At 37.1% G+C, this 144,179-nt stretch overlaps 5 protein-coding genes, 2 non-coding genes and 2 pseudogenes across 9 annotated transcripts in view; 3 read left to right on the top strand and 6 right to left on the bottom strand.

Moving 5' to 3' along the window:
- Nucleotides 1-26,212: 26,212 nt before the first annotated feature.
- On the bottom strand, nt 26,213-26,312 carry LOC119986343 (annotated as a pseudogene).
- Nucleotides 26,313-36,720: 10,408 nt separating this feature from the next.
- Nucleotides 36,721-40,182, bottom strand: LOC119985766 (trifunctional UDP-glucose 4,6-dehydratase/UDP-4-keto-6-deoxy-D-glucose 3,5-epimerase/UDP-4-keto-L-rhamnose-reductase RHM1-like). Of its 2 annotated transcripts, none has more exons than XM_038830144.1 (3): nt 40,016-40,182; nt 37,656-39,237; nt 36,721-37,562 (listed from the first exon to the last, which is right to left on the bottom strand). In XM_038830144.1, exons 2-3 carry the CDS (start codon nt 39,219-39,221, stop codon nt 37,119-37,121), a joined length of 2,010 nt encoding a protein of 669 aa, XP_038686072.1. In that variant the 5' UTR covers nt 39,222-39,237; nt 40,016-40,182; the 3' UTR covers nt 36,721-37,118. The 2 variants fall into 2 exon arrangements, with proteins under 2 accessions (XP_038686072.1, XP_038686073.1); XM_038830145.1 differs by lacking the exon at nt 40,016-40,182 and adding an exon at nt 39,949-39,954.
- Nucleotides 40,183-66,913: 26,731 nt separating this feature from the next.
- Nucleotides 66,914-67,535, top strand: LOC119985080. The gene has a single exon (XM_038829251.1). The coding sequence runs from the start codon at nt 66,952-66,954 to the stop codon at nt 67,501-67,503; it is 552 nt and encodes a 183-aa protein (XP_038685179.1). The 5' UTR covers nt 66,914-66,951; the 3' UTR covers nt 67,504-67,535.
- A 7,085-nt stretch (nt 67,536-74,620) lies between these two features.
- Nucleotides 74,621-74,727, bottom strand: LOC119986337. The gene has a single exon (XR_005465234.1). It is a non-coding gene; the product is annotated as a small nucleolar RNA R71 (small nucleolar RNA).
- A 9,381-nt stretch (nt 74,728-84,108) lies between these two features.
- Nucleotides 84,109-84,789, bottom strand: LOC119985503. Its single transcript, XM_038829794.1, has 2 exons — nt 84,485-84,789; nt 84,109-84,421 (listed from the first exon to the last, which is right to left on the bottom strand). Exons 1-2 carry the CDS (start codon nt 84,787-84,789, stop codon nt 84,109-84,111), a joined length of 618 nt encoding a protein of 205 aa, XP_038685722.1.
- A 4,719-nt stretch (nt 84,790-89,508) lies between these two features.
- Nucleotides 89,509-92,159, bottom strand: LOC119985869 (annotated as a pseudogene).
- A 24,744-nt stretch (nt 92,160-116,903) lies between these two features.
- Nucleotides 116,904-117,780, bottom strand: LOC119985505. Its single transcript, XM_038829795.1, has 3 exons — nt 117,455-117,780; nt 117,292-117,374; nt 116,904-117,172 (listed from the first exon to the last, which is right to left on the bottom strand). Exons 1-3 carry the CDS (start codon nt 117,778-117,780, stop codon nt 116,904-116,906), a joined length of 678 nt encoding a protein of 225 aa, XP_038685723.1.
- A 13,767-nt stretch (nt 117,781-131,547) lies between these two features.
- On the top strand, nt 131,548-131,652 carry LOC119986362. The gene has a single exon (XR_005465250.1). It is a non-coding gene; the product is annotated as a small nucleolar RNA R71 (small nucleolar RNA).
- Nucleotides 131,653-141,521: 9,869 nt separating this feature from the next.
- Nucleotides 141,522-144,179, top strand: part of LOC119985848 (DEAD-box ATP-dependent RNA helicase 7-like) — a 6,167-nt gene continuing 3,509 nt past the window's right edge. The window contains exons 1-5 of one of the 2 annotated variants that reach the window (XM_038830286.1): nt 141,522-142,135; nt 142,762-142,896; nt 143,016-143,156; nt 143,266-143,377; nt 144,169-144,179. The exon at nt 144,169-144,179 is cut by the window's right edge and continues 60 nt beyond it. In XM_038830286.1, coding sequence (XP_038686214.1) covers nt 141,632-142,135; nt 142,762-142,896; nt 143,016-143,156; nt 143,266-143,377; nt 144,169-144,179 — 903 coding nt within the window. In that variant the 5' untranslated portion in view covers nt 141,522-141,631. The remainder of the gene's footprint in view (nt 142,136-142,761; nt 142,897-143,015; nt 143,157-143,265; nt 143,378-144,168) is intronic. The other variant, XM_038830285.1, reaches the window with a different exon arrangement.

The following is a 144,179-nucleotide window of genomic DNA, read 5'->3' on the forward strand; positions in this document are numbered from 1 at the left end:
CATGGTGTTGGACCAAGCTACTGCATTAGCTACAACTGCACGTCATGAGGGTAAGGCCATATCAACCAATTATTTTGTTTTGAATAAAGCATGGATAATTGACTCTGGGGCTACGGCCCATATGACTTATGATTCCAAACTCCTTACAACTTCACATATATCCTCACAAAGTGACGTGACTACTATAGATGGTAGTATTGTTCCCATAATTGGGGAAGGTACTGTCCATTTAACAATACATTCATCTAGATATTGTACTTGTCGTTCCATCTCTTGATTATAATCTCCTTTCTATTGCTGAAATAACTGCTACTTTACAATGTATTGTTATTTTTGGGCCTAACTCATTGTTTTTAAGGATATCCAGACCTGGAGAACGATTGGTTATGGAACTAGGCACGGGAAGCTATATTACCTGGACCTTACATCGGAAAGCACTGGTCACTTGACTCGAGCCCTTATGATGGGTGGTTCTAAGCAAAATTCTAAAAATATTTCTGATATTTTGTTATGGCATCGTCGCTTAGGACATGCTTTGTTTGGTTATTTGCGGAGATTATTTCCTAAATTGTTCTCAAAAGTTGATGTTTCTTCTTTTAAGTGTGAGGTTTGTGAATTGGCACATAGCCATCGAGTTCCATTTTCTCCTTGTCAGAATAAAAGCTCAGTTCCATTTATGATGATTCACTCTGATGTTTGGGGCCCGTCCAAAATTCCTACTTTAAATGGAGCTCGTTGGTTTGTCACTTTTATTGATGACTGTACACGCATGACATGGGTTATTCTTATCAAAAATAGAAGTGATGTGTGTTCTATGTTCCAGAAATTTCATAAAATGGTTACTATTCAGTATGGTGGTACCATTAAAGTCCTTCGAAGTGATAATGGTCAAAAATATGTGAATTTCGCGTTGACATCTTTTTTGGATACTCATGGTATTATCCATCAAACAACCTACCCTAATACTCCACAGCAAAACGGAATTGCCGAGTAGAAAAATCGCCACCTTTTAAATGTTGTCCGAGCTTCTCTGCTAGAAGCACATACCCCTGTCTCATACTGGGGTGAAGCTCTCTACCTACTTGATTAACCGAGTACCTTCCCGTATCCTAAATTTACAAACACCTCACCATACCTTAACTACCTTGACTGTTGCTCCTACTGCATCCAATCTCCCTCCTCATGTGTTTGGTTGTGTGGCTTATGTGCATTTACATAAGCATCAATGTGATAAACTTGAACCCCAGGCGTTACAATGTATATTTGTTGGGTATGGTATTCATCAAAAAGGGTACCACTGCTATCACTCACCTACAAAGAAAAATCTTTGTTACTATGGATGTCAAATTTCATGAAATGGCTACGTACTATGATAAGCCTGAATTTCAAAGGGAGAGATGTGCTGAAAGTGTCGAAATTCAGTCCTTACATTACAGTGTCATACCAACTGGTGGTAGTGAAAAGTTGGCAGTTGGTGGTGGTGAAAAAGTGAGTTGTGGTGGTGAAAAGGTGGCAACTGGTGGTGGTGAAAAGGTGGCTGAATCTACTATAGATGAGCCAACCCGGTGTGGTGAAAAGGTGGTCGAACAACATGCAGTAGATGAGCAGCCCGCTTCTCCTCCCACAGCTGAGCATATTGTCATAACTAATCAGCCAATGACTGAGCAAGTGGTGGAAGAGCAGGTAACAACCATGGATAAGGCGACTGAGTATGTAGTGGATGGAAAAAATAAGACAGGTATTGATATGGTTTCTGCTCCAAGCTTGATGCCACATAACCAATCTTCTCCAGCTCTGGAAGTTCGTCCACTCTCACGTCTCCCACCACGAGTAAACCGAGGTATTCCAAAACTTGTCTATGAACTTGATCCTAAATCTACTGTAAGATATCATTTGAGCAATTATGTGTCTACGAACCGATTGTCGGAATCAAAAAAGTCATTCATTTGTCAGTTATCCCATGTATCGATTCCTAACAGTATGCAGGAAGCTATGGCCGATCCCAAATTGCGAGCAACAATAGATGAAGAGTTGAGCTCATTAAAAAAGAATGCTACATGGAGAATAGTTGACTTGCCACCTGGAAAGAAGCCGGTGGGATGTAGATGGGTTTTTACTATAAAGTATCTGGCGGATGGATCAATTGATCGATACAAGGAACGACTAGTAGCGAAAGGATATACACAAAAATATGGCATTGATTATTCAGACACTTTCACGCCAGTAGCAAAGATCAATACTATTCGAGTACTATTATCCCTGGCAGCAAACTTCGATTGGCCTATGCATCAATTTGATGTAAAGAACGCATTTTTACATGGAGAGCTACAAGAAGAAGTTTATATGGACCTTCCACCAGAATATAGTCTACTTGGCATGCATAAGAAGAAGGTATGCAGATTGCAGAAATCACTCTATGGGCTCAAACAATCACCCAGAGCATGGTTTGGCAGACTGACTCAAGCAATGCGACGTTTTGGCTACAAACAAAGCAATGCATATCATACTTTGTTTATTAAGAAGAAATAAGGTAAAATAACAGTTCTTATCGTGTATGTTGATGATATGATAGTGACAGGAAACAATGAAAGGGAACGGGTAGCACTTCAGCAATATTTGTCTAAAGAGTTTGAGATGAAGAATCTCGGTTCCATAAAATATTTTTTGGGGATTGAGGTATCCAAGAATAATTTTGGGATCTTCCTATGCCAAAGAAAATATATCCTTGATTTATTGAAAGAAATAGGGATGACTGCTTGTCCACCAATTGATACACCATTAGAGGAGGGACTAAAACTTGGGATGAGTTCAAACCAAATACCTGTGGATAAAAGGAGGTATCAACGGTTAGTAGGCCGGTTAATGTATTTGGCACATACACGACCTGACTTGGCACACGCGCTTGGAGTGGTGAGTCAATTTATGCACAATCCTAGAAAACAACACATGAACGCGGTCATGAGAATACTAAGGTATTTAAAAGGGAGTCTTAGAAAAGGTATTTTGTTCACAGAAAATAACCATCTCAATGTCGACGCATATACCGATGTTGACTGGGCAGGGTCAATAGATGATAGAAGATCCACGTCTGGTTATTTTACATTTGTTGGCGGCAACCTAGTCACATGGAGGAGCAAGAAGCAACACGTAGTTGCTCGGTCTAGTGCTGAGGCAAAATACCGTGGAATGGCACTAGACATTTGCGAACTATTATGGATTCAGTATTTGTTACAAGACTTGGGTTATAGTAATGGTAAGCCAATGCATTTGTTTTGTGACAATCAAGCTACTCAGGATATTGCACATAATCCAGTCCAACACTATAGAACAAAACATGTAGAAGTTGATCAATTCTTCATCAAGGAGAAGATCGAGAGTGAAGTCATAAAGGTGCAGCATATTCGAACAGAAAATCAGGTAGCAGACATTCTAACGAAGGCTGTGAATAGGCGTGTCTTTCATCGATTCTTGTCCAAGTTGGGTATGTATGACATCCATGCACCAACTTGAGGGGGAGTGTTGACTTTGTATATAATCAGCTCCTTAATGATAGGAATATCTGAATTATAGGCAGTGCATAATCTTGTAATTAAGTCTCCCTAACGTTAGGTAGTGATTGATGATTCTCCATGTAATTAGGGATTGTATATGGTGTATTTAAAGGAGATCTTGAGACCGTGTCATAGTGAGAAAATATCAATAATATTCGATCCATCTTTCTCCCAAATCTGTGCGCTTTCTTTCAACTATTTTAAATCAACAAAATAACCAAAGATTTGACACAATTTCAATGGAATAAAATATTAAAATCAATGGAATAACTAATCCATTGTTTTAAATCAACGGAATAACCATGTGCCTGAAACAATTTCAATGGAATGACATATGAAGATCAATGTAAAAACTAATCAAGTAGCTTGACAAAATTTCAATGGAATGAAATATTAAGATCAATAAGGCGAGCTTGCTTTCTTATTCCCGTATCGAGCAGTTTATGAATGTCTCCATGGTCGACTTGATTTTACCAAAGATGATGAGAATTAAACTCTGACCACGGGAAAGCCTCTTCTTTCTGGAACACGTGCATTGTTTGAATGACAAAAAGGAGAGGCTTTTTTTGAGAATAAGTGTATGACTAGCAACTAAAAATTACTTCACTTGAACTATCTCGTTACTACCTATCTAAGACTTAAGAAAAACCTGCTATTCAAGCAAAAGGGATAGGCTATTAGTTGTAACTAACCCAACTAATGAGGAGTAGATTTTTTCCAGCTTTAAAGAGGAATATATTTTCTTAAGTTGGTCATATTGACGTGGTCAAATATTGACCAAGTCAATCAACGGGGCCTAACCAATCCCATGGCCCATGTGTGTATTTGGCCCAACCAAACCTATGTTCATGTAAGGTTTTCCCACCAACAACTTGAGTATCATTGGGCCCAAGTTCATAAACTCACTCTTGAGTTTATAATTCATTTAATGTGGAATTGTGTACACACCACCAACTTACACCATATCATGTGGACACTTTTGGGATCAATTTCCCATTCACTCGATATTGGTTTTTGTAATGCAAATGTACATACTTGACCTTGGGCCTGTCCCAATGGACGCGTCGATCTCACATTTAATTGTGCCCAAGGGAGGCACATTACTAAACCAATATCCAACATCAATCTCTTTGTGTTCTTCACTTGCGTTGGGATATTCAGCAGCAATCCTCCTCCAAATATCCTTAATATTCCCCTTGACAAAGACAAATAAATCGTGCGCATTTTGGTCCTTCAAATTCACCCTGCCAACCTCCCTATCTTGGTCCGTTTGGTTCATCAGATTACTTAACTCCAACTCATTCAATTTTTACTCCACTGTCTTGAGTTTCCTCTCCAATTTCTCCACGCACTCCCTCAAGTACGTCTCTTGATTGAACATCTTCTTTGACTAATCGATCTTTGGGAGGTCGAGGAACCCAACTAGCATTTGTTGCAGGCACGGTGTTGCTTCTTGCTCATCTAGACTATTGATGATGATTGCAATGGTGACATGGCATAAGATGACCAATTCACCAAATTTCTTCGGCAAGCTTGCCCTTTTTTTTAAGGTCACCTTTCTAGCAGCCCTGTTTACTGTCCATGCAAACCTAATTCTTCTTCTTGTCATGGTTGTTGTTTTGTTTTGTTTCATGTGCTTTAAAACATCACGTTATCTTCTAGAAGGAAAAGTTTTTAATCTTATTTGAATAATGGTTATTAGGCATGTAGCTATTTTAGATGGGCCTATATGGTAGTTCATATACGAGCTCAGTTAATGCAACGAGGCCCTCACACACCCAAGGGAAGGTGGGTGCACCACTAATAGAGCACACAGGCCCATATGGAGAGGGGGTAAATCCCCAAGCCCAAACCCAACCCACAAGATTGGACCTAACTATCCACTAAAAAACTGGTTGACTAATGTTAAGTTTGCCCAACTTATAAACTAGACATTGAACCCCTTCACCATGAGGCCAGCACACGCCCAAGGGAAGGTGGGTACACCACTAACAAAACACATATGCCCACATGGAGAGGGGGTAAATCCCCAGGTCCAAGCCCAGCCTATAAGATTGGCTTGGACCTAACTATCCACTAGAAAATCGGTAGACTAATGTTAGGTTCGCCCAACTTATAAACTAGACATTGAACCCCTTCACTTTCGATGTGGGATTCTCGCATCATCAGTGGAAATTGAATTCATAACCTCCAAAAAGAAAAAGTCTCTCCTAACCATTAGGCTAAAAAATAAAAACTACTTTAATTTAGTTTAAACCACAAAATTCAATGAGATTAATAAAATACAAAAGTTTGCAAAATTTCATGAAATATTTTTCGTAATATTTTTCAACAGTATTAACCTGCCTTGAAATGCCTCTATAGAATGCTTATATGTTGCATTATTTTCTGAATCTGATCAAGAGATGGAGTTCTTCAACAATCATATAATGGCAACGAACTAAATTTTGATAGATAGAGCGACATGTTTTTATACTAAAATATGGAATTAATGAAACAAATACTTTTCAGCTAAATCAAAATAAATCATTTCTCTTTTGTCTTTGAAATTAGAACTGCATTTTATTGAATAAACAACATGGAGGTTTCATTTGCACATTTTGGCTTTGATCACCTCATCTGGGCTCTTCATTAACTGATTTGAACCCATTCTTGGAGAATAAATTATGAACCTTGTTATAGGTATCATGAAACAGAAACTTCCCTAAACCAACAAGGGTAGGCATAACAACAACCAAAATCAATAAATTTGTGTTAATTGTATTGTTTGTCCAATCCTTGTGGTTCGACCTTGTACTTGCATGACCTATTCTGCTACGGACTTGTGCGATTGAGCGTAATTTAATTTGGGATTTTTATTTACTTATTTAAGTGATCAAAAATTGCTATCAGGCTTTAAAAAGTAGCCTAAAGGACTTTTAAGCCCATTTGATGAATTGACCCACTTTAGATAATTTATCTATTTGATCAGAATTTAAGATTGACTAGGTTGACCAGTTTGACTAGCAGGTTTGACCAAATAAATAAATGGGTCTACAACACTTTTTGCCAGTATAGACCAAACAAACAATTAAAATTATTGGAAAATTATTTTGGGTAGTCTAATAATTTATTTTAGACGATTTAATAACCCGCTATAGCCGATATATTTTTAAGAGATCGAGGAGATGCAGTAGACGTGATAGACATATACATTTGTTGCACTATTATCGAGGTAGGGGTTTTGATCATTTGTCTTCCAGTACCCGACCTTTCATTTTATTATAAATTCTGGGATATTACTCCCCTCGTTATCTGCTTGCTCATTGAATTGCTTAATGTCAATTACATTGAGAATTATTCGCATTTTGTTACCTCCGACTATTTCATCTAGAGCTTTATTGTCGTGTTGTGAGTTTGGCTCTATTATGGCAGTAGGGGTTCTTTATTTATTAGCCTATAGTGTGGGTTCTTTTTTAGATATTATGTGTTATATTCTTTGCGCGTTAAATACTCGCTACGTTGGATTGAAACTTGATTTCTATTCATTGAATCGCCCTATACATGCATCATGAAATATGGTTGATTGTGTGTTTGGATGAACCGAATTGTGACTAGGAGTTGTATTGTGGGTGTGATAGCTTTGATGCCGTTGGTTGGTTTTCTGTGATGATTGTACTCGCAACACACCATAAAGAGGTGTGATAGCTGTGACACTGTTTGAGATTTATCCTTATCAGTTACCCATTTGATTGTTCGGGGTATTTGATAATTGTTTGGGATTTATCTATTAGATTGAGTATATTGGAATGATTTGATGAGGCATATTGAGATATATTCAAGTTAATGGAGTCTTATGATAATAGATTGATTTTGAGACTCCTTGTGTAAATAGACTAACTATTTATTAGAAAATATGACTAAAAATATTATTATTGTTATATTGGCAGTTAGAGAAACATCTCCATTAAGTGACAGGTTTGGGGAGTTGGCATGCTTTGTGGGTTAGTGGTCTCTACAGGTTAGTGCTTTATTCTAGATTATTGTTAGCATAGAGTTGTATTTCTATGTTCATGTAATCATGTTGCTTTGTTGAAATATGATGTAAATAAGGTTTTATGTTAACATATTTATCTGATACCCACTTGATGGTATAGGGTATTTGAGCTCCACGACCTCCGATAAGTAATCCGAACTACTGTTTGCTACCTTGATAGTTATGGATGATTTTGAGCGTCATGACGTCCAATGAGGAATTTGGATTGTTGTGTGCTGCCGATTGGTTGTGGATGTTTCGTGGTAAGGCTCACAGGTTGGATGTCTAGTTTGCATATGTATGTTGCCATGCTTATATATATGCATATTGGATGGTGATTGTGGCATGATTAATCTTCATATTGTCTCTGTCATTCTTTGCATCATTTAGAGTTGATTGTTATATTTGTAGACTAATTCTACTTTTTTTCATATTGTTGTGACTTGCTCTCTCTCAATATCCGCCTCATGAATATTCGGGTCTTTATCGGGGTATTATACCCCTACTGGCTATTTAGCTCAATATCTATTTTTTTCTTCCCTTTAAGGTGAGTATGCATATGGCGACCAACTTCTCGAGGCGTGAGCGGTTTTCCCATGAATACAGCTGTGGTTTATGGATAGCATAGAGTTTCATTATTAAAGACTTCCGCATGTTTTATTCGTAAAGACACATTAAATTATTTCTTAAATGTTTTTTTGAAGAGTTAGATTTTACTTTGGATTCAATAAATGAATTATGGAGATTTTTTTTACAAAGAAATATGCATTATTGGGATATTTTGGTAATTTCGTAGACCCCCTCCATGACGAGTCATGAAAAAGTTTAGGGAGATTTCACTATTTTTAGAACAGTTAAAATAGTGAAATTTCACTCTTTTTTAATTTAGAGGAATTGTTAGTGACAAAAAAAACATTGCAAAGTGAAATTTTGCTTGGTAATCGAGACTGGTCGCGATCATGCTATTTTGGCCAAATTTCACTGTTCAAGCCTTCATATTAGTGTTTTATTGTTTATGGACATTTTCCTAATTTTTGTATCGTATTTTTTGTTCCAAAAAATATCGACAGTGGGTCTCATTGGAAAGATGTTTCCTTGCTGATTCTGGATATTTATATTTTTTAAATCTGACATTTTTGAGAGAGAACGTTTTAATGATTGTTTAAAGAAAAAAAGATGATGATGTCAGCATGACATTATAAAAGAAAATAAGCCATGTAATATACAGGTAATAGGGATGGCAACGGATCACGTATGATTCCAATTAAGAAATATCAAAACCATATCCATTTAATTTATCTTATACGAAAATCGTTTTGAAATTATGTAAGAAATCATTTAAATTTTCAAAATCGAAATTATTTACTATTGGGTACCCAGTTACCATTTAACTTTTAATATTTTAATATTTTGTATTATTTAATTTGATGTATCGTGTTATAATTTAGTATTATAGTAGTGTACTTTCATATAATATGATTTATAACATTATTACCATAATTCCCTTCTTTTTTATAATATGTTAGTAGAATATATTCTACTACTTGTGTAATTAAATTTATTATTAATTTAATTACATACTCTTTAAATCTATGACTCTATCAAGTATTCATACTATATACCAACGAGAGGTGATTTGGTTAGCAATCGGCTGGGTTAGGTATATATGTGCTCAAAGTTCGATTCCAATGTGAAGCATATTTATCAGCGATATTTCAAAAAAAAAAGTATTCATGCCATATGGTATTTATAATGGGGTTAATACAACGATTGACCACCGAAATATGACAAGTGTTCCAATTTGGTCATTGATTGTCAAATTGTTCTAAATTAGTGACCGACACTTCAATTTGTGTCAATTAAGTCACCCGGGCATAATTGGACAATTTTGATCAGTCAACCTACTGAGGTGACAGGTTGACTATTAAAATAATTTGATCCTATGTGTCAAATTTTGCTTATGTGTCAAAAAAGTTAAATCCCATTACAGCAATCACAACAATTAAAACAACAAAATCAATTGATTCCATTAATTAAACAATCTAACACACAAAATCCGTAGTAAAATTCAAATCAAATCAACGTCAATCCCCATTGGTTACAATTGAGAAATACCCGAAAAACCTTTTAAAAATCTATGTTGCAGTTGCTGGTTCGCGATAAGGTGTCCGGACAGCTTCGGAAGGTGTCTGGACACTTGGGCTTTATCAAGTCTTCGTTATAGGCTATGTCTCATTTTTCAAAAGAAGTGTCCGGACACCTAATGTGGGTATCTGGACAGCAAGTGTCTGGACACCTCACAGCAAAAAATGCCAAAAAAGTGCTCCAACTTGCCCTTAACAAGGTCTGATTCCTATAAAACCAATGGGAAACATTTGTAAGTGTAAAACTAAGCTAAATACAATAAAATATATTAGCTAAGTGCTAGAACATCCTAATTAAAGGACATTGGAACCTCAAAATAGAGGTTCAATCAAGGCTCAAGAAGAGTATGGCGTGTGCCTAGACCGGCCTTTATACGCTCTTTTGCTCGCTATATTTAGGGTCCATTTGAAAACTCGGTAAAGGTTCACCAATTGCTGGTTGGCGTGCACAACTTCACCGCAAAAGCACTTCTGGCATTTGTGTTGAAGTTTTTTAGTGGTTATTTAAATAATCCCTATTTCTTAGGGAATTTGTTTGTTGCTTCATCTGTTCTATGTGAGTATCTCACAAGAAGAGAAAGAGACTAAACAAGAGGAGCAATTTCCCAATGAAAGCTGGCCAAGTTCTTTGACAAATGAACCTGCTCCAACAGAGAATGATCCACAACCAAGCCAAGATGATCAACATCCAAGTAAAAGACCTTTATGGATGAGCAATTATATAAGTGGTATTGAACTTTGTAATTATGATACAATTGCACACTTGGCTTTGCTTGTAGATTATGATGTTGGAAAATAATGATATTAAATATCATTAAGTGTAGTTGAATGAAATATACTTCATTCCAAGACACATTTTCCACTCATGTGTATTTCTCATATACATTGGTGCATAATATGACCAATTCAAAGTTAGTTAAGGTCCTCCCACAAATTTCTTGGTTTGTTTATGGTCAATGATTAGTGGAGATAATTTCACCATGAAAATGGGTCAATAATGAGTCCTAAAAATCAGTCCATATTGCTGATTTTGTGGACCATTTTGTTGAAATGCTCTACTATAAATAGAGAGCTTAGTTGTAGAGTTGAGAGACCACAAAAACTATTATTCTCCTCTTATTCTTTTGTTCACAAATCTGAGAGTACATTCATTTTCTTGGTTCGAAAGTGTTGTGTGGTATTGAAGTGTCACTTACCTACACAAAAAGAGCGTTGTATCTTGGGAGGTGCTTGTCCGGAAGTGTTGACACCAAGTGGCTGGGGCAAATTCACCTTAAGGAGATTCGGTGCACACCGTACCTCGCTCTTCCTTGCTGTTCTCCTATCAATTGTCTTGCCGTTTTGGTTTGGTATTCTTTAATATAAGCAATTGCGTTTATGTTACTGTTTTGTTAATGTATGTTACTGTTTGTGTAACTTGGTCATTGTTTATGCAATTATTATTATATTGACTTATGCATGCTATATATATCCAACATATGATCCAATTAACTTTTGTAGAAGCTGTTAAGGATATAAAATGGCAGAAAGCCATGGACGCTGAATTTGAAGCTATTGTGAAGAATAACACATGGGAACTCACTGATCTTCCAAGAGAGCAGAAGACCGTTGGCGTAAAATGGGTTTATAAGACGAAACTGAACTAAAGGGGAGAAATAGACAAGCACAAAGTAAGGTTAATCGTGAAAGGTTACAAGCAAGAACATGGCATTGATTATCAAGAGGTCTTTGCTCCAGTTGCAAGATGAGATACTATTCATCTGGTGGTCTCATTGGCAGCACAAAATTCATGGTCCATCTTCCAACTTATTTCAAATCAGCCTTCCTCAATGGCAAACTTCTTGAGCAAGTGTACATTGATCAACCTCCTGGTTATGTGATGTGAAAAAATGTGATGAACAAAAGGTTTATAAACTGAAGAAGGCATTATATGGATTGAAACAAACACCTTAGCTTGAGTTTGGTATTGTCGCATAGATGGTTACTTTGTAAAGACAAGCACTTCTGGCTATGTATTTGTGACGAATTCCGGTGCCATATCATGGGTAGCAAAGAAACAACAGGTTGTTACTGAAAAATTCTGTGGTGACTGTATGAATGTTGTGTTTTTCATTGAGTCTCACGTTATAGGTTAAATACAAGTGTGGTGATTGACTGTTTCCTTACATGTAATAACAAAGGTGGAAACAAATCAATCACGGTATAAGAGAAAATAATTACAGAGATATAATAGCTTAATTACATATATTCAGTAAATCATGTGGTGAACTTGGAATGACGAAGAATAAATAGGAAGGCATCACATCTTGAGTTGGTGAAGCCATTGGCAAGGAGAAATGTACGAAGCTCCGTATACCAGGCACGAGGGGCTTGCCGCAAGCCATAAATTGCTTTCTGAATTTTACAGACATAATTAGGATACTGAAGATTAGTGAACCCCTGGGTTGCTGCATGAAAACATTGTCAGTAAGAGTACCCTACAAGAATGCATTGTTAACATCTAATTGTTTCAAAGTCCAACCATGAGACATCGTAATGCTAAGAACAAGGTGAATAGTGGCTGGTTTAACAACCGGACTAAAGGTTTCAGTGAAATCAATGCCCGGTCGTTGATGAAATCCTTTGGCTACTATGCGACCTTGTAGCGATCAATATTGGAACCATCAGGGTTCTTTTTTATTCGATAGACCCACTTACAAGCAAAATATTTTGTGTGGGGGGTAGGAACCAAAGTTCATGTGTTGTTATGAATAAGGGCATGATACTCCTCAGCCATGGCATTACGCCAGTGAGAGGATTTAGATGCTTGGGTGTAGGTGGAAGGTTCATGGTCTAGAAAGGAGGTCAGTGTGTTTGGGAGTTGCGGAAGGTTAGGGAGAAGAGTTTCTTTGGTTTGTGGATGTTGTTTTGAGCACGTGTAACCATGGGTGCGGGAGGAGTAGGTGAGGTAGCAATGGGGGGACATGTGAAGAGTTATTGGAGGGATTGCTTGCATCAGATGAGGTGGAGTTGGTGTTGAGGTGGGATTATGAGAATCCCAGATCAGAAAATGGTGAGTTTGGAGTCTAGTTTATAAGGAAGGATAAACCTCTTATTATCAACATGAGTTTTCAATAGAGAGTTAGACCCAAACTTGTGATGCTAGACTTCGATCCCCATCCCGTGTGACGGGTATTCATCATTGGTGCTTTCATTGAGAGCGCACACACCTGCGTGCAGGCCCGTGGGTTGGCACTATCATAGGCGGGTCTGCCCCAGAGCCCGTTCCTTTGTGGAGTTGGGTTAGCAGACAGTGGGCCGTGTCCATTGTGGACGGGTTGAAAAAGAGAAAAAGATGCCGTTAAAAAAGAGAAAGAAAAAGGCCGTTAAAAGTAATTGGGAAAGCCCTAGATCCACTGGACCTGACAAGGCTATGTGACCCTGGCTCACAAGGCTTGGGGCGGTAAGTGGGCCATATGTCGAAATGGTACAACCAAGGCCATGCACGAGGACGTGCATGCTTCCAAGGGGGGAGGATTGATGAGAATCCCACATCGAAAGATGGTGGGTATGGAGTCTAGCTTATAAGGGAGGACAAACCTCCTATTGTCAACCTGGGTTTTCAATAGAGAGTTAGGCCCAAACTTATGATGCTAGACTTGGGCCCCCATCCTGTGCGACGGGTATTCATCATGGGATTGTGGCTGAACAGGTGTCCGGACAGTTGATGAATTTCTAGCTCCTTTCTTCAGCTCCAAACATCTTCAATTCAACCATTTTAACCCAGTTTCCTGCAAAACCAATGAGAGACAACCATAAGAGTAAAATTAACTAAATTAAACATAAATACACTACTTAAGTGCTAGAACATCCTAATTAAAGGATGTTCGGTCCGTAAAATAGAGGTTCGGTCTAAAATACAGGTCGGTCATTGGTGTCAAAGAGGGATTCACGGATTGAGTGGGAGGTGATTGTGATTCTGAGGGCAGCGTGGGAGCCAAGTTAGTAGTGGAAGTGATGTTGTATGAAGGAGCGAAGATTGAAGGAGACACTAAGAGTGTGTTTGGATTGAGGGATTTGGGGGGAAGGAAGAGAAGGGAGGGGAGGGGAGGGGGAGAGAAGGGAAGGGAGGAGAAGGGGAATTATTTTTCCCTCTCTCATGTTTGGATAAATAAAAAAAAAGAAGGAAAGAAAATTTGTTTAATTTACTAATTCATCTTTATTTTTATGTTAAAATATTATGTACAAGGGTAAAATAGATATTTAACTTACAAATAACTTAATTAGTAATATCTTTCCTCCAAATGACTCCATTTTGGAGAGAAAGAATTTTAACAAAAATTTAATGAAATTTTCCTCCCAAATCCCCTCAAATCCCTCCCCTTAATTTTTAATAAACTATCCAAACAAGAGAATTGAAAGGAAACTCTATTTCTCTTCCTTTCCCTTCCCTCCAAATCCCTCAATCCAAACACACTCTAAAGTGGGAGAGGAATTGGTAGTAGTGCACGGGTTGAGGGTATTACGTTAAGAGTGAAATTGGGTCAAGGTATTTGTGCAATCATGCAAATTAGAGGTGGATGGTTGTTGAAAGGGGAATATATGTTCAACGAACGTGACGTGACAAGAGATGAACATTTGATTGTTATGTGCATCAAAGCAGAGAACGGTATGATGTGGACATTGAACCCCTTATAAAGTAGACATTGAACCCCTTCACTTTCGATATGGGATTCTCGCATCAGCAGTGGAAATTGCATCTGTAACCTCCAAAAAGAAAAACTCTCTCCTAACCATTAGGTTAAAAAATAAAAACTACTTTAATTTAGTTTAAACCTCAAAATTCAATGAGATTAATAAAATACAAAAGTTTGCAAAATTCCATGAAATATTTTTCGTAATATTTTTCAACAGTATTAACCTGCCCTGAAATGCCTCTATAGAATATGCTTGTATGTTGCATTATTTTCTGAATCTGATCAAGAGATGGAGTTCTTCAACAATCATCTAATGGCAATGAACTAGATTTTGATGGATAGAGCGACATGCTTTTATACTAAAATCTGGAATTAACGAAACAAATATTTTTCAACTAAATCAAAATAAATCATTTCTCTTTTGTCTTTGAAATTAGAACTGCATTTTATTGAATAAACAACATGGAGGTTTCATTTGCACATTTTGGCTTTGATCACCTCATCTGGACTCTTCATCAACTGATTTGAACCCATTCTTGGAGAATAAATTCTGAACCTTATTATAGGTATCATGAAACAGGAACTTCCCTAAACCAATAAGGTAGGCATAACAACAACCAAAATCAATAAATTTGTGTTAATTGTATTGTTTGTCCAATCCTTGTGGTTCAACCTTATACTTGCAGGACCTATTCTGCTACGGTCTTGCGCGCTTGCGTGTAATTCAATTTGGCATTTTTATTTACTTATTTAAGTGATCAAAAATTACTATCAGGCTTTAAATAGTAGCCTAAAGGACTTTTAAGCCCATTTGATGCATTGACCCACTTTGGATAATTTTATCTATTTGATTAGAATTTAAGATTGATTAGGTTGACCAGTTTGACTAGTAGGTTTGACCAAATAAATAAATGGGCCTATGACATTGTTGGCCAGTATATACCGAACAAACAATTAAAATTATTAGGAAATTATTTTGGGTAGTCTAATAATTTATTTTAGACGATTTAATAACCCGCTATAGCCGATATATATTTAAGAGATTGAGGAGATGCAATAGACGCGATAGACGTATACATTTGTTGCACTATTATCGAGGTAGGGGTTTTGATCCTTTGTCTTCCAGTACCCAACCTTTCATTTTATTATAAATTCTGGGATATTACTCCCCTCGTTATCTGCTTGCTCATTGAATTGCTTAATGTCAATTACATTGGGAATTATTCGCATTTTGTTGCCTCCGACTATTTCATCTAGAGCTTTGTTGTGGTGTTGTGAGTTTGGCTCTATTATGGCAGTTGGGGTTCTTTATTTATTAGCCTATAGTGTGGGTTCTTTTTTAGATATTATGTGTTATATTCCTTGCTCATTAAATACTCGCTACATTGGATTGTGACTTGATTTCTATTCATTGAATCACCCTATACATGCATCATGAAATATGGTTGATTGTGTGTTTGGATAGACTGAATTGTGACTAGGAGTTGTATTGTGGATGTGATAGCTTTGATGTGGTTGGTTGGTTTTCTACGATGATTGTACTCGTGACACACCATAAATAGGCGTGATCACTGTGATACTGTCTGAGATTTATCCCTTATCTGTTACCCATTTGACTGTTCGGGGTATTTGACAATTGTTTGGGATTTATCTATTATGTTGAGTATATTAGAATGATTTGATGAGGCATATTGAGATATATTCAAGTTAATGGAGTCTTATGATAATAAATTGATTTTGAGACTCCTTGTGCAAATAGACTAACTATTTATTAAAAAATATGATTAAAAATATGATTATTGTTATATTGGCAGTTAGAGAAATATCTCCACTAAGTGATAGGTTTGGGGAGTTGGCATGCTTTGTGGGTTAGTGGTCTCTGCTTTCTTGAACAACTGCTCATTCTATATAAGCCAAGGCCTATTGATTGGCTTGAGTACTCTTGATTCAACAAAAGGAGAAGAACTACTTACAAAGGAGAATTTTTCTTCGGTATAATCATGTCTACAGGTTAGTGCTTTACTCTAGATTATTGTTAACATAGAGTTATATTTCTATGTTCATGTAATCATGTTGCTTTGTCGAAATATGATGTAAATAAGGTCTTATGTTAACATATTTATCTGTTACCGACTTGATGGTACGGGGTATTTGAGCACCACGACCTCTGATGAGTAAATCGGACTACCGTGTGCTATCTTGATAGTTGTGGATGATTTTGAGCGTCATGGAGTCCAATGAGGAATTTGGATTGTTATGTGTTGTCGATTGGTTGTGCATGTTTTGTGGTACTATGCTTACAGGTTGGATGTTTGTTTTGCATATGTATGTTGGCATGCTTATATATATGCATATTGGATGGTGATTGTGGCATGATTAATCTTCATATTGTCTCTATCATTCTTTGCATTATTTAGAGTTGATTGTTGTATCTATAGACTAATTCTACTTTTTTTTATACCGTTGTGACTTGCTCTCTCTCAATATCCGCGTCATGAATATTCGGGTCCTTATCGGGTATTATACCCCTACTGACTATTTAGCTCAAACTCTATTTTTTTTTCTTCCCTTTCGGGTGAGTACACATGAGGAGACCAACTTCCTGAGGTGTGAGCGGTTTTCCCATGAATATTGTTGTGGTTTATGGGTAGCATAGGGTTTCCTAGACCTTATTGTATTAGGTTACCCAATAAATTGAGTAACTGAGGCCCATAGGCACTCGGGCCCACCATAAAGGTGGAATACAACCTAAGGATTAAAAAAACAAGAACAAAGTACTAAAACACAAATACTAAATTGGACATCGCCAGACATTATTGAACGACACCAGATTATACCAGACAATGTCAAACCACTGTCCAACGAACCGACTCTACTAGTCTAAGTCGGGTAATAAAAACTAAACAGAAAAAAAACACAGATTACAACTTGGATCTACAACAGGATCTTGGCAACCCTACAAAAGAGAGAGGTCAAACCCCCTCAGATCTAAAATTCATCACAAAAATTATGAATTAATGTCGTCGAAACACATAAAATGTCAATGATCGAAGATCCGCGATAACTAGAAGAGATTGAAATCCGGAGAAGAGAATCGCTGCAAAATCCTTATTCAAGTCACAAAAACATAACAAAAATAAAACAAATCTAGGTGAAGAAAGGGAATATTTGAGCCATGGGAGGTAAAGAAGAGGAAAGAAGAGAGGGAAGGGGAGAAAAGAGGCAGAGAAGAGGAAAGGGGGAGAAGGAGAGACAGAAGATGGGAAAGAAGGAAGAAGAGATTGAGGCAGGGAGAGAGAGAGAAGGAGAAGGGAAGGAGAAGTGGGAGGGAAAAGGGGGAAGGGAGGGGGCGCCAGAGCGGTGAGAGGAGGAGCCTAGAGGAGGAGCTCTCCCAAACTTTTACAAGATGGTTTTTTTTTCATTATTAAAGACTTCCGCATGTTTTATTCGTAAAGACATATTTAATTATTTCTTAAATGTTTTTTATGAAGAGTTGGATTTTACTTTGGATTCAATAAATGAGTTATGGAGATTTTTTTGCAAAGAAATTTGTATTATTGAGATATTTTGGTAATTTTGCACTCTCCCTCCGAGACGGATCATCACAAAATGTATGCCTCAAACAACGAAATTTGTTTTACAAATTTAGGGAGATTTCACTATTTTCAGAACATTTTAAATAGTGAAATTTCAGTATTTTTTATTTTAGAGGAATTTTCAGTGAAAAAAACCTTGCAAAGTGAAATTTTGCTTGGTCATCAAGACTGGTTGCTATCATGCTATCTTGGACAAATTTCACAGTTCAATCCTTAACATTAGCGTTTTATTATTTATGGACATTTTCCTAATTTTTGACTAGCTTTTTCAGTTTCAGAAAACATCGATAGTGGGTCTCATTGGAAAGATCTTTCCTTGCTGATTCTGGATATATGTGTTTTTTAAATCTGACATATTTTGAGAGATAGAATGTCTTATTGTTTGTTTAAAGAAAAAAAGATGATGATGTCAGTATGAAATTATTAAGGAAAACAAGCTATGTAATATATAAGTAATAGGGATGGCAACGGATCAGGTATGATTTCAATTAAGGAATATCAAAACCATATCCATTTAAGTTATCTTATACCAAAATCGTTTTGAAATTATTTAAAAAATCATATAAATTTTAAAATCGAAATCATTTACCATTGGGTACCCAATTTGACGTGGACGTTGTTGCGAATGAGTTTTTGGATTGTTTGGAGAGTCGAATGGTCAAGAAACGAAGTTCGGTTTAGGGGTTTAACGGTAAATCTAAAAGTGGTCGTAACTTTTGATCCGCTTGGAGTTATGAGACCCATAATATCCTTTTAAGGATTGAATTGAAATTCAGCTAGGGCAGCTTATGTGCAACCTGGTTGAAGAGTCCTAATCAAGGCCGAAAATCGACGTTTACCTTATTTATGGAGGTGTTTTAGTTTCTTTTGGTTTCCCTTATTTATTGCCAAGTATTATTCGGTTTTCTAGACTTATTAGGGTTTCATAGTCATATATATATGTCGTTAGAAGGGTTTTGTTGAGACAGTTATTACTTTGCCTTCAATAAGAATTTTGAGTTTCCTAAACTCTGAGTTTTTTTGACTTCCGTTGCATCAAGTGATATCAGAAGAGGTTTTCCCTAACCTGATGGCACAAGATAACGTTGGTGGTAATGCAAGCGTTGTCGAAGTACAACAATTGCAGACTGAAGTAGTAGCATTGACTGCTTGCTTCGATGAAATTACAGGTTTGTTGCGAGATGCTATGGGAAGACGTGATGAGGGAGTTGCCCGTAATCCACCCTAGAATCATGCAGCAGGTGGTGGTGTCCAAGTTCAGTGACATAGACAATCCAACCGATACCTCAATCGAGACGAGGATTCATCTACGGATGATCATGTAGAGGATTTTGAATTGAGAAATATAGGCGCTGGACAACAACAACAGAACTATGGTGCTCAGTCTGACTTTCGTATGAAGGCTGATATTCCTTATTTTGATGGTTCTGTGAACATCGAAGGGTTCCTCGATTGGTTGGCAGAGGTCGAGAGGTACTTTGATTTTGCATCCGTTCCAAAAGAAAATAAGGTGAAATATGTTGATATTCGGCTAAAGAGAGGGGCTTCAGCTTGGTGGGATAGGTTGTAGGAATCACGACTTCATGAGGGTAAAGATAAGGTCCGAACTTGGACTAGAATGAGGAGGATGCTGAAGGGTAGGTTTTTACCGCCTGATTATGAGCAATATATATTCCATCAATATCAACACTACACACAGAATAGATTATCTATGAATGAATACACAGCGGAGTTTTATAGATTGGCTGAACGGACCAATACAGGGGAATAAGAATCACGGCAGGTGTCAAGGTACTTGTTATTCTGAGAAAAGATTGGTGTGCAGGTTATTCTTCATGTAGGTGATGTGGTCAATTTGGCGTTGAAAGCTGAAGCGATGATACATATAGAGCGCAATGAACGTAGCAGTTTTGCTCGTCGAAATTATGTCGAGCAAAAGAAAACACAGTAAGAGAGAGGTACAATGAGTAATCAAAGTGGGAGTGTAGCTAATAACAGTGGAGGAAGTTCTGGTGATAGTCGATACGAATGGCCTGGTGGAGGTTAAAAGGTAGCTGAAAGTAAAGGGAGTACTAAGCAGATGACGAAGGAGAACCATAAATTCAATAATCCTTATGCCAAACTCGGCCCAATTAAATGCTATAAATACGGTCAACCAGGTCATCAATCGAATGAGTGTAGATCAAAGGCGCTTTATATGGTTGAACACGATGAGGATTATGATGAGCAAGAAGATGAGGATGAAATTCTATGCGGTCCCGATGAAGAAGTACATGATTATGATGATGGTAGGCGGTCATACATGATCCAGAATTGTTGCTATCAGAGAAACAAGATTCCAATTCTCAGCGGCACAAGTTGTTTAGAACAAAGTGCACCATTGGAGGTAAGTGTTTTGATATGGTTATTGATAGTGGTAGCCAAGAAAATATTATTAGTAAGGGCGTGGTACAGAAGTTGAAATTAGGAGTTCAAAAACATCCTGAGCCATATTTTGTACGTTGGATTAAGCCTTTGGAGGAGGTTAGGGTGACAGAACGTTGCCCAGTTTCTTTTTCTATTGGCAAGTATCGGGATGATGTTTATTGTGACATTCTGGAGATGGATGCTTGTCATATAATTTTGGGTAGACCATGGCAGTTTGATGCTAATGCACAGCATGCAGGAAGAGAGAATACTTATCGAGTACAAAAGGATGGAAAGAAGTTTACGTTATTGCCTTTGGGAAATTCGAGCCCCAAAGCTTCTCAAGTGGAGTGGCAAACTTTCCTAACAATCATAGATTCCGAACATGAGCTGACAAGGGACTTTAGGTAGTCCAAACAGATTTTTGTTGTGGTAGTTAAGGGAGAATTTGAAGATCACCCGAATTTTTATTATCTAGTTGAAGTGGGGGCTTTACTTAGTGAATTACGGGAGATAGTTTCAAATGAAATTCCTTCAGGTTTGCCTCCAATGAGAGACATTCAACATCATATTGATCTAGTTCCTGGAGCAAGTTTACCGAATGTTCCTCATTACAGATTGAGTCCTAAGGAGCATGAGATTATTAAGGAGAAGATTCAGGAATTCCTTGATAGAGGACATATTCGGGAGAGCATGAGCCCTTGCTCGGTAGCAGCCTTGCTAGTTCCAAAGAAAAATGGAACTTATCGATTGTGCATTGATAGTAGGCCTATTAACAGAATTACGGTGGGATATAAGTTTCCAATCCCTCGATTGGATGACATGTTGGATCAGTTACATGGAGCTTCCATATTTACGAAGTTTGATTTGACAAGTGGCTACTACTAGATTCGTATCAAACCCGGTGATGAGTGGAAGACAGCTTTCAAGACGAAGGAGGGTTTGTACGAGTGGCTGGTGATTCCTTTTGGGCTTTGCAATGCTCCTAGCACTTTTATGAGGCTAATGAACCAGGTATTAAAACATTTTCTTGGGAAATTTGTTGTTGTCTATTTTGATGATATTCTGGTTTATAATAAATCTATGGATGAGCATCTTGAGCACTTGAGGAAAGTTTTTACTGTTTTGAGGAAAGAAAAACTTTACATTAATTCCAAAAAGTGCATTTATATGGCGAAGAAATTGGTATTTTTGGGGTATGTAGTTAGTGTCGAGGGTATTCATGTGGATATAGAGAAAATTCGGGCTATTAAGGAGTGGCCTATACCGAAGTCGATCCGGGAGGTTCGGAGTTTTCATGGGTTGGCAACCTTTTATAGGTGTTTTATAAGGGATTTTAGTATAATTGCAGCGCCATTGACAGATTGCTTGAAGAGGGGTAGTTTTCAATGGATTGACGAGGCACAACGCAGTTTTGAGCTATTGAAGGAAAAATTGGGTAGTGCTCCTGTTCTGGCGCTTCCAGATTTTGACAAGTTATTTATGGTGGAGTGCGATGCATCATGTGTGGGAATTGGAGCGGTGTTGTCATAGGAAAAGGGGCCTATCACGTTCTTCAGTGAGAAATTCAATGAATCTAGGCTAAAGTGGTCAACATATAACAAGGAATTATATTCTGTGGTGCGTGCTTTAAATTTTTGGGAGCAATATTTGATTGGATAGGAGTTCGTGTTGTATACCGATCATAAGGCATTGAAGTTTTTGAAGAGTCGGAAACAACTCACTGACCAAATACATGCAAGGTGGTCGGCTTATATAGAAAATTTTCCTTATAAGTTGATGCATCAATCCGGTAGTACTAATACTGTGACAAAGGCTCTCAGTAGGCGTGTCTCGTTATTGGTAGCATTACGTACGGAAATTGTTGGATTTGATTGTGTCAAAGAACAATTTTCGAGTGATCCCAATTTTCCTAACATTTGGGGAAAGTACCGGCAACAGCATACGGTTGTAGATTTTTACTTGCATGATGGGTTTCTTATGAAAGGCAATCAGTTATGTATTCCGGTTGGTTCGTTACGAAAGAAAATAATTCGTGATTTGCATGGAGGGAGCTTGGCAGGTCACTTAGGTGTTCATAAGGCATTGGCGGCAGTGCAGGATCATTATTTTTTGCCACGACAGAAACGGGATGTTGAGAAGTTTGTGCGATGGTGTTATGTTTGTCAAACGGCAAAAGGGAAGGTGCAAAATACCGGATTGTACATCCCATTACCAATTCCAGATTCCATATGGGAGGATTTGTCCATGGATTTTATCCTTGGCTTACCACGAACTCAACGTGGTGTTGATTCTATTTTTGTTGTTGTTGACAGGTTTTCCAAGATGGCACACTTTATTCCATGTCGTAAGACGTCCGATGCTTCTCATATCACGAAGTTGTTCTTCAAGGAAGTCGTGCGTTTGCATGGAGTGCCGAAGTCAATTGTTTCCGATAGAGATGTCAAATTTCTGAGTCACTTCTAGTGACATTTGTGGCAACTATATAATTGTCCTTTGAAGAAGAGTACCACGACTCATCCACAGACTAATGGGCAAACAGAAGTAATGAACAGGACATTAGGGGACATTGTGCAGAGTATTTGTGGTTTATGTCCTACGCATTGGGATTTTTCTTTGGCTCAAGCAGAGTTTGCTTACAACAATGCTAAGCATCGAATTACAGGACAATCGCTTTTTTCTATTGTATACAGGAAGGTTCCAAATCATACCCTCGATTTGGTTCATCTTCCTGGCACCAATGCTGTTGCAAAGAAGCCTGCGGAGGACAATATTGATATTATTGCTGAGGTTCATCACAGGCTTACTGAAGGTTGGAAAAAGTACAAATCCCAAGCTGACAAAAGACACAAGTTTTGGTCCTTCAATGTAGGCGACGATGTTATGGTTTTCTTGCGCAAGGAGCGGTTTCCAGCTGGTAAACATGGCAAGCTGCGACAGTTGAAGATCCATCCCTACAAGATTTTGAAGAAGATTGGTGATAATGCTTATGTGGTTGATCTTCCTACAAACATGAATGTCTCTTCCACTTTCAATGTTGCTGACTTATCTCTTTATCATCCGGAGGAGTGATTGGACCTCTATTTTGAGGTTCTAATGTCCTTTAATTAGGATGTTCTAGCACTTAGTTAATGTATTTGATTGCATTTTAGCTTAATTTTACACTTACAAATGTTTCCCCTTGGTTTTGTAGGAATCGGACCTTGTTCGGGCAAGTTGGAGCACTTTTTGGGCACTTTTTGCTGTGAGGTGTCGGGACACTTCCCAAGGTGTCCGGACGCTTTCTTCACAAATTGAGGCAGAGGCTTCAAAGTTGATGGATGTCCGGACACCTACGGCGAATCTGTAATTTTCTGCACCAAAATTTCAAGGGCACTTAGGGTAAATCATGTATGTAACCAATGGGAAACGATTTTATAAGGGTAGTTAGGTATTTTCTATTGTAAAAAGAGAAGAAAACCCTAAAATTGGGTCTTCCTTCACATAATTCATCTCCTCCAACTTCTTGCCTCCATTGTTTTTCTCTCTCTTTCTCTCTCTAGGATTTTACTTAGTTCTTGTGATCTTGTTTGTAAACATTGGTTTTCATCTATAAAATTGATGTTTATTCTCATTATAATGAGTGGCTAAGTTCTCTTTCTAGTTTCTAGTCCCGAACGGTGGGTGCAAGGTTTCGATTACTCAAGGTATGCTCAAAGAATCGTAGCTTCGATTTCTCTCTTTTAATTTCGTGATAGTTGTGTGATTGGATCTATGGGAATGACATATTTGATTGTATTCTTGGATTGTATAGTCTAGGGATTGCATCTAATGTGTTCGATTGAGAATTGTTAAACCCATTGCATGATTTCCTTAATTAATTGAGTTTTTCATTGCATAGCTATTAATTATGTGTATTGATGATGGGGTTTTGGGTTAATTTAGGAATGTGCATGGGAGAGTTATGGTTAATTGATCTTTGAGTGTTAAACTAGGGTGTTAGCCAAGCCGAGCCCCAAGGGGGAACATTAATCCATAATATTAGGTGTTTATCCCTTTGCGTTCATCGTAGATTAAGAGACCCGATGGCCTACATGCATGAATTGAAGTCTTATATCCCAATTCTCTTTGCATATGCATGATTGATAGTATCACACAATGCATTGTGTATGGTTGTGTGTGTTTGCAATGATACCTTGAGTATGAGAACCGAGTAGCCACCGGGACGGACTAGAGACTAGGTTTTTTTAATTAATTGTTTTAAATCCACTTTGTGCTCACTTTGATTACAAAATCGCTTATGCTACCGAGTCATTCGGCCCATTTCTTTTACTTGTTTTTATTTGATATTCATTGTGTTTATTAGTGTTAGCTAGTCATTTGCATATCATTCACTTCAAATTTGCATTGCTTCCTCGTGGATCGATACCGGACTCACCGGTTTATTACTTGACGATACCCTACACTTGGGGTAAGTACACACACACACTTTGGTGTCGGTCAAGTTTTTGGCGCCGTTGCCGGGGAAGCGGATGTCAAAGAAGGAGCTGGGTGGCTTGTAGACGCTAGCTTTATGCTATTAAACACCATCAAATAAGGAAGGAGCACGGTCACGCTTCAAGGGTAACTTCGTTCCTCCCTTTTACTTGCTTTCTAGTGTAGTTGATTTAGTGTAGTTGCTGGAAAGAGAAAAAAAAAAATTTGTGAGGAGAACTTGGCGGATGGGGCTAACTTAGATTCCTGTGGGCGATGGATGCCACCTTGTTTGCTGCTTGGTAGTGATACGTTGTTTGAGAGAGCTTTGCGCATTTTTCTTTCTATCACTACTTGCTACATCTTGGTGTGTTATTGTTCCTACGGTTGATCGTTGTTCTATTCCTATCTTTGCTCTTGTTCTTGGTTGTTCATTAATTGAAAAAAAATATATATATATATAAAAAAAAAATCTTGTGTTGCTTGACGTGGTTGATTGCTACTTTCGTGTGCTACTTGCTATTGTTCCTTGCCATCATGTCTCATCTTAGAGATAGTGTTAGTGGGCATGGGTCTAATAGAGATGGGAGAGGTGGTGACATAAATGCGAGTGATGCAGGGAGTGTACGTGGGGGTGATATCAATCTCGATGTATTGCGTCGTCTTTTGCAACGTGTGAACATTGATGAATTGATGAATCCGGCACAAGGGCAAGATGCCCAAAATGTGCCAAATGCCCAAAATGTGCCAAATGCCCAAAATTTACCAAATGTTCAAGTTGAGCATGCTTTGCAAAATGCACCTCAACCACTTCAACAAGACGACACGGCACAAATCGCCCCACAAAATGTCTACCAACCTCCCAATATGCCTCCCGCATATCATATACCACCCCCATACAATTATGTGCATCCCATGTATTATCCAATGCCACAAGTGCCACAATATGCTCCCTTCGGACAAAATTTACATGCACCTCCTCCTGTGGAGTACATTCATGCCCAAGAGCATCGCACTTTGAGGGAGCTTACGCATCCCGCAAGGCAAACTCAACCTTCTTGCATCATCATGCCACCGAACCAACAAAATGTGAGCCTTAAACCATCCATGTTCCAAATGATTCCCAAATTCCATGGAATGGAATCGGAACGACCCTATTCACATGTGCGTGATTTTGAATCGGTGTGTACTACTTTTGGTGATGTTACATGCACACAAGAAATTTTGAGACTCAAACTTTTTCCATTCTCTTTGAAGGATCATGCAAAACAATGGTTTGAGAACTTGCGCCCCCAATCCATTGCGACTTGGGCGGCAATGCAAGAAGAATTTCTCAACAAATATTTTCCTTCCCACCGTACCATTTCTTATCAAACACAAATCATGAATTTTCATTGCAAAGAACATGAAACCTTCTTCCAAGCTTGGGAGAGGTTTAAAGATTTGTTGTTTATGTGCCCTCACCATGGATTTCAAAAATTTCAAATTGTGAATTTTTTCCACAAATCTTTGACTCCATCTTTGAAGAAATTGGTCTCCACCATGACTCAAGGTGATTTTTTGAATAGGGATGCCAATGAAGCATTCACTTTCTTTGATGGGTTGGCGGAGGAATCTCGATCTTGGGAAGCTCCTCCACTAACCCGACATGATGTTGTGCCAAACTCTAGTGGCAAGTTTGTGTTGAATGAAAATGATGATGTGCATGCTAAACTTGCTTTGTTGTCCAAGAAATTGGAGTCCTTAGAGTCACAAAAGGCCCCTATAAATGCAGTTGGTGTTGATGAACAAGTTGCTTGTACTTTGTGTGAAAGTAGGGATCATAGGACGGATGAGTGTAATGCCTTACCGGCTTGTAAGGAAGTCCTATTTGGGCAAGGTTACAATGGGAACAATTCTCAGAACTTAAGGAAGCCCTACCCTACCAATCACCAAGGCAACAATTCGTACAATGAGAATTACCCTTGGAGGAATCATCCAAACTTTGGGTGGAGGAATGATGGGAATGTTCAATCCCAATCACTCCCCAATCCACCCCAACAACAATTGCCTCCTCCAAGTGTTGCACAACCACCTCCACAACCTTACATTCCACCTCCTAAGAGGTCTCTTGAAGACACTCTTAACATTTTCATGCAAGCTCAAATAGGGGAGAATCAAAAGGCCACCAAATTCCAAGAACAGACCAATAGGGCCATTGAGGATATTAAGAGTCAAATCACTAAGGTCACCCAGACTCTCACCACATATGAGAAGGGTAAATTCCCAGCTCAACCATACCCCAATCCATCCAAACAAGCCAATTTGCTAGAATCTACTAGTGGGGGGGTGAGTGGACATGAACAAGCCCAATCCATCCTCACTTTGAGGAATGGACGCATTGTGGATAGACCCATACCAAATGAGAATGTTGATCAAAGTGATGATGTGCAGAATTTTGGTGATAGAGTGGGGAAAAAGGACAAAGGAAATAGTGGAAAGGAAGAGAGTTTGGAGAAATTTGTGCAGGAAAATGATTCACTAGGTGCAAGTGTTCGGACACCTATTTTGGATTGTCCGGACACTTCATCCAGAAATTCAGAAAAATGTGAGAAAATACCAAGAGGAGAAGAGGAGAGTGAGGGGCAATCACATAGGACAAGGGTAGACACATCTAAGGAAAGAGAGTGTATCCCAAGGCCACCATTTCCTCACCGCTTAGGGAAGAAAACCAATGAGGCTCTACACAAAGAGATGTTTGAACTTTTCAAACAAGTGAAAGTGAACATACCTCTTTTAGATGCCATCAAACAAGTTCCCTCGTACGCAAAGTTCCTCAAGGATTTGTGTACCGTGAAACGCAAATTGAATGTGAAGGAGAAGGCTTTTCTTACGGAGCAAGCAAGCTCCATCTTACAAGCCACCACTCCACCTAAATATAAGGATCCCGGTTGCCCTACCATTCCAATAGTCATAGGGAACCATAGGATTGAACAAGCATTGTTGGATTTAGGTGCTAGTGTTAATCTCCTTCCATACTCGGTCTATCAACAATTGGGGTTAGGTGAGCTTAAGCCTACAAGAATTACCTTGCAACTAGCCGATAGATCCGTCAAGATTCCTAGAGGAATAGTTGAAGATGTGCTAGTTCAAGTGGATGAATTCTATTTCCCGGTTGACTTTGTGGTTTTAGATACTCAACCCCTCCCTAGCTTTAGCAAACCAATCTCAGTCCTTCTAGGTAGACCCTTCCTAGCAACTTCAAATGCTTTGATCAATTGTAGGAATGGTGTCATGGTGCTATCTTTTGGGAATATGACAGCGGAGATGAACATCTTTAATGTGTCTAAGCAAATGGGAGAGTTTGAAGACATTAGGGAAGTAGATTGGATCCATTCATATGTTGAGGAGAACTTAGAGAAAACTCTTGCTAGGGATTCGGTGGAATGTGTGCTAGCTTCGAGTGAAAAAGGTAGTCAATTTTTAGTTGAGGAAGAGGAAATTAATGAGATTTTGGAGTCTTTAGCTATCCATAGCATAGGACGATTCAACCCACCCATTGAGGAATTAGAACCTTCCAAGACTAAGCTTGAATCATCTTTAGAGCAGCCACTAACACCGGAAAGGAAACCCTTACCAAGTGAGCTGAAATATGTGTTTTTGGGAGAAAATGAGTCATACCCTGTTGTGATATCTTCCCTACTTACTTCTTCCCAAGAAGAGAAACTTGTCCAAGTGTTGCAAAGGTATAGAAGGGCAATAGGTTGGACAATTGCTGATTTGAAGGGTATTAGTCCTTTGGTTTGTACTCATAGGATTTACATGGAAGAGGAAGCTAAGCCCATTAGACAAATGCAAAGACGTTTAAATCCGAACATGAAGGAGGTAGTTAGGGGGGAGGTGCTAAAATTGCTTGACGCGGGGATAGTTTATCCCATAGCGGATTCCAAATGGGTATCTCCTACCCAAGTGGTCCCCAAAAAGTCCGGAGTTACGGTAGTTAAGAATGACAAGAACGAATTAGTGCCCACTCGAATTCAAACCGGGTGGCGTATGTGTATTGACTACCGTAGACTCAATATGGTTACTAGAAAGGACCATTTCCCCTTACCCTTCCTTGACCAAGTCCTTGAGAGAGTAGCGGGTCGAGCCTATTATTGCTTCCTTGATGGGTATTCTGGATATAATCAAATAGAGATTGCCTTAGAAGACCAAGACAAGACCACATTCACATGTCCATTCGGAACTTTTGCTTATAGACGCATGCCTTTTGGGTTATGCAATGCTCCGGCTACCTTTCAAAGGTGCATGATGAGTATCTTTAGTGACATGGTTGAGAAGATTGTGGAGGTCTTTATGGACGATTTCTCGGTTTACGGAGATACCTATGACCAATGCCTTGCTAATTTGGCATGTGTGTTAAAAAGATGTGAGGAGAGCCAATTGGTTCTCAATTGGGAAAAGTGTCATTTCATGGTGATGCATGGAATTGTATTGGGACACATTGTGTCATCCAAAGGGATAGAGGTTGACAAGGCAAAAATTGAATTAATTCAAAAGTTACCTCCCCCTACATGTGTTAAAGATGTGAGATCTTTTTTGGGTCATGCGGGTTTCTATAGAAGGTTCATTAATTCTTTTAGTTCCATTGCCAAACCTTTAAGTAACTTGCTTGCTCAAGATGTCTCTTTTGAATGGACACCACAATGTCAACAAGCCTTTGATGATTTGAAAGGTGCCCTAACCACCGCACCCATTATGCAAACTCCCGATTGGAGTATGCCCTTTGAACTCATGTGTGATGCAAGTGATGTGGCGGTTGGGGCGGTCCTAGGACAAAGAAGAGAAAAGAATGCTCATGTTATATACTATGCTAGTAAGACTTTGAATGATGCTCAAGTGAATTATACCACCACCGAAAAGGAATTACTAGCTATAGTCTTTGCTTTGGACAAGTTTAGGTCCTATTTGGTTGGCTCGAAAATCATCATCTTTACCGACCATGCAGCTTTGAAGTATCTACTTTCAAAAGCTGATGCCAAGCCTAGGTTGTTAAGATGGATTCTCTTACTTCAAGAATTTGACCTTGAAATTAAAGATAAGAAAGGAGTGGAGAATGTAGTAGCCGACCATCTCTCTCGACTTCCCGGACAAAATTTGATTTCACATGGCCTACCCATCAATGAGCATTTCCCGGATGAACAACTCCTCCTCACTAATGCCATCTCTTCTAAATTGACTCCATGGTATGCGGACATTGCCAACTTTTTGGTGACCGGAAACATGCCATCTCATTGGAGTACGATTGATAGATCCAAATTTCTTCGCAATGTGTGAAACTTCTTTTGGGATGACCCATATTTGTTCAAGTATTGTTCTGATCAAGTGATTAGGAGGTGCATTCCCGATAATGAATTTGAAAGTGTCATGGCCTTTTGCCATAAATATGCTTGTGGAGGCCATTTTTCCTCCAAAAAGACCGCAGCCAAAATTCTTCAAAGTGGCTTATATTGGCCTTCTTTGCACAAAGATGTCCATGCTTATTGCCTATCTTGTGACAATTGCCAAAGGCTAGGTAATTTAGGAAAACGTGAGATGATGCCCCTCCAACCTATTAACATTTTGGAAATTTTCGATTGTTGGGCCATTGACTTCATGGGACCCTTCCCTAATTCATTTGGTTATTTGTATATCTTGGTTGGTGTGGATTATGTGTCCAAGTGGGTAGAAGCCATCCCTTCTCGAACAAATGATCACCAAGTTGTGATAAAATTTTTAAAAGAAAACATTTTCTCAAGATTTGGGATGCCTCGAGCCATCATAAGTGATGGTGGGTCTCACTTTTGCAATGCCCCGGTTAGAACTTTGATGAAACGATATGGCATTTTGCACAAATTTGACACCCCATATCATCCACAAACAAGTGACCAAGCGGAATTGGCAAATAGGGAGATTAAACGTATTCTTGAAAAAACGGTTGGTCCCAATAGAAAAGATTGGTCTTCAAAATTGATTGATGCTTTGTGGGCTTACCGTACTGCGTATAAGACTGCCCTTGGAATGTCTCCTTATAGACTTGTCTATGGCAAGGCTTGCCACTTGCCGGTGGAATTGGAGCACAAGGCCTATTGGGCCATTCGCACTTTGAATGACTCCACCGATCAAGTTGGGGGGCATCGCAAACTCCAAATCCAAGAGATTGAGGAGTTGAGGAATGATGCTTTTGAAAATGCTAAAATTGCTAAGCTTAAAATGAAAAGATACCATGACAAGCACATTGTGAGGAAAGTTTTTCATGAGGGACAAAAGGTTCTTTTATACAACTCCCGGTTACACTTGTTTCCCAGGAAGTTACGTACCAAATGGACCGGACCTTTTATTATCCGTAAGGTTTCCCCATATGGCAGCATTGACATTGATGATCCTAGGAGTGGAAAAACTTTTAAGGTTAATGGCCAACGTTTGAAACCATACTTAGAAAATTTTAATGAATTGGCCGAAGAATGGGACCTTGTGGATCCCACTCCTTCCTAGTGTGCGTGAAAATAGCTCTCTTTTAAATATGTAGTGTTAGATTATTTTTTTATTCATTCTTGGTGTGTTTTTGTATGTTCACAATGCATTTCACAATTTGTTCTTGCCTTGTTTTCCATTCTTGACATTGGGGACAATGTCTCATTTAAGTTGGGGGGTGAGGGAATTGTGAATCCATTGTGAAACTTGCTTTATTTTGGTGTGCTTTTGTGAATATCATAAATTTGAAAAAAAAAAAAAAAAAAGTCTTGTTGTGTCATGCTTGGATAGTGTGGTTGGTATTAACTTTTTCAGGACATGCTTCGTTTCTCATGATTCCAACCACTTTTGAAGAGTATGGTATGACTTCCTACCCTTTATCTTATTGTGTTGCGCTTTGTTGTTCATACATGCTAGATGGACTTTAGGAGGGGAAGGGTAGAGGCCTTTGGAATTCACTACCAATTTGAATGTTAATTTCTTATTCTTGTTCAAACGTGCAAGTGTAGAGTAGGTTTCTTGATTTCTTTTGTAAAGTTGATACATGCAATTGAGTGGAATAATTGTAATCAATCTTTCTTGGGATGATTGAGACCTAGTTTGATATAAACTTGTGTAGTTAAGCAGACATCTTGGCATTGAAGCATTTGTAGGACTGCGTTTTTGGATCCTTTTGTCTGAAAAATTACCTTTTTACCCTTCTCATTCCTTTGAGCCATTCTTCGTTGATACACATTGGGTTTCGGGTGATGTTTTTCATTGATATTCATTTGACATCTTATGAGCGTGTTCTTCAGTAGCTTTGCATCCATTACATTTGATTACTGAGAAGTGTGATTTTTGTATTTTGCCGCTTGCCTGTGAACTTAGGATTGAATGATTCATTAGGTTGAGAGATTTGAGCCTAGCCTATTCATTTGTGAGTGATTATAAGCCTAAATTTCTTTAAGCCTTTTTAGTTTACTTACAAGCCTTGTGTGAACCACTTCCTTAAATATTTCCCACCTTTGGTTGCAAGGTTGAGTAGGAGCTTGAAAAATAAATCAGTAGTGATATTATCCCTCCTTATTACGAAAAAAATTATGAGGGTTGTTGTAAAAAAAAAAAAAAGAAAAAGAAAAAAAAAAGAAAAAGGTGTATGCAATAAAGTTAATCCTTTGTGTGTAAAGGATGAGAAGTGTTTGAAATTGTGGTACAATGGAAGGGGTGACAAAAATGAGAGTTTAGCTCACATGTTTAAACTTAACCTTGCAACTTGTTACCTAGATCCAAATTCTTCCTACCTTGTCCCATGACCACATTACAACCCATTTAACCTTTTGATGAATTTGATCCAAGGTAAGCAAGTAAGTTGGTGAATGCATTAATTGCTCTTGTAGGTGATTTCTTTCTCAAAACTATGCCCATCCAAATTATCTTTTATAAGCACATACATTTAATTCAATTGTGTAAGTCATTCACTTAGCACAATGCTTTCATGTTTTTGTGTACATTTGGGATTGGGAATTTATGAACACCAAAAGGGTCCATAACAAGGTTTTGCTTGTGTGAATATGTTGAGTTGTCTAGTTTGATTGCACATATATTTTTCATAGTATAAAATGTTCTTGGTCATTTTTAAGGGGATTGAGATTGATTTTCCAAAGATTTTGCATGTTTTTGACCAAGCAGGGGAATTAGGGGATTAACTCTATTTCTTGCACGCGAGAATTTAAGAATCATTATGGTACTTTCAAAGTAATAGTGGATCCCTTGGCAAGTGTTTGTGGGTATCGCTCTGATAAGCCCTCACGAGACTACAACTCGTCCACTAGGGTGACCTAGGGGTTTAAAGGCTTGTTGCATGCGCTAAATGCAACCGTGATGCCTACGTCAGTGAGTTAGAATTTTATTTAGTAGATTTTAGTTTTAGGTAGTGGTTTCATTGCTAGGGACTAGCAACGTCTAAGTTGGGGGGTGTGATTGGACCTCTATTTTGAGGTTCTAATGTCCTTTAATTAGGATGTTCTAGCACTTAGTTAATGTATTTGATTGCATTTTAGCTTAATTTTACACTTACAAATGTTTCCCCTTGGTTTTGTAGGAATCGGACCTTGTTCGGGCAAGTTGGAGCACTTTTTGGGCACTTTTTGCTGTGAGGTGTCGGGACACTTCCCAAGGTGTCCGGACACCTGTCCGGACACCCGTCCGGACGCTTTCTTCACAAATTGAGGCAGAGGCTTCAAAGTTGATGGACGCATGAATTGTCCGGACACCCGTCCGGACACCTACGGCGAATCTGCAATTTTCTGCACCGAAATTTCAAGGGCACTTAGGGTAAATCATGTATGTAACCAATGGGAAACGATTTTATAAGGGTAGTTAGGTATTTTCTATTGTAAAAAGAGAAGAAAACCCTAAAATTGGGTCTTCCTTCACATAATTCATCTCCTCCAACTTCTTGCCTCCATTGTTTTTCTCTCTCTTTCTCTCTCTAGGATTTTACTTAGTTCTTGTGATCTTGTTTGTAAACATTGGTTTTCATCTATAAAATTGATGTTTATTCTCATTATAATGAGTGGCTAAGTTCTCTTTCTAGTTTCTAGTCCCGAACGGTGGGTGCAAGGTTTCGATTACTCAAGGTATGCTCAAAGAATCGTAGCTTCGATTTCTCTCTTTTAATTTCGTGATAGTTGTGTGATTGGATCTATGGGAATGACATATTTGATTGTATTCTTGGATTGTATAGTCTAGGGATTGCATCTAATGTGTTCGATTGAGAATTGTTAAACCCATTGCATGATTTCCTTAATTAATTGAGTTTTTCATTGCATAGCTATTAATTATGTGTATTGATGATGGGGTTTTGGGTTAATTTAGGAATGTGCATGGGAGAGTTATGGTTAATTGATCTTTGAGTGTGAAACTAGGGTGTTAGCCAAGCCGAGCCCCAAGGGGGAACATTAATCCATAATATTAGGTGTTTATCCCTTTACGTTCATCGTAGATTAAGAGACCCGATGGCCTACATGCATGAATTGAAGTCTTATATCCCAATTCTCTTTGCATATGCATGATTGATAGTATCACACAATGCATTGTGTATGGTTGTGTGTGTTTGCAATGATACCTTGAGTATGAGAACCGAGTAGCCACCGGGACGGACTAGAGACTAGGTTTTTTTAATTAATTGTTTTAAATCCACTTTGTGCTCACTTTGATTACAAAATCGCTTATGCTACCGAGTCATTCGGCCCATTTCTTTTACTTGCTTTTATTTGATATTCATTGTGTTTATTAGTGTTAGCTAGTCATTTGCATATCATTCACTTCAAATTTGCATTGCTTCCTCGTGGATCGATACCGGACTCACCGGTTTATTATTTGACGATACCCTACACTTGGGGTAAGTACACACACACATTTTGGTGTCGGTCAAGGAGCCTCTGTATCTGGGTTCTCAAGATCCTTCGGAGTTGGATTCTTCTTAAGCGGAGGGGAATGATGTGGACGTTGTTGTGAATGAGTTTCTGGACTGTTTGGAGCATCGAAAGGTCAAGAAACGAAGTTCGGTTTAGTGGTTTAACGGTAAATCTAAAAGTGATCGTAACTTTTGATCCGCTTGGAGTTATGGGTCCCATAATATCTTTTTAAGAATTGAATTGAAATTCAGCTTGGTCAACTTCGGTGGAACCTAGTTGAAGAGTCCTAATCAAGGATGGAAATCGACGTTTACCTTATTTATGGAGGTGTTTTAGTTTCTTTTGGTTTCCCTTATTTGTTTCCAAGTATTATTCGGTTTTCTAGACTTATTAGGGTTTCTTAGTCATATATATATATGTCATTAGAAGGGTTTTGTTGAGACAGTTATTACTTTGCCTTCAATAAGAATTTTGAGTTTCCTAAACTCTTTGAGTTTTTTTGACTTCCGGTCGCGTCACAGTTACCATTTAACTTTTAATATTTTTTATTATTTAATTTGATTTGTCGCGTTATAATTTAGTATTATAGTAGTGTACTTTTATATAATATGATTTATAACATTATTACTATAATTCCCTTCTTTTTTATAATATGTTAGTAAAATATATTCTACTACTTGTGTAATTAAATTTATTATTAATTTAATTACATACACTTTAAATCTATGACTCTATCAAGTATTCATGCCATATACCAACAAGAGATGGCTCATTTAGTAATCGACTGGGTTAGATATATGTGTGTCTAAGTTTCGATTCAAATGAGAAGCATATTTATCAACAGTATTTCAAAAAAAATGTATTCATGTCATATGGTATTTATAATGGGGTTAATACAACTATTGCCCACCGAAAGATGAAAGTGTTCCAATTTGGTCATTGATTGCCAAATTGTTCAAAACTAGTAACCAACACTTTAATTTGTGTCAATTAAGTCACCTGCGCATAATTGAGCAATTTGGATCAGTCAATCTACTGAGGTGACAGGTTGACTATTAAAATAATTTGATCCTACATGTCAATTTTTGCTTGTGTCAAAAAAGTTAAATCCACTATAGTAATCCAAAAAATTAAAACAACAAAAGCAATTGATTCCATTAATTGCACAATCTAAACACAAAAGCTACAGTAAAATTCAAAACAAATCGAGATAGAGCAGTAGCAGCACCACTGCTATTGCTCATCAAACGAAATGTCAAGCAGCCATCTTGATTATGAACACTATGAGTGGATCGTGTACCAAAGAAGGCTGCAAGAAGAGTATGGCATGTGCCTAGACCGGCTTTATACGTTCTTTTGCTCGCTATATATATGGTCCATTTAGGTTCACCAATCACCGGTTGACATGCACAACTTCACGGCAATAGCACTTGTGGCATTTGTGTTGAAGTTTTTTAGTGGTTATTTCAATAATCCCTATTTAGTAGGGAATTTGTTTGTTGCTTGATCTGTTCTATAGGAGTATCTCACAAGTTAGGAGTTTGTTAGACGTGGTATACTCTTTGTCGTTTTCAATTTATTTGTTTATATATAGGACTCTCGTGCTAACTATCTATAAGAAATTCTCATGAAAATCATATAATTATTGAATTTATCTTCAAGTTTTGACTGTTTGGCGTACTAGTACAACAGATTGATTGACCGAAATGAGAAATTTCTACCCATGTGACCAAATTAGCACAAATTAAAGTGTCGGTAGGAAAATTGGAACAATTTGACATTCAATAGCTAAATTGGAACCCTAGTCATCTTTCAGTGTGCCAATAATTGTATTAACCCATTTATAATGTTATCATGCACAACCACATTGCATACTCAATAAAAAAAGTTCCTATCCATCCTGCTACCATTGACTCCTCATACTAGGAATCCTCTCAGCAAATGGCCAAAGCTATGTTCAGAAAAAAAGTTTATCATGAGACATGAATAGATCTTCCACTACCAAATCAGAGGAGGGAATTAGCAAAGAATTTATGCAATAACACAATTCTTCAACTTTTTGAGCAAAATAATAAATAATAGAACAACAAACATTACCCTAATCAGTTACAGAGAATACACTTCTGCAAGCTTGCAGATAATGAAAATGTAGAAAAGCTTTCAAGAGTCACCTGGCGAAGATGCCACCTAAAATACTTCTTCCATAAAGAACAAGAAAAAACCTAATTAAAGAAGCATAACTAAGGCACTTATCCTCAACAAATTTCTATTCCAATGGTAATACTGTGGAATGAAGCTAACAATGAATCCCAGGTGAGCAATATAGAACTATGCGAGAAGTAACATGCAATCCAAAAGACATTCAACTACATATGCTTACCCTGCTTAGGTCCTTTTATTCGGTTCAAAGACATACTTAATCAGTGATTCCTTGATAGACAGCAACTCAGGGAACTCTGTCTTCAACTTTGTAGCATCCATCTCATTATTGCTTCGAGGGGCAACTATGACTTTGGCTTGCTCCTCCAATGTGAAGTTCGCCCATTTGAAGTTGGAGTCGATGTAACTCTTGTACATCTCCAGAATTTCATTGTGGCTAACAACCCCAGGGTTCGTGAAGTTCCATATACCCTTCAAGTTCCGCTTTGCCATCTCAATAGAAATAGGTAAAAGTTCATCCAAGATGGTCATGCTGTTGGGGATATTGACAACTTTATTGTAACGAGATATCTTGGTGATGAAATTGCGAGGGTTGTTTAAGTCGGATGATATTGGCATTCGGACTCTAAGGGTGCAGACATTATCATATTCTTTCAAGAGCTCTTCAACCTGTTGCATCACAAAAGGACATGTTTTAGAAACAAGAATTCAAGAACTAGATGAAAATTTGACATATAATCTGATGTTCCAAGTAAAATGTACCATGGCTTTGGTTTTGGAATAGAAGGAGCCAGTGAAATTTGGTTTGTCTTCTTCTTTGAACCCAAAGCCCGAACCTTCAGGATGAGCAGCATTGTACTCGAAAATACATCCGGTGGCATAGTTTATCATCAAGAGTCCATGCTCTCTGCAAACATCTGCTAACGTTAATGTTCCAGCAACATTGGTGCGAATAGTTTCTGTCTTATGGGATTCACACCAGTCAACATTGGGTCTCCCAGTCACACCAGCAGCATTGAATATATGGGTGGGCTTAACATTCTGAATATCTGCTATTAGTGATGAGCGATCCTCCAGACGGCCCCTTCCATACTCGTATGGAATACTCTGTTTCTCACATAACTTGCCAAGTAGCCCCCCAATCCAGCCAGTCCTGCCATAGATTAAGAACTTATAGGGTGGTTTTTGAGGAGAGCCACTGCTCCTGGTTACTGGAACCACCATTCTGGACTGGGTAGAATTACTTAATACGTAAGTTGATGATTTGTTTTCTTCAGATCCATCAAAGTGCCTCCCACCAGGCATCATTAACATTCTTGGGTGAGGGAGCAGTGCCCCAGAGACATCACCCCACCAATCAGGATTCTGAGTATACCATTCCATGGTCTTCCTCAACCCCTCTTCCCATGCAGTTCGCTCAGACCAGCCCAAAATCTTTAGCTTCTCATCATCCAGAAAGTACCTCTGATCATTAAAAGGCCTGTTCTCCACGAACTTGATATTTGTCTCTGGATCCATCCCGAAAATTTTGCATATATCTTTGGCCACATCAATTACTCTTCTTTCCCTCTTTGTCCCAATATTGTAAACATGGCCAACCTCTCCCTTGTGAAGTATAACTTCAAAAGCCTCGGCAACATCCTCACAGTACAAATAGCTCCTCACATTGGATCCATCTCCATGAATTGGAAGAACTTTTCCTCTCATTGCCAGTAGGATAAACTTGGGAATCAATTTTTCAGGAAATTGATTGGGCCCATAAACATTGTTTCCACGTGTTGTTATGACAGGTAAACCATATGACCTACCATAAGCCATAACAAGCATTTCAGCTCCAGCTTTGGTTGCAGAGTATGGGTTTGTTGGGAGAAGTTGAGAAGCCTCATGGTTTCCCACAACAGCATCCTCATCTGTTTCCCCATAGACCTCATCTGTACTTACATGGATGAACCTCCTGATCTGGCCAGTGACCTTGCAGGCCTCAAGAAGGACATGGGTCCCGTAGATATTATTCTTGGTAAACTCAAAGCTATTACCAAAGGAGTTGTCAACATGGGTCTGGGCAGCAAAGTGCATTATTGTGTCAATGGACTCTGCGATGAGAAGGTAGTTGACAAGATCAGCACTACCAATATCGCCCTTAACAAACCTGAAGTTGGGGGATAATTTGGAGGGCAGTAGATTTTTCAGATTAGAACAGTAATCAAGCTTATCGAGCACAACAATTTTGTAGTCAGGGTAGTTACGGATGAGCCGATTACAAACATGGGATGCAATAAACCCAGCAGCACCAGTAATGAGGATGTTCTTTGGAGTATAAGTAGCCATTTTGTCCAAGCTATTTCTGCATATCCAAAATTACAGAAAACTAGATTTAAAACCATATCCACAATTACAGGAAACTAGATTTAGAACCACAAGGAAAACAATATATTTTGACAAAAAAACCAATGTAGATCACATTAAAGCAATAAAGTATGGATCACTACGTCAAACAATGTCACAGAACAAAGCAAGCAATAAAATAAGGAAGAGTAAATGTTGATCCTACTTCACACATTACCAAGGTAAATGAATAAATAACTGAAGAAATGAGTGCTACACATCCATTAGTACCAGATCAACTAACCTATAGGTTCATTTGGTTGCAGGGAAACCAAAGGAAGAGTAAATGTTGATCTCCCTTTTCCTCCCCTAATTGGGATCATAAATAGTAACAATCAGTTAAATCTGATACAGAGAGGTGAAGTTTCGATTCTGTATAGAATAATCCTCTTTGATTTCGGACCAAGAAAAAGAAAGCAGAAAACCAGTAATGCCCATATAAACAATCAGATGACAATTGATTTTCCAAATGAGAAATTGAATCCAGTAAGATCTATCATAATATAAAAAAATGAGATCTACAACAAACAGATCCAGCTATAGTACAAGCAACTGATACGCACTGAAATTCAAAATTCAAAATTCAAAAAAAAAGCACATTCATGAACAGATCCACAAAAAATGAGACACAATCACTTCATAAAACAACTTCAATAACGAAATCAACCACAAGTCTGATCCAGAATCAAATGAACATAATCGAGCATAACACAAGCAGCAACAGATTCGTGACTTACAAGCCTGATCCAGAGCAATAACAACCAAAAGATGCTTCAACTGACGATTAAACTTCGAATTCAGTAGTGGGAGAATGAAAGTAGAGAGAGAAAGACAGACAGAGACAGGAAATGGAGAAGAAAGAACAGAGAGAGAATCGAGAGCAAGCGGAGCAAGAAAGGAAGATAGGCGTCTCCAGCTATATATAGATGTGCCTCATCGTGTCCGGGAGACGGTTACGGAGGGCCAGTAAATGATACGAAATGACGGAAAGGCCCTCTGTAGTTTTCAGTAATCTATGGTGTTGCATTATTTGTGCCTTTTGGGTTGGTTAGGATTAGGTTTTATTTTTTATTTTTTATTAATTTTAATTTTGTGATTTACTATTTTGTAGTTGAAATTTTGGACGTCTCTCTTTTTCTTTTGACTTAGTTGACAACTTGCGATCTATTTTTTACATTTTCATTTTTCCAAATTTTAAAGTTAAAATTATTACAAAAGATTAATCACTAGTACAATTACGACAATAACTTTGCACGTAATGATAGATCCGCCAATTAAAGTGTATGTTCGAGTCCCACCCCTTGAATAAAAAAAATTTGAAAGGTCTCTTGATTTATTGTTCAATTAAAATCTAATTATATCTGATTTAATGTATTATATATCATTTAATTTTACACATAAATGCAGATACATATACCTATCATGATATGTACATATCTCATTTAATGAAATTTATATATTTGCTTGCTCTCTTCTGCGCTAGACAAGATATCAACTGCTTATGGCAGTTAGGGATATGAGTTTTGGGTTGTGGGTGGTGTGTGTTCAATGTGTCAACACTTCTTTGTCAATTCAAAGATTCTTGATATGGAATTCTTGCACCAAATATGATATTTTCATCAAACGAGTTGTGTGTAGCCTAAGAACACAAGAGTTGTTGGTTCAAGGTTGCATTTCGAAAAAAGCACATAGAATTTAATTAGTGCCAAGTGGAAAAGAATGAGATAGAAAACTAACACCGAAATAAAAGTATTCACATTGAAATTAAATGAAAAACAACACATTGCTGGAATGTATCAAGAATTTCGTTAATTGATAATACATCCTGGAATGTATTGAGGGTGAGCTTTACAAGTTAAAACAAAACATAGCTGTAGAGACTACAGCCACTGAGGAGATTCTCATCAATGCTCATCCTTTCTTACAAGTACCAGTCATCGCGTTTGGCTCTGAACGTTATGGCTTGACTCATTTTCCTGGTTCTTTTCCTGCGTCTCTTAAACCTTTCTACCCTCTCTATGGTCATAACCTCCCCTTTAGACATACTCACGCTTGGAACACCTATTTCAAGTCTTCTCTAATCCGTCTCTAGCCACTTGAGGATCCTCGCCATGGAGCTCGGCTTGGTCGTCTTTATCAAAAATTTGAGAATTCTTGAAAGAAACTGGGCTTCCATGACTTTATCCTGATCAGTGAGCAAAAAGTCTATGTGGACAAAGCTCTCCTATGTGTCGCTGCTCAATTTTGGGATATGGGTACCAAGTCCTTCCAATTCAAGTTTGGGTTCATGAGCCCAAACCTTCAAGATCGGTCCTTTATCCTTGGAATGCACTTGGATGGTCCAGAAGCTAACAATGCAATTGAGGTTCCGACAAAGGCTTCCTTCACTTATGCTAAGGTTAGGAACACGTCCGACTGGCCCAAAACTTATGCAGAAAATACAAGAACTATTTTTGATGAAGAACATACCCAATTTCTGATCTTTTGACTTAATAAATGTGTGTTCTAGGTAAGCTCTTTAAGGATTACTCAAGACTTTACCCGCCTTGCCTTGTGTTGGACTCATGGCCAAGTGTATTCCTTTGCTCCTATGGTTTTAGCTCTGGTCTACATGGCTATGAAAACTTTTATTCAATTTGGCTTCGAAAGTTGTTCAAGCCCTCTCTAGGTCATGCAACTCTGACAATGGGTGTACTTCATACCATTTCATCCAGAACGCAACAGTAGTGCCTCTAAACTTGACTACTTCGGTCTACAGTACAAAGGAGTAACCCTTCTAGACATGACTTCAAGAAATGATTTTCTTGTATCTATCAGTATTTCACCAGTAGGGACAACTTCTCTTGGTTTCCTTTCGATCATTGTCAAGCTTCTGACTGGCTCAACACATAACCTAGTGAAATTGACTTGGCTAAATATGTCACTAGAGTTCTACTATTATGGATTAATTTTTTATCTTCCAGTAATCTGCCCTATGTGGAGTTATACAATTACAAATGTGGAGTTGAATATTACAATGTTTCTCAACTGGCCTAATAGTTTGGACTTGTCCAAATAGTTCCCCTGTCTTCGTAGGGTATCTGAGAACAAATTCTTTACGGGCAAGATGGTATGGTCAGCTGACTTGCTATACGACATCTATTATGTGTCTGCTTCCATCTTGTCTTCTATAAGAATTTATCCCTTCACTGAATGCCACTAGGCAACTTCTAAATTCACCTTCTGGCGGACAGAATACATCCAATAATAATTTGTTCAGGATTGGGAAGAAGTTTTTGCTGCCATTTCTCCTGACCCTAGAGCGAATGGGTCTAACAACTCTGGTAAGTTCTTGAACCATGCTACTTTCTGTTCATCTGGTATAGACCTTGATTGTTTCTTTTCCTCTGTAGGATCCTCAAATGGCTCCTCCAAGGGAGATGACAGTCAGGATGTTGAGGTTTATTTTGCTATGTCTGCACACACTCCTACTACCATCCAAAATTTTGGGAAGACTACAACCACTAAGTCTTTTACCAAGAGGGTGGGAGTTGGCCATCGTCTAAGATCAGCCAAGAGAGCAATGCCTTCTAGTGGTCCACCCAAGGTGTAACTTACCATATTTCACAGTTTTTTTTATTTTTTTTTTAAAAAATTAATAGTGAAATTTCAGGTACTTAAAATAATATTCACCCATATATGCATTTTATTTTAATTAATTATATAATTTTCAGATCATATATATTGTTGATGTAAATTATTGACAATCGAATTGTTGAGGATGAGTGGGTAAATGTAAGACAAAACAGAGAGATTTTATGTGGTTCGGCTTTGAGCCTAGGTTCACGGTGCAGAATGATATGGTATTTTATTTACCACTTGTGATTACAGAATGAGTAAGAAATCAAAGTCTTCCCTTCTCCGCCCCCTTTCCTTGTCCTAATGAACTCCTTTTATGCTTTTCTTGAGTAGTTACCAGCAGTTGTGGCAGCTGGAGAAGTTCATTGGCAGTTTGGGGGAGTTTACGATAGTTTGCAGTAGTTTCAGCTGTTACCATTTAACGAGGAACTGCCTTATCTTCGGCTTCGTCCCTTAGTTATTGGTTCGGCCTCATTTGTATCGGCTTTGTATTGCCTTTTTAACACCAAGTCCTTTTTGAACTTTATGTTCTGGTCTGATTGTTGTTGGGCTTCGGGGCCCTAGCCTCTATTGGGCTTTTATGTTGTTGGGCTTCGTGGCCCTTTTGTATTTGTATTGGGTTGAATAGGACCCATAATTTGTTGAGGTTGATCTTGACCCCTACACTTTGCCCCCTATTTTTAAGTTTGATTTAAACTTAAAATATTTTGTTTGGGGTTACGTCTTCTTTAGAGCTCTTCGTCTCTTCACCTCTGTTTGCAATTTCGACTGTTGAAGTTTTTCTGCAATTGCAATTTCAGAATAATGAGAGTAATAGTGAAAATATCTCTGTCAAGATAAAACATAAATACTTCATACATGGAAATAAATATGCAATGATATAACTCTTAACGAGGCCAGGTGCGAATAACATCATTTATGATATTCATTACATTCCCAACATGGACTGCAAGGTCTAAAAGGGATTCTTGTAACCGATAAATATTCTGATTTTGAGAATGGTCCCAAGCATTATCACGAACTTTGTTCAATGCATCTCTGGCTACTCGAAGCACATCCGTATAAGATTGGTTTCGCACATATTCGTTTTGGAGATTTCTTTCGGCCTCCTCCAAAAGTCCTTTTAAACCTTCAATGCAGTTTTGAGGGTCTTCCTCATACAATTCTTCAGACACTACAAATATTTCAACGACTGAATCATCTGGTTCGTCATTGTTTCGAGATGTGGAACCTTCTCCTTTGGTCTCTACCCTTTTTTGAAGATGATGGATCTTCGTTTCTTACCCGTTTTGATGGAATGGAACTCTCTTTCTCATCCAACGGTCTTTTCACAGGAGTTGAATCAGAAGAACTCATTTTGATAGGTGTCGAGAGATTTTTGGAAAGAAGAAAGAATGTTCTCTCCTTCCTTCTTGAGGTGTATTTAAGGGTAAAGTAATCACGTTCAAAGAAGTAGTTATTTTCGAAGAACGTGGGGAAGCTAAACGGTTGCGCCGTTTTAAGAGACTGCAGTGTCTCTTCGTATTTTGGAATTTTGAAAATAAATGATTCAAATATCCCTCCTTTTATATCCGTGGTAAATCGTTTCTTTAAGAAAATAAAGTGCAACTTCACGGAAACCTTTCGAAATAAAATTGAAGGAAGATAAATAAACAGGAATTTTAATCTATGGTGTAAAGAACATTATCTATTCCATCTACAACAGATTTAAGCTGTACTGTGATCTCAGTGATTGCTTCATGCAACTTATCTGGATCATGACTACTTGCTTGTCTGCCCATGACATATATCGGATGCCTTGGATGGCATACTTTGAGACCATGAGTTGTCTTCTATAGTCTTGAACTTTATTAGTTGTTTTCTCGAGTCTTCTTTTGGTTTCCATCAAAGCTCCTTTTAGAGATTCTATGGTTTTCTGGTGATCGTCTTCATATACTTCTTCTCTTATAGGAGAGAGGTTGAATTTGGGATCATTTCCATCTTCGTTCTCTTTAGAAGTAGAACCTTCATCAATTCTAGATTTCTTCGTGGGTGGATAGTTGGGAATATCCATCCTTAGAGATTTTTTGTGGAAAATGTTGTTTTCTCTCAATTCCTTCTTTTGCATATTTATATAAGTGGAATATGAAAGAAGTTAGTGGAAGTTGTGATCGGTAGTGGGAAGATGGACAGTTATGGATTCAATCCATGTCTCTTTTCGAGGAGTTGGAATGCCTTTTGGTTTGCTCGAGGGTTAATTTATCAGAATTGATGCTAATTTATTGGAGTTGAATTATTTCAAAATTTTGGGGAGCTTCGTCTTCCTCTAATAGAGCTCTGTCTTCCTCTAATAGATCTCCGTCTTTTAACGACGAAATTTTTGCTTCATCTAAGGGCTTTATCTTTGACAGAATTTGAATATATTTGGAATCTAAAGAGGAGATTCTTGATTTGTCTAGGAGCTTTATCTTTGACAGAGATAAAATAAACATGGAATAGTACTTATAAAAAGTTACTATGAACTACTCAAGCTCTTAAGGATCTTCCTCCATGGCAGCATATTCTGACATATCCCAAAGCTGATAAAGTGAACTTCCTGCCAATTTATAGGCTCTGGTAAGTTCCATTATCCTTCTTTCTGCTTCATGGAGATCTTTATCCAAACGTATCACCAGATCTTACAGATCAGAGACATGTTGGTAAGGATCATACCCGTCGGTGTAGAACTGACCCATAATTTGTTGAGGTTGATCTCAAACTTCAGATGGTCCTTCATCTGACTTGGCTGGTGGTTTGGACATTATTTTCTAATATTCAGGCCTGATAGGAAGCTTGGAGGAACTCATGACTGTGGAAGTTTTTTTTGTGGTAGTGGTATTTCTTTGGTTTTTCTCCAGTATATTTATAGGGAAAAGAGCGCGCAATATTTCCAAAGGAGTTGCAAATGGATCTGCAGGTTCCCCAACCATTGAAGGTTCTAAAACTGCTAAACCCACATTACATGCAATAGTACCTAGAATTACTACTGGAAAAATATATAAAAGATCATTAGGCCATGCGGGTTCTCCGTAATAATTATGACCCATCCCTTTAGCTAATTTAGCTCGTAATACAGGATCATTCAAGTCAGGATTTTTTGTTATTGGGATAGGCGAATTCGTATGAATCCGTCCTCCAAAGGAGCTGGACATGATAATTTTTCATCATCCAGCTCAAGCAAGAATCAAAACATCCAAAAAGATTCATATTCTATATAAAAAAATCTAGATCCTATCCATTATATAAATGATTCTACGTAAGAACTAGATCATGTTTCGATTCTAAGTAGTTTTTATCGAGATGTGATAATGTAGCGCCGCCGTTTTCGCCATTTATCGAGAAGCAACTTTTGATTGAACGACTCTGATTAGTTCGTAGAAGAGCGATTTCCGAGGAGTTTTAACTTTTGAATTTTGAATTTACCATTTAGTCCTTGGGGAGTTTTTTAATGGGTCTACTGTAACTACCCACTATCTTAAAACTTCCAGAACACGATTCGACTTTCGGTACGTTTCTTGACTTCTTCTTTTTCGAGTTTTCAATTATGGCTTGGCTTGGTTCCTCTGAAGAACTTATTGATAGGTTTGAGAGAGAAAATGAAAGGGACGAATCTAATTTTGGTCACTCGATCATTCCGAGTGAAAGTCCAGCTGTCATAGATACTCAAGATGAGTTTCTTGAAGGTGATATACCTGAAAAAGAGCTAGGAGATCAAACCACTAGTTTTAGGGTTTCATCGTATTCTGAATCTGAAGGAGTATTATGCAAAAGGGCGATTAGTCCATCTAAGGTTAGCTTTTTACCAACTACTCGTTCAAAGAGTAAGACTGAAAAGGTTTTTGTGGAAGAGGTTATAGTAGACAAGGATCCTGCTTTTGTATTAACGGAAGAGGATTTAGATAATATTAGAATTGGATTCAAAATCCCACAGGAAATAGATATGCGAATTCCTAGTTCTAGCAAATCAACCTCTTATGAATTTCTAGGGTAGTCAGTGGTATATGCTTTAGCATTGAGGTGTGGATTAAAGTTTCCTTTTGGACCTTTAGTCAAATTTGTATTAAGATTTTTTGGAGTTGTCCCTTGTCAACTTATGCCTAATTCTTGGCAGATTTTGCTATCTTTAGAAGCTTTAAGTGTGAAATTTAATCTTTCTTTTGGCCTTCATGAATTTCTTGCTGCCTATTCTTGGCAAGAAAATAAAAAGGATGTAGGTAGATTCATGTTGTCGAAGAAGGATAAGGAAAATTTGATCGCTGGGACTACTTCTGGTGATCATAACTGGTAAAAGAGGTATTTCTTGGTAAGGAAGGAAACTCTTCTGGGAGATGATGATGTTATCCCTAGTTCTTGGAAAATTCAGGGTATCATCCATTAAATTTTCTTTTATCTTCACCTAATTCTTTTATGAATATTTATCTTTTTATGGCAGGGAAATCTCCAAAGATAACTATCACTAAGGAAGCTCAGAGGAATTGTCAATTATTTTTAAAGACAATTCCTCGTCCTGAAAGAGATTGAAAATTTGTCTCCTCAAAGTATCTTTTTGAAAGTAAGTTGAGAAAATATTTGCGATTTTGATTTTGTTTCTTGTTTCTAACAATTTCTTTTCGATTTCTAAACAGAACCTCATATGGCCCCAAGAACAATTGTTCCTTTGACTCTAAAAGAGATTGCTGAGAAGAAGAAAGTCTAGAAAAGCTCTAAGGAAAAGAGGACGACGAACAGACATGAGTCTAGCTCGAAACTTCACAGTGAATTAGGAACAATTGCTGAAGTTATTGAGATTCCTGAAGTTCCCGAGGACAATATAGACGATGACTCTACACTCGTTAGGAAGAAGAAACCTAGGCTATCGTCTCCTTCTTTGGTAGATGAAAGTACGGGATTGAACAAGGAGGCCGATGACATTATTCAGGTTCTTGATGATGAAGTGATAGAGGAGACCGTGAGGAGAGAAGGAAAAGATCATGTTCATCCAGTTTCACCTCTGAGAGCTCTAATTGAAAAGGAGTTGAGACTATCGGGTGCTGATTTTCCATCTAATCTCCCGGTGAGGAGTTTCGAAATGTCGATCCCTAACATCCCCCTTTATTCAAGGCCTGTGAGTTATTTCCTGATCTGTATAAATTGGCCTATCCCCTTGGTTTTACTCCTCCTAAATTGAACCTTGAGGATGCTTCTCTTTATAGCATTTCTTATGTTTTTCAAGTATTTTCGAAACTCAATTTATTTTATTTCAATGTTAAATTAAAAGTAGCATTCGTCTTCTTCTTTCAGGCTTTGTCAGTTCAACTTTACATTGATAAGGAAATAGAAAAATTAAAGGAGGAGACAAAGAGTCTTCGTCTTTCCAGCGGATTATTACAGGCTGACATTGAAAAAATTTCAAAGGCCGAAGAGCAGGAGAAAAAGTTAAGGATGGAGGCCGAAGCTCAATAGGAGAAAACGAAGAGTGTTGTTGCTGAAGTTTTAAAGAAAGCTGAAGATAAATTTGATGAATTGGATAGAAGGCACATTGCTTTGAAAACTGACTTTACAGATCAAGGTAGACAACTATCCAACATAATGCAGCAACAGAAAGATGCGGAGGAGGAACTTTCAGCTCTCAAGGTCAAATTTCAAGAAAATGAAATGCTATTGAAAGATCTGCAAGAAGTTGATTCTAAGCTGAAAGATTGTGAAATTGAGCTAAGTGCTTCTATTGAGAAAGCAAATCGGCTATCAGATGAGTTGACAGAATCAAAGGAAGATGCTGACTTCTACAAGGGAGAATGTGCTCTTGCTGCTGGAAAGAAAAGAATCAAAGCTTTGGGAGAAGTAATGATGCAATACAAGGCTGGTACTTTAAACGAGGAAGAAGTTGATCGAATGATCAAAGAATATGAATAATTCAAGGTCATCAATGCAACGCAAACTTCTATCTCTGAAGCCGAAGATGATATTTAGGCTTATATTTTTGTTTTCGCTATCTTGTACCTTCCCTTTTAGTCTTAAATACAATCTTAACTCCTTTGCATTTCTTATCAATTGAAGTTCATAGCTTTAACTATATGCTTAGGATTTTAACAGTGATGCAAATAAGAATCTTAGAATAAACAAAGGGTTAAGTATACATGACCTTTTGGGAAATTGGAGGACATCAATCTTCGTCGCTTTGACCTTCGTCCAAACTTTGATATTTTATCCAATATGCTAACAGATCCTGCAATAATCAAGTATAGAACGATGGGGGTGATATAATACGATCTGTCAGGCACTTATATATGCTGAGCATATATATGTATATATTCAGCTCGATTGAGAAAATATATACATTTCAGTCATTCATCATCCAGATCCCTATAAATTTTTTTTTTAAGAAAGATATAACCTGAGATGTTTTGCATTCCAGCTGTTGTTAAGTATCCTCCCTTCTTTGGTTTGCAATCTGTAAGCACCATTACCGATGACATCTATGACTCTGTATGGTCCTTCCCATGTGGCCCCCAATTTTTCAAAATTCAATTGTTGTGTGTTCTGGAAAACTTTGCGTAAAACCCAGTCACCAATGTTGAAAATTCTTGAGTTGACTGTTTTGTTGTAATATTTTGCAATCCGATGCTTGTAGGCTGCTGTTCTAACAGATGAATTGTTTCATCGTTCCTCGAGCATATCTAACTCTTAAGTGAGGATGATGTTATTCGCCTCATCTCGTTGCCATTCGAATCGTGTTGTTGGGATGCCAACTTCAACTGGTAGCATTGCCTTAGTTCCATAAGTTAAAGAAAATGAAGTTTCACCTGTTGAAGTTCTTGCTGTTGTTCGATATGACCACAGAACCCCTGGGAGTTCGTTGACCCAAGCTCCCTTTGCATTTTCTAGTCTCTTCTTCAATGTGTTGACTATCGTCTTGTTAGTAGCTTCTGCTTGGCCATTAGATTGTGGATGTCTTGGCGATGCAAAACAGAGTTTTATTTTCCAGGTATTATAGAAGTCTTGGGGTTTATGACTGATGAATTGAGATCTATTATCGTAAATGATTTCATAAGGAACTCCAAATCTACAAATGATGTTTCTCCAGATGAAACTTTTAACCTCCTTGTCCCAGACCTGTTTATACGCTTCAGCTTCCACCCATTTTGTGAAATAATCTGTTAAGATCATTAAAAAACTCGTTGTCCTGAAGCTGGGGGAAGCTTTCCAACGATATCAATTCCCCATCTCATGAAAGGCCATGCTGATGAAATTGGGACCAGCTCCGTTGGGGGTTGATGTGGGATTTGTGAAAATCTTGGCATTTATCACCTTTAGCCACATATATGGTTGCATCGCCGCAAAACGTAGGCCAATAATAGCCAGTTTGCATGACTTTACTGGCTAAGCTTCGGCCACCTGAATGGTTTCCGCAGACACCTTCATGCAACTCTGCTAGGGCATATTGTGCTTCATCTTGAGATAAACATCGTAGCAAAACCCCTCGATATGATCTTTTGTATAAAATACCATTAAGTATTGTGTAATGAGATGCTTTACGTTGTAGTGCTCTGGTCTCATTCTTATCTTGTGGTAACACATCATCCTGCAAGTATTGTATGAATGATGTTCTCCAATCATCATCATCTTCAGTAATAACGAACGATTGTTCCACCATGGAATGTTTGTTTATTGCTGATGATTCCAAATAAATCAGTGGGATGTTCAGAGTTGTTTGCACTTAGATTGCTGATTCCAAATTTGCCAGTACATATGCTTGTTGGTTCTCTTCTCTAGAGACTTGATTAATCTGGAATTCTTTGAATTCAAGTTGCAACTGTTGTACAAACTCCAGATAATCGTTCATTCTCTCATCTTTTGCTTGATATTCTCCATGCAATTGGTTAACGATCAATTGGGAATCTGAAATCACGTGGACACGTTGAACTTTTAATTCTTTTGCTAGTTTCAGTCCCTCAATCAAAGCTTCATTGTTTGTAGCATGAAATCCTCAATGTACAGCTTGAGGGAATTGATCTACTTGTGGTGAGATTAAGATAATACCTAAGCCGCTTCCCTTTACATTACTCGAACCATCAACAAATAATTGCCAAATAGCCTCATCGTCTTCATTGTTTTGACGCAATTCTTTGTGAGCATTATCCATCATTCTTGGACTCAATTCAGCAATGAAATCTGCTAGAATTTGGGCTTTGATTGCTGTTCGAGGTTGATATACGATATCATGCTCGGTCAATTCAATTGCCCACTTCGTTAATCGTCTGAACAATTCTGGCGTATGGAGTATCGTTTTGATCGGAAAGCTCGTCACCACCGTGATAGGATGACTTTGAAAATAAGGATGAAACTTTCATGCTGTAGTGATGAATGCTAAAACGAGCTTTTCCATTAAAGGATACCTTGTCTCAGCATCTAGCAAACTTCGACTAACATAATATACTGGAAGTTGCCGACTATTTTCTTCTCTTAGGAGTATTGCACTAATTGTAAATTCAGAAACTGCTAGATAAAGATAGATTATCTCACCGGTTTTTGGCTTCGCGAGAATTGGAGGATTAGTTAGATATCCTTTCAATTTCTTTAATGTCGTCTCGCATTCGTCTGTCCATTCGAAGTTAGCTGATTTCTTCAAAGCTATAAATAGATGATGACATCTTTCGAAAGATTTGGAGATGAATCGATTTAGTACTGCAATCTTTCCTATCAGCCGTTGTACATCTCTTATTTTTGTGGGAGAAGGAATATTAAGTATCGCTTGAATTTGATCAGGATTCGCTTCAATACCCCTTTGTGTAACGATGAATCCCAAAAATTTTCCTGCTTTGACTCCGAAAACGCATTTGAGAGGATTTAACTTCATTTGATGAGCATCAAGAATTTCAAATGCTTGTTTGAGGTGTTCAACATGATCTTCGGCCTTCAAAGTCTTTATTAGCATATCATCGATATATACTTCCATTGTTTTTCCAAGCAGACTTGCGAACATGCGATTTACTAGCCGTTGATATGTTGCTCCTACATTCTTCAATCCAAACGGCATCACCTTATAACAATATGTGCCATGTTCGGTTATGAATACAGTTTTCTCTTGATCTTCTGGATGAATCAAGATTTGATTATATCCGGAGAATGCATCCATAAAGCTGAGTAATTCATGCCTTGCTGTTGCATCCACAAGTACATCAATATGAGGAGGTGGAAAAGAATCTTTTGGGCAGGCTTTATTCAGATCAGTGAAATCGATACAGACTCTCCATTTCCCATTTTTCTTTTTTACCACGACCACATTTGCAAGCCAGTCTAGGTATTGGACTTCTCGAACAAATCCAATTTCTAACAGTTTCTAGAATTCATCATTGATGACTTTATTTCTTTTTGGAGTGAACCTTCTTCTTTTTTGTCTCACGGGAATAAAGTTATCATCGACTTGCAATTGATGAGTGATGACTTTCGGATCAATTCCAATCATATCTGCCTCTGTCCAAGCAAAAGTGTGTCTATGATTTTGCAGGAATTGAATTAGATTTTCAAGGAGTTGGCGATCCAGGTTTGGTCCAATCTGAATCTTCTGTTCTGGGTACTCAGGATGAATGATGATTTCTTTATCTCTTTTTTAGCCGGTTCTTCTTGATTGCTCAGAATCGGCCCTTGCTGTAATTGCTATAAAGCTTTGGTTTTTCCTTTCAACGCTTGTTCATAGCAACTCTTTGCCTGACGTTGATCCCCATAAATTTCTTGTATTCCATCTCTTGTTGGGAATCGTATTACTTGATGATAAGTTGATGGCACAGCTCTCATTGCATGAATCCAAGGTCGTCCAAGTATCGCATTATATGGAGATTGATAATCTAATATATTAAATCAAACTTGGGAGATTTATTCCTTTTGCGTATACTTGTAAAGGAATAGTGTCGATGGTGAATTGTTGTTCTCCGCTGAAGCCGATGAGTGGAATATGACCTCTAATTATATCGGCTTCTGAAAGTCCCATTGCTTGAAGTGTGGACATGAATAGTAAATTTGCTGAGCTACCATCATCAATCATGATTCTTTTAACTTCGCAATTGGCAATTTGCAAAGTGATGACCAAAGCATCATCATACAGATTTAGTAATCTCGTCATTTCATCATCTGTGAAACTGATGACTTGCCTCGTGAATTGTACCATCGGCTTGTCATTCCATACCTCAGAATTCTCTGTCTACTTGACATGTTTCTTTGCCGATGAGTGTGTAATTCTGCTAATTTCTGATCCGTCGAATATTACGTTAATCGTCTTTTCTGGGGGAGGTGGTTTCTGTTCTTCTTCTCGTCTTTCAACTTGGGCCAGCGTTGCTTTTCCTCTTTCAGATAGTAAATCTCGAAGATAACCTTTCTTTAACAATTAGGTTACTTCTTTTTTGAGGGTAAAACAGTCATCTGTTGTATGCCCATAATCATTGTGAAATTCACACCATTTGGAAGTATCCCGTTGATCTAGCGGTTTACAAACTTTGTCGGGCCATTGAACAACATCTCCCATTTTCTTCAGTATTGATAAGACTTCATTTGGTGGGATTACCAAATTATATTCAGGAGATCTATTCTTTATCTTGAAGTCAATCGGCTTGATCCACATGATCTTCTGGGTCAGTGGTACCATCATAAGGTTTGATATGTTTTATGATGAACTTCTTTGGAAGCTCTTCCATGGCAATGGCATGAACAAATGGAGATTTGAGGAAAGTGCGATTTTTCTTTATAGGTGGTGGCATGTCGGGTATCCTGAAGAATGTTGACTCCATTTCCTCCAATCTTTTGTCACTGCTTTGCTGCGTCGTAATTTCTAGCAGTGTTGTGGTTATATTTGACCATGCACCAACTGTTGGGATAGCTGAAGATGAAGTTGGTATGGGAAATAACGGTGCCATGGATTGTGCCGTTGGCCTTAGGAAGTGAGTTGACGTTGATGTCAATGATGGTTCTGTCTGATGCACAAATCCTGGCAAAGGGACACTTGCGCTGGGAATTTGCGTTGTTTGTCCATCATTGATTCGAACAGAAGTACTTGGGACAGTACTTGCAGGAATGGTTCTGGTTACGTGAGGACTTGAAGGTTGATTCATAAGATCAAGCAGCTTTTGATTTTCTCTTCGAACAGTCAAGTTTTCTTGCTCCAACTGTTGGACCCTTCTTTCATGTTCGTCGAAGCATTGAATCAAAGCTTTCATCTTCTCGTTCACAACATCATCCCGTGAATCTTCTGAGTTTGCCATTTTGATAATACTTCCCCCCTTCCTGGCGTGCCAAATTGTTGATGTAAATTATCGACAATCGAATTGTTGAGGATGAGTGGGTAAATGTAAGACAAAACAGAGAGATTTTACGTGGTTCGGCTTTGAGCCTAGGTCCACGATGCAGAATGATATGGTATTTTATTTATCACTTGTGATTACAGAATGAGTAAGAAATCAAAGTCTTCCCTTCTCCGCTCCCTTTCCTTGTCCTAATAAACTCCTTTTATGCTTTTCTTGAGCAGTTACCAGCAGTTGTGGTAGTTGGAGAAGTTCATTGGCAGTTTGGGGGAGTTTATGTAGTTTGCAGTAGTTTTGGCTATTACCATTTAACGAGGAACTGCCTTATCTTCGACTTCGTCCATTAGTTATTGATTTGGTCTCATTTGTACCGGCTTTGTATTGCCGTTTTAAGACCAAGCCCTTTTTGGACTGTATGTTCTGATCTGATTGTTGTTAGGTTTCGAGGACCTAGCCTCTGTTGGGCTTTTATGTTATTGGGTTTCGTGGCCCTTTTGTATTTGTATTGGGTTGAACAGGACCCATAATTTGTTGAGGTTGATCTTGACCCCTACATATATAATTCTCACCAACCTTTCGTCCTTAGCTTTCCTTTGATTCAAATCAATGATTAACCCATCGTCCTCTCACTCGTCGCTCATCACCTCAGTCCTCACTTAACATTTAAATAACTTACCATTCATTCATTTATTAATTCCTCCACCACCACATCTCCTACCAAACCCAAATTGAACCACCAAAAAAAAAAACATATATTCAGATATGAAAACATCATATCATATTGTTTCTCGTGGAGTAGCCACAGTCGTAGAACGGGCGTTGGTAAATGTGAGTTAGGTGCACATACCTGGCTGAACTCAGAATTATATTCATTTGAGATATTTTTCTTAGGGATAAACCAAATTTTATTTCCTTAAGGTTACACGCTTTTCTCATTTCTTTGCTTAAAATTTAAAATGTGTCTCAAATGTTCTTAATATTTCAAGAAGTAATCCAATTCTATCTCGACATGCCTTTTTTTTTTCCAACTGTTACTTTAACGAAAAATGCCTACATGACTACCGAATGACATTGTGACTCACACATGGTGAATGACGTGGCATTTCATTAAAAAAAATTATTTGTTTAAAATTATTTGATTTTGCACCTGTAAAATAAAAAATAAAAAATCCACAAAATATCTCAATGTGTTCTTGTTTAACAAGGTTTATTCTATATTTGGGTTCGAATCGCTTATCCTTCGAGAATTGAACTGGTTCAAGAAGATGTGGTGGTGGTGGTGGATCTATGGGTTATAGTTGTGATTGAACTGGTTCAAGAACTTCAACCTGGGAATCTTGAGCACAAATGACATTTTCTTATTTTTCTCTCAGCTTCTTCCATAAATTTCCCCTGCAATTTCTCCTTTGCATCCCTCATAAACTTGAATTTTGGAAGAAGTGAAGATCTCAAACTGTTAAGCTCAGCCTCAGGTATTGATTCAATCTCATAAGCTCTGCTTCCACACTTTCTACCCTAGAAACTTTTACCACCAAGCCCTATCCTAAACCAAGCTCTACGTCTTGTCCATGGTTGTTCCCAACTGGGTCTCCTCCAATTTCCTAATTGTTGTTGTTCTGCAAATAAAATGGTCTCTTGAAGTAGATAGATTGAATGAATTTACTGCTGTAATCATAAGCAAATGAAGATAAATAACAAAAATGGATACGAGTTCTTCATCGAAGCGACACTCCAATGACGTCGCCTTCGATTATGTTAGCTTGTGCCGTCGACCATGTTAGCTCATGGGTTGGAAGATGAATACGTCTGATTTTATCAATTAGGGTTTTTAGGTTAAAATGACTAGGAAATTCTTTTAATTAAAAATCTACATGGATAAGTCAACGTGACACTCTGGTTGGTAAATAAGCAATTTTAACGACCCGTCCCAAAAGGGGTTTGTGGGATTACCAAATTATCCCATAACCCCAAACTTCAGTATCCAAGGCTCATCTCGCTCATTCTGATGGGTGTTGGTCAATGTAGGTGCTGGTAGATGTAGGTACTTGTAGTGACTCATCCTAGAAGGGGTTTGTGGAATTACCAAATTATCACAAACATATAAATTCTATACAAAATCATCCAAAAGCATTTATTGTAATTCAAAATAAATCTCAACATATCCTTAAATACAACAAATAGGATATAGGCATACGAAAGTTTAATGAAACAAACCCTACGCTACCCATGAATTCACAACCGTATCCATAGAGAAATCGCTCACGCCTTGGGATGCTAGCCTCCATCTGTGTACTCACATGAAAGGAAAAAAAAAATAGAGATTGAGCTAAATAACCTAGTAGGGGGTATAATACCCAATAAGGACCCCAATATACATGAGACAGATACTGAGAGAGAGCAAATCACAATGATATTAAAAGAGTAGAACTAATGTACGGATACTATAATCAACTCTAATAATGTAAAGGAATGGCAAATACAATATAAAAATAAATCATACCACAATCATCAACCATATGCATATATATATATATATATATATATAAGCATGCAAATACATATGCGGTGACACATCACAACTCTTTGTGCACAAAGTCATACGAAACCGCCATTGGAGGCTGGGGCACCGAAGTTGTTCATAATCATCAAAGGCAGCACGTGGCAGTTCGAAACCACCATCGGAGGTCGTGGCACTCAAACTCATCAACAACTATCAAAGGCAGCACACGATAGTCTGGAACCACCGTCGAAGACTGTGGCACTCAAATACCTTGTATAATCACGAGGTAGCATAAAGGGGGATATATAATCCCATATAGTGATCACATCTCATGGTGGTGTGTCACGACCATAACCACCGCACAAAACCAGCCAACAAAAACAATGTCATCACAACTACACATATAACTCTCAATCACAAACCAATCCATCCAAACACACAATCAACATTATATCATGATGCATGTATTTCAATAAGTTTCTCATGCACCCGAAACCAATTCTAAAACTAGTTTAAAAAATATTTTATTTTCTAAAGATATAATGCAAAGCTCTACGAAGAGTCTTAATCAAGTCAAAAATTTTTATCCTAATATCCAAACAGTGCATGCCTAACTACATGTTGAAAGAAATATAATCAAGCTCAAAGAACTGCCAATCAATGAATATGCAACAAACAATGATTCAATGAAGTGGGTGTTTAACACACAAGGAAATATATCACAGAAATTTTAGAACACAAAGTATCAGGCACTTGAGATCAATAAAAGCAATACCTCTACATGCCATGAAAGGAATCCAAACCAAAAGCACAAGGAACAAGAATCACACGAGTCAAATAAATCATACGAGTCAAATAAGATATGATAGAATACTAATAATTCCTAATACAGATGACATTAATGAATTTATCAAGCAAGCAAATAATAAGGGAGTAATATCTTAAAATTTATAATAAAATGAAAGGTCGAGTACTGGAAGCCAAAGAATCAGAATCCTTACCTCGATAGCAGTGCAAAAAAGGTTAAGCGTCTATTGTGTCTACTCGATTTCCTAAAAATATACTGGCGTATAGCAGATCAATAAATAGCCTGAATAAATTACTATTATTTATTTGGTGAAACTCCATGATCAAACTTGGTCAAACTTTGTCTTTAAAACAAAAATAAGTTTCGGTAAACAAAATATGTCAAAAGTAAAATTTCTTTAAATGATCAAGCTTTTAAATAACTTCAAACAAAACCAACCATATATTTTGTAACACCCTTGGGCCGAATTGGTTAGAGATCTTTTGCAAAACCCAAGTCCACTAAATGGACACATGTAATATATTTCTGGGAAAATGGGGCCGGTACACTAGATTGTACTTATTTGTAAAACGATGCAACCATAAAACATCCTTTTAAAAAAGTTCAATGGGGATCTGCTTTTACCAAAATAACCTCATATTTCATTTTCCATCCCACGAAACCTCTTCCCTCACACCATGATTTTCTCTCTCCATCACACCGTGATTTTCTCTCTCCACGAACTGCAAAAAACCTACCTACTTTCGTACCTTGAAACCTCCATTTTCAGATATTTTACATCCATAGAGACGCTTCTTTCTCAATCTCGAGTGATACTATACTGATTTTCTAGAAAATGGTAAGCATATTACATCCCCAAAGCTTTTTCCGGTTAATTGATACTTTGGTGATACTATCTGAAATTTGTCCAACGAAGCCTTTGTTCGTTTTCAAATCATGTTTATATGTCTTGATTTTCGAAAATTTCGGTCAATTTCTAGTACATTTGCTAGTTAGGGTTAGTCGAAATCTGTTAGGGCTTTTGGTACAATACTGATACTTTTGTGCATTTAAAGCTTTCATGTGGTTAATTTTCATGTATTTTCCTTCAAAATTTTTGAATTTTGGTTTGAATAATGTTTTTTCTGGTGCAGAAGCTACTTTTTTTTTTGAAATTTTGGTAAACTGATACTATAGTGCAACTTTTGTAATTACAACAAATGATTGCTATAGTGACACTAATTGTGTATTTCATTAAATTGATATCAACAATCAATTTGTGGGAATGTAAGTGGTTCAGGGATTTTTGGTTTGCTTACTAGTGAATTTTAGTGCAGATATGACATTTTTCTTTCATATTTTGTTGAACTGATACAATAGTAATACTTTTAAATAGAAGGTCTAATTTAGTGTTCAATTTATATCTTTTTCTCATAAAATGATGATACAAATGTTGAAATGTAAATTTGATTGCATTACATGTCTTTCTGGTTCAATGGTATCATTTTCGTGGATTTTTTGTGTTGGTGATACTATAGTGATACATAGCTACAACTGTAAATGCGTATTTCATGAAATTGAAATTATTTTGATGCAATTGTCGCCCATTTGCATTACCTTAACCATTTGCATTACATATCTTTCTGGTCAAGTGGTTTAATTTTTGTGGATTTTTGGTCTATCTGATACTATAGTGATACATAACAGTATGATACTATATTTATACTTTTTACCATTTTCGGAAGTCATGTCCTTTCCTGAAAATTTAGTTTTATTAAAGGTTTTTCTGGTTCAGTACTTTAATTTTAGTGGATTGTGGTTTGCTAAATATTGTTTTTTGGTGTAGAAGTGTCTTTTATCTGGGAAATTTGGATAAATGATACTATACAGATACTTTTTTATCAATTTTTCAATAATTTTTTTCGACTCACAGGTATGCTATCTTTGTAAGAAGAATAATCCAGGTATTGAAAACCCAAGTTTTTGATTGATTTCTGGCTTTTTATGGTTGTTTTCTGCGACCAAAGCGCAAAATCTTTGGTTATACGTCTTCGCTTTGTGTTGAGGACTTGAATCGTACCAAGAGAAACCAGATCTTTGCTTCAAAGCCCATCGTCTAGAGTTTCTATGATTGTGACACAGTAAATAAAGAAGAGTACAACCAATATTTAGGAGAGCTACGTTAGCTTGTGCCTTTTCTAGATCTAGGGATTTGATTTGTTATTGAGCGGATGAGTCGAGTAATTGACACTATCTACTTAATTTGATGTTATTTTCATCATCGGCCTGATAAACTTCAGATCCTTGGTTGACATGGGTACATAAGCAACCACGACTGGGCCAAAAATGGAGAGAGGAGCAGCTCGGCCAAAAGCGGAGAGAAGAAGGCAACTACGCAAACCAGAAGAAGAAGAAGAAGAAGGATATTGTAGGTATAAACCAAAAAATGTCTAAAGCCAGATGACCATATTACCCTTAAATTGCACTTTTTTATAATTTTAAAAAGGCTCAGGTTCTTTCTACAAGTAAATTGTCCCAGGTGCTCTTAGTGTCAATTGTCTGTACATTTTTTCCTTTTGGCCTATATTAAACAACATAGATATGAATTTATATGGCTTTAAATGTCTGTTAGTGACGGCCCAGCTGAACATTACTTTAAAAAACTATAACGGACAATTGGCAATAAGAGCACTTTAGACAACTTAATTGTAAAAAGGTCATGGACATTTTTAAAATTGTAAAAAAGTACAATTTAAGGGTAATTTGGTCATCTGACTTAAGATATTTTTTAGTTTATACCTACAATACCCTCCTCCTTCTTCTTCTTCTTCTTCTTCTCCCTCCAACTATCCAACTTCCTCTCTTTCTCTCATTCTTCTCTACTAAAAGTTATCTCCTTCTTTCTCTTCTTCTTCTTCTTCTTCTTCTTCTTCTTCTTCTTCTTCTTATTCTTGATCTGAATTTGTTCTTCGTTGCCTTCTTCTCCGTTTTTGGTCGAGTTTCTCCTCTCTTCATCGCCTTCTTCGTCGTTGCTCAATCTGGACTGCGTCGAGTTGCTCTGCCTTGTTTTTGACAGATCTGGACGATGCTTCGTTGTTCAATCTGGGCTGTGCTTTGTTTTTTTGCAGATCTGAACTCTGGTTCGTTTTTTGCAGAGATGTATCACTATAGTATCACTATAGTATCACCATAGTATCACCAACACCAAAAAATCACTAAAATGATACAATGAAACTAGTATGCATACTTCATCTTCCTAATTACTTTTCCTTTCTTGATTTTCTTTTCTTGGTTACCTCTCTTATTCGTTTTGGAAAAACATTTACAAGTGCAGAGATGTATCACTATAGTATCACCAACACCAAAAATTCATTAAAATGATGTAATTGAACCAATGTGCATACTTCTTCTTCCTAATCACTTTTCCTTTCTTGGTTTTCTTTTCTTGGTTTGTACATCTCTTGCTCGTTTTGGAAAAACATTTACAGCTGCAGAGATGTATCACTATAGTATCACCAACACCAAAAATCCACTAAAATGACATAATTGAACTAGAAAGACATGTAATGCAATCAAATTTACATTCTAACATTTATATCATCATTTTATAAGCAAAAGATATAAATTGAACACTAAATTGGATCTTCTATTTAAAAGTATCACTATTGTATCACAATTCGTGGAGAGAGAAAATCAAATTTGAGGTTATTTTGGTAAAAGATGATCCCAATGTACTTTTTTAAAAGGATGTTTTAGTGACTGCACTTTTTTACAATTAAGTATAATCTGATGTACCGGCCTCCAAAAGTCCCAAACTATAACATGGGTCTATCCCCTTTAAATAACCCACTTTGATATAAATTTAAAACCCAGCCCAAAAGTTTAGTCTTCTTATGCCTTACACCGAGTTTCCCCAACCAGTTTCACCGAGTCACACCACCCGAGACTCGGAGATGTTTAATCCTCCTTCAGCGGCGTGGATCAAGGTTGCCTCCCTTGAAAATAGGTCCAACACAGGCCGGTGAACCTCATGGAAGTGAGGTCCGACCGTAATAGGAAATTCTCAAGTGCTAAATTCATTCATGGTAACCGTAAATAACCATACCCATATCCATATACAACAAGATGAGTTTCTAACCTAATGCGACGGTGACGCCACTCCAATTCCCTTAACTGCCACTTGAATCCAGATCACAAGACAAGAAACTAAGAAAAATTTCGACCCGTGTTCATCCGCAAATCACCTCAATTCCATATATTTACCTGTAATGTATGTGCTCACCTTAACTGTGAAATCCTCCAAGAAAACCCTTTAATTTTAATCCACCTCCGCCGGAATCAATCTTCTTGGCTATCCCTTGTTCCACATCAAGATAACACAGAATATCATCAATTTGTTCAACCAAAACTACCCAAAGTTACTATTCAAGAAGAGAGAAAGGATCTAATATTACCTCTCCTATTCTCCTATGCGGGTGAGACAAATTGACACCATGTGATTTCTAGCGACTACTACAAAGTATTTTCTTTATATTTTTTTTTCAATTAAGATATATGGTATACTAGGTTTTTAAGTATTTCTCCAATGTTACAAATTTACCAACTAGTTTCCTTAATTTAGCCTTCCCCCAAAGGTTTTTGTTTAGTTTTAATTAACCCCTATGGAAAGTTTAGGCTTTTATAGTACTTAACTACAATCAAATAAAAATCACGGTGGGCCACCAGCAACCAGCAAGACACATAAGTAACGGACAATTAGAAAAACCTTGACATTGGTGGATTGTCAACCAAAGAAGCTTCAACAGTCAAGTCAGTAAAGATGGAAAGCCAAAATGAGAGATGCAGTAGATGCAAGTAGGATGGCTGCGAACGTGGAAGGTGGCGCGACAGAGAAAGTGTTTAGAGAAAGAGGATGGAATAGAGTATTAGGAAAGCTAGAATGGGGTGTTGGTTAGAAAATAGTCTCATTTCTCTGTGTTTTGATTTTTGTTGCTTCACATAAAAAATGATGAGTTCAAGAGATTCATATGATTTCAGGATGATCGATGAAGACAATGATGCCATAGCTAAGAGGAAGTGTCAGAGATAGGGTCAAATACTTCAAGAAGAGCATCTCCAAGAGTACAAAAAGTTCCAGAAGAATCGAGTGCTCCATGGGAGGAAACTAAAAGAATCCAATGCTAAAGAAAGAGCTCCTTCTGAGGAAGAAATTTAAGAGGAGTCAATCTCTTGTTACCATAGTGTTGAAGGTGACATTCTGCCATCGAGGATGAACGTTAAATCGAAATTGGAGAAAGAACACTTGGTGCGTATTCAGGACATATATGATATTCCCATTGAAGTATAACTTAGATTACCCAAGAAGGGTGAATGAGTGAATTGGGATGGGATATCCCCATGGAGGTAGCCGTATATGAAATCATGTTAAATATTGGATTCAAATTTTCAATCCCAACTCTGTTGGCTGGCTTGTTGAGGCAATTTGGTTTGTCATCGAGCTAGTTAACGCGCAACACATATAGGACTGTGTTGGCCATCCAATGTATGTCGGAGATTCAAGGGAAAGAATTCATACTGAAATACTGAATGAATTGTTGTATGTTTATTCTTTGAAGAAACATGAGTTAGGGAGACGTTCTCTTGCTCATAGGCGGCCTTAAAAAGGTAGAATTACGTATTTTCCTTCCAACAATCATGGTATTTTTTGAAAGGTAAAATACCTTTTCGTGGTGTTAGGAGGAGAAAATGGAATTGAGTATGTATGGAGACTCTTTGAACGTAAGTGATGTTCAATTGAATTTTTTTTAGTTGACGTCGACAACTCAATATTTCATTTTTTGCAGTTCCTAATCAGAAGCGAGAGAAGGGCTTCCAGATTGATCTTGTAGTCACCGATCGAATAAGAAGGTTCATTGAGATTCCTTAGGAGGAGAGGTGGTGAAAAGCTTCCCTTAACCCATCCAATCTCATCTAGATTAGCTTGTGGCGATTTGTACGTCTGTCAAATATATTTATGTGTGTGTTCTGAACTTTGGCTACTTTGTTGAAACGTAGTCGGGAATGGCATCGTAGAAGGAGATATGAGGAGATCCATACTTCAAAATCTAAGTTCACGGAGAGAACTCTTAAACAAGAGGAAAGGTGAGGAGCTTTGTACCAAGGCAGGTACCGACAGGTACCTTCATGATAAAGTGGCAACGAGGTAGGAGAAAGATGATCGAGCCTTTGCTGAGAAGGATAAGAAGAGAAGAGAATAGCATATGTGTCAGAGAAAGTAGATTCGAGAGGATCTAGTGGTTTATACACAGTATCACCCAGAATAGGGGTAGTGTCCAAATCTACTCCAATTTCAAACGGGTACTTCCATGTCGTCGGTGAAGGATCCTCAAGGGCAAAAGATACTGGGTAATGATTTGAGTGGGAGATTAGGGCTCCGAGCCCAAAGAAGACACGAGTTTTAGCTTAGAAAAATGAGGTGGGCACTTCGAAGAAACTCAGGACAACCTTATTAGTTGAGGGGTCTTTTCATCAGGTGACAATTGCTGGGGGAAATCAAACAATAATTGTTGAGGAAAGATCTATCACTTGTACTTCGCCAATGGATGGCTCATGCTTCATTGTTCCTATTGGGCTTTTTGTTGGGGTCGAAAAGCTGATATTTTCAAAGGATGTTAGTCACTTTGAGAAGCTGAAGACTCATGGAACCCTCTATTATGGTGCATGACACGAACATGTTTTTGTCAAGGTCTTGAGGCGATACTCCGTATGATAAACATCTCGAAAGAAGTGTCTCTTGATGCAAGATAGTTAAAAACTCTACAGAAAGACTTGCCTATTGCTTAGGCTAATGTTAAAGATGTTGAGGCTCAAGCTCAGTTCGCCGAGCAAGAAGTAACTCAGGTTGTTGAGGAAGCGACGACCAGGATTGAGCATGTCAAGGCTGAGACTAGACATGCCATTGTGGCGGGCACCCGAAAGGTGGAGGAACTTGGAGAAGAGGTTGAACATTGGAGGTCCTAGATGGAAGAGTTAACTACTAAATCTGTGAAATGACACTAAGAGTACATTGATGTGCTCGTAATGACTAATGATAACACAGAAGATCTCCTTATAGCACCTAAGAGTAACGGTGAGCTTTAGAAGGAGAGGGTTGAAGCTTTGGCATAGGCAGAGAAAGCAGAAACTGCCCTAAAATATCATCAAGACTAGGCTCAATACGAAAAGAAAGAGCTAGAGGTAGGAGCAAAAGGGATAAAACAAGAACTGAAAGAGAACATAACCTTGATGCGGAGAAGGAAGTGGACGAGATTTGATTGAAGGCAATTTGTCTGCAAGTCTACTGACATTCCTTCTATTGATAACGTCATTGAGCCATAGCCCAAGTCTACTAATCCCGAACCGCCTTCTACTATTGGCCCCTTGCATGGCGTTGAGCCTATCGTTCATGAGCTCAATGTGGAGTCAATTGCTATTTATACTCAGCCCGATGTGGAGCCAATTAATGTTGATGCTCTACCTACTATCGAGCCTGAGTTTAATCTTGTTGCTGTGGCGGATGGAGTGGCTATCAACCCTGCTAATGCTTGAACAAATTTTTCTATATTTTGTAATATTCCTCATATTTTTATTTTGATGAACTGCATGATTTTTTAGTCATACCTATTTAGGTAGTAGTTACAGAATGCTTGGGGATTGCATTCTCTATGAAAATATGCTCATTTATGGTGACCAAATGGTCGGCCTTGTAAAGAGATAAATGACCAAAGATGCCCTTTGAAAGACAAAGGAACAATGAATTGAAAATGACCGACAAAGCGATATAAAAGAATTAAAGAATGAGGAATTGGTGGCGACATGAAAATAGTCTGAAGCAAGTTTCTTAAGAATTTTAAGGAATCAAAGAACCAAATGCGACCAGAAAAATTGGTCTAAAGATGGTTCTAGAAAGAACAATAAAAAATAAACCAAAGATGGCCAGAAAATTAGCCTGGAGGCGTTTCCGAAGAGAACAATAAATAAGGAAGGAAAGGTGACATAAAAAGGTGGTATGAAGGGAGTTCCTTAAAGAACAAAAGAACAGGGAACCAAAAGTTACCAAAAAAGTGGGTTTTAAGCAAGGTTCCTGGAAGAATTCAAAGAATAAGGAACTTGAGATGATCAAAAAAATTAGTTTGAATGAAATTCCGTTGAAAGAAATAAGGAACGAAGAGCGACCAGAAATCCATTGCATCAGTCTCAAGGGCTAATCAATTGCATATTTAATACTGTCACACAACTTATCAAAAGCAAATCATACTACACATTATTCTAAAATTATCATTTTAATTTTGGCGCATTTAATAAATGAAATATTTCTACTAAGAAAAAAAAAGAACGATAATGAAAAAAATAGTATCGGCGTTCTTATGCGTATTGGGTAAACTCATATCGGGCGTGCATAATAATATTATCAAAATATCTCTACCAATAAGACACATGGCACATGAAGGCCAGCCTGGAGGAGGAAAAGTAGTTCCACCTTGACACCGACCAAGGTAAACACACCAGTACTTACCAAGACAGGCACCTTGGTACTAATTGAGGTAGACTACTCGGGACCACCCGAGACAAATATTCTTCCACACAAAGGAATTAATGTCCCAATAGGACACCAACTCTAGACAGAGTCTGATTCTCCTTCAGAGAGGAATACATATGGAATCTACCCTCCGAGAAATTTTCATAAAGACCAATGAGAGAACATCCTACCCCTACTACGACAAGAATACTTTAGCACGTATAAAAAGGAGACATCAAACATTCTGACTTCTACATCTTCAATAGCTTTTATAGAGAGGAAGAGCTCCAAAATACCGAGCCATCCTCCCTTGCAAAGTTCTATGCTGACTCGAGTGTCGATGAGATCCCCCGAGCACACCCTCAGGACCCTATCGTAGGTTACGTTCGTTCTCTGTGCAGAAAGGAGAATACTCACCAGTAAGGAAGGCAATCAAAAATTTCTACCTCAATCTGACTAATTGATTCGTCTAGTAAGTTCAGTCATATGTACAATATCATCACATAATAATCTACAAACCACCCATGTCAGACATACCTATTTACAATCTATGCACGTCTATTTTCATTCATTGTGAATACGAATATATTTTTAGATACATTGATTGATATCAATGCGAGATGTATGGAAACATTCTTTTCCTCGTGAGTGACATTCATTACCCTTTCAACGGTAACAGATATTCCAAACGGCCAAAACATTAGTGAGTCCCACCATCACCTTGAGTAGGCCCAGATCCAATTTGGCCCAAGTAGCGGTGGGCCTCACGTGAAACACTCACCTGACCAAATACTCACATTCTAACACTCATTTGCACCATCTATTTTAATGATATACCCCAAAAAAGAATGTACGACTCACCTGCTGTCATTCCTGATTAGTTGCTCCATCTTACACAGATACAGGAAAACACAAAAGAATCCATGGAAGCTTTGTGGAATATGGAGGAAAAATGGAAGCTAACAACCCAAGAAGCAATCGTCCTATTGGCTTGTGCTGCCTCTGCAGTCATCGGGCTTTGTGCGGCTGTGGTGCTAAAAAGGAAGGCCCAAGAGAAGAAGACGAAGAATATTACCGTCGGGCTGGAAGGTGGGAAATGGTCCGAGCCCAACTGCCATTGGGTTTCGGTCAAAAGGGCTTTGATGGGCTCGGTGAGGTGGAGTGAGGCGGCAAAGTGGGAGCGGTCACCACAACTTCTTGGTGTTGAAGGAGGCAGTTTGGGGTGGCAAAGTCATAACTCGGAGTCGCCGGTGTGGCAGCGGCCGATTCTTATGGGGGAGAAATGTGCAATGCCGAGGTTTAGCGGGCTGATTCTATACGATGAACGAGGCCAGTTAATAGATCAGTCCCTCAATCAAGGATCTCTAATGGTTGACAATGTTCATCAGGTTATCACATACAAAAGCATTTTTAAATTTTTTTTTTTTTTTTTTATATATGAACGTACTTGTTTTTTTCCAGTAATTAACAAATAGGTGAAGCAAAGTGATTGTTATTTATGATTTATGTTTCTTTTGATCTTTTTGTGCAGGAAAAATCTGTAGCTGTTGTAGGAACTACTCTGAAGGACTTGCTGTAATTTTTGCTTAAAATTACCTATGTAAAACAATCATAATAAAAAAAATCTCAAATTCATATTTCAATTTTTCTTTGTTACATACCTTCATATTTCTTATCAGACATACTTTCCAACTATAATGTTGTAAATGTCCAATCCACTCGTACGAACAATATTGTTCGTTTTGGATTGTTCGATTTCTCATGGATATATCGACTTGTTAAGACTTTGTTCCTCCTAGGTCTAGTAAATGAACAAGGCCCAACTCATTTAAGCATAGAAAAAAACATTGTTAGTAGAGTACTGAGAGACTTGGCCTTATAAAGGAATGTCCACACATCATTTTGATGTGGGACTCTTAACATATTGGGAATATCATTGTTTGCAACAATCATTCCCTTAATCTATGCAAGTATTCATATGGTGGGCTCTAATATCAATGTGAGAAACACACCCATTGAAGATTCTGTTAAGGCGATGAATTGGAGCAAGTTGGTGACAAAAAGGGGTCCTTTGAAATTCACATCTTCTCTAACAAGTTTTCATTAGATGGAATACTAATTCCATATTCAAGAGGAGGCCAATGATGAAAACCTAGTTCAATCTTCTACCAAATCTATCATATCATGATTGAAGGGAATATAACAGGTCTCTTTTTATTATATCTCATGTTCTAGAATATCCCCGGCCCTATGGCTTGCAGGGTAATTGTAGATAAATTTGTTGGATATTGGTTTGTAATGGGTCTATTTTGGACACAACTAAGTGTGGAACCTGCTTGTCCTTTGGGATGGGTCTAAAATTGAGTACGTATATCTACAAATATAGATGAGCGTAGTACACTTACATTATAAAAATGTATACATGAAATGGTGTAAGTTGGCATTGTAAGCCCAATCCCACATTGAATATTATAAACTCAAAGTGAGTTTATGAACTTGGGCCTACGGGGTACCGAAGTTTGTTGGTGGAAAGACTTTACATGGGCTAAGGTATGGGTTACGCTAAAGGGAAAATCACGGGTCGGTACCAGTTTAAAACCTTATGGACAAATAAGTCTAGTGCAAAACAGTTTATCCCTCTAAGGTCCACTTCTTGCTTAAGTACATTTTTACCCCTGATTTTATTTCAAAACCATGAAAACGTCATCCGTTCTCTGCAACTAACGAAGATAAAAACAAAAAGATATGTTGTGACTCTTCCGTGCCATCGCCTCCCTACCTCAGTCTGGCTGTGCCGTCGTCGCCCTTTCCTGAAGTCCTATCATACTTTCCATGCACATTTTATATTGTAACTGCACGTATATGACTCCGTATCGTAGTCCTTCTGTTGGTTGAGGAAAACCTTTACCCTGAAATTGATGCGCGTGTGAATATCTGTTGCTATTGTAGGCTTTAGTAAATTATGCAAGGTCATCCAAGGAGGCAGAGGAAGTTTCCAAAGAGGTAATAAACTAATAATCTCTTGGATTTGCAGAAACTTTTATGCCTACATAGACACTTTTTGATCTGATTTTCCTTTCTCTCTCACTAGCCTAGGGTCTCTTCCTCTTACTAGCCTAAGGTCTCTCATCTCTCTTTCTCAAATCCATCTCGGCCAATGTTGTTGTTTCAAAACAGTAATATTGGTAGACCAATGTTATTATTTGGAAAAAACTTCAGTTCCGATCGATTTCGGTGGTGGTTTGCCATACCACCATCATAGTTGGACTCCCCTCATTGAATCACACAATGCCCAGTCAGGTATGGCCCAAAAAGGCCACCAGATATGGCCATTTTAAAACAGTAACATTGGTCAATGTTACTATTTCAAAAAAGTGACATTGGTTGGTCAGTGTTACCAATGTTACTGTTTCAAAACAGTAACATTGGTCGGCCAGTGTTACCATTTAGAAACAACTTCAGATCCAATCGATTTTAGCGGCGGTTTGCCATACCACCACTACCATTAGAATCCTCTCACTGAGACGCACAATGCCCAGTCAGGTACGATCCAAAACGATCATCGGATATGGCCGTTTTAAAATAGTAACATTGGTCGATCAATGTTACTATTTCAAAACAGTAACATTGGTCGCCCAGTGTTATAATTTGGAAAAAACTTCAAATCCCGCCAATTTCGACTACAATTTGTAATACCACCATCACCATTAGACTCCACTCATAGAGACACATAATGCCCAGTCATATTTGGACTAAAACGACAGTCATATAAAGATATGTGAGAGAGAGAGAGAAAGATGTAGTGTAGAGAGAGAGATTCAGTAGGAGAGAGAAAGTTATTGTGATAAGAGAATAGATGCAGTAGTGAGATAAGATAGATGTAGCATATAACAAGAAACAAAACCATATTAGATCTAATCCTCTTTGAAAAGAGATAAAAAAGGAATAAGATAAAATTTAAATGATTTAAATATTATAAAAAATAAAAATGGACTTATGAGGGATAAAGTTTTTTGGAATGGACCTAGATGTCCAACAGTTTTGAAAGTGGTATTAATATGTCATTTTCCATATGCTAAAACCTTACATGGGCTTAGGGCTTGGCTAGGCCCATTGACTTATTTGGGTCAATATTTGACCAAGTTACCTTGTTTGGGTTACTCTAAACTACAGCCAACCATGGTCAAGTACATGAGTTGTATTGACCATGTCGTCCATGATTTCTTAGAAAATTGCAACTTATGCAACTACTAGATTTCCTCTCATGATGACCGGGTCTTCTTTAGCAAGGTGACCCATGATTTTGTGGCAGTATATGCTATTCATAATGTGCAATTCGGTAGAGATAAAAGGGACCTCTTCTTCTCTATTTCATTCATGGTTTTTCCTCTATTTCTTCTAGGCTTCGATATCTTCTCGATTCTGTTTCATGCCTAAGAGAAAGGTGACATTCGATTCTTTGTTCATCGTTACGTTAACGGTATGCTTATGTTAACGTGCTACCAAGGAGGTTTGGGAAGTGAAATTGTTAAGACTGAGCATAAAGACAGGGTAATTAATCACTTTAAGGTCAGAAAACATTACTTGATCTTTGTAATTGATTTGTATGTGTTTATGGTGTGAACATTCCTAATGTATTTATTTTCTTATATATGATATGAGTTGAGTTTAGAATATGTGCATATTTACGTGATCTGTAAAGGTCTCATCATTAAATGCATAAGTAAAGTGTTGTTTTCCTTTTGAATAATATGTGTACATGGTTTCATAATTATGCATCTGATTTTTATTTTTTTTTAAAAAAGTGATATTTCCTTTACAATTGCCGACAGACCTATACATGGAAAAGGGGAAAAAAATTTGGTGCATATTTTATTGGATAATCATTAGTGCATGATAGGCTCAATTATTGCAACTTTGAAAAAAATTGTACATTGAGTATCGATTATCATTTATTGTCACTATTGCTTTATACTTGTAATTGGTGTATTGGTATTGTAAATTTGATAAATTTTGCAAAATTCTTCAGTGAAATTGATGGGTCTGTGAATGAGGGTTTGTTGTGTAGATGAGAGAGAAAATTGGGTTGACTTGGTTTGGCTAAAGTATTATATGTATCCTCAAACTATCTCATTGTTCTTCATTATATCCTTAAACTATAAAATTTTATGTTTTTATCCTTAAACTTTCATTTTTCAACCTATTTATGTTCTGGGTCAACATTTCGGTGCTGACTCTGACGAGTTTGCTGATGTGGCATCCAAACTCAAACTAACATTACACATGGCCTAATGATGTGGCAAAATAAAAGTTTTTTAATTAATTTCTTTTCACACGTGAAAATTTTAAAAACAAACAAAAAAAGTTACAAAAATACTGGACAATTCTAGAAGAACACGAAGAACGTGAGATGAAAGGGCTAGACAATTGCAAATCATCAGCGAGACCGAAATGTCTCAAAATCAGTGGTCCATTTGCACGATAATTGCAATAGGAAAGTGCTAGAATGTACTGGACGTGAATCCCTTAATAAAATCTCTCAAATCATCAGTGAGACCGAACTTCAGAAGCTTAGCGTCCGAGATCTCGGGGACGGAAGACGAGGATGAAGCGCCAATTGCAATGGAGGGAGAGGATAGCTGCGGATATGATCGACTTGTTGGATATGATCCCACATAATCCAAGATCTTTGCAGAAAATTAAAATCAAAATGAAATCAAGACAATCTCGATCTCGCGGAGAGAGGAAACTGTAAGAGGGAAAGTTCTTGACTCTATTATGCTTGCAGAGAGAGTGCCTTGAGGGGTTGGAATTTGAAATTGCAGGGAGATCTGGGAAGAAAATGATAAAAGGAAGATTTTTGTTTTTTTCTTTGTTAATTTCATAGGTGGAAATAATTTGATTTAATTTGTTTTTGTTTTTGTTTTTGACACATTAGGTATGATCACCGGAGTTTGAATGTCACGTCAGTAAATTTGTCGGAGTCAACACCATAATATTGACTCGGGACATAAATAGGTTACAAAATGAAAGTTTAAGGATATAAAGAAGAAATTGTATAATTTAGGGTTAGAATCAAGAAAAATCGAATTGTTTAAGGATATATATAATACTTTAGCCGACATGGTTTACACCCACAACTTTGGACTACATGAGACAAAATTCGCTATAACAGATAGATAAAATAGGATAATGAGGTGTTCTCTTTTTGAATATTATGAATGTGACATGTGTAGTCTAGCAATTGAAATATTTACTTTCACGTCAGCAAAGGGATGCTTTTGTGAGAGAGTACTTGAGTTTTCTTTGATATCTTAGCATATATGACACTTTTTTAATCTAGAGATTTACCGGAGTTGCAGCCATTTAATGATGGCTAATGATATTTTTGGACATAAACAGAAAGATACGTTTATTTTGCTTAATTAATGACATGTAACTAATGTTATTAAAATTCTCACATTAAGTCTTTATTTTAAATCAAATATGACCATGCTCTACTAGGATATATGAACTATAGGAATATAAGTGCATGGCCTATACCATCGTTATATGATTATCCAATGTTCTTAATGGGTTTTTGAAATTTGAACTCAAATGTTAGGAAAACATGGGTTAGCGTTAAGAATACTTTTGATGTAAAAAGGCGTAGAGCATTGAATGGAAAAAAGAAATCGATTGTCAACAATTGAATATAAAGGGTTAGCAAATCGACGGAGTTGATTTGGATAGGTGGCGGTGAAATTAGGTACTCTAGTGCCTTCGATTGTTTGATTCACATCATTGTTTTAGAAATGAATATGATGCGCATATTATTATACACCTTTTTGTTTGTGTTTTTAGGTTGAATTGATGCTTTATTTATCAAAATAAGATTGGATTTTGCATAAATTATATTTTTTGTGCTTTTTCAGCTCCTTACGCTCAACAGTTGCTCAACCCACGCTCAAGCATAGATGTCACAATATTGGACAGCAGCTAGCGCTCAACAGATGCTCAACAAGCGTTCAACAGCTGCTCGACAGAATAAAATCCGAGAATTAGAAGTTTGACTTGCTTTAGGAGTTTTCTTTGAGGTTTAATTTTTTTTTTATTATTGAAAGAAACCCTAGGAGGTTGGGGAGAGTTTCAAACATATATAAATACCTCATTACAAGTCAAAAAGAGGGATCTTTAGAGGTTGATCGGAGAAAAAAGAAGAAGAATGGATTTCGGCAATCAGGTTCCATCATTCTTGTGTTGTCTTTCCTAGATTTCCATGGATTCTATTAGTTTTATTTTCTTTTGTTTTGTCGCCTAAGTAGCTAAACCTTTTGCAAAGGGGACAATGTAGCCTTTTTGATTGTGCTTAATGAATTTGGTTTGATTAATTATTAGTTTCTTTTTGATATGCCAAGTGTTGATTGTTGTGCTTAATTGATGATTGAACCATGATGCTTAGCTACCATCTAGGTTTGATTATTCTGATGTAATTCATAGTACACGCCATGCTCGGATTGAGAAAAATAGCTTCTTTCAATTTAACACCATGAGTGCCTAGACATAGACGCCATATGCTAGGATTCATGTGATCGCTACATAAGTTGTCATAGATCCAATTGCATTCTTGTTTGTTAAACTAGTCTAGACGCCGTGGATAGTTGCAAATTAAGAATAGACATAGTAGGTTAGAAGCCATGACTACTACATGAATCAGGGGATTTGGTCGTTGACATATATGAAGGAATTGATAATTGACAACTAAAGGATTTAAGTACAATAAAGATGGTGAAATCGGAACCCTAGCTCACCCATTTGTTTGTTCTTTGCATGCTTCTTATAATTTTCTCATTTAATTTCATAATTTTCCAATCATAAATAATCTTTTGTTTTTATTCGGTGATGTCTATAGTGAATTTTGGAATTAAGATAGATTAATACTCAATCCTCGTGGATTCGACACTCGTATTTGCTAAGCTATACTACCATTGATTTGTGCACTTCCGAGTAATAAACTGAGTTTTGAATCGCTATAATTTTAGTGGTTCGAAATCTCACATCAAGTTTTTGGCGCTGTTGTTGGGGATTGAAATAATTAGTCTATTTGTGATTTCAATTTTTTCTCAGTATAATCGATATTTTTAATTTTTTTTAACAAATTTTCTTTTATTTGTTGGTTTTCATAGGAAATATGGAGGATGGCGACAAGAGAATGTCATTGTTAGGCTTGACATACCAGCGAATGCCCCTGCTAGGAGGCCAATGAAAACTTCATTCGTGCCTCAAAATTTGGAGCAACCACCTAGCATAGCCTTTCAACCGAATTTTCAAGGCAATGTCACATTCCCTTCTAATTTGCTCAATTCAGTACCTCACTTCAGAGGCACATCATCTGATGATCCATATCTTCACATTAGAGACTTCTTTGAGTTGTGCAAGACTCAACATGTTCAGGGGTTAACTCCAGAACAAGTTCGACTTTTACTATTTCATTTTTCCTTGAAGGACAATGCCAAGCTGTGGTTCAATTCTTTGGCCCCAGGATCGATCAATACATGGGAACAGATGGCCACAAAATTTTTGAAAAAGTTTTTCCCTGCACAGAAAACGAAGAAGTTGAGAAGGGAAATTCAAACTTGGCAACAAAAAGATGGTGATTTGTTCTATGAAGCCTGGGAGGATTTTAATCAGTTATTTCTCAAGTGCCCGCATCATAATTTATCTCAAGATGACCAAGTTCAGGCTTTTTATGAAGGGTTGGATGTAAATAACACAAGCATTGTAGATTCAACTTGTGGAGGTGTGTTGATGGAGAAGAGCAGTGAGGAAGCCGTTGAACTATTTGAGACTCTTAGTGAAAATTCTCAACAATTTTCATCAAGAGCAAAACAAGGACATAAGCTTCCAAGAGGTATTTATGAAGTACACACTAGTGCAGATAATCAGCCTCAGTTTCAGGCTATGGAGAGGAAGATTGACGTGTTGGTGAAAGCATTATCAGCTCGGAACATTGCCCCAGTCCAACAAGCAGTTTCGGTTGAGGTTTGTGCAATCTGCTCTCAATCTAATCATATTACCAAAAATTGCCCCATGTCTACTTTTTCAGAGCAAGAACATGTCAACTATGTGGGGCAAGGTGGTTTTCATCCCAACAATGATCCATTCTCGAACACTTGTAATCCTGGATGGAGAAATCACCCAAAACCTTAGTTGGAGAGGGCATAATGCACAACAAGCTCCTGCTGAACCCAAGAAGCCATCTTTAGAAGAACAAATGGCTCTTCTTGCTTTCAACACTAATAATTTTATGGAGAAGATAGCGCAACAGACCAACAAGTATGATCAACAATTTAGCAACATACATGGATCTATTCAGAAACTTGAAATTCAAGTTGATCAAATTGTTGAGAGACTGAGTGAAAGCGAGGTAGGTAGATATCCGAGTCAACCAGAAATCAATCCCAATGAGAGGGAACATGCCAATGCCATCACCACTTGTGGAGGAAAAACTGTGGGATATATAGAGAAAGAAATTTTGAAAGTTGAAAGGAGCTAAAACTGAAACAAGACAGCCACTTGAGGAGAAAGACATTGCTAGAGTTCATACCAAGGCTGCCACTTCTTCAAGGCCTTATATTCCCGAGTCTCAAGTACCCTTCCCTAGCCGATTGGTGAATGAAAAGAAGGATAAGCAGATGCACATGTTATAGATATTTTTTGAAAGGTCGAGATCAATGTTCCGTTTCTAGATGTAATTCAATAGATTCCATCGTATGCAAAATTTTTAAAGGATATTTACACTAGAAAGAGGAAGTTGGCACCATATGAAAAAGTGAAGTTGACTGAGCAATGTAGTGTCGTGCTGAAGACAAAGTTACCATCGAAACTAAAGGATCCAGGGAGTTTTACTATCCCTTGTGTTATTGGTCAAATGTCTTTTGAAACAACTTTTCTAGACTTAGGTGCTAGCGTCAATTTAATGTCATATTCAGTTTTTGTGCAACTAGGTCTTGAAAAGGAATTGCAACCAACTTCTGTCACTCTTCGATTGGCGGACCGTTCTCTGAAGTTCTCGAGAGGCATAATTGAGGATGTTCATGTCCAAGTTGACAAATTCTTCCTCCCAGCTGATTTTATCATTCTTGATATGGAGGAAGATAGAGACATTCCAATTATTCTAGGCTGGTCATTCTTAGCAATTGCGGGAACTATTGTTGACGTGCAAAAGGGGTGTTTGTCCATGACTGTGCAAGGTCAGACTATTGAATTTAAATTATTTGAAGCTTCCAGTCATCCATCAAGTTTAAGGGAGTGTTTTAGAGTTGAAGCTTTTGAGGATGTGAAAATTGACAAGAAGAAGACAAAGCCTTGCCGAGACTTACCCATTGCATCAAAAGAGTTCTCTCTCGGTCAAAAAGCCATTTTGAACAACTCTAAGCTCAAACTGTTTCCATGCAAGGAGTGTTCAAGAATTCGAGGACGATGTGGAAGAATGTTTCCAAGTTCATTGAAAAAATCACTCGAAGATACGTCTTGCCTAGACGTTAAATAAAGCGTTTGTTGGGAAGCAACCCAACCGGGGTAATATTTTTTTGTATATATATTTTTATTTTCGTTTCTATTGTCCTAATATGTTTTCACCAATGAAAAATATGGATGGAACAAATGATGAAAAAGACTGTGTAAAAGTACTGGATTAAAAAATTTCTGGGAGCAGCTCGAGATGAACCAGAAAACGTGCCATATATGGACAGAAAGCTACGGATGTCTAGTTTCTATAGAATTTTACGGTTCATCAATCGAGTCTCAGACGAAGAAGAAATTGAGGATTTTACGACAACTACGCAGTCCTGAATGTTTACGCGGAAATTCCCTCCCGATTGTATTCACTGTCAGGTTGTGTCGCTCTAACTCAGTACTAAATTTTTATGCTATTTTTCACATCATTCCATGCACTGAGCACATTGCATAATTCAAGTGTGGGGTGGAAACAATTTTTTTTGATTAAAAAAAAAAAACTGCAATGCCTTGTGATTTTCATGAATGAAATTTGATGAATATGATGTTGTGATTAATTGAAGCACTAATGAATCTTGCTAAGGACTCATGCCCAATTGAGTGTTTACATCTTGAGCTTTGTTTATCTTGCTTGATCCACTAATTTGAATACTTGTATTGTGGGGTATGAGGTGACACTTCATGTTGGACACTTGTGGTATGTCAGGAACATTAGTTTTATAAAGTTACTCGTATGGGACTAAAATCGAAAAAAAAAAACAAAAAAGAAAAATAGAATAAGTCTCATGGGTTTTCTATTGAGTAATAGGGTCTGTTGCCTAGCAAGCAGTGAGTTTTGCGTAAAAAGGTAGACCATGAGTGACTTCTATAGTGACTTGCTCAACCTCGTAGCCTTTTTGACTGGAGTTACTAGATCCGTAGGGGTGTCTCTATACCTGATGCCCTAGGTCAACTGGACTGAGAGTTATTGGTTGAAAACTCATTACATGAGTCAATTAAAAAGCTTAAGGGGGTAAAGCATTGCACAAGTCACGAAAAAAATTAGTTTGCTTTCAAAATAAATAAATAAACAACCCGGCGTGCTTACTTGTTTTTGCTAGTGATTTCCGATATGCTATGATTGTGTTCATGTTGAGTTGTTATTGAAATCCCTATACAAGTGTTATTTCACATTCCATAAGCACGTTGGATATAATGAAATTTGCGAATGAATGCTTGTATTGGAAAATGTTGCCCTGATGCTTGGTTTGTTGGTGTGAATTTGAAAGCGAGATTGTTTTCGCATGTTTCTATTAGTGGAATAACTTGGCATTGTGGTGTCTTATAATGTTTGTTGGTGTCATTCTAGTAAGCTCTCACGAGACTATAACTCGTCCACTAGGGACACCTAGGGGGTTAAAGGCTTGTGTCATATGCTAAGTGCCACCACGATTCCTGCGACAGTGAGTTAGTTTCTATTTCAGTTCGCCTTTGTTGTTTTACTCGAGGACGACCAAAAAGATAAATGTGGGGGTATTTGATGCGCATATTATTATACATATTTTTGTTTGTGTTTTGAATTGATGTTTTATTTATCAAAATAAGGTCGGATTTTGCATAAATTATATTTTTTGTGCTTTTTTAGCTCCTTACGCTCAACAGCTGCTCAAACCACCCTCAAGTGTAGATGTCACAATATTGGCCAGCAGCTAGCACTCAACGGATACTCAACAAGCGTTCAACAGCTGCTCGATAGAATAAAATCCGAGAATTAGAAGTTTGACTTGTTTTAGGAGTTTCGTTTGAGGTTTACGTGTTTTTTTTTTATTATTGAAGGAAACTCTAGGAGGCTGGGGAGAGTTTCAAACATATATAAATACCTCATTACAAGTCAAAAGGAGGGATCTTTAGAGGTTGACGAGAGAAAGAAAGAAGAAGAAGGGATTTCGGTAATCGAGTTCCATCATTCTTGTGTTTTCTTTCCTAGATTTCCATGGATTTGATTAGTTTTATTTTGTTTTGTTTTGTCGCCTAAGTAGCTAAAGCTTTTGCAAGGGGGACGATGTAGCCTCTTTTATTGTGCTTAATGAATTTGGTTTGATTAATTATTAGTTTCTTTTTGCTATGCCAAGTGTTGATTGTTGTTCTTAATTGATGATTGAACCGTGATTCTTGGCTACCATCTAGGTTTGATTATTCTAATGCAATTCATAGTAGACGCCATGCTCGGATTGAGAATAGTTTCTTGCAATTTAACACCATGACTGCCTAGACATAGACCCGGTGTTTGATGAAGTAACAAGAACTTGCGTAAGATACAAGTTTTGGGAACATAGGACATAATTGATTGGGTAATAGATCATTATCCTAGATTGTGCAATTGTCGATTTCCTAGTGCCTATGCTTGTCTTAGGAAACTCTTAGGATAGACGAACCAAGACTCCTTTGATAAGAAAAGATCTTACAACCGGACCAAAGTCAGGATCGTTGTTTAGGGAAATATAATTGACTGCAGCTGGACCAAAGTCTTTCAATTGACATTGTTAAACTTTTAAATTGTGTGATTGCGTATTAATCTGTGTGCATATGTGGAGGTAGTTGACACACTAAACCCAAGCTAGTTTTTATCCATTGATATTTAGTTCAATTTATTTGTTAGTTGATATTTAAAGCATTTGTGATTTAATTTACACTATTGTTAGTAGTCAGTGGGTAATTAATACAGTCTTCGTGGATTTGACCCCATTCACTATTTTACTGTCTTTCAGCACGTACACTTGCGAGTGGGTTAAACCCGTCGGTATTGAATTGCAAGTATTTATTGCGATAAAAAGTATCGATCACTCTATTCGAGGATAAGGACTCCTCATCAGAAGATGTGTCCTGCAAGGACTCATCTGAGGCAAAGGCCCTCGCATTCTCCAAAATGTTATCTGAAATATATGAGGAAGAAGAATTTTGTGACATACCTTAAAAAGGACTGTTCGAAAGGAAAAAAATTACACAGAAGAAAAAATTGTTGGTCGGAAAAAATAGGTTACTTGGGGATTTAAAAGTCAAAGTTTGAAAAGAGTGAAAATGACAACTCTTTACTATTTATAATCGGACCTCATACCGGCTCAATTAACGAGATCATGAGAATGTTCGTATCCTCAGATCCTAGCCATCCTTCTTATAATCTAAAATGCTCCTTAATAATCGCCTCATCAATAAATACAAACCTTCAACTAGCTAACCAGAATTGACCAGGCACATGTCTGGGGGTATATGATAAATATCAAAACACCCTTCACTCAACAATAGACACGTGGTAATACTACTTGTGAGCTTAAAAAGTACCTCAGCATGTTTCTAATAATGCCTCCTCTGTCAAACTCGAGGAATAGTACATCTCACTAGCCATACCTCAACATAATCCAGATATATCAAATTTCATATTTTTGGACATCCATTATGGCTATCTTGGATAAAACTCAAAGTCCAAAATGGAATAAACTCGTAGGAGGATTCCATCTCCAATTCGGAGACCAAGAGAGGTTATCTCTTAGCCAAATTAGAAGTTCCTCGAAACAAGGATCGCACTTCACAAAAGAGTAGGACTTTTTTAACTACTATAAAATACACCTCTAAACATGCATGAAAAACACATTAGTGCCTTCTCTATTTAGTTGAAAGCTCTGAGTTACAAGTTCTGAATCTCCTGGTTGCTCATGTTTTGACTTAAGTATCGAAACGTCTTTTTTTGAAAGAAACACACATTGGAGGACCTCTTAACTTACGTTTCTCATCTCATAGCTAAGCAACTCTCAAAAAGTCAAAACATTTGAAGAAGCCTAGTTTGATCATCTTGATACATAGGCAAACCGAACAAGATTTGCATGCCATCAACATGCTAATTAGGAATTTAACGGAAACCACTTACTTGATTTGTTATAAAAAAAACCTCTTACTTGATTTTGTAGGTTCGAAAACTATGTTATTTTTGAAATATCATTTTTCTACAACTAGTATATCTAAATCAAATAAGTATATGTTATCTATATTTTCTTTATGCAAAATGTGGTGAAAATAAATTATTTTCAAAGAGTCCCGTCAAACAGTATAACAACTAAAAGTAGTATAATGATTATGGTGGGAGGGGAAGCACTTCAGTCTTCTTAAAGAATTACTCTGGGTTATGCATCTATTAGTTTGAATAGTGGTTGTATTAACGTAGATATTTGGAGAATAATATTGCATACTTCTCATTGATGTGTAATTGATATATATAGCAGTACATTGGTTCTATTCTAGGTAACTACAGATAATACAAAATCAATCTATAATTACGTAATGCTATGTATAGATACAAGATAATATAGAGCCCTAGAATCTTGCTAACTGACTGGTGATGGGCTTATATCAAGGGATGTGATTTGGGCGTGATCTCTAACACCCCCAGCAAACCGGACGAGCTTGATCGGACAAGTTTGGATCGAAGCAGCTCATGGCGAGGTTTGTGAAGTGCCTTAGTGAGTATTTCCACCGGCTGGTCCACAGAAGGTACAAAATGAACTCGATGACTACCAAGAGCAACTTTTTCTCAGATAAAATGATAGTCAAGCTCAATATGGCGAGTCAGAGCATGATGAACAGGGTTGGTTGTCATGTACGTTGCACTAAGATTATCACAAAATAAGCGGATTGGAAATTTGAGAGGTATACTGAGCTCATGTAGTAAATAGCATAGCCAATGAGACTCTGCACATGCGTGAGACAAAGACTAATACTCGGCTTCAGCACTAGAGCGTGCCACGGTTGGTTGTTTCTTTGAAGTCCAGGAAACAAGATTAGGACCTAAGAATACAAGATAGCCACTAGTTTATCTACGGGTGGTGGGACAGCCGGCCCAATCCGCATCAGAGTAGCACTAATATTGAAGTCTGTCTTTGTTGCATGGAGTGTTAAGCCATGATCCAGTGTAACTTTGATATAGCGCATGATGCGTTTGGCAGTTGCCATGTGAGAGGTGCGAGGAGCACTCATAAATTGGGATGCTGTGTTGACGACATAAGACAAGTCGGGTCTTGTGAGGGTGAGATATTGAAGGGACCCCACAATTTCACGATATTGAGTTAGTGATGCCAAAAGATAACCATCATTAGCACTTAGAGAGACCTTGGCTGCAAGTGGCGTGGACATAGGTTTGCAATTGAGCATATCATGTTTCACCAGTAGATCATGGGCATACTTAGCCTAATTTAAATGAAGACTATTGGTAGCCCGTGTGACTTGCAATCCAAGAAAATATCTAAGCAGCCTAAGATCTTTAATATCAAATGCAGTGCTCAATTTCTCAATGAAGACCAGTAACAATTTGGAGGCATTGTCTGTAAGGACAATGTCGTCCACATATAGAAGCAAGTATATTACTTGGTGTCTATTCCTAAATACAAAGAGTGAGGCATCAGCCTTACTTTGTCGAAACCCAAGTGTAAATAAGAAGGAACTGATATGACCAAACCAAGCACGAGGTGCTTGTTTGAGCCCATATAGTGACTTGCGCAGGTGACACACATGATGAGGACGAGTAGAATCAATAAAACCCAGTGGTTGAGTCATAAAGATTTCTTCTTGTAGATCACTATGTAGAAAGACATTTTTCACATCTACTTGTCGGAGAGACCAACCATGGGAGATGGCAATGTTGAGAATGGTCTGTATTGTTGTTGGTTTGACAACGGGGCTAAACGTTTCAGCATAATCAAGACCCAGGCGTTGATGAAAGCCCTTTGCGACAAGGCGGGCCTTGTAGCGATCAATAGAGCCAACAGAGTTCCTTTTGATGTGAAGAACCCATTTGCATCCCACGGGATTCCTATTGGGGGAGGGTGGAACAAGGGTCCAAGTGTCATTTTTTAGAAGAGCATTAATTTCCTCCGTCATTGCATCACGCCACTTTTGGTGCTTGTTTGCCTGCGTAAAATAAGTAGGCTCAACAGAGTCAATTTGAACAAGCAATGCATGAGAAAGAGGATACTTCACTATCCCATCAGTTCGGATTTTTGGTTTAGAGATACCAGCCTTGTTTCGGGTTATCACGGGATAAGGAGTAGGCAAGGTTTCAGATATGGGATTTATGGCTGGCTCGGGGGCTGCTACTTGAGAAGTAGCATTGGAGGAGGTAGTGGTATGAGCTGTGGATACAGATGACGAAGCATTTGAAGTAGGAATGGGAGAAGCAGTGGGTGAGGCTGGGTCGGGGTGAGATAGGTTATTCTAGTGTGAAGATGGGCTAGCTGGGGTGACTGGGTCGAGATCAATGTGGGCCATTGGATCAGGTAGAACAGGTAGATGGTTGGACAAATATGGTGGTAGATGATTAATGGCTAGTGATACTGTTTGTGGTGGAGTCCAACCCTGTAGATCATGATAAGGAAAATAGTGTTCATGATATAAGACATGACGACTAACATAGACTCTACCCGTGGAAGGATTAAGGCAACGATAGATTTTATGTTGTGGACTATATCCAATGAAAACACAAGGAAGAGACCGACTCATAAGTTTATGTGAGACATATGGACCTAGATGAGGAAAACAAAGACACCCAAAGACCTTGAGATGAGAATAAGTAGAAGGAGTGTGGTGAAGAATGGAATAAGGAGAGGACCAATTGAGAGTGACCGTAGGTAAAATGTTGATGATTTGAATCGCTGTAATGGCTGCGTCGACCTAGAGGCTATGAGGAAGACCAGAGGTAAAAAGAAGGGTTTGAATCATAGTGACGATGTTTGCGTTCGGCCAGGCCATTTTGTTGAGGGGTATAGGGACAAGAGAAGCGTTGTTGGATTCCATGTTGGGCACAAAAAGTGGAGAATAAATGATTAACATATTCCATGCCATTATCATATTGAAGATATTTGATGGTAGTTTGAAAAAGATTACGAATGAGGGCAAATAAGGTTTGGAAATGTGTAAAGATTTCGGATTTGTGACGCATGAGATAAATCCAGGAGTATTGAGACAAATCATCCATAAATAAAACATAATAACGAAAACCAGTTGTACAAGAAACGGGGGACATCCAAACATCAGAATGAATAATATAAAAAGGAGCAGAAGCTCGATTATTATTATTGGGAAGAGAAAGCTGAGTTGATTTGCTTATAGCACAACTTGTACAAAAAGGAAACTTAATAGAAGAAATGCCTAAAGTAGGACGAAGCTACTGAAAAAGAAGAGGGGTGACCAAGACGGTTGTGCCATACAGAAGATGAGATGGTAGCAAGAGCTTGAGATTTGATGTTGGTGGATGGAAGAGACATGGGATATAGCCCGTCCTTACATGGGCCCTGAAATAGGAGACAACCAGAATTGATGTCATATATTTGATAAAAATTAGGAGCAAATAAGAAAAAGACATTGTTATCTTTAGTAAAACGAGCCACAGAAAGTAAGTTCTTATGAAGAGAAGGAACAAGAAAGACATTACGAAGATGAAATTTTGATGATCCAAGAGTAATAGGAAGTTTCCTAGTTTGAGAGATAGACATAGAATCACCGTTACCCATGAAAACAGAGTTCGGACTCCCCATAGGTTGTGGGCTGTGGAGATTAGTTGGCTAGCTTGTCATATGATTGGTGGCACCGGTGTTAGTATACCAGGTTAGGTCAGATTGCATGTAACCAGCAAATGGAGAAAAGGTATTTGGTCCATGATAACGGTGAGGGCATTGAGCTTGAGAGTGTTGATTGGTATTGCACGTGGGACACCAAGGAGGACCAAGGATGCCCGGGGTAGAATTGGGCCGAGTTTCTCTCCAATTTCCAGACTGCTGATTTGGATATTGGTTCCAAGATGGTGGTGTATGAGACAATTGCTGTTGGTGGTTGTAGCCACCCCCATAACCATTACGTCGACCCCAGCGACCAGAACTGTTTCCACGCCAGCCTCCACGTCATTGATTGGGGCCTCTATTATGATCAGGGCTTGATTACTGATTTGCTCGATGAGTGACCAATAAGGCTTGGTCAGAGGATGGAGTCATAGAAGGGCACTGGTTGGTGGACTCAAAGGTAAGAATACGTGACCTGAGTTCCAAAAAATCTGGGAGTGGTGGCGTGTTGAGGATAGTTGTACGTAACATCATGTAGTCAGCACCAAGACCACGAAGGACAGCCAAGACAAGATCTTTGTTGCTTATAGGAGCACTAATGGAAGCAAGAGAGTTAGAGAGGGACTTTGCCAGGTGAAGGAATTCATCAATAGTTTGGGAGCCTTTGGTGAGGTCGATGATCTGCATTCGGATATGGGCTTCATTGGCAATGGAGCGCTGAGCGAAGTGAGTGGTAAGGTAGTCTCAAACATCTTTAGACATGTCACAACCAACGGTAAGAGAAAGAATTTCTTTGGTGAAGGTAGTAGTGAGGTAGGAGACAGTGAGTTGGTCATGTTGGACCCAGATGTCATATGCAGGGTTACGAATAATTGATTAGGGTTGGGTAGAGTCAGCGGGTATAGTAAGGGTGGCGTCAGGTCTTGAGGCTGTACCAACGATAAATTTCCAGAGACCATGGCCAATGAGGAAGGGTTTCATCTGACGAAGCCAAAGAAGGTAGTTGGTTTGATCAAGCTTTTCAAAGTGGGCTATGTTTGTTCCAGGTAGATGAGGAAGAGAGTGGGAGGTGGAGGAAACGACGACTGAGGTAGAAGATGAAGAGGCCATGGCTGGGGTGGAAGGATCGATGACTTCGGTGGAAGATTTGGGCTCCTCCGATACCATATTAACGTAGATATTTAGAGAATAATATTGCATACTTCTCATTGATGTGTAACTGAATATATATAGTAGTACATTGGTTCTATTCTAGGTAACTACAGATAATACAAAATCAATCTATAATTACATAATGCTATGTATGGATACAAGATAATATAGAGCCCTCGAATCTTGCTAACTGACTGGTGATGGGCTTGTATCAAGGGATGTGATTTGGGAGTGATCTTTAACAGGTTGTTTTAAGTTTTCTTTTCTTTTTTTGTGATTAGCTGTAGTTGTTGTATTCCACTTTCGGTGGATTTCATGAGACCATGTGGTCTCGGCAACATTGTTTTCAAACAAGACTGTTGGGACACTCTTAACTGATTACAGTCCACACTTTTCTTGAATATGAGAAATCATTGATCTTAGCCACACACATTCTCGACTAGCTTCATGAATTGTCAGTATCTCAGAAGGATTAGAAGAAGTTGCTATTATTGTATGCTTCACTGATTTCCAAGAAATAACAATATTTTCATAAAGACATGTGTAACTAGTTTCAGACTTAGCACTATGAGGATCGGATAGATAACCAACATATGCATATCCAACTAACTGAGACTTGGGATCAAATGAGTAAAATAGACCCCAAATTGGTTGTATCTCTCAGATAATGAAGAACATGTTTAACTCCATTCCAGTGTCGTTGAGTAAGAGCAGAACTATATCTTGCAAGTAAATTGACAGCAAATGCAATATATGGCGTGGCATAATTGTCTAGATACATCAACGATCTAGTTGCACTCAAATATGGCACTGTTGGACCCAATAGTGTCTCCTCCTCATCTTGAGGTTGAAATTAATCTTTCTTAACATCAAGTGAACGAACAATCATTGGAGTGCTCAAAAAGTGAACTTTATCCATATGGAATTGTTTTAACACTTTTTCAGTATAAGTGGTCCGATGAAGAAAAATACCATTGTTCAGTGTTTGATCTGAAGGCCAAGACAATATTTTGTCTTTCTCAGATCTTTCATCTAAAATTCTGCTTTTAAATAATCACTAGTTTTAGTGAGCTATTCAAGAGTCTCAACTAAATTTAAATCATCAACATAGACAATGATTATAACAAATCCATATTATGACTTTTTAATAAAAATGCATTGACAAATTGAATTATTTTGTGATCCTTCTTTAACAAGGTATTCACTTAATTGGTTGAACCATATGCGACTGGATTGTTTTAACCCATCTAGTGAACATTGGAGTTTGATTGAGTATAATCCTTTAGGCTTTGCTTCAGGCAAACAAAATCCTTCAGGGATTCTCATATAAATTTCGTGGTCCAACAATCCATATAAATAAGCTTTTACTACGTCCATTAGATGCATATTCCGTCTTTCAGCGATTGTTAAGCCAATGAGGAATCTAAACGTGATTCCATTCGTGACAGGAGAATATGTTTCATTATAATCAATTTTAGATCTCTATGATAAACCTTGAGCTACAAGTCTCGCTTTATAATAAGTTATTTCATCATTCTCGTTTCTCTTTCGCACAAATACCCATTTTTATACTACAGATTGGACATTTGCAGGTGTCTAGACTATAGGTCCAAAAACTTCTCTTTTCATAGAAAATTTAATTCTGCTGTCATAGCCTCTTTCCACTTTGACCAATCATATCTATATTGACATTCATCAATAGATTTAGGCAAAGGATCCTCATTACTTCTGCTAATGCTTGTAACAACTGCTTATGCAAAATTGTCAACAATAGTCTTACTTCTATCACAACTTTTTCATGAGATATTGATGCTCATTATTATCATCATCTGGTACCTATATCTTTTAAGGAAATATTTGTTCAGAAGGTTGGGATTCAACAAATATATTCTCTTTAGGAGTAACCTCTGCAGGGGTATTCTCTACAAGAAAAATATGCTCTGCTAGAGCTCTAGTAGAAATTTGTATATTTCTCTTTCAAGGAATTTATCTTTAGATCTCAATAGCCTTCCACATTTCTGACGTGGTTTCAAGTCATCACTTGTTGTTCACCCTTCAGGGACATTGACATGTGCAGTTGAATTTCTAACTAGAATATGTGACTATAAAACTTTTGGAGTATCATTAAATGCATCATGTAATTGATTAGCTATGCCTTGTAAATGAATAATTTTCTAAACTTCAAGTTCATATTGTTTTGTTCGGGGATCCAAATGAGACTGCGTCATAGTGTTCCAAGTAATATAATCATGCTTCTATGGTTGAGAGTCTTTTATTCCTAATGGAGGAAAAATAGGCTCATCAAAATGACAATCAATAAACCTAGCTTTGAAAATATCACCAATTAATGGTTCAAGATATCAAATGATAGAAGAGAAATCAAAGCCACTGTAAATACCAAGTTTTCGTTGTAGTCTCATCTTAGTGCATTATGGAGGTGAAATAGGGAGATAAACAACACACCTAAAAACAAGAAAAATGTGAAATATTAGGTTGATGACCTAACACTAATTACAAAGGTGACTATGAATAGTGAGCTAATGGTATAACTCGAATTAACGATGCAACATGTAATATTGCATGTCCCCAAGTGTTAGAAGACAATTTGTTGTTTAAAAGCAGAGGACAAGCAATCAATTGAAGAAGCTTTATAAGTGATTATGTTAAACCATTTTGAGTATGAGGGTGTGTAACATGATGTTCAACATCTATTCCTAGTGACATGTAATAATCATTGAATGTTTGAGAAATAAATTCACTAGCATTATTCAATCGAACAGACTTAATAGGATAATCAGGAAACTATGCATGTAAACAAATTATTTGAGTTAAGAACCTAGCAAATGTAACATTACGAGTAGATACTAAATACATGTGTAACCACTTAGATGATGCATCTATTTAAGACCATAAAATAACAAAATGATCCACATGGTGGATGAATAGGTCCACATATATCTCCATGAATACATTGTAGGAAATTAGAAGATTCTACACCTACCTTCAGGATAGATGGTCTCACAATTAACTTTCATTGTGAACAAGCAACACACAAGTGATCCTTAGGTAAAAGAATTCTAGTAGAACCTGGGTGACCATGACGATCATGCCAAAGTATAGATTCTTTCGGATCAAAGCACTTCTGGTGCATCACAACATGTGTTTCGATCAATTTTATCATTGTGCAGTATAAACACAAAGAGAAAGCTGGAAGCTTGTCTATTACAAACTTCTGACTTGAAATAATACCTTCACTTCCAAACTCAAAATGATATTCATTTTTACGAATATCCATTCATAGTTGATGCATTTGGGGTTGGGCAGCATCAAAACGTGAATGATTAACTTCAGACCCAACATCTAAAGCCTGATTTGGTGAATGAATGCTCACAAATCCATATCCAATAGTGGAAAAGGACAAGGCAAGCAGCTTTTTTTTGCCCACAAGACATGATGCAAGAACAAAAAGCCAAAGAAATTTGTACAAGACTTTTTGAGTGCATCCATGGGCTTGAAGCAATAGACTAAACAAAAATGTCCAAAAGAACAAGAAATCAAAATAACTGTTGAAAATAATGTCTTTTGGCATTATCTTTCTCTCTCATAGTACTGCTTCTTGTACAAGGGAAAGCCAAAGTGGAGTGATAGAGTTGGTTCATCATTCCTCAATTGAAACTACTACTTCAAACCACAAACACAAAGGACAACTTTGCTGTAAACCTCGACGTTATATGAATATATCTGATAGAGTGTGCAATTAAACAACGGGAAATACACGATCGCAATTCAACTTCAACTAGTTCAATCCACCAAGAATCAAACAAAAGTAAGGTTTGTCGAGAAACTTATATGCTTTTATTAATTCAATCAAAACTGCTATCTAATGAGAGTGTACAACCCTTAAATAACTCAACGAAACCCTAATTCAACTACTAACTATAATAGGAAATACTAAATGAAATAATATAGGATTCCTAAACATAAGGGAATCGCGAAACATAAGGAAAAACTAGCACTTACGCAAAAATGGTTGAAAAACCATAGAAACAGCATTTTTTGAGGCCACTATTAGCTTCGATTTGATATATTATGCGCCCGAAACATACACTTATGTTGAAAGTTGTGGGCCTTTTAGTGAACATGGGTCAAAAGTACACCCAAACACTTACCAACATTTCAACAACCTATATGCTACCATTTTTTACCAGCATAAATTGTGTACAATATGTGCTACAATATATGTTACTGTCAAAATTGTCTACCAAACGGATCCTATATATTGATGATCATAAATGAGGGCGAAAAATACAATTATTCAAGACTATTTAAGGGGGAGAACTTTGCCAAATAAAGTATATTCATCACTCATGCATTGTCATTAGAATATAAAGTAAAATCTTATGCTAGTCTTATACTTGGATAGGAACAGCCAGGAGAGGAAGGGCCTTTTGTAATGTAATGCCAAACTTTTCAGACATATCCAGCCTCTCTGGCTTCAATCCATCAGCAAGCTTCCAATCAAAGGAATGGAGAAGAGAAGCCAACGTCAAATGAAGCATTCTCACAGCCAATGGCATTCCAGGGCAAATTCGTCGACCACCTCCAAAAGGAAGGAGCTCAAAATCTTGACCTTTGATGTCAATGTCGACCTCCAAAAATCTTTCAGGAACGAATGAATTTGGATTTTCCCACACATTTGGATCACGACCCATTGCCCATGTATTGACTAGTATTTGTGCACTTTCAGGCACCTTGAAGCCGCAAATTTCTACATCACTATTCGCTTTACGAGGAACAAGAAAGGGGCTTGGAGGGCGCAACCGAAAAGTTTCTTTTACAACTGCTCGTAGGTAAGGGAGCTCTGCAATGTTAGACTCTTCAACTATTCCATCCTTGTCAATGAATTTTCTGAGTTCAATCTGAGCCTTTGCCAATTTTTCAGGGTTGCGTAATAGCTCGGCCATTGCCCATTCTAATGTGCTCGATGTTGTGTCTGTACCTGCAATGAAAAAGTCCTGAAGAAAAGAAAACTGTGAGTAGTTGCAGATTTGCTTAACTGATCATAACTAGCAAAACCACCATAAGAACTGTGTATATAGCTCCCAATACAACTGTAAGATCCAAAAAGGTCATACGTACGAAGTACGTTATCCCAGCAAGCAAGGTCTTTCTCTAGTTAAAAGTAAATTGACTTATGAAGAATATCGCGTAAACGGTATAATTTACAACAAACAGTGAATTTGATTCACAACTATTGGAATTTTGAATGCAAAATTGAATTTTAATTTGGCTGTTACAAGGTGTAAAAGCTATGACTTAATATCAGTTACAAAATATGTAATCGATATGATTTGGTTTATTAAGAATTAAATATAGGTTTTTAGAGAAGATATTTAGAGCTTTGGCAAGTACTTACAAAAATAGTTTTTACTCTCCATCTTCTTCCTCTTGTTTTCATGTCCATGTCTATTCTTGAGAGAGAGGTACTAAAAATCTTCGTTCGCCACCACAGTGTATGACCGAGTAAACCTGGGAGGTGATATTGCAACATTTGCGAGCACAACAACATAAATTACCTTAAGGCCAGACGTGCATACCTCTCCTCAGTTCTTCCTTTTGTAAGAGTTTTCTAGGTTTTCTTTCAATTGTTATTACTTTGTAATATATATGTGTGAACTTTGCTAACGGTTGGATTGTTTAAGTCTCAGTATATCCAGATTATACACTACCGGATCTAACAACAACTAGGCTGAAAAAGTACTCACCAGAAGCATATGCTTAAGATCAAGCATGCTGAATTCAGAATTATAATCTTTGGCGAGATCGAGGAGTGAATCAAGAAAATCTCTGCTTGCCGTAGTGGACATGTAGGAAACATCACTTGACTGCGTCCTCTTGTTGATGATACCATCAAATATATGAAATAGCATCTCATAGTAATTCTTCAACCGTTTCTGGCATCCTTGTGGGTCGATAACTCGAAGGATGGTAAAATAGTCTGCAAAATTAGGTCTTCCAGCTTCTTCTAATACGCCCCGTGTTATGTCACTGAAACTCTGGGAAAACTCAGAATGATGGTGTGATAGATCAATAGAGAAAAAGGTGTTTGAGATTAGATTAAGGGAAGTAGTGAATACAGCTTGACCAATATTTACAGCTTGGCCTTTGCTGCAACTTTCAAGCACATAGTCCAGCAACTCTTGCACCTTTTTCCGACGAAGTGCTCGACTGGCATCTAGCCGCTGTGCGGTGAACATGTGCGTGGCACTTACCTTCCTAAGGTTCTTCCAATGAGCTGCCGGGGGCAACCAAACCATTGAATTCATGTGGCGATCCTTTGCATGGACAGCCACAGGGATTGTTCGGGCAGATAAGGCTCGGTCACGTTTGTGTAATACTTCTTTGGCTGTGTATGGAGAAGACATGACTAGTGGTTATGCTTCCTAGTTTGAGTGTCATGATGGGACCATAAGTTTGGGAGAGGTCAGCTAGAGCTTGGTGGGGTTTGTTGCCGAGTTTAAATATGTTGCCAACTATTGGGAGAGGGCAAGGGCCAGGCGGCAACTTGGCAGGGCTGGACTTCCGGCGGCCAGGCAGACCTGTGGTGAAGACATGAAAGCATGTCCATGCAAAGGAAAGTATCAGCACTAATAGGGTAAAGTAGTCCATTTTCAGGATCTATACTCTCTGCCTAGCACTTGTGAGTCAAATTATAACCAGTAGCAATTGCTTTCAACTGTAAGAAAAGCTGTGCCATTTGAGAGGTGAAGATGCATCTTCCAAAAATTTGTACATGTGAATTGTTGTCTTTTCACCTGCAGCAAGTAAGTACTGCACGTGATCCTCATGTCCTAATGCTATAGTTTAATTATTCAATTGGAGAAAGATGAGTACCGGAACCCATTTTTTCCGCCTGACAGCAACATTTCAAAGCGCTATCAATCTAAATTATTAGTTTCAGGAATAAAAAATGTTAGGCATCTCCGTAAATTGGATCTCAATCATCTTAATAATATATCTTGTCTTTGAATTAATATAAATGTAGGGTTTCATAAAATTTGATGATTAAATTAGAAAGTAATACATTCATTATTAGGATTATTGAGATTCCAATCACTTTCGTTCAGGAATTGTATTCCATATAACACTCTCAATGCATGTGGCACAAAGGACAACGAAAACATCTCTATAGTTGCCAGAGCCAAAAAGCCGAAAATGATGGAGTAGCTTTTTAAGGAAAAAAATTCAGACACAGAAACATTTTTGAAATGGCCACTACAATAATTTTATCTAGATTCAATTGTCAAAATGGCCGGCATTACGAATAATTATTGTATGGGTTGCACTATTCAAACCCTCCCTACTTTCAACCCCTATACCTTTAATCAATTTTGTCAAATCAATAGCATGTCATGTCATGCATCCCATTATTGTCATTTGTTAGACTCTCTTATATATAAATGATACATTCACGTTTTTGTCTAGTTATATTCAGTCTTTGTCCCAGCTATATATATATATATGACAGAGAATATATTCTCTGTATAGGACAGAGAATCTAGACAGAGAATATATTCTCTGTATAGGACAGAGAATATATTCTCTATCTGTACATGTGTACACATATATGTCTGTATGTACACGTCAAGCACTATTAAAACCCCCTACTTTAACCCCTTATCTTAGACAGAGAATATATTCTCTGTATAGGACAGAGAATCTAGATAGAGAATATATTCTCTGTATAGTACAGAGAATATATTCTCTGTCTGTACATGTGTACACATATATGTCTATAAATTGAGAAGAGTTCGCAGAGTATTTGAAGAAGCTGTAAGAGATAGCAGTAGTGTGTGAGAAAAAAACGAGAGAGAGTCTTAAAGTAGTTTGTTTTTGAGATAAAAGGAGACTGAACCTATTGTGGATATGGATTACTTTAGTGATATTTTCGACTACCACTTGTCAAGTTGTTCAACTGAACAGGTAAATACATATACTGATGTAAATTATATTGTTGTTTTTTTGTAAATACTCAGTGTAAATTATATTGTTTGTAGGGTGATTTTATCTCAGCCGAAATAAAGCAAGAAGACGAACATGCGGACGAGATGGTCGATAATATCAAAGTTAACAATAGATGTGAATTTGAAACTGATCAAGTGTTCAAATCGCGACAATCGATGATCGAGTGGGTTCAACAAACTGGACACAACTTGGGATATATCATCATTATTAATAGATCAGATATTGGTGGGTTCGGCAAAAAACACAGATTACAATTCAAATGTGATCGCGGTGGCAATTACCAGAGCAAGAAACCATCAACGAAACAGACTGGCACTAAAAAAATAGAATGTCCGTTCAAATTGAGAGGGAGGAAAATGAAGCTAGACGATGATTGGATGTTGGAGGTGGTGTGTGCAGAGCATAATCATGATCCTGCATTATATATGGAGGGACATCCATACCCCGGTCGACTTTCTGAATCTGAAATTCAAATTATGGTTGACATGTCTGCACAAAATGCCAAGTCACGGGACATATTGATGGAGTTGAAAAAGCGAGATCCGAACAATATGAGCACCATCAGAACCATATATAATGCACACAAGAAGCACAGGACCTCTGAGAGAACGGGTCAATCACATATGCAAGTTGTGTTCTCTTTCCTCAACGATAAACAATACTTTTTCGATTATCGAGCAAACCATGCAACCAATGAGCTCGAAGATGTGTGGCTGACACCATATAAAGAGATGTTTGTATCTGCCTGGACAGACAGATATCTGTATTTTGGGAACCACACAACTAATAGGGTCGAGAGTCAGCATGCCAAGTTGAAAAGATATTTGTGCTCGTCACAGTCAGATTTGGAGAGATCCATGTCATGGATTCATCAGGTTATCTTGTCTCAGGACATAGCTATCAAAGCTAGCATTGAGAGAAGTCGAACCATCATCCAACACCGATTCAATGTACCGCACCTTCGGGATTTATGTGGTTTTGTTTCAATCGAGGCGTTGAATTTGATATTTATTGAGTTTGAGCGATCAAAAGATGTTGGACAGATTGCTTACAAATGCGGATGTCACCTTCGTAGGAGCTATGGACTACCGTGTGCTCACGAACAAGCCATGTACGTGAGCGAAGGTCATACTGTACCGCTTGATGCCATTGATAAATTTTGGAGAAAGCTTGATCTAATGCAATGTCAGTCAATTGAAGAGGATGACATTGACTGTAACGCTGATGTACAAACGTTCACAGAACATTTCAAGCAGCAACCAAGACATGTAAAAGTCAGTTGGCTAAGAAATTGAGGGAAATATTCAGACCTTCATCAACTTCTCTTCGTGAACCGGCTGTGAAGACCAACACTAGAGGGCGTCCGTCCACAAAGAAAAAGGTAGCCACCAACACTCGTAATAATCCAACAGCATATGTCATTGATAGGAGTGATTTTGTTCAGCCTCGGGAGCCTCACAGACACAGTTCTTCATCTGGACGCCCCGAATCGAAGATTTTTGAATACGATTTTTTCCAATCTTATGAACCAGAGAGACACAGTTGCTCCTCAATTTACAATACTCAGTCTCTCTCTACACAGGAAAGTTCGATGTTAAGAAAGAAAAACTAATCTTTACAATCCTATATTGATCAGTTTCCAGCTATACTGCATCCTTACATCAGGGACGTGCAAGATGTAAAAGCTGATGGAAATTGCGGCTTTCGATCGATAGCTGTGTGTCTTGGTCATGGGGAAGATGAATGGCCCAATGTTCGGTATAACCTGATGGCAGAGTTGGAAGCATTTTGGAAACAATATGTTGAAATACTTGGCGGTGAAGAGAGGGCATACAGTGTTAAACACTCACTGAACTTTTTTCAAGATGATGTTGCAGCACCATTTGAGCATTGGATGACAATGCCAGATATGGGTCTATTGATTGCTTCTGCATACAATGTGATATTGCATGTTCTTCATCATGCAGAGAGTTGGACATATCTACCACTACGTACAGCTCCTCCATCACCCTATCTACGCGTTGCCATTGCTATAGGGCACATAAATGGTAATCACTACGTCAAAGTTGGTTTGACAATGAATTATCCAATGCCTCCCATCACACCCGAATGGGTTCACTGTAGGCATACTTGTGCAGCTGCATGGGTGACTCCGTATGCGGAACGATTAGATGCGTACATGCACTCATATGGATTCATCAAATCTTCATCTGAAACTTTTATTCATGTACTTGAATAAATTATTGTCTATGTCTTACAAAATTATGAAATTAATATCAAAAAAATATAATTTCTCTTTTCTTTACACAAAAATTAAAAAATAATAATAATTTAAAAAACCAAACAAAAAATCTTAATCAAACGTAATATATATATATATATATAAAAGTATATATCTATATATATGTGTGTATGTATGTATATATCTATATATATGTGTGTATATGAGATGAGACATTATGAAAAGACATGATATGACAAGACAAATGCTGACAACCTAGGGGGAGGGGGTTTAAAATAGGGGGGGTTTGTTTATCAATTTCCTTATTGTATTTACCCTTACCTGTCGAACAAGGTTTGGTAATTTCCTAAGAGTTAGTTTAATTACTTATTTTCCTTATTAGAAATCTATTTCTAATTGAATTAGTAGGAGTTTTAATAGTTAACTAATCATTTACTCGCGCTTTGCGCGTCTTTTATTTCATAATGACGACGTGTGATTTTTTCTTTTATACTCATCGATATGTCCGGTAAAATAACAAAATTAGGAACAGATAGACTTTCATATGATGTTTATTATAGATTCTAAAAAACATTATTCGATATGAATCTAAATAAGTAAATATACCTATCTAAACTTTTGAAGAATCAAGCTCTTATTGGTTTTTCATATAAATAAAACAACAAAATATGGGACAATAAATACGCATATTGATATGTCGGAAATGATAATGTGTGCTTTTAGCGCACTAAATAGAGATTAAAAAAGTGCATTGAAATTTGAAAAAAAAAAGTATTTAAAGTTTAAAAAATTGGTGAAATGGTGTTCATCAAACGTTTCATATTGTGGTTTGTTATAGTAAGTCCTTAACAAATCTTCTTAGAGCATCTCCAATGATGTTTATGTTTCAAGTTCTCAATATTATCAAGTGTCCATCATACAATGATAGGAAACTACAAACACTTTAAAGACTACTTTTTGCTCATATACTTAACTTAAAAAATCGCTTTAACATAAAAGTGGAGTGGAGAGAAAAAAAATGAGGGAGAGTTTGCAACAGGTCTTGTGTTTATTGGTTATGTGAGTTCAAATATGACACTCAATAGACACTTAAGATATCAAGTATGTATAGAGTCTCAAAAACTACGCACGAGTTATTTTTCTTCCATTGTCACAAAATAACACTTCAAACTTATATATATAATACTTCAAAAATGATTTTTCAAGAGTCCATTGGAGTTGCTCTTGTGGCGCACATTATCAATACTCTTGATATTTTAAAATTGAAACAAAATATGGGACGATAAATGCGCATTTCATATTTTAAAAATGGAAGAAATGACGTACCGACAAGTCAAAACTAAAAGGAAATTGATAAACAAACCCCCCCTATTTTAAACCCCCTCCCCCTAGGTTGTCAGCATTTGTCTTGTCATATCATGTCTTTTCATAATGTCTCATCTCATATACACACATATATATAGATATATACATACATACACACATATATATAGATATATACTTTTATATATATATATATATATATATATATATATATATATATATATATTACGTTTGATTAAGATTTTTTGTTTGGTTTTTTAAATTATTATTATTTTTTTAATTTTTGTGTAAAGAAAAGAGAAATTATATTTTTTTGATATTAATTTCATAATTTTGTAAGACATAGACAATAATTTATTCAAGTATATGAATAAAAGTTTCAGATGAAGATTTGATGAATCCATATGAGTGCATGTACGCATCTAATCGTTCCGCATACGGAGTCACCCATGCAGCTGCACAAGTATGCCTACAGTGAACCCATTCGGGTGTGATGGGAGGCATTGGATAATTCCTTATCAAACCAACTTTGACGTAGTGATTACCATTTATGTGCCCTATAGCAATGGCAACGCGTAGATAGGGTGATGGAGGAGCTGTACGTAGTGGTAGATATGTCCAACTCTCTGCATGATGAAGAACATGCAATATCACATTGTATGCAGAAGCAATCAATAGACCCATATCTGGCATTGTCATCCAATGCTCAAATGGTGTTGCAACATCATCTTGAAAAAAGTTCAGTGAGTGTTTAACACTGTATGCCCTCTCTTCACCGCCAAGTATTTCAACATATTGTTTCCAAAATGCTTCCAACTCTGCCATCAGGTTATACCGAACATTGGGCCATTCATCTTCCCCATGACCAAGACACACAGCTATCGATCGAAAGCCGCAATTTCCATCAACTTTTACATCTTGCACGTCCCTGATGTAAGGATGCAGTATAGCTGGAAACTGATCAATATAGGATCGTAAAGAGTAGTTTTTCTTTCTTAACATCGAACTTTCCTGTGTAGAGAGAGACTGAATATTGTAAATTGAGGAGCAACTGTGTCTCTCTGGTTCATAAGATTGGAAAAAATCGTATTCAAAAATCTTCGATTCGGGGCGTCCAGATGAAGAACTGTGTCTGTGAGGCTCCCGAGGCTGAACAAAATCACTCCTATCAATGACATATGCTGTTGGATTATTACGAGTGTTGGTGGCTACCTTTTTCTTTGTGGACGGACGCCCTCTAGTGTTGGTCTTCACAGCCGGTTCACGAAGAGAAGTTGATGAAGGTCTGAATATTTCCCTCAATTTCCTTAGCCAACTGACTTTTACATGTCTTGGTTGCTGCTTGAAATGTTCTGTGAACGTTTGTACATCAGCGTTACAGTCAATGTCATCCTCTTCAATCGACTGACATTGCATTAGATCAAGCTTTCTCCAAAATTTATCAATGGCATCAAGCGGTACAGTATGACCTTCGCTCACGTACATGGCTTGTTCGTGAGCACACGGTAGTCCATAGCTCCTACGAAGGTGACATCCGCATTTGTAAGCAATCTGTCCAACATCTTTTGATCGCTCAAACTCAATAAATATCAAATTCAACGCCTCGATTGAAACAAAACCACATAAATCCCGAAGGTGCGGTATATTGAATCGGTGTTGGATGATGGTTCGACTTCTCTCAATGCTAGCTTTGATAGCTATGTCCTGAGACAAGATAACCTGATGAATCCATGACATGGATCTCTCCAAATCTGACTGTGACGAGCACAAATATCTTTTCAACTTGGCATGCTGACTCTCGACCCTATTAGTTGTGTGGTTCCCAAAATGCAGATATCTGTCTGTCCAGGCAGATACAAACATCTCTTTATATGGTGTCAGCCACACATCTTTCAGATATTTTATCACTGTCGGGAACTTCTGTAAGACTACTTGAAGGCGTGCCATATTACTCATGTACGCGTTTTCATTTTCAGACTCGATCACCGTAGTCCACATGCGGTAAAATGCATTCCAAACTCTATTGTCTTGCATTGATGGCTTGCATTTGGTTAAAATGCTTTGATAGATATGCCATCTACAGAGTAGTTTCGAAGCCTCTGGAAATACTCGAGCACAGGCTTTCATCAGCCCCAACTCTCTATCCGTAACGATAACTCGTGGGCTAGTGCATCCATGCATTGCGGATCGCAAACATTCCAAAGCCCAAGTATAACTGGGCTCTTTTTCTGAGTGTAAATATGCGAACGCTATGCAAAAAGTCTGACTAGTTGAGGTAACACCAACAATTTCAAGGAGAGGCAACCCATACCTGTTGGTCTGATATGTCGCATCCATCAACAATACGTGTGGGAATGCACGCAATCGATCTAGCGAGCCAGGATGTTCGAAGAACAAATCTTCGAGCTCATTGGTTGCATGGTTTGCTCGATAATCGAAAAAGTATTGTTTATCGTTGAGGAAAGAGAACACAACTTGCATTTGTGATTGACCCGATCTCTCAGAGGTCCTATGCTTCTTGCGTGCATTATATATGGTTCTGATGGTGCTCATATTGTTCGGATCTCACTTTTTCAACTCCGTCAATATGTCCCGTGACTTGGCATTTTGTGCAGACATGTCAACCATAATTTGAATTTCAGATTCAGAAAGTCGACCGGGGTATGGATGTCCCTCCATATATAATGCAGGATCATGATTATGCTCCGCACACACCACCTCCAACATCCAATCATCGTCTAGCTTCATTTTCCTCCCTCTCAATTTGAACGGACATTCTATTTTTTTGGTGCCAGTCTGTTTCGTTGATGGTTTCTTGCTCTGGTAATTGCCACCGCGATCACATTTGAATTGTAATCTGTTTTTTTTGCCGAACCCACCAATATATGATCTATTAATGATGATGATATATCCCAAGTTGTGTCCAGTTTGTTGAACCCACTCGATCATCGATTGTCGCGATTTGAACACTTGATCAGTTTCAAATTCACATCTATTGTTAACTTTGATATTATCGACCATCTCGTCCGCATGTTCGTCTTCTTGCTTTATTTCGGCTGAGATAAAATCACCCTACAAACAATATAATTTACACTGAGTATTTATAAAAAAACAACAATATAATTTACATCAGTATATGTATTTACCTGTTCAGTTGAACAACTTGACAAGTGGTAGTCGAAAATATCACTAAAGTAATCCATATCCACAATAGGTTCAGTCTCCTTTTATCTCAAAAACAAACTACTTTAAGACTCTCTCTCGTTTTTTTCTCACACACTACTGCTATCTCTTACAGCTTCTTCAAATACTCTGCGAACTCTTCTCAATTTATAGACATATATGTGTACACATGTACAGACAGAGAATATATTCTCTGTACTATACAGAGAATATATTCTCTGTCTAGATTCTCTGTCCTATACAGAGAATATATTCTCTGTCTAAGATAAGGGGTTAAAGTAGGGGGTTTTAATAGTGCTTGGCGTGTACATACAGACATATTTGTGTACACATGTACAGATAGAGAATATATTCTCTGTCCTATACAGAGAATATATTCTCTGTCTAGATTCTCTGTCCTATACAGAGAATATATTCTCTGTCCTATATATATATATAGCTGGGACAAAGACTGAATACAACTAGACAAAAACGTGAATGTATCATTTATATATAAGAGAGTCTAACAAATGACAATAATGGGATGCATGGCATGACATGCTATTGATTTGACAAAATTGATTAAAGGTATAGGGGGTTGAAAGTAGGGAGGGTTTGAATAGTGCAACCCAAACTAAAATGAATGACCAATCCAGCTGTTATTGATGGAGACAGTTAAATTGTAGGTCCTTCGACACAGGTTTTGCATGACTACTGGAACAACTGTCCTATTTGAGTCTGGAAGATCCGACAATGTGGCAGCTATAATTTTACACATCTTTTTAAATATTTGTCCTACCACAAGGAATGTGGCATTCCCTTTTCCGTCTACAACTTGGATAGTCACCTTGTACCTACATTGAGCCATTTGTAATGCCAATAATAAATAAAAGAACAGAATAATTGATGATACTCAATTTCATTTAGATTAGATATTAGATAATTACCATGGCATTGGTAGAGTTTCCATGGGTCCACACTGTCTACATGATACTACTACTCCTTGATGTAGGTGCCAAAAATGGTATGGCCCCATATGGTCATATAACGACAAATCTTGCTGGATCGTCCAGATCCACAAACCTAACCATCACGGTTAGGCCCGAATCAAAGCCCGCTTGAGGCCCATATGCGATCTTTACATCATTACTAGGCAACATAACAGTTCTCTGACACTAAGACTGTCACCTTTTTAGATGCTTATTTGCAGAAGTCTTATAGTTTGTTTACTCTACTATGTTTACAGTAACTTTTCCTTAACAAAATGGAACTAAGTTTCAGGGCATCCATATGTATTGGCGACTGTGTGTAGGCGCCAACATAGTAATGGCGCTGGCTCGTACGAGCGCCACTTCATGGGCTATCCCTCCTACAAAGCAGTTCTTATCAATCTAGTCTACAGCCGATATTTACGAATGTGACAGGCTCGCATTGTAATACCCCGAACTTCATTTCTTTTAGAAATTAGGTATGACAAACACGTATATAAAATCATTAGAAATTAATACCGAGTGATTTGGGGGGTGTACGAGTGGTTTTAAAACTGAAAATTTTGACTACAGAGGTAACCGTCCGGTTTTTAAAAACTGTCCAGACAGATATAGAAGAAATCGGAACAGGGAGATTTTTAGGCATAGGTGTCCGGACACCTCCCTAAATCTGCACCCCGAAATTGGTTTAAAACACTCATTTTCATGATTTCTTTCAAAATTCTCGACCTAAACAAACCCTAAACCTCATTTTCTCTCACATTTCCTCCCTCCTATCAATCTAAGATCATCAACCAAGGTAAGATTACCCTCTTTCAAGTTGTTTCAAGTTTGATTCCTAACTTCTCTCTCTAGCTTACATATTCTTAAATCCCTCTCTTTGTTCTAATCTTTCAAGGTTTGAACCCAAACAAAAATCCATGGGTTCCTACATCATTTGAGGCCTAAAGGAAGCTTGAATCCCTTCCCTCTACTTGTTTCTACAACCTTGGTAAGTTTCTTAAACCTAAAAGCTAGTATTTAAAGATTGGGTGATTTGGGATTCTAGGGTTTTATGGGTTTTGTAGATTTGGTGGAAATTCTTTAAATTAGATGAAATTAGTGATCTAATAGGTTGATTTAGACTTGTTTATGGTTGTATTTCTAGATTCTATTGTGGATTGGAGTAGCAAGCTTGAATAGGTGAAGTTCAAGAATTTGGGAAGTTTTGGGTAAGAGAAGGTAATGAGTTCTTGATTTATTGGATTAATTTGTGTTAGATATGCGCAATTGATGTTGCTTGTATATTGATTGGAGGATGGGTTTACCGAATAATAGGTTGGTTGAGGCAGGGAAAAGTCAAAGTTGAGTATTGAATTACATAACTAATTTTTGGAGTGCGAGGTAAGAAAATTTCACCCTTTGTTATTCTCTTTGAATGTGTTTTCCTATTGAGAATATTTATCTTTCCCAATGTTCATTATAAATTGGTTCTCGCCTTAATTGTACCTAAGGGAGAACAACCCCACTTTGTGATATCCTTATTGTATGATTTGAATTATATTGTATACCCTACTTGTTCAATCTTTCATTGAGCATGAATTACTCTTGAACATGTATCATGTAGTAGTATATATATAAATATATGTATATATCTAGAATGTATAAATACCCGATTGCATAACCATGTTGGACATGCATTGTAGTTGCATGGTAGATGTCGGGTATGGACCCGTATATCTTCTAGTTGTGATTGATGTGAAATGTGGAATGTCGTTGGGCTGTTCAGGGTTCCCATGACTACGAGAATGCCGGTGGGCCGGATCAGGATTCCATATGTGCTTGAAACACCATGCGATGATGCCGTTGGGCTGTTCAGGGTCCCGATATGTGTAGGGATGTCGATGGGCCAAGTTAGGATCTCGTATGGTGTGGTTATCTATTTGAGTTTGGTGTACATGATGTTAGCTATCATATTGTTGCATTTGTGCCTTTCTTTGATATTTCAGCCTTATATTATTCGCTAACTCTTTATTATTCTCTACTGAGCCTTTCGCTCACCCTTTTCTTTCTCCTATTCCCTCCTCACAGGTGAGTGTAGTTCCGGTACCAGGGTCGCGGATCAGGAGGAGGGTGTGTGACATGGATGGACCCCTAGAGAGTGATAGGACTAGATAGTTCCAAACTTTATTTATGTTATTACTATTTTGGTCGTATCTATATTTCTTAGTTGAGACGTTGTGTGATATCCCCATTCTTGACTATGGGATGGACGGTAGGGAGGGTATTCCATGTGATCGGGACTCCAGAACCGGGTCTGTGGACTTTGTGTCCTGACGACTTCTTATGTTTGCCAGATTGCTATTTGTGATGGATGTTGATTATATATGTTGTTGTGTGGAGAAATTATATGTGACTGTTAGGTGGCCTGAGGCCCTACTTAAATGTGAAATTGATTGATGATATGACATGCTAGGACGCCTGAGGCCCTGCTTAGAATTGAGAATTTAAATTGTTATATGAATTGTTAGATGGCCGGAGGCCCTGCCTAGGTTGTGAATATATTTGTGAATTTGCTGCATGTTACTCCAGGTTAGCATCCTCCGTACTATGGGGAGGTGCTGTTGAAATTTTTGGTGACTTAATGATTGAATCAATTAGGAGATTGATTAAGAGGATACCAAAAGTAATGCATTCCGGGTCGGGCATTACACACATCCCTAGGTATGATTTTCTTTCATATACGTATCTATTCATTGATTATCGTCTACAATCCAACCCACACCTTCATCGACACCTGTTTTCATCATTTCATATTACCACTTTATTCTTTTATCTATCTGTCAACCCTGATACAACCAGAATAATAGACATTTCATACATTTCCTTTATACAAGTCGGTCCAATGAAACAAGTGGAATGTACACACAATTCCCGAGGTTGATCTTTATTCTTCTATAAATACCCCCCTCCTTCTATATGCGAGGGGGAGGATATTTTTTTTCCAACAAAGAGAATACACAAAACACATTCAGACACAACACTTAAACCATACCTGGTCTTCCATCTCCGACCAATACTAATTTGATCGTCGGAGCCTTCACGACCAGCACCACCCAAACCGGTTAAGGACTTTCACGATTTTTCTTATTGTGATATTTACAGGATTCAAAGTTGTAAATGGACCCCGCAGAAATAGAAGCTGACCTTTCAACGATTGTAGAAATTTACCCCTACACTTGGTAATTGGCAACTCCCACCTTGCATTTTGCACAAGCATTATACCACCACCCTTTTGATGCATCAATCTCTGCTATCCTTGTCACACAAGTGAATTTCTTTCCTTGGTTGGAATGGTTAATGGAAGAGGATGTCATGAATAAGCATAGTTTTTAAACCCGACCCGCGTATCGAACCGTCAAAATTGAAGTGTCAAGGGTTTCAAGGTTTGACCGTTACGATGAAGGTTGAACTATATTTTCTTACATAATTAAATAATAAATATTTAACTATCTAGTATATAGTAATTAATAATTTAGATTATATAAATATGTAGGTATATAGTATTGATAAAAATATATATATTATATAGTACATAGTGTTAGTACCATATAATATATATATATATATATATGTATATATATATATTTATGTATATGTATATATATGAAAAGAAAATGGGTGCTGCTATCTGTACCCCACTATTACTTCTCACACCCCCTTTCTCAGGATCGAAGACTTCATAATTTGAATTCATGTAAAAAAAGATAAAAATGCAATGATCATGAAGCTCACTGTTAAGTATTGTCACATCACATTAAGTATTCACTATAAAATATTCACTATTCACACACCAACAAGAACGAAACGTGGACCCCCACTTCTTATCTATTATAATTCCTAGCCCTCCCTCTCCAAGGTCAATGTGGGCGCGTGTGCATGGGTTGAGTGGAATTTTTGACCACCTTTGACCGTGTGATGTTATAATGGACTAAAGTAGAAGGAAAATTAAATAAATTCCATTTTAATTATTTAAAAATATATTTATTGTATTATTAAAGTTATTGATGCAAACATGTCAATCAAACTATGGATGGTAAAAAATCGGTTAAGGATTGGATAACAAAATGTGTATACGAAATATTTGTATGTCTGAATCCTAATCCGGATTGGATTTCAGACGTACTTAATTGACTAAAGCCAGACAAGTAAATAGGATAATAACCTAATGCGGGTTAGGTTCCGGACAAGTAAATCGAATAAGATTTCTGTGTTTAGACCTCGGTTTTAAACTAGACAAAATTTTGTCTTTGGACATAGATTTCGAACATGTATAACTTATGTCCAAACATATTATGCTAGTTTTAAATGCTATCAATTTGAACAATTTTACTAGCATTTTCATTTCTATTCCTTTTTTGTCCTTAGTATTTCATTGTTGTTCTCATTCTATCCCTCACTCCATTAATTAATTAATTATCTTTATTTAATAAAATTTATTTTATACATTATCTTCATTTATAAATTAATTTTTTATATATACATTTATATGCCTCTGTTATAACTAAAATGCATAATACTCCTGGACGTAATTTGTCACAAATATTATATGAATTTTCATTTATATGCACATTATATGATTTTTCATGAGGTGTAAATGTTACTATGTTACAAATATTATAATTCAATGAAATTGTTTTGGGATAATCGAGTTAATTGGGGATAAATATTTTGAAGTTACAGGGGCTCCTTCACTCTCAATGCAACGCGATTGACCGTATTTTTTTGTCAAAAACAAAATATTTGTTTAAATTTATCCTCCTTCAAATATTGATGGTAGGTAACCCAAATCTATGGGACATGTTGATCCAACAATGAAAATCCCGATTCGTTTCATGGTCTCTCCTCTCGTGTGAGACAGACCGGCAACCACGAAGAACTTGAATTTTAAAAAAGAGAGAGAGTGAGGGTGAGGAGGATGATAACTAGGGTAAATATAAGACAAATGATATGGAAAATTTTGAATTTTAAAATTTTTTACAGCTAGTCAATGACATGGATATACCACTTAGGCACCATATAAACTTGGGTTTTTTTGGGTAGCGATATGTGTTCTTTTTTTTTTTTTTGAGTACAAGTATAAATACAATATACGACACACCACCAGATCAAGCCTATAAAAGTACAAGTGTCAACAGACCCCAAGCAGGAGGCACAAATCAAGCCCACGTAGGGGCAGACTATCAAGCTCACGGAGGGGCAGACTATCAAGCTCACGGAGGGGCAGACTAAGCCCACACACCTTATAAATATTTGGAGAAGGTGAGACTAGAATTCATGACTTGAAGTCAGGGACATGCAAAGTCATTATCACTCAACCAATGACTCATTTGCGGTAGCGATATGTGTTGGGCTCTATGTCATTTTCATTTATTCATTAATTGCTTAGCTGTCAATGGTTTTAGACGTAAGACCATCCATCCATGTCTATTTCTAAGTTCTTAAATTGAAGTCAAAATTATTAAGTTTTAAATATAGCAAATTTATTTCCACAACCGACTTTAAACGAGTCATTGTCTAGCAACAACTAAAAAAAAAAATATCAAAAAGGAAAAGAAAAAATGAAAGAAAAAAGAAAACAATTTGTCATTGTCATACTACATGGACGGTGAACTCTAGCTTTCCCACCCACTAGACTGACAGCTGTTATATGTACCCCCACTAGTACTTCTCACACCCCTTTTTCGGGATTGAAGACTTCATAATTTGAATTCATGTAAAAAAAGACAAAAATGCACTGATCATGAAGCTCACTGTTAAGTATTGTCACATCACATTAAATATTCACTATTCACACACCAACAAGAATGAAACGTGGGCCCTCACTTCTTATCTATTATAATTCCTAGCCTTCCCTGCCCAAGGTCAATGTGGGCGCGTGTGCATAGGGTGAGTGAAATTTTTGACCAGCTTTGACCGTGTGATGTTATAATGGACTAAAGTAAAAGGAAAATTAAATAAATTCAATTTTAATTATTTAAAAATATATTTATTGTATTATTAAAGTTATTGAAGGTAATCCATTTTTCATAAATCATATTGCGGAAATAATTAATTGATTTCCTACCTACTTCTCCATTAATGTGCTAATTTGATATAACAGTTTACCTGTTGATCGACTGACAGGAAATCCACGCTGATTAGTTGATCTTGCATAGTTAGATTTGTAGAATCCCACATCCTAGCCACCTGAGCAATTATCTTGTAACCTTGATGGCCGGCCTCCAAAAGATACAATGCTGTGTGTTGCATGCATTACTGCTAGGAAAATGACATGTATACATAATGCTAATACGTAATGCATTAAATACTGAAAAACAAATACACTGTCAAAAACATAATGTAATAAGGTACTGCATGATAACAATCGAACTTGCGAAAAATGGGAAACAAATACACTGTCAAAACGTAATGTAATAAGTTACTGTTATGATTAGTTTGGTTAAATACATTGATAATTCCTAATGCACACAACTGAGAAACAAATACATTGTAAAATTATCATGCCCCCGGCACCAATGACAAATGAATTATAACTCTTGTTCGATCGAATTCCAACAATATCATTAATCTCTAGTTGCATTTTCATACTCGGGGTTATTTCCCTGTTACACACATAGAATCTAGAATGACTAAGACTTAGATCGTGGTTGTGGATATCTTCAAACAATGTAATCTTCCACTTCCCATCGATGAAAAGTCTACCAACAAGCCTCGCCTTGTTATCCAACCTCCCGCATGTAAATATTAGATATTTGTAATCACCATTTGCATCCTTCGTTATTGATCTCCTCTTGATTGAAAACTCATCTCTTCACTACTAAACAATATTGAAACATACATTTGTTTGATAAATACATAAATTTAGTGATTGATACTGTAATAACTCATATAATATCAACACCAAAATGAAATGACTCTGTCATTATTACACTATCATACTATAAAAAAGTGAAAGCAATTTATTTAACAAGGAAAATGACTATGCAATAAATAGTGGTGCTAAATATATTGGTAATTCGTAATGCATTATAAACTGGCAAACAAATACATTGTCAAAAATATAATGTAATTTTTTATAAACAACAAATGAAAGGTAAAATTACTAGGATATAACTAAACCAAATAGTAGTTTAATCAAATATTTGACCAATATGAGGAACACACACTATCGAACCACACTATATATCTAAAGACATTTCCATTAAGTGTGAATAAAATATCACAAAACACAAACCAATGCATAATAACAGTTGAAACCCACCAAGTATGTAAACAGAACCATTCAAGCCAAATACATTATTTAATTGATAGTGTATAGTTCTATCAATGTTAATAACTACAAATTTTCTAGCTTTGTTAAAATTACTCACAACAAATACATTAGGCAATACGAACAGAGTATACCCAAACAAGACAACATTGAACATATGTTAAAAACATTATGCACACTAACAGTGAACCAATCGAACCCATCAAGCAAGGAAACTAACATATTCAATGCAACTACATTATGGAAATTTGCAGTGTATGTAATATTTTGGATTTGTATAAAACAAATGCATTACTAAAATGAAAGTGTAATCAAATATTTTGTGGAACCAAGAAATCACCAATCCAGTACACCATGACGAGGAGCAGCCTAGCAACATACACTATATGCTAAATACACTATGTTCTAAATACACTATTTGCAAAATAGTGTATCTGGTAAACTAGGCAAGAAACAAACCATGAAACAAAATAATTACATTTTTCATTATAACAGTGCAATAACCCACTATCAAGCTTCACAAATAATCCATAAGATGTTCAATCAACATAAAAAGCTAAATACACTGTAAAATGTATAGTGTAATAACGCACTGGAGCATACCTTCGACGTGGGTCTCCAATTCCGGTGGCCGTTTCGATCGATGAAGGGCTGGGCTAAGTGCGCCTCACGTAGGGGAGTCCATTGGTGGTGTTGTGTTGCCAAACCGACATCGAAATCAGTCGGATCTGTGATTTTTGTTCGGTGGAGACCCATGGCTTTATGGTGGATTTCCGACAAAATCAACAACCGTTGATGGCAAATGGTGGTTGGGCGTTGCTCATGGGGGCCAGATGCTTCTTTTGGCTGCAGCGGCGGTCATATCGGTGGCCGGACAACGGAGGTCCATTATTGACCGTGAGAGGAGAAGAGAGAATCGCGTGAGAGAGAGAAGAGAAGAGGAGAGGATAGGAGAGAGAAAAGTGAGATATGAGGAGAGAGAAAAGTGATTTGTAGTGTTTATTTTTTATTTTTGAATTTTGAATTTGTCAAGTCAACACATCCAGTCAGCTGCCACATCATTATGTATCTTTTATGTATGCAAATCCTATGTATATGTAGCACTACCGTTACTGCTATTGTGCTGCAACGATAAAATAGTCAACTGTTAAATCCCAACACCTATTAATACAATCATTTAATCATAGGGTTACACACATCTTATGAAAGCTATAAAAAAAGAAAGAAAGAAAACCTTGTTGAAGATCTTCGAAAATCTCATTGAAGACTATGTATTTGGTGAACATAAGTTTTCGTTGTCTTCTCCCGCTTTTAGAATTCGAAGCCCTTCATACGTCATTACTCTTGAAGCAGCGACATATAATTCACCATGCGAAACACAGGCCATGGAAGGTATAACCCAACCTTTTTTAGGGTTTGACCTTGGCTTTTTCAGTGGCAAACATTATTATCCTTGGAACACAGATCTTGTCTCGCAAATGGCTGCCAGTCATCACAATAGATTCGATCACTTTTTCACTTAATTTTGTCACCATAAGCCGTGTTTCATTACATAGTCCACTGCTTTGACTTATGTTTCTTAATAGCATGACATGTGTGTTCACCTTCAAATGAAGCTCGTGGTTGGGGATGCCATTTTTTTTTTTTTTTGAAAAGAAGAAACTTTCATTAAGACGAAAAGGGGAGACAATCCGTCTCAATTACACAAGAAAGAAAACTAGGACTGTCACCAGTCCATAGTCGATGGTCATGATAATCCAAAGCCTGTTTAGCTAATATGTCGGCAGCATGGTTTGCTGTGCGTTTAACATGACAACACCTTACATTGGAAAATAAAGGAAATAAGTCCTTAGCACTTTTTATACATAGGCCAGTTTCTGACAGATCATTGCCTTCACTGTTCAAAGCTTGAATAATCAACAAGGCATCACCTTCCACCACAATAGATTGGCAGCCAAGGTTCTTAGCAAACACCAAGGCTTCCCTAGCTGCCATACTCTCTGCAAACAGGGGGTTTGAGGGGCCATCGAAACGAATAGAACAAGAGGCTAAATGAGCACCTTGTTCATTACGAGCAATCAAACCTATTCCCACATGTGCTTCCCGCAAAGCCGCATCGAAGTTAATCTTAATCATTGAGATTGGGGGAGGGTTCCATCTTGTTGGAGACTGGACTCGTGAATATGAATGGGAATTACCAGAGTGTACGCTCTTAAAATCTGCGATCAACCCTGCAGCCCGTATTCCCACCTCCTCAGGTTTACCCACTATGTGACCGTAAACAGCTTGATTCCGCATATTCCATATGTGCCATAAACAAACAATAAATCTAGTGAACTCCTCATTGTTGAGAGCATTGACAACTTCACCCATCCAATATAAGATCTTGGTTCCCCCATTAAACATAGGTACGTGTAATAAGGCCGCAGCTTTGAAGGCTCTACGAATCCATCTGCATTCAGAAATCATATGCCACACCGAGTCAGATTGATTCCCACACAATAAACATCCTGGGTGGTGCTCTACAAAGCACATTCTTGGATTAGAGAAACAAGGAATAAAGTCATTACACAACCTCCAGGAGAAGGATTTCACTTTGGGGGGCACTTCAATTGACCAAATAGAAGACCAAATTTTTGAAACAGTGGATTCGCTTGATTCAGCATCACCTTTGTCAAACCGTAACCATTGTTCGTAGGAGTTATAGCCACTCTTTACCGTGTACATGCCTTTAGGATCAAAGTGCCACCTCCGAACGTCTTTCGCATGAACATTTCCCAATGGAATTTCCATAATGGCCTCTACATCTAGAGGAAAGAAGAACTCTCTTAGCAAGTCTACTTTCCAGCAGCCCTTTTGAGAGTCAATAAAATGGTTAACTCTTAAATGTCCCCATTTAGAGGAGATTGGAGTAACAAGATTAAATTGCCAAGGTTTTGGGATCCACTTATCAAACCATACCGACACATCACTACCATTACCCACCCTCCAAATCAGCCCTTTCTCAAGAACTTGTCTACCAGCATAAATACTTCTCCAAGACAGCGAAGGATTGGACCCCAAACAAGCTCTCATGAAGTCACTATAAGGAAAATATTTTGCTTTGAGTACCTTATAGCACAGGGAATTTTCATTCTGCAGCATTCTCCATCCTTGCTTGGCTAATAACGCAAGATTGAAAGAGTCGAAGCTTCTGAATCCAAGGCCTCCTAGAACCTTCGGCTTACATATGGCCTGCCATTTTGCCCAACAAATCCCTTTGTCTCCTCTATTCTTCCACCAAAATTTGTTCAGAGCCACCATAACTTCCTCAAAAAAAACCTTGGGAAGCCTAAAAACACTCATAGCATATGCAGGAATGGATTGTTCCACTGCTTTGATTAAAATTTCTTTACCTGATTGTGATAAGAATTTCTCCTTCCAACCATTTACACGTTTCAAGATTCTTTCCTTCAAATGGTTAAAAGATCTTCTTCTATCCCTGCCAACCATTGCAGGAAGGCCCAAGTATTTTTCAGGGTTGCTCATATACCTGACTCCAAGCCTAGCCGAGATCTGTTGTTTGTCCAAACCACCTGTATTTGTGCTGAAGTAGGCCCCAGACTTCTCAAAATTCACCTTCTGACCTGATGCTTTCTCATACACATGAAGAATACGTTGGATTGCTGTACATTCTGTCAAGGAAGCTTTGCAAAAGAGAATACTATCGTCCGCAAAGAAAAGATGTGTTATCCGAGGCCCATTTCTGCTCGCAAAAACTCCACTAATAATTTGATTCTGTTTTGCATGATCAAGAAGGATCGAGAGCCCTTAACTGGTTTCCATATTGCCTTCAGAGTATTGAACATGGCCTCTTGGTTAAAGGATCGCGATGTGAGAAGGCGTCCAAGGAGACTAAATCTGGCTTCATTATCCTTAGCATTCACCTGGGCAGTAGGCACAATCACTGCTTTACTTTCATCTGTTGTGAGGGACAGTCGTTGCCATCTGACCTCTAGCTCATCATCCATGTCTTTAGGTAAAAAATTGGCAAGCTGAAAACCAGCCGCCACCAAACCCTCAACTTTCGCGAGGACAGAGACTCACACCAACCCTAGGTTGAGAGAGACTATAATACTATGGCCACGTTGGGGATGCCATTAAATGTGAGTGATTTTAGAAATTCTGTCCAGTAAAGCATATCATCGTTGTAACACCCCTCTTTTAAGGTGTCACATGGCACGTATACTGCCCAAAAGTCAAGCTTGTGACCCTTGACCCATCCACCGTAAGTTTTATCGAACAAAATTAAATAAATTCAACCTTAAATATTAAATACATATTATATCCTTACAATATCTCAAGTCTAAACAAACTTAACGTAAATAAATTATAACTCCTTCCATCTTTTAGGCCACGTCCTCTTTTATTCCTCCTCTAAAAGTCCTAATTATTTTTCTACATGATTAAAATGTGCAGGAGAGATGAGGCCGGCTATATTATCAATTCAAGAAATTAAAAATGACTTTTTTCAAAATATAATTTTAATTCAAGAAAATAAATTTCCAAACATTTTATTGTTCATGACCGTAGAGAATCCAAATTCATAGAGTAAAGGTTAGTTATAGACTAATTCTTTACTAAGCTTAGTCGTAACTAGCCTCAAGTTCACATTTCAGAGTATGGATTAGTCATAGACTAAGCCCATATTAGGTCTAGCCGCAACTAGGCTCGAATCAATCAAATGCCTGAATCAGTATAAAACCACCCATTTAGCTCAATCATCCCCTCAACTGGGTCAGGGTTGGGGGTAGCTATGTGCACATGTTAATTATATAAATTCCATGTATCATTTCATCTAATTCTCAACATAGCAAAAAATAGGTACATGAACAATCTTAAAAGCATCAATAATTTAAAACGAATTTACCCTTTTAATCGAAATCAAATGCTTTTCATTCTTCAAACTCAAAACAATATTCCAAAAAATACTTCACCAAAAATTTAACAATTCTATATCATTTTACACAAGTAAAGATATTTCCTTATAATATCACGTATTCAACCATAAAAAATAATTCAAAGTTATATATCCCATAAATGATTATTTTGCTTTTCCTAAACAATTCTTTCTTCAAATCGATTTCGCGAACTTAGAATCAAATGAAGTTTCCATATAATTTTTATAAGACGTTTTATAAAAGCTCAATTAAAATATTTAACATGTTACAGCACAAGGGCGCCTCACCTTATAGCTTCTACTAAATCCTTAAGCATGTGTTTTTCCTTTACATTTACCAAATACCAATTCAGGGCCCTCGTCCACTTGCCCTATTTAATTAAATAAATCAAAAACAACCCTAAGCCATTAATCAACACCAATCATACCCACACAAATTGTACCCTATTTAATTAAATAAATCAAAAACAACCCTAAGCCATTGATCAACACCAATCATAACCCATACAAATTGTACTAATCACCAAGTAACCCTTCTCACCAATCCATGCTCTTACCCCAATACACATTCTTAGTCTAATTTACATAGCATAAAACAATTTAATCGACAAAAGCTCAATATGGATAAATCAAAACTTATAGAACACCTAAAACTTTTTTTGAGAATCTGAATTTAATTCATGATGGAGCTACAACTCAAAGCCAAATACCAGCACTACCATGTACTACCTTGCACTTAAAGCATCTTTTAGCGTCATAATTTCACTTACTCTAATTCAAACGTATCTGGTTAATCAACAACATGAACCGAACTTTACGTTTAAATCAAATCTTGTTCCCACCTCTCCTCTATCTGTCTAAAAGAAACTAGAAATGCTAATTCTAAGAATAAACATGAAAACTAGATTGGGTTTTGTCCAATTGATTTACATCCTTTGTTTGTGCTCATCTATAACCTACACAAAAATCACATTGTGCTTATTTAACTTCGATTAATAAGGAAACTTACCAGAAAATAAATCCTTGAACACAACCTTGATCTGGTTTGATCCTCTATCACAACACCGAATAAATTAATGCCAACACTTTGCCTAACAAATCCTAATACCTGACAACACTACATATCAAATCAATTAAGGAATTGATATAAATCGGATCCTCAACTCTCGTTGATTGACAGAGACTACCAAGAGATTGCTGGATAATTGAGAGAAAACTCTCTTTTCAATTCTTCTTCAAGTACTTTCCATAATCGAAACAACAACAGAAAACCCTAAAGCACATGGGCCCAGGGTATAAAAAAGCGGCCCAACATAAAGAGGCCCAGAAAGAGTCAGTCCAACGGACCAAGATAGAAATAAAGCATAAAATAAATGCCAAAGTAAAAGCCCATGAAAATAAAACAAACACATAGATTATAGGTTCTTGCAATCAAGTTTATCCATGAATCTTAAAGCTTCTTGTTCTGCATAAGGAATCCATCTAATTCGAATACCATGTTAACCACACAAAAATAGAGTCATCCAAGAACCTTACCTTGTCTCTAACTCGTATATTACACTTCCAACACCTCAACATAGCTCTGAGATATTCCTTTTTAGAGAGTTTGTACAAGAACAATTCATGAAGAACATCACCCCTTTGATAGATCAATCCTTCATTAAATCCATCAACCCTTTGGAATGCCCAAACCTTCCCACATTCTATCCCACTACAATTCGTCTTTATTAAACTCATAACGTCCCTATTATGGCCTTGAATGAATCTCTTAAATTGTGACATAAACGAATAAACCGGTGTATACCTAAAATATATTCAAAAGGTTGTATCTGTAATAGGTGTTTGAACACTTACTCAAGGTATCCGAACAACTATACCTCGATTGATTACGTTTTGCCATGACTTTGAAAGACTGACATTCTGGGAGTAGCTATCCGGACAGCTCGAGTGCCATCCGGACACCACCTGTCCAACACTTACTGTAAAAACTACGGCCTAATTCATACTAAGCCCACTTAATTTTACCAATTTCAATTACAAATACAAATATATGTTCTACCACAAAAATTGAATTTTATTATTATTTATATTTAGTCAAAATGTTGTATATTTGACAGCATACATTTACATGTGGCGTTTTGTCATTGGTCATCAAATTTTTGGAATGTTACATTTCTCACCCCCTTAAAAGAATTTCATCCCCAAAATTCCTTATACGAAACTAGCCAAATAATTGTGGATGATTTTTGCGCTTTTCGTCTTTACGTTCCCTAGTCACTCCTCAAACATATCATTTCTCCATAATACCCGTACCAATAGAGTAATTTATGTACCTTGTCATCTTGAATCTCCATTAGCTTGGTCTTGAGTTTTAATTTGGGATCTAATTATACTGGTGGTTCTGTCAAAATGTGAGAAAGATAGACATACTTACTCAATTTGGATACATGAAACACATCATATAACGCTGACAACTTTGGGGGTAATGTCAATTGATATGCAACTGGACCAATTCTCTCGATAATCTCAAACGGTCTAAAATATCTGGGGCTCAGCTTCTTTCTTTTGTTATCCCTCATAACTCTTTTCCATGGTGATATTTTCAGAAAGACATGTTTGAAATTCTAAATCATGTTCCCGATGACTTCTCGTGTTTCTGTCGATCTCGAGCAGCTTTCAAATTTTCTTTCACCATTTTAATCTTGTCCACTGTCCATTCCATCGCTTCTTCACTTGCTGATAGTCGGTCGCCTTCCTCGTCCCAACATACAAGCATACGACACTTCCTACCATACAATGCTTCAAATGGTGTCATCATAATGCTTGAGTGATAATTGTTGTTGTAGGCGAACTCTACCAACTGAATGTATTTATCCCAAACACCTTGCAAATCTAATGTACAAGTCCTCAACATGTCCTCAAGCATTTGGATTTTCCTCTTAGATTCTCCATCCATCTGCGGATGATAAGTAGTGCTAAAAATCAATTTAGTTCCCAATGCTTTATGTAAGTGACCCAAGTTTAGAAGTAAATCTCGGATCTCGATCTGATACTATTGCCTTTAGAACATAGTGATATCTCACAATTTCATTTATATATAGCTATGCTAGTTTCTCCAAAGAATTTGTGGTCTTTATAGGTAGAAAATGAGCTGACTTGGTTAATCGATCAACTATTACCCATATAGCTATTTCGGGTCAACGACAATCCTATTACAAAATCCATTGTGATGTCTTCTCATTTTGCACTCGGGAATATGAGCTTGAGTCAAAACACCACTAGGACTTCTATGTTCGGCTTTTACTTGCTGATAGGTTAAACACTTTGACACATAATCTGCTATCTTTCTACTCATAGCTGGCCAAAAGTAATAAGGCCTTAAAGTCTGATACATCTTGGTCACTCCAGGATGTATCGAATATGGAGACAAATGTGTCTCTTCCATGATTCCTTATTCCTTGGAACCATTAATCTATCACCAAGTCTTAATGATCTTTCTTTAGCTATATGATAGATTTTATTTTCTCCGTTCTTTATAGCTTCATACCATCTCGCGTATCTAGTATCATTCAATTGTTCCGCCTTGATCTCATTATCCAATATTGGTCAAGTAGTAAAGTGAGCCATTACTTCCCCACCCTCAGTTTCACCTTCAATCTAAATCCCGGTCTTCAATAGTTCTATTTCAAGTTTAGTACTCGTTACTCCATATCTCTTCTTTCTTGGTTCTAACTCTGACTTCCTACTCAAAGCGTCAGCCACTACATTGGCCTTCCTAGGGTGAGACTCAATAGTATCATAATCCTTCAACATTTCCAGCCACCTACGTTGCCTCAAATTCAGCTCTCTTTGATCTAATAAATACTTCAAACTCTTATGATCAATGAAACTCGAAATCAGACACCATAAAGGTAGTGTCTCTAAATCTTTAAAGCAAATACTATCGCAGCCAATTCTAGGTCATAAGTCGGGTAATTTCCTTCATGTTTCTTCAATTGTCATGAGGCGTATGCAACCACCTTCCCATTATGCATCAACACACAACCTAGTCCTCTCTTCGAAGCGTCACTATACATATCATAATCCTCTTGTTCATTTGAAAGTATCAAAACCAGTGAGTTAGTCAATCTGCATTGCATACGTTTTTAATTTCCTTTCTCAACAACTTAGTCATTAGGGATGCGATAATTGAAAAATTATCCACGAACCTTCGATAATATACAGCTAATCCCAAGAAACTCCTAACCTCCGTAGGATTCTTCGAGGTTTCCCATCGTTCCATAGCCTTCATTGTTGCATTGTCAACCGTTACTCCTTGAGCGGAGATTACATGTCTTAAAAATGCCACTTGTTCTAGCCATAATTCACACTTGCTCAACTTAGCATATAATTGATGTTCTCTCAAGGTTTCCAATATAATCTGTAAATGTCTTGCATGAGCATCAATCGTCTTTGAATAGATAAGTATGTCGTCAATGAATACAACAACGAACTTGTCTAAATACAGTCGAAACACTTTATTCATAAGATCCATAAATGCGGCTGGCACATTGGTTAGCCCAAAAAGCATCACCAAAAATTCATAATGACCATACCTTGAACGAAGAACCGATTGAACGAAGAACCGATTTATCTACATCAGATCTTTTTATCCTCAATTGGTGATATCCCGACCTCAAATCAATCTTTGAAAACACAATCGATCCTCTTAACTAGTAGAAATAAATCATCTATACTCGGTAATGGATATTAATTCTTAATTGTTAGCTTATTTAACCTCCTATAATCTACACATAATCGCAGTGACCCATCTTTCTTTTTCACAAATAACACTATAGCACCCCATGGTGACATACTGGGCCAGATAAATCCTTTGTCTATTAACTCATGTAATTGAACGTTAAACACTTTCAGCTCAGCAGGTGCTATGCGTTATGGCGGCAAAGATACCGACTTCGTTTCAATTCCAAATCTATTGCAAAGTCAATTTCTTGTACTGGCGGTAATCCTGACAACTCTTCAAGAAATACGTCAGGAAAATCCACCACAATAGGAATACTCTCCAATCTAGGCTCATTAGCCTCCTTATTCAATACATATTAGCCTCCTTATTCAATACATAAGCCAAATAGGCTACACATCCCTTCTTTGCCAATCGTGTCGTCTCAACAACAGTTGCTAAACAACTTAACAAAACTCTTCTTTCTCCTACAAAAATCATCGTAGGCTTATCAGGGCTCAGGATAATTACTTCCTTCATGAGGCAATCGAATTTCACTTTATGTGACTCTAACCAATCCATACCTACTATTACATCGTAATCGGATATTTGGGTAGATATCAAATCAATTACGAAAGGTTCTCCTTCAATTCTCAACAAACAATTTCTAGATATTCTCATCAACGTCACTGTCGTGCCAAAAGCAAATGTGACTTCCATCTTATCATTTAACCACCCTAACTCAATATCAACATGCTTTGAAATGGTAGCTTCATGATTAAACAGTTGCATCGTACCTGTGATAAGGTCTTCAGAGGTTTGCACCTCATCTCTTGTCGCTACATTGATTTGGGGTCTGCCTACTCGGCTTGCCTCCCCTTGATTATTTCCACCTCGTCCATTTTCGGATTCTCTAGCCTCGGACTGTTCCTCTATTGATTTCACTACTGAACACTTCTTTGTCCCACGGAGAAACTTCCCTGGTTATTACGGCAGTCACTCTAGTAGTGCCCCTTTCTCCCGCATTTAAAACTTCAATATAAGGGAAGAAAGTTGTCCTTCTACTCTGGATGTAACTACTAGATCATCTGCCTCTGTTTTGATTTCCTCTTCCCATGCTTCCTCTGCCATAACCTTGTGTTCCCAGTTGAACCACAGTTATTCCTAAATGACCTTGTATTATTTTCAGAATAGTTACCCCTACAGGATTGGCTTGACCCTAAATAGTCACCTTTTTTGGAGTTTTGGCTACTCAGGCCCCACCTGTATTTCTTTCTTCCTGGGACGAGTCCTTCCCTTTTAATGACCGCCTCAACAATATAGGCCTTTCTTAGCAATGTTTGAAAATCTACCCACTCAAATGGTTTAGTATAGTCTTGAATGTCCTCACAAAGTCCATGCTCAAACTTTCTACATTTAGCTTCCTCTGAGACAAATATTTCAACATAGAACTGTAGTAGTTCTTGAAATTTTTGTAGATATTCATACATAGTCATCCCTTTTTGTTTGAACACAAATAAATCACTTACTTGCTTGTCCACATAGCTCGAGGGATAGAACAATTTCTTGAATTGTATGGTGAAGTCCTTCCAAGTGATTCCTACCTGATTCTATTGTCTTTCCCTGTAAAGGGTCCACCACCTGAAAGCATGTCCTTGTAATAGGAAACTAAAAAATTCCAACTTCTTGGCATCATTCACATTTGACCATTTTCAATGCCCTTTCAACATTTCTAAGTCATGACTCAGCTTCGGTGGGATTTTTAGTCCCGTGGAATTGTTTCACGCCAAATTTCAAAAATCATTCGTACGACACCTCCCTTTCTCCAACCTTAGGTGTAAGTGACAACTTTTACTATCGCTTTCACCAAGTTTAAAATTTTAGTTTCCCTGTCAATCCTTGTGGGCTATTGTGCAATCGTATCCCCATATATCTCAGTAGGGGGATCTTCAAGGTCCAACTCGTCCATCATTTCACTAACCACCGCCTCATTCACAACATCATACAAGTTGTTGTTCCAGCTTCTTTAGGTCTTACTTGAACATTACTCTTCTCTACTTCATCTTCTGAAAATCCATGGTAGGAGTCTTCTTCTAGTGGTAGGTTAGCGAATTCATCTTCCTCCGGAACATAGTATGGATCATCATCACTATCTTCATAATCCACCAATAGTGGATTTGTTTGAGGCATCTCTTTTGGATCCACTTGATCCTCATTGGATGAATAACGATGATTACAGGTATTGGGGCGTCTAGATATTTTACAATCCAAACATGTCATGGGTAAATTATCTTATCTACCAAACACTATAATAAGGTTTTATAAATCACTCCATTTTATTTATAACATCAAGCACATAATATCCAACATGATTTCATAATTCAAACTTTTATTATATATATTAAACGATTTTAGACATATACTTAAAATTTCTTTATTCAACAATGATTAAAATAACTATCTAATCCTCATCTATCCCACTAACTTCCCCATATGTAGGATCATCCACTAAGGGATTATCTCCTAAAAGATCATCCTCTATGGGAACCCCTAAAATGCATCCTCAACTGGATCTTCTTCTTCTGAGTTTTCTTCTTTGTTGCCTCCTTGTTGTCCCTCCAGCATTTCCACATAGGTTTGCATCTCATTCAGGTTAGCTATCATAATTTGGTTATGTTGTTGCAAGCCATCCACTTACTCCTCCAGTTGAGTGCTCCTCTTCTCCAGTTGGGTATTCCTTCCCTGTTGCAACTTCTTCTCTCTTTCTAGGTTTTAGACCTCTCTCGCAAGCCTTTGCTCGATCTCCTTCAATTGGAAAATATAGCCTTTGAGCCTTATTTCCTCCATAATCTTGTGGTCCACAATCTTGTGGTACAACTATTTCTCGAGCCTCATCGTCTTGCTCCAGTTAAGGTCTTCAATCACGACATTGACATGTCGCTTGATTTCCTCAATCATGAATCCGACAGCATGATCATAATACTCATGAGTCTCCGAAACTTTTTTCCCTACCACTCTAAAAGCGTGTGTAGGGGTGGTACTTTCACCCCTTAGGATCACACTCATAGCTCTAAATCTCATGTCGGCTCACTCGAGTTCTAATGATATACCGGATCCTCATAGCCCAGCTTCCTAACCAAGTCATCAAGGATCCTTCCTCGATTCAGTACAACTCGTTGTTCGTCCATTTCACCTATCACCAAAATTTCACCCAATGACTCAATCAGACTCCAACATAAATTCATAAATCCTAAATGTCATAAATCCTTTTTTTCTTAGTTTTTCTACTACCATCCTTTTAAGCTTTGCTCCAATACCAAAAATGTGACACCCCTATTTTAAGGTGCCACATGACACGTTAAACTGACCAAAAGTAAACCTCGTGACCTTTGACCCATCCACCGTAAGCCTTATCGAACAAAATTAAATAAACACAACCTTAAATGTTAAATTTATATCATATTGTTACAATATTTCAAGTCTAAACAAACTTAACATAAATAAATTCTTAACGCCCTCCATCTTTAAGGCCACGTCCTCTTTGATTCCTCCTCCAAAATTCATGATTATTTTTCTATACGATTGAAATGTGCAGGAGAGGTCAGATCGGCTATATTATTAGTTCAAGAAATTAATGTATATTTTTTCAAAATATATTTTTAATTCAAGAAAATAAATTTCCAAATATCTCAAAATTTACTGTTCATAGAGTAATCCCTTACTAGGCCTAGTCATAACTAGCCTCAAGTTCACATTTCAAAGTATGGATTAGTCATAGACTAAGCCCATACTAAGTCTAACCACAACTAGCCTTGAATCAATCAATAACAAATGCCATATAAGTACCATTTTGACAACTTATGGACACATAGATCCACCTTAATACCCCGTATTTTGTGAGTCCGTTAAAACGGATAAGTGTCCTTAGTAGTAATATCTATTAAGCCACATAGGGTTCTAGAGATTATAATTGTAAATTTAGAAATATTAAAACGAAATGGATTTAATCATAAGAATATTCAATGGAATAGATGATGGTAGAATTGTAATTATACAAGTGACAGATATGTAAATTCTAGAAATTGAAGGACAGGATAGTCTTTTGAAAAAGAAAAAAAATAAAACTGAAATAAAATCAAAATTTATGAAATAAATCTAAATCGATTAAGTTAGAAAAATAAAAGACAAAACCTAATTAGATGTGCTCTCACAGTAAGCCACAACACAAGCCTCCTTTAGTCTTCTTGCTCTTTCGTGACCAGCTGCACGACAACCCCTTCCTCCACCACAATGAGTAACTTCCAACCACCCTAGAGATGCCGACTAGCCGTCACCACCAGCCAAGACCATCCACATATTTGATTTCCTCCTCTGGTTCCCTAAATCAAGAGATTTGAACTCCCTTCTTTGATCTTGCTTGGGTTTACAACAAAGGGGAATTTGACACTTGAATCTGTTTCTTTTTGTCTATTAGGAACTATCTTTGAAGGTCTCTACAAGTTGGTAAGAACTACACTTGGTATCGGAGCTTTAGGTTCTAGTGTCCTAGCTTTGTGTGTCTATGGGCTACACTATGCGTCTCCACAGCCGGTACGTAAGTTCAATATTGGTCATGTAGTCTGAATTATTAATACTATATTTGGTTCTGATACTTATGTTCCTAGAGTTAGACGCAAGTTCTATTTGTGTTATAGTTGTAAGTTGTTAGTGAATTATGCTGTAAGTTATTGTGCTATACTCTTAGTTATGTATTGTTAGTGAAATATGCTATGTTTATATGTTAAATATACATTCAACTTGACTAAAAAGTTGTGTGTATAGTTATTGTTAGAGGTTTAAAGATGCCCATGAAAATGGTTAATCAAGAAAAAAAAATTATTTGGTGGTGTGATGAACAAGAAAGTGTTATCCACACTCCTTGGTTCATAAAGTTAAATAAAATACCAAAATTTTACGATATTAATGGCATCCAAAGTAATAGTAATCTTGCTCGATGAAAAGGGTTCTATGTTATGTGTCTTGATTGATAAGTATGTGTCTTACCGAAAGAATGATAAATTGATAATTTTCGGTGACCACGTCAACCTAATGACGATAAGTCAAAAAATGGGTTGGACTTAAGGTTTTAGAATTTTATGGATGCTTCATAGTAATTAAGAAGTATGAGAAATTTTTAATATTTAAGTTTAAGTTGTGAAACCAAAACTCAAGAGTATTGGGTATGTGGTATGTAACATACATGTTGAGGTATGCAGTTAAATCCTAGAAAAGTTGGAAAGAAAATTTTACGAAAAGTTGATCTTTAAGTTAATGAGTTTAAAGTTGTTAAGTGGTAGAAAAATGGGGAAAGTGTATTGTGAGATCCTTGGTCCTACTAAGATCTAAGAGTGGGTAAGTAACTCCTAGTGAGAATTGAGAAATTTCAAAGATCACTAAGTTGTGTGGATGGTAATATATGTCATAAATGATTAAAGAAAAATTTTTAATACTCAAAGTAAATTTGTGAGTGTTGGATGTTGTGGTGACCAATGGAGTTGTTTAGAGATTAGTGCACTTTATGTCAAGAGAATGATCTTAATTGTAATGCAGTAAATCTCTAAGTAATAGTATGATGTTCTTGATTAAGAACGCCACGTGAGAAATTAATGTTTAAATGTTAGTGGAAATTATGTCTATTTAAGTGACGATCATGTAACTAAATGTCTTTGATGATGAAAGTGTAGTTGTGAAATGCTAGAAGCATATTGAAGTTTTTAGATATAGATGAATCCTTATATCTTGAACTTGTGGAGAGGTTCTCGCGTAAGTTGCTAATATTGTAAAATATGACATATTAATAGAAAATCAAAGAAATTGTTGAAGTTGTTCACTTGTGAATGTATGTTAAAGGAACATTTGAATACTAGTGAAAGTTGTAAAGGTATGGTGTATAGTGAAGTTGAAAATTTGTATGGTGAATGTAAAAGGTAAGGTGGATGATATGAAACATATATGTTGAGTTTAGATTAACTTTGTCGATCACATTGATTATTATGGAAGACATGTATGTTTATGGTTGCATACAACTTTTTGGTAATTTGTGCTAGTTAGAAATATTTAGTGTAAGTTCTCAAATTTGTTATTGAAGACATTTTTACTCAATTATGTGGATTTATAAATTAATTATTTAAGTGGTATTTGTGATGTCATGATTGGAGTATGATGGTTATGGTGTATCAAATATTGTTTTTAAAGGATAATTGTTTCCAAGGGTTTGATTGATGATCTTATTGTAATTAAGGTTGTGGGATTTTGATAATATGGGTAAAGTAGTAACTCCTTAGTGGATAATCTATCATACAATAGGCTTGGATCTTCATCGTTTCAGCAGTACTCGGTGATTCTTCTTCTATAGGAAGGTATATAGAATGAATGTTACACGTGATATATTATGGTATATTACAATAATGATGATTATATTTTGGATACAATTTTTTTTCTAGAGGGCAATAATAATTAACTAATATTTTAAAGTAGTAGTGTTAATTTGGGTGATTGTTGACCGATTGACACAATTTGCTCACTTTTTGGTGATAAGGAAAATTGATCATCTCTTTTCTCATTAATTATGAAATTATTTGGGCATTGCTTGGCGCATCTATTGACTCAGTTTGACAATGTCTGTTTTCTTCGTTTTCATTGGCAAATTTGTTAATTCTGTGGGTTTTTCCTTCAAGCTAGTTAGAGAGATCATGTGCTGCTTTAATTAGTTCTAGATTTCAAATTAAAGAAAAAAAATATGTTTGCTGAGTTTCATGGCTTGTGTTAAATACTACATAGGAAAAGAAATGTTGTTAACTTTCATGTATTGTAATTAACTTTGAACTAGTTTTTATCGAATTTGCAAAAAAATTGTTGGCGGTAACTTATAAAATGTCTAGGTATTATAAATTTAAAGATAAAATAAATATTTTATGAGAAGCATAACTAAGTTTCCCTATAATTTTGTGTTATGTGATTGCTCTAAACAAATTTTAAGGTGGTGTTAGTACTAACACGTATTTTGTTTATGTTCCTTGTGAGTGCCTTCCTTGGGTAGTGAATACTATCAAATTTTTATTGTACATGCTACTGAAAGTTAGTTATACTTTATTTGCAGAAAGTTTTAACTGTCAAAATGTTACTTGACATCGTTAGAGTCTATTTTTCATTGCATAATGCAAATAGTAGACATTTTGTTTCATTCTACTGGCCGTATTGGTTTAGTTGCTTTATTGCTTTTGCACGAATTCAATAATGAAATGGTTGATCATACCGTCTATAAAAATAATAATAAAGAAATGTATTGAGGGATTTAGGACTAGGAACATAAACTGCCTCACATATGATACCTTCCTTTTTGTTGTTGTTGTTTGGTCACTTATAAAACTGTTGCATGTCTTTAGCTATGGGCTTTCTATTACTCTCAAGATTAGTTGGGTTTGACTCAAAGCTCCTCTGTTTTTTATTTTTTTTAAATTGATCTCCGGTCTAGCTTATGAGTTTACAAGTTATTAAGTGTGCATAAGAATGACTCATCATAAAATGAACTGACATTGGATCTTTTGGACCAGAATTGAGAATGAAATTTCTCGTGACATTTTATTTTGAGGTTTGGAGTGTTTGATCGCATGGACATCATGTCCTACTATTTCGTGATAATTTAGAAATGTGTCATGCCCTAGTGTTTATCAAAATACTCATAGCACAAGTGAACTAAAAGTTTCTTAGTGAAATTTTGAAAATGAAATTTTTGTTTAGTGGGAAGAATGTTACTCCCCTAGTACCTGCAGTTCTTGTGTGTTTATGAATTCTTAAGTAGCAACATGTTGTTTTATGTGCCATTTTTTTTTGCGGACATTTAACGTTTGCGAGTAGTATAAATTTTGAGGACGAAATTTTTGTTTAGTGGGGAAGAATGTTACACTCGAGTATTTGCAATTCCTATATGTTTATGAACTCTTGACTAGTGAACATATGGTGTTATGTAGTGTTACTTACAAGTATTTAAGTTTAGATAGTTGTATAAAATTCGAGGAAGAAATTTTTTTGTTTACTGGGAAAGGATGTTACACCCTAATGCTTGCAATTATTGTGTGTTGTGAATCCTTGAGTAGTAAGCATGTAGTGTTGTGCACGGTTAGTTACACGTGTTTAAGTTTAGAAAGTTGGATAAATTTCGAGGACGAAATTTTATTAAGTGGGGAAGAATGTAATACCCCGTATTTTGTTAATCCGTTAAAATGGACAAGTGTCCCTAGAAGTAATATCCATTGAGGCACATAGGGTTATAGAGATTATAATTGTAAATTTAGAAATATTAAAATGAAATGGATTTAATCATAAGAATATTCAATTGAATAGATGATGGCAAAATTGTAATTATACAAGTGGCAGATATGTAAATTTTAGAAATTGAAGGACATGATAGTCTTTTGAAAAAGAAACAAAAAATAAACTGAAATAAAATCAGAATTTATGAAATAAATTTGAATCGATTAAGTTAAAAAAAAAAAAAAAAAACACAAGTCTCCTCTATAAATCCTTTATGTTTGTCCACCATAAATCCTTTATGTTTGTCCACTTGAGACTTCTTCAAAGGTCTCTATATGCTTGGGTAAGTATTATGATCCCAATAGATACATGTTTAGTTGGAAATTGTTATATTACAATTTTAGGGTTTTTAAACCAATTTGGGGTTTTTGTTAAATTAGTACTAGACTTGACATATTAAACATTGATTTGTTATTTTTCAATAGGTTTAGTCATTGGATAGTACTTGACGCTTATTGCTTAATGACATGGATTTAATTGCAAGCGCACAAATCGCACAAGTAATAAAGAGGTGAGTAAATTATCGTTTCCACTAGGGATGTGTTGGCAATAGAAATCAACGTCAAACTAGTAACAACTATGCAAATTGGGGAAAGGTTTCGTGGTTTGTTTTGATTTTTAACTAAACTAATTTAAAAAGAACAAAGACAAATCAAACACAAGTATGAAATCAAGGATGGAAAGCACTAGGGTACTTAACGTCACCTCACCTATCCAATTCAATTCCCTTGGTCCCTTAATCCCTAATTCCTCTCTCTATAATGACAATCGATTTCTCAACCTATTCAATGTTCTATTCCTACATACATCAAACGTATTTTCAACATAAATCCATGTTATTCCTAACAATCGGATTAATATATCAAAAACTCATTAAGAACTATGGAAATCATTTAGCGATTGCATAAGTCACAAACCTATATTCCTATGGTTCATGCACCCTATGTCATCTATGGCTTGAGGCAAACCCTAGATATCTCCTTCCGGTGTCAATCTAAGCAACAAATCAATTGAATGATCGCCAAACATTCAAAAGCATTAATCACACCCATAGACAATCAAGAGAGAGAGAGAAATCAAGAAATAAATAAACCAAGTTTATTGAATCTTCAAGGTTTGGTTACATTAAGTCCCTAGTAAGAAATCTAGCCACTCATGGAAGCAAAATACATCATTAAACAAAGGATATCAACCATAGAAACTAGGATAGAAAAGGAGAGAGAAAACCCCCTTGTAGACCCTGTTCTTCTCCAAGCTCCAATGGTGGCTCCAAGCTCTCCAATGGTGGTAGAATGAAACCCAGCTCCAAGAACTCCTCCAAAACCCTATTTTATCCCCTTTTATACTTCCCCAAACTCTTATGTCGTTTTCAAAACAAGTTGGGGTCGTTTTGGCTTAAAAACACGTGAATTCTGAACTTTTTCGCGAAACTGTGAGTGTTGTGAATAGTACCTCCGATCGATCGGGCATATTTCTGATCGATCGGAAATACAATCTGCCTCCACGATTTTTTGGGTATTTTGGCAGGTCCGATCGATCGGAAATCAGTTCTGGATTCCAAATCTTCATTTTGTACTTTTTTCCTCCCTTTCTTGCCTTGACACCTACAATATGCAAATATACTTTTCTTAGGCAATATCAACTCTTAATCAACTCAAAATGGGATGAACTCATGTGTAAAGGATGTGCAAATGTATGTATATATTTGACACATCAAACATCCCCACACTTAACCTTTGCTCGTCCTCGAGCAAATTGAGAATGAATAAAGAAGGGAAAGAGTATTTTCCGTTAAGCTCAAATGAAAAATAAAACAGCTAAGATCTACTCTAATAAGTAACTAATCTATTCCACTTTCGTAGGGCTCACGATGACACTTAGCATGTGCCACAAGCCTTTAAACCTCTAGGTGCCCCTAGTAGGAGGAGTTGTGTCTCCTGAGGGTTTACCAGAATGATACCCACAAACATTAAACAACTTCAATGCCAAAATTCATGTCATCAACAAGAGTATAAAATGGATTCTCAATTGCAAACTTATCCACACTAACAAACCAAACATTAGGGCATTCAAATCAATAAAAGCACTCCTTCAAGAATCTTATCTCATCCACTTTGCTTATAAATTCAAGAAATGATGCACATAATAGATTTCACTTGATATTTGGCTTCAAAGTGACATAAACAATGGTCATGTAGTCTTCCAAAAACAATAAGAATCAAAAGGCAAATACATTGAGCATTTATTCAAACTTCATTCTTATTCATTTTTTTTTCTTTTTCATCTCAAAGGTGACTTGTGCAATGTTCAACCTCCTTAAGCTTTCTAAATGACCCATGTAACGAGCTTTCGACCAATGACTCCCAATCCAGTTGGCATAGGGCACTAGGTGTTAAGACACCCCAACGGATCTAATTACCCTAGTCAAAAAGGCTACGAGGTTAAACTAGTCACCAAGGTACTCTAACATTCATTTCCTACCTTTTTACGTGAAACTCATTGCTTGATAGGCAAGAGGCCCGGTTACTCAGAAGAAAACTTATGAAAGAAACCACTTATTCATAAACATAATTTTTTTCTTTTTTTCTATTCTTTTTCTCTTCTATATATTTTTTTTCTTTTTCATTGCTCAAGTAGTGCTACTTAGAATCAAATTGTTCTCAAACAACCACAAATGCCAAAGTCAAGTCATATTTCCAACCCCACAGTCAAGTGCTCCATATCACAAAAACACAATGGACAAAACAATTTTCAAGATAGGAAAACTCAATTGGAAAGAATGTCCATAGCAAGATCCATTAATGCTTCAAAGATCACAAAATTCATCCAAATACACGCAAGAGTGACATGGCATAAGGCATTTGAAGTCAAAACTTTTATTTTTTTACAAAAAACTAGAAACCTAAATTCCCACCCCCATACTTAAAGTATGCAATGTCCTCAATGCATGGAATAAGTGAAAATATAAATAAAAAGATAGAGATAGAACAATAAAACCTGGGTTGCCTCCCGAAAGCGCTTGGTTTAAAGTCTTCAGCCCGACTCCCCTTTGTGAATTCAACCGGGATCATTGAGGGTTGTGGTGTAGACTCCCCTTGATGGCTTCTTAGGATTGACATTTGATTGCTTAGGTGTCATGCAAGGAGCATAAGCTTTCATCACCACCGTTTCCTTAGGATATGCATTTTTCTTCATTTTCTTGGTCTTCCTCTTCTTCTTTTTCTTGCTCTTCTTTTTCTGCTCCTTGGGATCTTCAACTTGAGACTTTGATACATCATTTTCAGCTTGGGTGGCTGCCTTGGGAATTTCATGCTTCACTTTGGAGTCTTGGCCTAGGAAAACTTCCACCGGAATATATGGAGTTTCCTTTTTAAGACTGTCGGGGATAACCATGTCAATATGCTCCACTTGGAGGCATTGTTGAGAAACCTCCTCTTGCCTTCTATTGCCAAACACTTTAAAAGTGATTTGATCACCTCCCGCACCTCTCAAAGTAATCTTCCCTTTTTCAACATATATCAAAGCTTTCCCGGTGCTCAAGAATGACCTTCCCAAGATTATGGGAGTAGTGGGATTGGCTTCCATATCCAAGATAAGAAAATCCACCGAGAAGATAAGATCACCCACCTTCACTAAAACATCCTCCACCATGCCAATAGGATACTTGATAGATCTATCCGCCATTTGCAAAGACACCGTGGTTGGACTACTCTCCTTCATCCCAATTTGCTTAGCTACCGACAATGGCATCAAATTGATGCTAGCTCCAAGATCACATAAAGATCTTTCAATCAAGGTGTTTCCAATGGTGCACGGGATTATGAAACTTCCCGAATCATCTTGCTTAATTGGGAGCTTCCGTTGCACAATGGCACTACACTCTTCGGTCAATTGTATCTTTTCATGCTCCTTCAACCTCCGCTTCTTGGATAAGATCTCTTTTATGAATTTGGCATAGCAAGGAATTTGCTCTAAAGCTTTGGCAAAGGGGATGTTCACTTGAAGCTTCTTGAATACCTCCAAAAACTTAGAAAATTGATCATCATTGTTCTTAGTGCTCTTCAATCTTTGAGGAAATGGAATTGGAGACACATAAGGTTTGATTGGAGGTGAAGAAGAGAACTATCGGGCCAATCCAACTCAACTGCATACCAGGGTTGCACATCCCTGCTCTTCTGCGTTTTCTCAACATTTTCAGCTTGATCTGTAGTTGTCTGATCAATCGAAAATTGGGCCGATCGATCGGAAATTGGCTCTGTCTCGATTTCATCTTCAGCTGGAATGGTGGTCCGATCGATCGGAGAGGATGTCCGATCGATCAGAGATGGGCTCTGTAACTTTTCAGCTGCATTTTCCTGCAATTCTACATTTTTTAGTTTTTTCGCTTTTTCGGCATCTAGATCAGCAGCAGTTTTCACTAGATTCCCATTCCGTAGAGTAATAGCATAGCAATGATATTTCCCTTTCGGATTCACCTCCGTTCGGCTAGGGAGTCCCCCTTTTCCTCTAGATGATAAAGCATTAGCTAGTTGCCCCACTTGTACCTCTAGATTTCTAATGGAAGCCCCTTGATTCTGAATCAATGATGCTTGAGTTTGTAATGCAGAATTAGTCTTGTTGATGAAGTTGTTTGTATTATTGGCCAACGCTTCCATGCTTCCGGTCATCTTGGCAAACATTTCATCAATGTCCCTCGTTTTCTCTTGGAGATGAATTTGTTGAGGAGGAGAGTTTTGCACATTTTGATTGTTGCTCCAAGAGAAGTTAGGATGATTCCTAAACCCTGGATTGTAGAAATATGAGTATGGATCATTTCTTGGCCGATTGTAATGCCCACCTCCAATAGCATTAGCTTGCTTGCTTTGAGAAGAAGATGCATTAGTAATCAAGCATTCTCCGGTTTGATGGCTAGCACCACAATAATCACAAGATACGAAAGGCATTCCTTGAACTGCATGCACTCCTTGATGAGAATTCACAATTAACGCATCAATCTTTTTAGCCATAGCGGCCAAGGCGGTCATCACATCGGTATCTCTTGAATTACCTTGCCTTTGTGGTAGCCTCTCCGTAGGCCAAGAAGTATTTGTCTTGGCAACCTTCTCAAGCAAAGTTTGAGCAACCTCTTGAGATTTAGTCATAAATGAACCACCCGCGGCTGCATCTAACATTTGTCTCGTGAACATACTCAATCTGGAATAAAAAGCTTGATAAACAATCCACTCCGCAAGTCCATGATTGGGACAACTCCTCAAGATAGCTTTGAACCTCTCCCAAGCTTCATGGAAAGATTCAAGATCAAATTGGGAGAAAGTCATGATATCATTCCGGATTTGAACCACTTTTGCCGGAGGGAAAAATTTAGATAGAAATTGCTCCAAAAGCTCATCCCATGTAGTGATGGAATTGGGAGGAAGTGACATCAACCATGCCTTAGCTTTATCCCTCAAAGAGAATGGAAATAACCTCAAGAGAATAGCATCCTTAGAAGCTCCGTTAATCCCAAAAGTAGTGCACACATGCAAGAAAGAGCGAAGATGGACATTGGGCTCTTCATGAGGAAGACCATAGAAAACCACCGAGTTAGAGATAATGTTGATGATAGCTGGCTTGATCTCAAAATTAGTAGCATTGATAGGAGGATAACGAATGCTTGAAGGATTTGTATCCCAAGTAGGCCTAGCACAATCCTCAAGAGAGCGAGGATCAAATTGCCTAGGAGGGTTTTCAACCGCTTCACCACCATTTCTTCCATTAGCACCTCCACCATTACCATTACCATCATTCACATTTAAAGCTCCACCAAGATCACCAACATTCCCCCTTCCTTGATTGTCTCCCATGCCTTCCATTTGATTATTAGTAAGCTCCCATCTAAGATTGTGAAGTGTCCTCTCAATCTCCAAATCAATAGCAATTACTTCCGGATTAATAGAACATCTTCCCAAGCTCATACAAGAGAAATAATTTCTGCAGAAAAATAAAAACCAATTAACACAATTAAAAACCTAATTTGACAATCCCCGGCAATGGCGCCAAAAACTTGATATGGATTTAATTGCAATCGCACAAATCGCACAAGTAATAAAGAGGTGAGTAAATTATCGTTTCCACTAGGGATGTGTTGGCAATAGAAATCAATGTCAAACTAGTAACAACTATGCAAATTGGGGAAAGGTTTCGTGGCTTGTTTTGATTTTTAACTAAACTAATTTAAAAAGAACAAAGACAAATCAAACACAAGTATGAAATCAAGGATGGAAAGCACTAGGGTACTTAACGTCACCTCACCTATCCAATTCAATTCCCTTGGTCCCTTAATCCCTAATTCCTCTCTCTATAATGACAATCGATTTCCCAACCTATTCAATGTTCTATTCCTAGATACATCAAACGTATTTTCAACATAAATCCCTGTTATTCCTAACAATCGGATTAATATATCAAAAACCCATTAAGAACTATGGAAATCATTTAGCGATTGCATAAGTCACAAACCTATATTCCTATGGTTCATGCACCCTATGTCATCTATGGCTTGAGGCAAACCCTAGATATCTCCTTCCGGTCTCAATCTAAGCAACAAATCAATTGAATGATGGCCAAACATTCAAAAGCATTAATCACACCCATCGACAATCAAGAGAGAGAGAGAAATCAAGAAATAAGGAAACCAAGTTTATTGAATCTTCAAGGTTTGGTTACATTAAGTCCCTAGTAAGAAATCTAGCCACTCATGTAAGCAAAATACATCATTAAACAAAGGAAATCAACCATAGAAACTAGGATAGAAAAGGAGAGAGAAACCCCCTTGTAGACCCTCTTCTTCTCCAAGCTCCAATAGTGGCTCCAAACTCTCCAATGGTGGTAGAATGAAACCCAGCTCCAAGAACTCCTCCAAAACCCTATTTTATCCCCTTTTATACTTCCCCAAACTCTTATGTCGTTTTCAAAACAAGTTGGGGTTGTTTTGGCTTAAAAACACGTGAATTCTAAACTTTTTCGCGAAACTACGCGTGCTGTGAATAGTACCTCCGATCGATCGGGAATATTTCTGATCGATCGGAAATACAATATGCCTCCAAGATTTTTTGGCTATTTTGGCAGGTCTGATCGATCGGGAATGGATCCGATCGATGGAAATCAGTTCTGGACTCCAAATATTCATTTTGCACTCTTTTCCTCCCTTTCTTGCCGTGACACCTACAATATGCAAATATACTTTTCTTAGGCAATATCAACTCTTAATCAACTCAAAATGAGATGAACTCATGTGTAAAGGATGTGCAAATGTATGTATATATTTGACACATCACTTAAGCTTGTGAAGTTTTTGTGTCTACAAGAGATAGGGAAATTATCACCCTCTTTGATAAATCTGTATATGTCTTGTATATAATCATTGTAAGGAAAACTTTTACGCTATTTGATAATTCCTTCTATGCCTTGTGTTAATTCATTGTAGGAATCTCCTAAATTTTTAAATTCCTTTATTCCTACAATTGTTTGATTGTTGTCCATGGATATTTATTGGCTTCTATTATTCTTTGTCTTTCCTCCATGGACATGTCGTTATGGCCTAGGCCGTTGTTGTGGGCTTAGACCATCTTGCATTTATCATGTTTTACAATGAATTTTCATAACAAAGATATTGTATAAATACTTTTATTTGCATCAAATTCTTTTAATGCATTAAAGAGGAAAATTGTAAATTTATTCAAACCCAATAATTTGCATATTTTACACCCTTGTGGAGTTCAATAGATGAGGGGTTCGGTAGTGACGTCGAGGCTTCGACCTGGACATTGTGCGACTTCTAGGAGGATCCCGAGTCTATTGGAATGCAAGATGGTATTTTAGAAAAATTGTTTTGTAAACTATTTTGGGTACAACCTAGTTGTACTGTTGTTGTTAAAGTAAATTCTTGTAATAATATAAAAATTATATCATCGGTAAATGTTTTGAACTGGATTGTAAATGTGGCATTTATTGAGCCAAGTTTTGTAGGTAATTGTTGGTTCTGTTGTTTTATCACATTGTTTGACATTTTAAATTGTTGAATGTCATGTATCACTTAGTCACCTCTAACTTGAGCTATTGTTTTGTTTCTACTACGATATGGACCATTGAGGTCTTAATTACTATGATAGTATTGAATTATGTGTATAGAGGCTTAATGTCATTGGAGTCATTTTTAGGACAATGTTTTTTTGTTGTGCAAGCTGGCGCTCATTGTTTTATAAAGTTGCGCCACATCTATCTAATTTTGTATGTGTGTTTTTCCTATCTCACGACCCCACCCAAAACGGGGTGTGACATCCACTTGAAAATATCTTTTCCATATAAATACATTTTTTCACATTAGTGCCTCTTTTAAAAAATTAATAATTTCATTCTCATATTTGTCCTCCTTTTTCAATAGACATAGATATAAGAATACCTAGATCTAAAAAATCCACCTTCCATTGTTGATCCTCCACCACCGTCACACTTCCACCATCATCTTCTTCATTTTTTTTATTTTTCATCTTCTTATTTTTATTATTCTTTTCTTCATCTTCTCAGATTTGAGATGAGATGTATTGAGTTCACATATGAAATCGTACAGATCTCATATCGTACAGTTATAATGTTACAGTTTCAATGTTACGGTTTTGAAAATGTAACATTATACAATCAAATAATTTGTCTTATTTTATTAATCATCTATGTCTTGAAACTGTTAAAATATCAATCAAAATATTAGTATTATATGTTGTAGATGGACTATTTGATGTCTATGTTACAGTTTGAAATAGTAACATTACGCGAACAAAACGGGTCAACTTAGGGTCTTCCTTTCTGATGCCTATTTTGGATGGAATTTGGCTGGGGGGTAGTGTAGTGAACCGTCGCTAAAATCGTCTGGATTTGAGACTTTTTCTTTCATGTTATTGTTTGAAACTGGTATATGGCAAGGGTAGTAATGTAATTGACATTTTTATGGGTACTTATGTGTCCATATGTTTCTTGAGTAAACCTAGATGTCCAAAAGTCATCTTAGGGTTACCAGCCTAAAATTTTTCCATCAATCAAATGCTTGAATCGGCATAAAACCACCAATTTAGCTCAATCATCCCCTCAACTGAGTCAAGGTCGAGGGTAGCTATGTGTACATGCTAATTATATAAATTTCACATATTATTTCATCGAATTCTCAATACAGCAAAAACATGTACATGAACAGTTTCAAAAGCAATAATGATCTAAAACGAATTTGCACTTTTAATCGAAATCAAATACTTTTCATTCTTCAAACTCAAAACAATATTCCAAGAAATACTTCACTTAAAATTTAACAATTCAAAATCACTTTACACGAGTAAAGATATCTCCTTATAATATCACATATTCAACCATCAAAAATAATCCAAAGTTATATATCCTACAAATGATTATTATGTTTTTCATAAACAATTCTTTCATCAAATCAATTTTTCAAACTTATAATTAAAAGAAGTTTCCATATAATTTTTATAAGACATTTTATAAAAGCTCAATAAAAATATATAACATATTATAACACAAGAGCGCCTCACCTTATAGCGTCTACTAAAACCTTAAACAGGTGATTTTCCCTTACGTTTATCAAATACCAATTCAAGGCCTCCATCCACTTACCCTATTTAATTAAATAAAGGGTTAATAGCACATTTCGTCACCGAAAGATACCACATGTTTCAATTTGAACACTGAAAGTTTTTTTGTGTCAATCTGATACACCAAATTTCAAATTATGCCAAATTACACCGTCGATCAGAATTTCCCAGTTTAGGGCAGTCAACATGTCCATGTGGCATATAAAGTCTATTATGTTGACTTGCATTGACATTTAGCTTGTGGAAAATATTTTTTTTAAAAATGAACTGGCATGGAAAAACAGACCCACTAACACTAATTACACCTAATTATACTCACAACTAAATTTTACTCCCCTAAATTTAATCCAAATTAATGCACCATCTCATTTTTAACTCACCAAATTACCTCATTGTGGTTGGAGACTTGAGCCCTATTAACCATAACTTTGAAGAGTGGCTGGAGGAATGCCTTCGTCATCGTGCTGTCGACGGTTGAAGAGTGGCTATATTTGCCTCAGTAGGCGGATATGGTTGCAGATCTGCCATGGCAGATCCTAGTTGTTGCCTTGAAGAGTTTTTTTTTCCCATCGATTTCTTGAACAATCGTTGAACAGATCTCTTGCCATTCTCTCTCTCACACACATACATACTCCCTTCAAAGAAGAAGATCGAGATTTTGACTCTTTTCACACTCTTCGAAAAGTTGGGCTGTTGAATTCGATTAGTTGGGTCGGAGATAAATCGGGGAAATGGGGAAATGAATCTGTCCTTGGATCATGAGTTTTCAGATCTGCATCATCAAGTGATACCCTTTCATGCTCTTCATCATCAAAGAGTCATTCTCCAATAAAATCACATTCCTTTAATGCTCTTCATCAAAAAGTCCAGCACGATGGTGCAAGTGATAGTGGAAGAGGTCACCTTAGATCTGATCGGCGAGAGATCTGTTTGTGTAATTGTGTTTGTGGTTATTTTTTTACTTCATTTTCATTTTCCACTACACATTGATTTTTTTTTCTTATTAAAATTTTCTGGTTTTAAATTTGTTTGCTGACTGGGATCAGAAAAATACATTATTTACACATGGAAAATCATTTTCCACGTTTAATCCCTATTTAATGGTCAACATGTCACATGAGCACATTGACTGCCCAAAATTGGGTAAATCTGTCCGATTGTGCAATTTGAAACAAATTGAAAATTTGGTGTATCAAATTGGCACAAAAAATCTTTAGGTGTGCAAATTGAACATGAGAAATATGTTAGTGACCAAAAGTGCTATTAACCCATTAAATAAAATACATATATCAAAACTAACCATAACCCATACAAATTGTACTAATCACCAAGTAACCCTTCTCACCAATCCATGCTCTTACCCGATACACATTCTCAATCTAATTTACGTAGCATAAAATAATTTAATCAACAAAAGCTCATCATGGATAAATCAAAACTTATAGAACACCTAAAACTTATTTTGACAATCTGAATATAATTCATAACAGAGATACAACTCAAAACCAAATACCAACGCTACCATGTACTGCCTTGCACTTGAAGCATCTTTTAGTGTCATAATTTAAATGAATCTAATTCAAACGTATATGGTTAATCAACAACATGAACTGAACTTTGCGTTTAAATCAAATTTTGATCTCACCTCTCATATGTCTCTCTAAAAGAAACTGGAAATGCTAATTCTAAGAATAAACATGAAAACTAGATTGGGTTTTGTCCAATTGGTTTACATACTTTGTTTGTGCTCATCTACAACCTACACAAAAAGCACAACATGCTTATTTATCTTCGATTAATAGGGAAACTTACCAGAAAATAAATCCTTGAACACAACCTTGATCCCATTCGATCCTCTACCACAACACCGAACAAACTAATGCCAAACACCTACTATAAAAACTGTAGCCTAATTCCTACTAAGCCCACTTAATTTTACCAATTTCAATTACAAATATAAATATATTTTCTACCATAAAAAATGAATTTTATTATTATTTATATTTAGTCAAAATTTTGTGCATTTGACAACATACATTTACACGTGACGCTTTGTCATTGGTTATCAAAGTTTTGGAATGTTACAATCGTTGTCTGATGTGCCTCCCATTTATATATCGAATCAAAACTTACGTAGGTTTTCTCTTCAAAAGGTATCAATTCCAAAACACGCAAGTTTATCATGTCAATTGCCTCGTTTGTCCTAGTGATTATTGCCCTCTCCATCAGATGTCAAGATATCCTTGATAGACCCATCAACAACTTCTAAAGAATGGCGATGAGTCATTGGTGCCTCATCCCACACTATGAGGCTTGTATTTTTTCTATGCTCTGCCAGTTAAGTGCATTTCTTTATGTGACAACTTGACTCTGAATGTATGTCAATTGGTATCTTAAACCTTGAGTGCGTAATTCTTTTGCCAGGGAGCAATAGTGCGCAGTTCTTTTGCCATCACGTAATATCTTGGAGTATCATATTGAGCATTGTTTCCCCATCGCCTCGCAAATAACAACAACGAAATACGATGTTCATCACCACTCTTGAATCTATTTCTTGCCATCCAAAAAGATTTAACCAGCTCATTAATTTCATCAAACATATGTATCAATTGAGTTACAACATCCTCATCCACCCCAGCATTTACACAATACCTTGAAAGAGCATACATTTTATTAGCTCTCATTATATGTGTTATAAATATAAAGTTGAGCAAATTGTGGTCTCTGGCCGTTTCTTGGAAGAAGCGGTCCAATGAAGTGATAGTTATGGCCGTTAAGCTTAAAAACATATAGTCCCTAGCCCTTTTTCCACCAATTAAGATAAATGTAAACATCGAGTTGTACATTCTTATGTTCTCACGAAATAATCTTGGACCCTTGCCTCCTTCATAGTCCTATAGTTTTTTCACGACTAGAGGATTTCTTAGATGTGGTAGTTTAACACGTCCCTATCTACAGTAGGGGGAATATACTAGAACTCTGGCAGAACCTGATTTCAGATGCTTTGCAAACCAAAAAATAGCTTCACAAAATTGACAGGTATATATTGAATGGCCAAGATTTAGTGGTTCTGAATTCAACTTTGTAGCACGCACAGAGGAATAAGAGACCATTTGACCACCCAGAAGAATATTGTCAGCATGATGCCACTTGTTAACAAGTGCGCTAGATGATGCATCAAATGTATGTCTCATATTTTGTTCTCATGCTCTCTTGTGTTTCTCCATCAAACACTTTCCCCTCATCCTATTATTCTTATTCTTACTTGTCTCTCCAAATTCCATCCTAGAATTATATCTATGAGAACATGGCATAGACGAATAATGTTTCTGTCATATGAAACACAAGCAGCATAGATTTGTGAACCCCAGGTCCTTATTTTGAATGTAATGAGCATAAAAAGCACAAAATATTTATCCCAATGAATCTTCCACGTGAAGATGGACAAAATAAAAATAATTAAAAGATAAAAAATGTCAAGAAACATGGCTGAGAACTTAAGATGATCAACGCAAGGCTACAAATGAGTTTTGCAGGTTATGTAACACCAACATCAAGGCAAGAGGAGAAGAAATTACCTCACCAATAGGGCAAAAAAAATCACCAACAAAACACAATTCCACAACAAAATTAAACAACAACCCATCAGGGGATGCGACGTAATTTTGACAGTAATTTCAAACCACATGCATATAACTTTATAGCTATCGAAGATTTAAATCAGATAAATCATGAAAACAGATTTTCAAAGGTTAAATAACCAAACTCATCAAATGAGAATTTTAGATTTGTACCTTAAAATCAAAGATAGGCAAAATGAGTCATAAAATGAGTTCCTTGCATTGTTGAGCAACTGTATAAATTAATAAAGTAAACATAATTTCTCAACCATGGAAAATAATAGAAGATGAAATAAAGTAGAGTTCAACAGCAAATTCAAGTACAGATCATTTGAAGATGGAATAATTCAAAATAACCAGACTCATCAAATGAGACAAGCTTAGAAATGTATCTTAAAATTGAAGATGTCCAAAATAGGTCGTAGAATGAATTCATTGCCTTGTTGAGCAGTTGTAGAAATTTAGGAACAAAACGTAATTTGTCAACAACAAAACATAATAAAAGTTAGAATAAAACAGAGTTCAACAACAAATTGAAGGTTCGAAAAATTGAATTGCCTCAAAAAAACTTTTTGACCGACCCAACATAGATTTGTGAAGCTGAGTTTTTTTTTATTTATTTATTTTAAATGTAATGAATAACACCAAAATGACACTGTTTGCTCCCCTCTACTCCCCAAAGTAAAAAAAAAAAACTTAATGACCATCAACAATAAAGCAATAAATATTTGTGACAATAGATTTTTTATACAAAGATAGACAAAATATAAATAATGATTCAAAGATAAAAAAAGGTCAAGAAACACAGCTCAGGCCCTAAGATGATCAAAGCAAACCTACAAATGAGTTTCGTAGTATGTATAACACTTGCATCAAGGCAAGAGGAGAACACATTATCTCACCAACACGACAAACAAACACCAGTAACAAAACACAGTTCGACAACAGAATTAAAAGATAACAATCCAGCTAGGGATGCACGAAATTTTCTATAGTTTTTTGATTTAAAGAAAACCCACACAGAAATTTGATGAAACAGAACAGAACACGTAGAAAGTAGAGATGATAACCCAACACCACAAACACGAAGCACGAAACACAGATTGAGAATGAATTAAAATAGTTGTAGAGGACACACCAAAAACAGATAACGCAGTCAAAGGATGAGGAAGCTAAACACCAAACGAAGAAGAACCGACTCCGAAAATGGTATCACATCTAATCCAAAGAAACATGTGAGAAGCTAACCTCGGGCCTTCATTGAGACGATAATCAAAGAACCGACAACATCAACAACATCAATTAAAATCTGATTTTGCGGCAGAGTGCATGCACCATAGAGTTCAAAGAAAAGGACCATAAAATGATGTAGTTACGAAGAAACAAAAGCCAAAGAACAAATGTAGAATTAGTCAAGACGATGTCATCCTGAGCAAACATGGACCAAAGTGGACTTCGTTTTACCAAAAGACGTTCCTAAAAGGGGCAAAATAAGCTACACAAATATCAACTCAACGACGTGTAGACCACAATCGCCGGGACATGCGTGTCAAACACACGTCACTAAAATACAAAGAAACAAACCCTATAACGACATCGTTTCGCTTCCCACTCACCAAACAAAAAGGCCTGAGGACCACTCCTGCTATTAACAAAAAAGAGTTAGACTCGCCAGGATAGCACGCCCTTCCCTCGAATCTGTATGAAGTGTGAAGTACGATTTAGATTTCACAGTTTGTTTTTGAAAAATTATATATATTTTTTAGATAATTTTTTTAAAAAATAATAATTATATTAATCATATAAAAAAAGAAAAAGAATAATAATGCGGTCATTTGATATTCCTTAACGCGCCGTTAGATCGTCAAACACAAAATGGTTTTGCAATCGGACGGTCCAAAACACCCACACCGACAAACTATAAGACGCAAAACCCTAACTGCGCTTCCTCCTCTTTCTCTCCTGCTTCAGTGGAAGAAACTGCCACAACAATATTCTGTTGCAGGAGAAGCTCTCTCTGCCTCGTCAATCACATACATATTATCAATCGTTTCTATGCCTTCGTTAGCTATAGAGAAGAAAGAGGAGAATAAGATGAAGAAAAAAGTAGTCTTGGATACCCCAGAAATTGACTCTGCAACTCCGAAAAAGAAGAGCGAGAAGGACTCAAAGCTCATGGACACCAAAGGAGGTGAAGAGAATGATGATAGCTCCAAGAAGAAGAAGAGTAAGGGGAACAAGAAGCGAAAAGCTTTGGACATCGAGCTAGAGAATGGGTTTGGAGAAGAAAAGAGCGAGACCAGCTCGGAGCTTGGTGAACCTGTGAATTTGAAGGATGATTCTAAGAAGAAGAAGAAGGCGAAATTGGAGGCGGAAGAGGTGGGCGAAGAGGGAGGAAAGAGCGAGAATCCTAATGCGGTGTCGAAGTTTCGTATCGCAAAGCCGTTGAGGGAAAAGCTGAAGGAGAAGGGGATTGAATCGTTGTTTCCGATTCAAGCCACGACTTTTGATATGATTGTAGACGGGTCGGACTTGGTGGGACGGGCACGTACGGGTCAGGTATATTTTTTCCCCGAATGTGTGAACATGATAGTTGTTGTTGGTGCGAATCTCGGCTCTGTAAACGGTTGAGTTTGAAAGCCGAAGCTATTAGGAGTGCCCTTTAACTGATTAACGTGCAACCTTTTAGATTGGATTATATGTTTTTGGACGCATAAATAAACAAAATCATTATATGTTGAACAGTTGCAGGCTTATATGATTTAATAGAATGTCTCTTTCTGAGATGAAAGGTTTCATTTCAACCATTTTAAATGTTAGTTTGGGATTGTGCAAATAAAGAAAATCTAGGAAATAATACAGCCATAACTACTTACGTAGCAAGAACCAGAAATTCTGCTAAATGGCTGGGAAAAGCAAGCATTGGTATTTGATGTTACGGTATTGATGCCTATATATATATATATATGTATGTATGTAGTCAAATTGGTATAGTCTGTGTGAAGCCACCTCGTTTGGTAATTGTGGATGTTATTCATTTTGAGATTGAGTGGTCACTAATGCACCAACCCAAATACTTTTTAAATTTTGTTGATTCACTATGTTATTCATTGCACAGTATGTAACTGAAATAAAATTTTGACGATTTCTCTATCTGTTGCTTTGTCTTGTTTGCAATTCTGCAGGGGAAGACACTTGCTTTTGTGTTACCTATCCTGGAGTCTTTAACAAATGGGTTAGCAAAATCGTCAAGGAAGACCGGATATGGTAGGGCACCAAGTGTTCTGGTGCTTTTACCAACGAGGGAATTGGCAAGCCAGGTATCACACGACGGCCTATTTAATCAAAAAAATTACATGAGGGGTCCATTTCTAGTGTTTCTTTCTTTGTTTGCACACAATGTAACGTGGATTATTTTTTTTTTTTATTGTTCTTTAAGGTGTATGCTGACTTTGAACTTTATGGTGGGACAATGGGTTTGATGTCATGCTGTTTATATGGAGGAGCATCATATCACTCTCAGGAGTCTAAACTCAAGAGAGGGATAGATATTGTTGTAGGAACACCAGGTCGAATAAAGGTATCATTTCATGCATATCATCTGATTTGATACTTTCCTGGTTTTGTTGATGTGTGTCAAATGTTTCCGTTTTTTATTTGTCATGCTTAAAATTTTCTAATTTCTGCAGGATCACATAGAGAGGGGCAATCTTGATTTGAGCACATTAAAGTTCAGGGTTCTTGATGAGGCTGATGAGATGTTGCGGATGGGTTTTGTTGAAGATGTTGAACTTATTCTTGGTTTGTAATTCTGCTGCTTAAGTAGAATACCTTCAGTGATTTATTTTCTGTAAATGTGAAATGTATCCATTGGACTTCTTGCTTTTTCTGTTGTTACTGCCTGCACTATGGAAACATCCTTTTGTGTCTTGTTAGGGAAATGGCTTTTATTTTTCTTATGACTTGTTTAGTGCTGCGTTGAACTCTATCAAATGCTATTTAGTAACTGATTTATAATATTATCTTTCTTCTGTATAACTAGTTGCTGGCAGTATTTGTCAACCTTTACTGTGAAGCTAAAGAGATGGTTGATATGTTTATTAATGGCTTAAAGGTGCTGTATTTTGACCTGTTTACCCTCCTGAGATTGTGGCTTCTAGGTATTGCTGGGTGCAAAGATGTAGTATGCACCAAACAACACATTATCTGGTCTTGTCCATGTATACTTCCAGTTAGCTTAAGCTCACCTGTCATGGGAAGTAGCAATTTGCTCTTTGCTAATTTTATTTTGATATCTTAGAGCTTTTGACAGTGCTTTTGAACTCAGTATTAATTGCTCCTTTCAGCTACTCAGAAAGATTTTGGTGTTTGTTTGAAACAATGTTGTGATTCTCTTTCCATAGTTTTTTTTATAGAACATGCCTGTTTGTTAGTACTTTTAGTATCAGACCTATGTAACTTTTGAATCTCCCATTTGTCCGACTAAAGTTGCAGATTACGTTACTTTGGTGTTCTTTTATCTGTTGTATTGTATTGCTGATGGGAAGATTGAAGTGGAGGGTTGACTATTTTGCGCATGTTGGGTTTTGTAGGGAAAGTAGAT

This window comes from Tripterygium wilfordii, chromosome 19 (genome assembly GCF_013401445.1).
Source record: "Tripterygium wilfordii isolate XIE 37 chromosome 19, ASM1340144v1, whole genome shotgun sequence".
NCBI lineage: Eukaryota > Viridiplantae > Streptophyta > Magnoliopsida > Celastrales > Celastraceae > Tripterygium > Tripterygium wilfordii.

Coding starts and splice junctions, on each gene's coding strand:
- LOC119985766 (XM_038830144.1), bottom strand. CDS start 39,221: ATGGCTACTTATACTCCAAAGAACATCCTCATTACTGGTGCTGCTGGG. Junction 37,563..37,655: donor ATTCCAAAACCAAAGCCATG/GTACATTTTACT, acceptor GTGATGCAACAG/GTTGAAGAGCTCTTGAAAGA.
- LOC119985505 (XM_038829795.1), bottom strand. CDS start 117,780: ATGGATCTTATGAATAAAGTGTTTCGACTGTATTTAGACAAGTTCGTT. Junction 117,375..117,454: donor TTAGCTGTATATTATCGAAG/GTTCGTGGATAA, acceptor TATGCAATGCAG/ATTGACTAACTCACTGGTTT. Junction 117,173..117,291: donor CGCTTCGAAGAGAGGACTAG/GTTGTGTGTTGA, acceptor TTTGCTTTAAAG/ATTTAGAGACACTACCTTTA.
- LOC119985503 (XM_038829794.1), bottom strand. CDS start 84,789: ATGCAGATCATCGACCTCACCAAAGGCTCCCAAACTATTGATGAATTC. Junction 84,422..84,484: donor GTCACTCATCGAGCAAATCA/GTAATCAAGCCC, acceptor GCGTGGAAACAG/TTCTGGTCGCTGGGGTCGAC.
- LOC119985080 (XM_038829251.1), top strand. CDS start 66,952: ATGGAAGCTTTGTGGAATATGGAGGAAAAATGGAAGCTAACAACCCAA.